At 38.3% G+C, this 126,587-nt stretch overlaps 2 protein-coding genes, 2 long non-coding RNA genes and 1 pseudogene across 6 annotated transcripts; 3 read left to right on the top strand and 2 right to left on the bottom strand.

The window, feature by feature from the left end:
• The first annotated feature begins 5,293 nt into the window (after positions 1 to 5,293).
• Positions 5,294 to 17,711, top strand: actr3 (actin related protein 3). Its single transcript, XM_073854712.1, has 12 exons — positions 5,294 to 5,448; positions 6,809 to 6,865; positions 8,287 to 8,410; positions 9,363 to 9,473; positions 9,619 to 9,714; positions 10,140 to 10,247; positions 12,006 to 12,149; positions 12,233 to 12,406; positions 12,565 to 12,657; positions 12,757 to 12,882; positions 12,973 to 13,056; positions 16,974 to 17,711. Exons 1-12 carry the CDS (start codon positions 5,405 to 5,407, stop codon positions 17,067 to 17,069), a joined length of 1,257 nt encoding a protein of 418 aa, XP_073710813.1. The 5' UTR covers positions 5,294 to 5,404; the 3' UTR covers positions 17,070 to 17,711.
• A 2,954-nt stretch (positions 17,712 to 20,665) lies between these two features.
• LOC129422446 (uncharacterized) lies at positions 20,666 to 23,800 on the bottom strand. The gene is made up of 4 exons (XR_012358148.1): positions 23,418 to 23,800; positions 22,658 to 22,690; positions 22,384 to 22,531; positions 20,666 to 21,638 (listed from the first exon to the last, which is right to left on the bottom strand). It is a non-coding gene; the product is annotated as an uncharacterized lncRNA (long non-coding RNA).
• Positions 23,801 to 29,027: 5,227 nt separating this feature from the next.
• LOC129451464 (inactive dipeptidyl peptidase 10) lies at positions 29,028 to 99,869 on the top strand. 3 transcript variants are annotated; one of them, XM_055214616.2, is made up of 26 exons: positions 29,029 to 29,218; positions 44,549 to 44,663; positions 44,807 to 44,902; positions 50,856 to 50,950; positions 51,300 to 51,374; positions 69,426 to 69,478; positions 69,900 to 69,981; positions 70,316 to 70,436; positions 70,566 to 70,720; positions 76,693 to 76,790; positions 82,349 to 82,472; positions 84,003 to 84,041; positions 84,223 to 84,330; positions 84,501 to 84,592; positions 84,868 to 84,915; positions 86,879 to 87,000; positions 87,330 to 87,374; positions 87,506 to 87,604; positions 87,843 to 87,912; positions 91,728 to 91,922; positions 93,849 to 93,903; positions 94,027 to 94,126; positions 94,267 to 94,325; positions 94,403 to 94,475; positions 94,846 to 94,919; positions 98,959 to 99,869. In XM_055214616.2, exons 1-26 carry the CDS (start codon positions 29,153 to 29,155, stop codon positions 99,094 to 99,096), a joined length of 2,397 nt encoding a protein of 798 aa, XP_055070591.1. In that variant the 5' UTR covers positions 29,029 to 29,152; the 3' UTR covers positions 99,097 to 99,869. The 3 variants fall into 3 exon arrangements, with proteins under 3 accessions (XP_055070593.1, XP_055070591.1, XP_055070592.1); XM_055214617.2 differs by lacking the exon at positions 29,029 to 29,218 and adding an exon at positions 39,480 to 39,911; XM_055214618.2 differs by lacking the exon at positions 91,728 to 91,922 and having other exon boundaries at positions 29,028 to 29,218.
• Positions 71,821 to 75,138, top strand: LOC141350169 (uncharacterized). The gene is made up of 3 exons (XR_012358147.1): positions 71,821 to 72,971; positions 73,098 to 73,243; positions 74,896 to 75,138. It is a non-coding gene; the product is annotated as an uncharacterized lncRNA (long non-coding RNA).
• A 3,937-nt stretch (positions 99,870 to 103,806) lies between the features above and the next one.
• Positions 103,807 to 106,588, bottom strand: LOC141350178 (uncharacterized; annotated as a pseudogene).
• Between the last annotated feature and the right edge of the window lie 19,999 nt (positions 106,589 to 126,587).

The following is a 126,587-nucleotide window of genomic DNA, read 5'->3' as shown; positions in this document are numbered from 1 at the left end:
TCACATTCTTAGAATTACAATACTTGTCTTATCAAATTAAAATACCCAATCATAAATATCGCCAAATTTGTGTTTGTTTGCACACTTTGTAGACAAAAAATACAAAAACAATGCCTCCACAAAAAAGAAGACAGAATGGAAAGGGAGGCTGCTAAAGGCAGTTCAACATTTAAAGGTCCAGCAAGCCAGCAGTTAAATCATGTAGAATATTTAGCCGTTTGTTTCACTTTAATTATTTTTATTAAGTATATTATAATCACTTGTCACTTTAGTTGCTACTAGTAATGTATAATAATAATAATCATCATATTTTATTAAAACCATCTAATAGTACCACCCCACTTAGTTCCCCTATTTTTGGTTTGAGCCACTGCTCCTCAAAATTTAAGCAATATCGCTCTCGGAGTCGTGTGATATAGCTCTATATCATCACGGCTGTGATTGGGCTCTCCTGATTTTGCCAAGTGGTTGATGTCCTCAGGCCAACATTATGTTGACCCTGGAACAACATTTCAATCAACCAATCAGATTTCAGAAATAAAATTATAGTTTGTTTTAAGTTTAAGCTTACAACCAAGATTAGCTGTTTCTAGACCATTGATTTTTACTTATCATGTCCCTCTGATTTTAGGGTTTGGTTATGGTTAGGTTAGGGGTTTGGGGTAGGTTTAGGTTTTATTTAGAAAAATGTTGTCCTAGGGTCAACACAATATGTTGCCCTGAGGACATCAACCACTTGGCAAAATCAGTTTGAGCGCTGTGATTGCCTCCGGCACTCGGCCTGCGGCCTCGTGCCTCTGGCCTAATCACACTCCTACTCGAGCGATATTGCTTAAATATTTGTTTTTATTAGCATTTTTTTATATTCATTTTTTAAATATATTCACGAGTTCGCCCTTACATCTAATCTGATTGCGAAAGTAAGCACATTTTGGCGTGCTGTCCTGGGGGAGGGCTCAGGATCCGGAGTGAAGCTCGAACTCCGAATCCGGGGTATGGCCCGAACCCGGAGAACTCCCCCATCCCAAACTGGGATAGAACAGAGTGGCGAGTTGGGGTGGTGGAGGGATTTTCGAAAACAATCTCAATAGACTGAGGTAGGTAGGAGGTCTGTAAATGTAGTGTTTGGCTGATTACCAAATTAGATGCACCTGTGCTTGATTAGTTAATTATCTGATCGTGCTCCTCCCGAATCTTGTTAATAAAACATCATACAAGTTGAATGACAGTCCTCCAGACAATATTTTTTACAGTAAGTATCTGATATGTATATTTGATTAATTGCACTGTTAATATGTTAGGGTAACTTACAACAGATATTTTTATGGTTAGTATATACATCCTATAAACATTTCTATACACCGGCTTCTTTAATAGTCTGAAATATCACGGTCTGATTGTTTTGCAGTATGTATTTTGTTATTATAGCATATAGCCCATATATATTATGTAGCCTATGTGTGTGTGTGTGTGTGTGTGTGTGTGTGTGTGTGTGTGTGTGTGTGTACCTGGTAATTATCACGTTGTGGGGACCAATTGTCCCCATAAAGACAGGAATACCAGTGTTTTTGTGACCTTGTGGGGACATTTTGATGTCCCCATGAGAAAACAAGCTTAAAAATCAAACAGAATGATGTTTCTTGAGAATCTGAGGTAGCAGAAAGGTTTCTGTGATGGTTGGGGTTAGGGAATGGGGTAGGTAAGGGGAATAGAATATACAGTTTGTGTACAGTATAAAATGCATTACGTCTATGGAATGTCCCCACAAAACATGGAAACCAGAATGTGTGTGCGTGTGTGTGTGTGTGTGTGTGTGTGTGTGTGTGTGTGTGTACCTAACTCTACTTTGCTAAAATGCAAAATTGTGAGTTTAGGCTGGGTCGGGGTCTGGTACTTTTAGGGTAATGTGAGTGCATCTCTCTCTCTCTCTCTATCTCTCTCTCTCTGGTTTCATTGGCAGGTCCCAACCAGCTTGTTCAGGTGCATACCGCCACCTACTGTAGGATGTGCAACTTCAGGGCTTCGTGTACTTATCTTCTTCTTTTAATTCTTAACGACATTCCAGCATCTACGGCAATATTCATGGCGAGAACCAGTTAATCCATACACAAGTTTTATTCAGACAAGTTGATCCATACACAGGTTGGGGTAGGGACAATTTGGCAAATCCAATTTGCCTAACTTGCATGTTTTTGTCTGTGGGAGGAAACCGGAGTACCCAGGGTAAACCCATGCTAACACAGGGATAACATGCAAACTCCACACAGAAAGGCCACCTGACCTAGCCGGGGCTCGAACCGGGGACCTTCTTGGTGTGAGGCAACAGTGCTACCCACGCATGTACTTATACTGTATGACAATAAATCCTAGAAATAATCATACTAAATGCTGTGCTCTAAGCCTGTGTGTTTAAGAAACTTTATATTATACTAATACTTATACTAAATATTATACATTTTCTCATTTGCCCCCAAAATCACCTTCAACCTTCTTTTTACAACTCGTATATCTTCTCTTGCTAGATCCTCCTTTCAGCATTATATCTTTTATATCACATTATGATGCTCCACATTTTCTGGAACATTACACTCATCACACTTATCTGATATACATTTTCCCATTAAATATAGGGTTGACTTTAAACCAGTAAGTCTTAATCTTGATAAAATCACTTCTCTTCTCCAATTCTCTTTAAAAACCTTACCATCAATTGAATTTTGGATATTGTAATAATATTGCCCTTTATTATCTATGTTCCACTTTTCTTGCCATGATTCTCTTACTTTTGTTTTAATTAATGATTTGGCCTCACCTTTACCTAATGGGATTTTCATTATTTCCTTGTCCTTTATTTTCAGTGCATGTTTTGCGGTCAAATCTGCAATCTCATTGCTCTTCACGCCAGAGTCTGCCTGAAAACTGAAGATGTGGGTGCATCATAAAAGCCTTCAGATGTGGCCTCCTTTTCCTTTACAGTTTTGACTATCCCAAGATTTAATGTGCTCATGTGACGTCTGGGTATTTTAAAATAAACATTCATAACTGTGGTTAAATAAAAGTGTTTAAAGGTCCTTGTGACTGTTTTATCTTTATAAATTATGTTTTAGTGATTTGAAATAATATTATTGGCTACTGTGCATGTTGTGTTATACTTTGTATATTTTTAAGGTTGTTAAATGTTATATACTGTTGGGTAGTTTAATCTGCATCAATGCTTGATGTTAGGTCTGAGCTATGACTCGTCAAAGTTTGTCACAATGTTAAGTCTATGGGAGTTTTCGGCTGCTTTTTCGCCCCTGGGGCGAACACCATACCCCCGATCGTTTATAAAGTTCATAGCACACTATTCCCAAATATTCCGGATGTTTGAAAGTTTGAATGAAGTTTTAAGTTAAACGCTTCGAGCTGTATTAATTGCGGTAATTTGGTTGGAAGAATAATAATAATAATAATATAATAACTAGATTTCTGAAGAAAATGTGAAGTGGTGCTTGCCGTGGCAAACAGTATATGAATATACTCCATGCCACAAGTAAAACAATCCAAACCCTGTGTCTCTACGATTCGGTTGCTAGGGTACTGCATTTAGTTGCTAGGGAAAAAATTGGCACACACTAGTTATTACACGCCCAGTCACGAGTCAAACGGTCCAACCCCTGTGTCTCTATGATGTTCTGATGCGGAGATATAAGGCTTTATTAATTCTGTTGCTAGGGTGCTCATATTTGGTTGCTAAGGGCATGGCTTGGGAGTGGCCAATGATGTGACAAGTGATTACACTCCGAGTCACAAGTCAAACGGTCCAACCCCGTGTTTCTATGATGTTCTGATGCGGAGATATAAGGCTTTGTTTATTCGGTTGCTAGGGTACTGTATTTGGTTGCTAGGGAGAAAATTGGCATCCCATAATGATTACACTCCAAGTCATAAGTAAAACGGTCCAACCCCCGTGTCTCTACGATGTTCTTATGGCGAGATATAAGGCTTTGTTTGTTCTGTTGCTAGGGTACTGTATTTGGTTGCTAGGGAGAAAATTGGCATCCCATAATGATTACACTCCAAGCCACAAGTAAAACGGTCCAACCCCTGTGTCTCTACGATGTTCTGATGCCGAGATATAAGGCTTTGTTTGTTCTGTTGCTAGGGTGCTCATATTTGGTTGCTAGGGGCTTAATAACTCTGTAAAGATCCTGAGAGACTGATTGGATGCCTGAGTAAAATGAGCCCGCCCCCATGTTTGTATGACACTGTGATGCAAAGATATCCATTTGGGCATTTTATAATGGCAGTCTATGGGAGATGTTGCTAGGGTGCCCAAAATGGTTGCTAGGGGCTTGGCTTAATAGCTCTGGGATGTTCCTGAGAGACTGATTGGGTGCCTGACTAAAATGAGCTCACCCCCTTGTCCCCACGAAGCTGTAATGCGAAGATATCCCATCAGGAACATTTTTATTCCCTTATATGGGCATGATTCCCTGCCCCATTTACTTTTCATTGGGGCACTTTTGGGCCCCTCTTACACCCCAGGGGTACAACTTACACCACAATGTGATGTATGTTCTTAAAGAAAAGCGCTATATAAATACAATTGAATTGAAAAAAGCCTTCCACCCTCTTCAAATGTTATAACCCACAAGTTTCTACAAAATCCTCGAGCGGAGCTATGACTCGCCAAAGTTGGGCGCAATGTTAAATCAATGGGATTTTTCGGGTGGTTTCCCCCCCCCTTTCGGAAATCCTGCACGATCAATTATAAAAGTCATACCAAGTGCCAAAAAAACAGGCAGATGTAAGAATAAAATATAATATCCCTGAGCAATAATAATAGTGATGCCTTGCATAAATGCAAGCACCACTAATAATAATAATAATAATAATAATAATAATAATAATAAAAAGCCCAGTAAGAACAGTACAGCGCATTTTCAATGCATTGTAATTATTAACAACATAATCTCTGACAGAATAATTAGAATTTGTTTTTCTCTATTTAGTATTTTTACTTTAAAAACACAAACAAAGTGTTTTAAAACATTATTGGCCAGGTAGAATGATTGGCAGCTGGACAGTTCTCTCAGGTTCTGGTCTGCTTTGGACTTATATTTACTTTAAATTTGATCTCTTGGTCTTTTTTAATGTCTTTAATGTTTTGCTGTTTTTCTTTTATTGTATACAGTTATTGTGTTAATAATACACTGGTCTCGTTTACTTCCCTATGACAGTCTGTGTGTTAAATAATGACAATAAAGTGAAGCGAATGGTAAAGCGACTGATGGCACGTGGCTGCATTTGAATGCGGAAGTGGAAAAACGGATCCCCGCCCGCTTCCGGGTTCCGCCTCGCGCACATCCTGATTTTCTGATCGCTTGCACCCGGAGCTCACCGGCGCTTTAACCCGCTCGAGATGGCTGCACGGTTACCGGCATGCGTTGTGGATTGTGGCACCGGGTAAGAGATTGTAACTTATCTCATTTAAACATTCATTCGCTGAGCAGACATGCAAAAAAAGCCTCGCTCGCACCTCTGATCAGATGGTTCAAAATTGTATTCAGATTTGTATCTATCTTTCTTTATCTTTGTCTAAGTTGTGTCGGGTGGTTTGTATTTGCTGTTCTCCAGCAAACAGAAGTGCAGTAATTCTCGTAAAATATAAATGTCAGTCAGTTTGAGGTGATTGTTTGGTGATGGGTGGAGCGGCGGATCTGAACAAACTGAACGGCGAAAGATTCGCTCTTTTAATGCTTAGCATTGAGCTTCATTCTGTGACGCATTTGCTATTATTGTTAATTTCGCGATTAAAGAAAGAACCGAAAGCAAATAAAGTTTGAAGCGCTGCGAAATGATTGAAACTGTTTTTAATGCTTCGCGCATGCGCACATTTGCTTCCTGATCCTTCACTTCCGTGTTGTTACTGCGGCCTTATATGGGCAAACATTGAAAAATACGAGTTCTCGTAAAATCATATTTAGCGACAATATATGATGCACATTGTCTTGTAATACACAGTTTTTAAGGATGATTCACTACAGTCATTATATACCATACCGAGTGTTTTGTCTTGAATGTTTATGTAGGTGTCAGATGTTGAAGTAGTGTCGTGTGTGTTCTTGATAGTCAGACAGAAGTGTGCAGGTGTTTAATCCTTTAACCTGTACAGACCTGAAGACTGATAGCAAATCTGCGTGTGTGTGTGTGTGTGTGTGTGTGTGTGTGTGTGTTAGCTGTAGATTTGGGACAGAGTTGAGCTAAATCTGTTTTACCCTCTTTTTGAGGAAGTCCTCAATGCAGAAATTTCTAAAACTGCATAGTCGGTTAGTATTAGGGTTGTGTTTTGTCTGTAGTCATTGTACATCTTTATTATTAATATCTTTATTATTAATAACTTTGTTCAAACACGTAATGGGTTGTATATTATTAGCATGAACTGAGGGCGACCGTGTATATATTTTTAAATGTAGTGGGCTCTGACTGCTAGATTGGTGTACACATGTGTGATTTATTCTGTTTACAAATAAAGAAATAACATTTGTGAAAATAAATAAAACTTGAATATCTTAAATACTTATTGAGTAAGGTCATGTGAAAGATTGAAATATAAGTGAAGTCCATATGATGCTGCTTATCAATTAACTGAGACACACACACACACACACACACACACACACACACACACACACACACACACACACACACACACACAAAATGCTTGTTATATAATGCACATTTGTTATATAATGCACATTTGTTATATAATGCACATGTTAAAAGTCAAATGAATATAAAAACAAAAATGTGTGTTGTGTTGCAGGTACACTAAACTGGGCTATGCAGGAAACACAGAGCCACAGTTCATCGTTCCATCATGTAAGTGTCTCTGTGTTGTCTCTGTGTTGTCTCTGTGTTGTCTCTGTGTTGTCTCTGTGTTGTCTCTGTGTTGTCTCTGTGTTGTCTCTGTGTTGTCTCTGTGTTGTCTCTGTGTTGTCTCTGTGTTGTCTCTGTGTTGTCTCTGTGTTGTCTCTGTGTTGTCTCTGTGTGTTGTGTTTCAGTTAATTGATAAAAGATGCTGTTTTCGTCTGTCTCATGGTGGTGCTACTGCAATATAGCGCTGCTTTATGCAGACTTAATGAAGAGTGTAACCGGTTTCAGCTGCAACAACATAAAACAAACGACTTAATAAAGGACTTCTGAGGGTAATCAATGTGGTTTTGTAAGATAAATAAGTTTATTAACTATACTAACTAGTTTCTGGTATCATCCAGTACGCATTCATCAGGTAGTAGCATAGCGTAGGATGGTTAAGATCCGGTGAGAAACTTGAGACTCTTAAGAGAAAGCCGTACGTTGTGATTTGTTTCAGCCACAGATATAGTGATAACTCAATATCATCTTGTCTTGTATGGAGATTCTCTCAAATTTTCATTAAAATCCTAGGTTTAGATCAGTGGTTCTCAATCCTGTCCTGGAGGCCCACTGCTCTGCACATTTTGTATGTCTCCATTATTTGACACACAGCTGATTCAAATCATCAGCTCATTAGCAGAGAACTCATTGAATTGAACTGAAGTCTGTCAGATAAAAGAGAGATACAAAATGTGCAGAGCACTGGGCCTCCAAGACCAGGATTGAGAACCACTGGTTTAGACAACAACTTATTTGTGACTAGTGTTGCTTTCATCTCTCCTTTGTGTCTACTTGTTTATCACTACGCATTGTCCTGCGCTCAAACTCTATGGTGAATGCAAATTGGCTGCTAACAGAACTTAGTTATTATACTTTATAATGTTTTAAATGAAGAAGTCTTTTATTAATCCCCTGGAGCCGTTAGGGTTATGTCTGTGAAGGATGGATGCACCGTTTTGTGCTTCAAAGTCAGAAGTTGTTCCCTGGTCCTTGTTTACTACCGTTATAAAGCTTGGAAGAGTAAGGACATTTTTTGTAATATAACATCAATTGTGTTCGTCTGAAGGAAGATGGTCATGTGTATCTAGGGTGTCCAGAGGATGACTAAATTATTATTCCTTTAAAACAGTGAATTCTCCCAATTCAAACATTGCTGAAAACATTTTGTTTCATTTAAGTCTATATGTAAATAAAATGCATTTCACTGTGCTAGTAAGTGTGGCATATTGTAATCCAAGAATCATATTGTGCAAATTATGCCTTTAATCATGCACACTGTCAAATATAAAGAAGAGCAACACGTGGCCGAAGTCGGTCTGCATTCTGTTTGTTTTTCAGTCATATCATTTTGCTTATTCCATTTCTCATCATCTGTTTTCCATCATGCATAGCCATCAAAGAATCTGCAAAGGTGGGCGATCAAGCCCAGAGGAGGATGATGAAGGGTGTGGATGACCTTGACTTCTTCATTGGGGACGAGGCCATCGATAAACCCAATTATGCCACCAAAGTGAGTAAAGCATCTTCAAATGTTTTAGGGGTGCACCAATAAATGCTATATCCACTAATAATACGTGGCCGATAACTACTCTGAATCGCTCAGCCGATAATATTCACAGCTATTTCATGTACTACGGCTTTTGATCAGTAAGTCCTTATCGATCTGAAATCACTGTTAGTTTGAGTCGTTTATAACATGCATTTGAAAAAGCAACACCCGTCAAACATAATAATTATATTCTTTATTATCATGAAAATACCTGAAAAGGTTTGAAGAACAGCAATATAAATATATCCTTAAGACATTTCCTGGAGCTGCTTGTCATAGCCAGAGATATGTATAGCTATAAGTCTATAAGTCTAGAAAGATAAGTCTCACCCGGCTGCTGGCCATCTTACCACAGGGCGCTCGTTCACTCGATCATTTAGTTTTAATGATGCATGTACTTTTAAATGACCATAACTTGCTTAATTTTCAAACGGTTTGGTTTGTTATAAACGTCAAAGATGTATCTATGACACTGCATACTTATACTAAAAAATATAATTTTCATGAAACATGTTAAAGCATTCAGAATTATAGCCATGTTTCTAAGAAACCAAACCGTTTGAGGGTTGAGCAAGTTATGGTCATTTGGAGGTACCTGCATCATTAAAACTCAACCTGTGGTAAGATGGCTGCCAGGTGATGACGTTAGAGACTCCGCCGTAACACATCTACCCGTTATTATACATATCTATGGTCATAGCTGCGTGTGTATGGTTACTGGTCTGGAACACACATTGAGTTTCTGCACGAGAGCGCCCCCTGGCTTTTGGGTGTAGCGGCATTTCACCGTAATTAATTGAGAAGCATGGCAAGCATCATCGGCTGATATATCAGTGCACCCCAAATCACTTTGCCCATTTTCAAACTCTTTCACCTCTCTCTCTTACTCTCTCATTGTGTCTTCTTCCTGCAGTGGCCAATAAGACATGGAATTGTTGAGGACTGGGATCTGATGGAGAGATTTATGGAGCAGGTGATCTTTAAGTACTTGAGGGCTGAACCTGAGGATCATTACTTCCTACTGGTGAGTGATAACTAACCTTTGCTGTAGGTGTGACTGTTATTAACCTAAATTCATATCTCAATAATTCTTGGATGGATGGCAAAATACGACAATAAGTTGAATAAATGTTTACAAGTAAGAAAGATGTGTTATTTCTATCATGCAGACTGAACCTCCTTTAAATACCCCTGAGAACCGCGAGTACACTGCTGAGATCATGTTTGAGTCCTTCAATGTGCCGGGCTTGTACATCGCTGTGCAGGTATAAACACACTCATACTCGTTGATTTTACCATGTTAGTAAGGTCATTTTATGGTCTACCATTGATTTTATATCAGTATAATGATACTTTCTATCCCCTAACCCTTACAGAAGCATGTGCATGACATTAGATTTAAAACCAAATCGATATTTTAATTTAGTAAGAGGCTGTTTGATGTCCTAACAATGTTTTGAAATGATATTTCACTGTGTTAGTGGGGACATTTGGCCTTTGAAAATGTAGACAGACTTGTACATCACTGTACACACACACACACACACACACACACACACACACACACACACACACACACACACACACACACACACACACACACACACACACACACACACACACACACACACACACACACACACAGGATCAGTGTATATGTTAATGTGTGTTGTGCATGTGTGTTTGTAAGGCCGTTTTAGCTTTGGCAGCATCATGGACATCCCGTCAGGTGGGGGAGAGAACACTCACAGGAACTGTCATCGACAGCGGAGACGGGGTTACACACGTCATTCCAGTGGTGAGTCTCACGCATGCAGGTCATGTTGTTTTTTTTTTTTTTTTTTTTAGGAAATTTCAGGTCTTAGAACTTTTTGCTAACAAAAGTAACCCTAATCTGTCTAAACCTATGCGTATGTTTATCAACAGTTTTGTTTTTTGAAGAAAATAGGGGTGTCCATGGTTAACTGATTAACCGTTAAAAATTGTTTAACGGAGTGAAACATTTTGCTCGGTTAAGTGGCATCAATGGCGTGCATTGAATTTAGTTGTAATACATTTTTGCACCACCAGAGACCGCCAAAGCGCTCCCAGACATTGTAATGTCCACAAGAAGTAGTCATGACCAGTTTTCTAATATGAAGCGGGCAAAGAAAAGCACAGCGTGGGAGCACTTTAAAATCGAGAATGACAGGGCAAAATGCAAGTATTGCAATCCAGTGCTTATATACTTCATGTACAACCTAGGGTTGCTGCGGTGACAGAATTTTCCCACCGGTTAATGCATGCAGACGTGCGCATTTTACTTTCACTTTTCAATTACGCAATTGTTTAAATGCAGCGCTTGCGTAAGCTGCATTAAATCGCGTATGAATTTGCGTGCAATGCGAGTGCAACAGCTGGTTTAATTAAGTGCTTGAGTCAATGTGCGCAGGTAATTCTCGCAGAACTCGTCGAAGCAGTGCAACCGGCTACTCCTCCATAAAGCGCTGCTTGAATGATGGGTTTATTATTTTTCTTGATAAAAAAATAAAACAAAACTATCTCGCTTATATTAAACATCATATATGTGCATTATAACAAAAACGAGTAAGCACACGGCTTCTGTCATCATCTGGTCAGTCAGCTCGCCTCGCAAACTCTGACAGAATTAAATGAAATCTGACACCTGCTGCTCAGCCTACCATCCCCACGAACGCAAAGTCAGTGACATACTTAAGCTGCTTTGTCCTTACCAATGCGATTTATTTCTATAAATTAATTTCGTTTTAAATGTGGTCCAACCAGTTATTAAAGGTGTTAAAAAATGAACTACCCCTTTCTCGTGTGTCTGTATCTCTGGGTTGCCTTGCGCATAATGCTTAACCGAGTATTAACCGCTAAGGGTGTCGGTTAACGGTTAATTAAAAACTTGAAAACGTGCAGCCCTAGAAGGAAATGACTCCTTAGTTTACTCTTCTTAATGCTATTCTGGGTGTTTATGACTTCCTTTCTAGCTTTGTAATGGCAATGATTAGTTTTATTTTTGCACTGTTTGGAAATTAGTGCTGGTTCACGATTAGTCGCGACTACTTGTTTGCAGAATAAAAGTTTTTGTTTACATAATATATGTGGGTGTATTGTGTATAATAATTATGTATAAATACACATACACACATGCATGTATATAATTAAGAAACATTTGCATGTGTATATACATGTTTATATTTATATATAATCTATATTATATATAAATATAAATATTTATTATATAAATATATATTTTTCTTAAAATTATACATTTATGTGTTTGTATTTATATAAACATAATTATTGTACACAGTACACACACATTTATTATGTAAACAAAAACTTTTATTCTGCAAACGATTAGTCGTGACTAATCGTGAGGCAGCACTATTGGAAATATATTTGATCACAGAGATGTTATAGTGAGTCTTGTGTGACGTGTAACGTTCTACAAAATGATTAAAAAAAAACTTGAAGGTAATTGTAAAGGTTAAACAAGCTGTGTGACAAGCTGCTGATGATCTAATCTGTTGTTTTGATCGGTGGACAGGCAGAAGGTTACGTGATTGGCAGCTGTATTAAACACATACCCATTGCGGGGCGGGACATCACATATTTCACACAGCAGTTACTGAGGGAGCGAGAGGTGGGCATCCCGCCCGAACAATCGCTGGAGACGGCTAAAGCTGTCAAGGTGAGTGAGCTTATGATTGGATGTTTATTGCATTGGATGAGAGTGTTTGCCAGATGCATAAATGTCAAATATTCATGTTTTAGGAACGTTTCAGTTATGTGTGTCCTGACCTGGTGAAGGAGTTTAATAAATATGACACAGACGGATCAAAGTGGATCAAACAGTACACTGGTATCAACGCTATCAGCAAGAAAGAGTTCACCGTTGACGTGGGATATGAGCGCTTCCTGGGGCCAGAAATCTTCTTCCATCCTGAGGTCTGTTTCTCGCACACAAAATATCGTAAACTTATCAGATGAAGCTAAATGTAATGACTACAGGCTAACCCTAACAAGACTTCTGAGAATATTTGACCAGATGAAGCTTTGTTGAGCTGAACGGTATTGATTTGACGCACAACTGTTTCCTCCTTCAGTTTGCTAATCCTGACTTCACTCAGCCCATCTCAGAGGTGGTGGATGAGGTCATTCAGAACTGTCCAATAGATGTCCGTCGTCCCCTCTATAAGGTCAGACACAATCAGCTCGCTCACAGCTGCTACTTGCACAGCACTTCGTATGATATTGTGGTTAGAAGTATGTGTGATTTTTTTTTTTTTCCCTTTCAGAACATCGTTTTGTCGGGCGGGTCCACCATGTTTCGTGACTTTGGCCGTCGTTTGCAAAGAGACTTGAAAAGAACGGTGGATGCTCGACTGAAACTCAGCGAAGAGCTCAGTGGAGGAAAACTCAAGGTCACTTTCACAGAACAACATCAGTGTCAGTGTGATACGATGATAAAGAGCACAGCTGAATGTTTGCTTTTCTCTCTGTTTCTCTTGCAGCCTAAACCAATCGACGTTCAGGTCATAACACATCACATGCAGCGATATGCTGTGTGGTTTGGAGGTTCCATGTTGGCGTCCACTGTGAGTTACACAGGGTTAACCTAACCTAACCCTAACCTCTACACAGACATCATTACTAGAGGTCGACCGATTTATTTTGCCATATTTAAAAAAACGATTTAGCTGCAAAATTAGGCTGATTAATAGGCAGGCGCGTCTGTGGGCACCTAACCGTTGTTGTAGAACTCGTCACGCCGCCTCTTGCTGCAAGCAGATCACTGAGGCTGTGTGTGTGTGAGACTCTGGAGCTGTGCCTTGTTCACAAACAGCTTCAGTAAATGATGGCGGGATTGCTTGAATTGCGGCTTATGTCTCACGGTCACAAAGATTGGGCTCGTTTCATGTGATTAATGAGTGATGATCTTTGTTTGCGTGACAGAGAATGAGTAGAGCCGCGCACGCACCCTTTCTGTCTTTAAACTGTCTCTCTGTTTTCTCCCTCACACACATTACTCAAAACAAAACTGACCCGATGGCGAAAGGTCGGAAGACCAAGACTACGTTTACACGTGTGCGGCTATTTTCATAAACAGACATTTCAACCTCTCCAGTTTCAAAAACACGTCTGCATGTACAGTCTTGTTCAAAATAATAGCAGTACAATGTGACTAACCAGAATAATCAAGGTTTTTAGTATATTTTTTTGTTGCTGCGTGGCAAGAAAGTTGCCAGTGGGTTCAGTGGATTCTCAGAGAGCAGATGAGACCCAGCATTCATGATGTGCACGCTCTTGGGGCTGTGCAGTTGGGCAATTAGTTGAAAGGGGTGTGTTCAAAAAAATAGCAGTGTGGCATTCAATCACTGAGGTCATCAATTTTGTGAAGAAACGGGTGTGAATCAGGTGGCCCCTATTTAAGGATGAAGCCAACACTTGTTGAACATGCATTTGAAAGCTGAGGAAAACGGGTCGTTCAAGACATTGTTCAGAAGAACAGCGTACTTTGATTAAAAAGTTGATTGGAGAGGGGAAAACCTATAAAGTGGTGCAAAAATTATAGGCTGTTCAGCTTAATTGATCTCTAATGCCTTAAAATGGAGAGCAAAACCAGAGAGACGTGGAAGAAAACGGAAGACAACCATCAAAATGGATAGAAGAATAACCAGAATGGCAAAGGCTCAGCCAATGATCACCTCCAGGATGATCAAAGACAGTCTGGAGTTACCTGTAAGTACTGTGACAGTTAGAAGACGTCTGTGTGAAGCTAATCTATTTTCAAGAATCCCCCGCAAAGTCCCTCTGTTAAAAAAAAGGCATGTGCAGAAGAGGTTACAATTTGCCAAAGAACACATCAACTGGCCTAAAGAGAAATGGAGGAACATTTTGTGGACTGATGAGAGTAAAATTGTTCTTTTTGGGTCCAAGGGCCACAGGCAGTTTGTGAGACGACCCCCAAACTCTGAATTCAAGCCACAGTACACAGTAAAGACAGTGAAGCATGGAGGTGCAAGCATCATGATATGGGCATGTTTCTCCTACTATGGTGTTGGGCCTATTTATCGCATACCAGGGATCATGGATCAGTTTGCATAAGTTAAAATACTTGAAGAGGTCATGTTGCCCTATGCTGAAGAGGACATGCCCTTGAAATGGTTGTTTCAACAAGACAATGACCCAAAACACACTAGTAAACGGGCAAAGTTCCAAACCAACAAAATTAATGTTATGGAGTGGCCAGCCCAATCTCCAGATTTAAATCCAATTGAGAACTTGTGGGGTGATATCAAAAATGCTGTTTCTGAAGCAAAACCAAGAAATGTGAATGAATTGTGGAATGTTGTTAAAGAATCATGGAGTGGAATAACAGCTGAGAGGTGCCACAAGTTGGTTGACTCCATGCCACACAGATGTCAAGCAGTTTTAAAAAACTGTGGTCATACAACTAAATATTAGTTTAGTGATTCACAGGATTGCTAAATCCCAGAAAAAAAAAATGTTTGTACAAAATAGTTTTGAGTTTGTACAGTCAAAGGTAGACACTGCTGTTTTTTTTTAACACGCCCCTTTCGGGTAGTTGCCCAGTTGCACAGCCTTGGGAGCGTGCGTGTCATGAATGCTGGGTCTTGATTGTTTTCTGGGAGTCTACTGAACCTGCTGGTGGCTTGTTTGCCACGTGGCAATAAGAAATATACTAAAAACCATTATACTGCTATTATTTTGAACAATACTGTATATATTAGGGGTGGCACGGTTCACAAAACCCTCGGTTCGGTTCGTATCACGGTTTTATGGTCATGGTTCTCGGTTCTGTACGGTTCTTGTTGTTATTTTTATACTTTTAAAGGGGACAGAGAATGAAAAACCATTTTTACCTTGTCTTTGTTGAATAATGGTAGTCTACCCGCATTCACGAACATACAAAAAGTGCTAGACATGCTAAACATCTCAGTCTCATAGAAATTCCTCTTTTAGAAATGTCAGCCAGAAAACGGCCCAATCTGAAATACTGATGCTTATGACATCACAGGCATCTCACTGCCCCTCCACTTTAAAATAATTGGCTACATTTTTTGAGTGGCAGCAAAGTCAGCCAATCAGTAATGAGATTGCAAGTTAAGCCAGTAGGAGGAGCCAAATAGGTGCAAAACCACTTGTTTAAAATCCCCCACCCTAATAGAGCTATCTGAGAGAGGTTTTTAGGAAGCTTCTAAGGCATTACAGACCCAAACAAAACATTTTTTGTCTACCTGTGACATCACAAAACAAAGGGTGCAAACGAAGGGAAATGTCTCAGTTTTTCAAAATAACCATGTACATGTAAACAGGGCCCAAATCGTATCCAGTGAGGAAATGTTTTTCGTGTTGTTACAGTAACACTTTGTTTACAGTTTTGCGCTGCTCAGCCTGGATTAGAACACAACGTGTCCGATTCACGAACTGACTCCTTTGAACCGATTCGTTTGAATAAACGGATGAAACAACAGATCTGTCCAACACTGAACTCACAAAACGTCACTGTCAGCACGATCAGTCACTTATAGCGCCTCAAAAATGAGAATGTAAATGTGTTTAGAAAGATTTGCCCTAATAACAGTCTAAACTAAAAAACATAGACGTTTACTATGTTAACTTTATGATGATTAAATAATTTATCAGGTCTACCAAAGAAGGATTTTATCCTACAAAGCAATAAAAGCCATGTTAAAAAACTGATCAAAGATGATGACAGCAGAGTGTCAGGCAATATCTGTGTCTGATAAATGCATGGTGTGGAGGAGGTTGTAAAACCCTTCAGAAAGACCAGTCATTGTTTTTTTTGTTTTTTTAATACTTTGGCTTAATAGTGACTTTTTAAATTTTCAATATCTGCTAATAATGAGGACATTTAGATTATTATGTACAAATAGGAAATCGTCCAAACATATCGGGCAAGAAAATTGACATCATATATCGGTCATCGGCTGCCCTGATTTTTAAATTTTGGAATCGCCATCGGCCAGAGAAAAAAAAAACATATCGGTCGACCTCTAATCATTACCCACAATACCCTAACCCCACACAGCAAGTCACTCAGTTGCTTTGAAGTTTGGGTTATAAAATAAAAACTTAATTTTTTAAAAATAATATAGATATTACAAAACAGCAGAAGAACTTAAAATGAGAGGAAAGTAAGGTCAAAGGTGCTGTTTCTGTTTGAGTTTCGCACCTGCTGCTCAAATGCGCATCTGAAGAATCTCAGCCTTAAAAACCAGGGCTTGACGCTTGCATACATGATAGTGACACAATTACTGATGTATGTTAATTCATACTTGAAACTTCTGCATTTAACCCATTCAGTGACTAGTAAACTCATGCACAGTTGAGTGCAAACCAACAGCTGAGTCTTGATTATAGCCACAATCATACAGTTTTGTGTTATATCTTCATTTATCAAAGCGACAACATTATTGACCCGTACTGTGACGCTGCATTAAATCTGTGTGTTTATGTTTGTGTTCAGCCGGAGTTCTACCAAGTGTGTCACACCAAAAAGGATTACGAGGAGATTGGGCCCAGCATCTGCCGCCACAATCCTGTGTTTGGCGTCATGTCCTAAACACACACACACACACACACACACACACACACACACACACACACACACACACACACACACACACACGCGCAATGGTCAGGTGCTGTTGCAACGAGTACTTTTTTAATGTTGGTCCCCTCAGAAAGCAAAAACAGCCAATGACTGCTGGAAACAGACTAATGTGTTTAGTATTTTTGTTGATTTGCCCCAAGTGTAAACACAGTAAACAGTCTCATGTGATAGTGTGATGGGATATAACTGATAATAAGATTGATGATAAAACTGGACTAGATTGAATATTGTTGTACTGTTAAAGAAATCACATGTTGAACTGTGTGTTTGGATAAATCTGGTCTCTCTTTTAAAGTTTCATGGAAGCAAAATGCCTTACAGATTAAAACAAAGCAATTTCTTTCTCGTCTTTGATACTTTCTAATCCTTTAATGTTTATAACTAAAAAAGTTCAAAACTTCCATATACTTGATTTTCTTTCTTTGCTCATGGTGTTTCGCCTGCTTTTACCTTCATTATTGGAAATAAGATAAACCTGACCGAAAGTTGAATAATGGCAGTATTAACAGAAGCTAAATTAAAGGTGGATTGTTTGAAAATATAAATGTAAAAGCAAGAACATTCCAATTAAAGCTTGTCCTTTCTAATGAATCGTGTCTGATGTGATATTTTTGCTACAGACTAAAGCTGGTACGACGTGTGTGATGAAGTGAAGTGTAAAAACATCTCTGATGATGCTGGTATTTTTTTATTAATCCGGGTCAGGACCTGACCTCTTAGATTTCCTGTAAATCATGTCTTCATAAAGCTTGACAGTTTGGGTTCTGAGCCACAGCTTCCAAATGCCACACTTAAAATCAATTCCAGACCTTTAACATCCTTCATTTATGAGGACATCATTTGACAAATAGACAAAACCTGTCCATAAATTAGCTTTTAAGTCAACTGTTCCATTACTTTTGACCTTTATAAAAAGAGGAAGCTACATATTAAAGGCAGGGTATTTTAATTTGATCCAGAATTTTTTTTAGTTTTGCTGGTTAAAAGTCTCCTTACATCCTGATAGCAATCACTATGTTAAGTTGTTTAAATGTATTTGTAGAAATTTATGTCATCTGTGAAAGCCGTAGGACCAAAAAATTTCCAACCAATCATAGATCTCGGTCCGAACGGACGTTGCCTTTTTTGTTCCAGCCGCATTCAGACAGCCAGCAATGTTATCGCTGTGTGTCGCCCGTCTCCTTTCAATGAGGCTTTTCTAAATCTGCTTGTCATAAACAAATGAGTACCATCCACTCCAGTAACTGACGAGAAAAGGAAAACGTGAACTCTACTGCTTTGTTCTCATTGGTAGTCGCTCCCGAAATTCGCTGGACATTTGCATTAAGTAAAACTTTTCTTAACTTATTTGCATCGCTGGACACGCCCATACGGTCACCAATGCTCACTTCAGCTTGTGCCGCTGGGAGTCGGCCAGTTTCCATTGAAATGAATGAGATCGCGTCGCTCTGCTACTGCTGGTCGGTCACTGGCTGTCTGAATGGGGCGTAAGCGTAATTTAAATGCCACCGCGCAGCTTGTTCTCGCAGACACCATACGTCATCGGTGTGTTCACGTGCCCTCACCTCCCGTCTGTAAACAGAGGGAGAATGGCAAACTTTTCTGCTTAATTGACAACCTGCACAGGAGCCACAAAACGAAAGACATCAGCAAACAGCAACAGCAAAAAGTCATTGGATCAGCAAAGAGCAAAAACCCAAATGAACATCGGTAACTTTACTGCTAGGTAAAGGGTCTGAAAGGGTCGTCGCACTGTTTATTTTGGTAAGGTAGGTACGTGATATGTTTGTATTGAGATGGATTCAGATATTCTACTTTTATGAAACATTGTGTTGCCTATGAAATTTGTGTTTGTTTACGAATTAGCGTAACGATATAGTTACTATGTCTACTCAACCGAAAGTGTGCTTTAACTTATTCTGATGTACACCGGGTGTTTATGTTGGTTATTTTGGAAAATGTTATTCACTTTGTACTGCAATGTTTTCTCACTGGTGAATGAGACATGAGATGTGGATGTCCGATCTGTGCGTGTTCATGTGTTTTCAACATAGACTGTAAAAGCTGAGGTGTCTGGTTGCTGAAATCACGCCCGCCTAGCTCGAGTCTAGTGACAGTAGTGGCTGTTCACCCGTCACTCAAGCGGCCACGCCCTTAATTATGCAGAAGTTTAAGGTTTAATATCATTTAAAAGGATGAGTTACAAAAAAATCACCCTCCTCACAGTTGTCATGAAGGGCATAATGATCTATACAGACCAAAAACACATTTTGATCCAGGCTGTAAACATTATTTTCTGCTGTAAATTTGGGCATTTTAACATGGAGGTCTATGGGAATTGACTCCCTTTTGGAGCCAGCGGTCAGTCGATGAATTTCAGTTTAAGTCACTTCAGTATTGGCTTCATCAGAGAGATCGGAAGGTTGCCCCTCGGTTTTGAAAGAGGCGTGACTGGATGGCGATTTGAATGGAGGGTGAGATCGTGATTTCATTGCTAGTCGGCTACCGTTAGCATTTTTCAAAATTAGATACCTTACCTTTAAACAGCTTTAATTCCTTAACTTGGATGTGAATAACCTCTACATAAAGCTGAGAGTGTGCACTTTAAGACAATATTCATTATATGACTTTAACTGGAATACATTTTGATAGCCCGCTAAAATAACAAAATGTCCCTCTGTTCCAATACTTATAGAGGGCACTGTATATCATATAATTTGCTTGTTATGTTCATAATATGTGCTTATTTGTTATTTTGTTCTGTATTAAAGAGCACCTATTTCATTGCTAAAAAATGACGTTATTTTGTTTGGTATAATACAATGTGTTCGCGTTGTTCATGGTTAAAAAACACACAATATTTTCCACATACCGTAAATTTTTGTAGCTCTAGATTTCAGTCTCTTCCTGAAACACACGGATTTGAAAAGCTCTGTATCCCTGATTGGACAACTAATCTGTCCGCTGTGATTGGCACTCACACACCTCATATGGGTAATACACTATTGCCGCAATAGTTAGCCTGTCTGGAACCGAGCTGACTTAAACAACCATAATGTATGACACTTGCATTACATGCGAACGGCCCCTACGCTAATAGAACTCTGTTTTTGTCTCCCTGTCTCGTCCTCGGGCCCGGGGACAATGACGCAAACAGACCCAGTTCCTGTTGCTGTGAAGGTCATCGCACCACTGATCTACACTGAAAAAAAAAAAATCCTTTCAATTTACGTAATTTTAATGTGTACATCGGTCCCACATGATCCGATTGTTTAAAACCAAAATAATTTTCCTCAAATAATTTTTATGTGTCAGACCAAAACATTTTAATTATTTTAAGTAGTCTAATACAAATATGTTGACTCAAAGTGATATTTCTCTTTACTATAACACATATATTTTGTAATGTTTAAGTAATTTAATTATGTAAGGGGACTAGATTTTCATCTGTAATTCCAACATGCTTTTTTAATGCTTATATTATGGGATTATGTAACTCTAAAGCAATTTCATTATGTCTCTGGCACCAGAATAATCACCCATAATTATCCAAATGTTATTTATTTCTTTTTAAATACAAAATACATTTGCATTGGCATAAAAAGTGAAGAGTTTTGTACAAATGTTGAGTGATATTGAGGCAAACCACTGCTTTCAGATCATCAATTCATTTAAATCACTACACATTAATTCATTAACAGTCAATAACTATTCCAACAATCAGCACATGCAGTACATACATAAAGGGGCAATTTCCCAAACAGGTTGTAGATTAATTCATGACTAGGCCCTAGTTATATTAGGATATTTTTACAAAATGTTTACAAACAAACCTACCTTACAAAAACAACAATGGAGTACATCTTTAGACAAAACAAGGGCACTGATATATGGCATTGCAAAAGTCTGGGACTAGGAAAAGCCCCATCTGTGAAACTGACCCAAATGTTTAAAATAGTTACTATCACAGTAGATTTAGAAGTGCTAAAGCACAAACACTGCATTCCAAAGAGACATGCAAAACAGTATGTACTATTATTTTTAAAATGGATTTACAAACTGGAAAATATCAATCCTTCAGAAAGTCAGAGCTACAGCATTTGTATAAACTGTTAATCAAAGATTCAACAAAAACAAAATAGAACAACCATTTCCAAAATCGACTCTGAGCAGCAAACTGTTAATGTATTAATAAGAGAAAACACTTAAAACAGATAAAAAAGTCAAAAATGAGCAGCACAGTCTTTCTGATCCTTTCACTGAAAGAAACTGTTCGTTAAAGTTACTCTCAATGCAGTTCCATTAAAATCTTTTGGATTTCCTCAAAAATAAAGCGGAGATCAGGATAGCTCAGGTTTAAGGCATACATCAGCTCAAACACGATGTTGCAACACCTTCATGCCTTCCAGGACTATACAAAGATCCTCTTCTTCATCACAAGCAGCAGGTTGTTTGAGAGCACAAATCCCAACATTGGTGTCTTCAAATGACCTCACTGATGCTGACTTCATCCATGCCCTGTACAAAACAAACAAATGTAGTTAAAGAAACAGAAAAAAGTTACTGTTACAATAAAAGTGTCATTGGAAATTAGTACAATGCAAACAAATATAAATGTAAGTATACAGACCCATGTGCATTGCCACAGCATGTTACAATTGGTTACAAATATATGGGTTACAAAGCAAGGCAGCTGCACTGTCCACTGCTGTGTGTGTGGTGTGTGTGTGTGTGTGTGTGTGTGTGTGTGTGTGTTTACTACACTGGGATGAGTTAAATAAAGAGGCCACATTTCGAGTGTGTGCTACCATACCTGACAATCACAGCAAAAGTGAATTCTCTCATTTTCTCACTCTCATGTTGTTACAAACCTGTATAAATGTCTTTGTTCTGATGAACATGAAGGAAGATATTTATTTTGAGAAATGTTTGCAACCAAACTGTTCATGAGCCCCATTCACTTCAATAGTATTATTTTTCTCCACTATGAAAGTGAATGGGGCTCATGATTGGTTTGGTTACAAACATTCCTCAAAATATCTTCCTTAGTGTTCATCAGAACAAAGACATTTATACAGGTTTGTAACAACATGATAGGGAGTAAGTGATGAGAATTTTTACTTTTGGGTGAACTACCCCTTTAAATCTTCCCAGGTGTTTTAATGACCCGTGTGCCAAAAGATGTTGTAACTAAAACATACTAAATGTTCTGTACTTCCAACAAGGTTTACACATTTTATGTCTATGAATCTATATTACTTACATCTGTCATTTGATCATTGATTGTTTGAAGCCTTTTTGCTAGCTGTCATCCTTTCTGATAGAAGAGTTTCATCAGGTTTTTGGATTGGAGGTCCAGGTGACACGCAGGAACATAAGACAGTAGTGATTCTTTCAAATTCAGCATTTATCTGAAAACAAATTAACCAACCATTGTATATTTGAGTACTGCGAGTCAAAGAATAATAATTGTATATTAGTTACAAAAATAAGATTTAGCTCCTAACAGCAGTACAAAAGTGAAAGAAATGACTTACCAATGCTTTTGAGTGTGTGCAAGGATGATGGACCTATAAGAGAAAATATTCAGAGGTGAAATCAACACATAACCTCAAATGATTAAGACCACACATACACAGAGCAATAATGAAATAAGTATTATATCTGTCATAGGACGCAATGTTGGACAAAATGAGATCTTAAAACAACAAGGTGCTCTTCTGAAAACGTCAGCTTTAAGGTGTGGCACTTCAAAGCGATTTTTTTCAGTTAATATACCAGACGCGAGACATTTAAAAAAAAGAGCTTTTTCTAATTGAATCAAGTGTTGCTCGTTGCGTAGCGAAGTCATGAATAACTGACGCGGGTCTGTTCAGCTGATTAAGCAGACAGTTTGTTTGATACGCAATGTCATTATTAATGTAGTTAATTGATATCATCTGGTAAATTACTTACATGGATAACGTTACTCTGGACAGAATAACTTTTGGTTAGCGTTTTATTTGTCCTGACAGGTTTCCATAGAACAACTGAGTAAAAAGTGCCTCAAAAGTCAACTCAAAGCTGACAGTTGTCAACTCAGATAAAACTACCAAACGTGAAATAACATTAAACAGCTGACGTTTTTAAAACGCTATGTTTTTCTTTATGAGCTTGACTGACTTACTCCACCAACCTTCTCCAAACTAATATTTACTACAAGTCAGTGCAATGGCTACATGTTGTAAACAAAAAAATAGTCTATCTAGTGAAGATATATCACGTATGAAGCGAACATAAATAAATAATAGAACTTACTTTAATAACGTGGTGTCCGTCTGAGAGAGTTGTTCTGACTGACTGGCAGTGACTGCTGTGCTTAGTCTTCATTTTGGCGCCCAAAAAAACGATCTTTATTCTTCTTTTATGGCAATCGACGTCCTTCTCAATGAGCTATACTGCCCCTGCTGCTCAGGAGGTGCCGTTTTGTGTCCAAACCCAATTTTATTGCTTTAAGCATTCAATTCAATCAATTTTAATCAATGTGAGAATAATGTGTTCATTTTACATTCAAACAAAACATTTTAATCCTAATCAATTAAATTATGTTTACACAAGGAATATAAATATTTTGTGTTGCATATACATGTTTATTTTATTTAAATTCAAAGACCCACTAAGTCCATTTTTTTCAGTGTACTGGCTGTCCTTCAACGTCATGCCTAGCCGATGCTCGACCAACGACCACCGGCTGAACCAGTTTAATCCGCTTCCTATCCCTACCGTATCTATATCTATATATGAAGAGTTTCTTTTCAAAAACGAGATAACTCCGTTTTTTAAATTTTTCAGAAATCTCATTTTTTGGTTGTGCATTCCAATTAATATCAATTCAACTGCAGTTGGTTTGTTTTGATTTTACCCTTCATAACTTAAAAAATACAGCTAAGTAGCACCATAAAACAAAATAATAACATGATAACATAATAATAAACATGTTCTGACAAAAATGTTAAAAAATGGATTTATCTCGTTTTGCAACGAAACTCTTCATATATATATGAAGAGTTTGGTTCCAAAACGCAATAAATCCATTTTGAGACATTTTGGTAAAACACATTTTCTATACCAAGAAAGTGACAAGATGAAAACAACTATTTTCTGTTACAAACTTTCACACAGCATCTTTAGGTTATAAAAACATAAAAAATTCAAATCCATAAGTTGATTTTCAAAGATTTATTATAAAAACGGATTATTTTTTCCACAAAATGCAATAAATCCATGACAAGTTTTTATTCAAAATGCTATAAATCTATTGAATCAATAGCCTATATAAATGTGCATTCATCTTTGCCATGTTATATTCATTTAGTTGACTAGTTGTACACACTAATTAAAAATATAAACATTAATGTTATTAATCAAAACACTTACTTTGTCATATTAAGAACCCTGTCATTGCGGTTACTTGACGTCTTCGCTTAACGTCTTTCACAGCGATCGACTGTAAAATGTTTTTGGTCCTGCTCGATTTTCGTTGACTTTGAGTAAAATTATGTACAGTTTTTCATAAGATCCTCTGGGGTCAATGTGTTAGCATGAGAAGCTTGATGCTGTCGGGAGAACATGCACCCGTCTCCCAAGTGCCTCTCAGGGAAATTGTTAGATGCTGATGGCTTACGTTTCTTTCCCATCACAGAAAACCATCACAGGTTTAGCGATGCAATTAAAGTATTATTTTGTTTTGTTTGTTGATCACAAAGTACAAAGTAGATGAGGAAAACCAGGACTCCGTGTACTACGCGCGTCCGCCATTGCTTGTTTACATTGCGTGAACGGTGGGCTGTAATATCAGAAATGGAGTTATTGCGTTCTGTAAAAAAGTGGAAGTGGCATTTATCGCATTTTGGGAAAAAAGGGAGAAAAGATGACAGAATAACACGGCGGATATTGGATTTTGCGTAAAATTAAGAATTTACTTTTAACTACTGACCTGATATAATACTGATTTTGGCAGTAACTCATTTTTTTCAAAAATGGCGTTTATTGCGTTTTGGAACCAAACTCTTCATATATATATATATATATATATATATATATATATATATATATATATATATATATATATATATATATATATATATATATATATATATATATATATATATATATATATATATTAGGGCTGTCAAAATTAATGCGTTAATAACGCGTTAACGCAAATTCATTTTAACGCCACTAATTTTTTTTAACGGAGATTAACGCAACGCGCAATTTCTGTTTGACCCTTGGTCCAGCCCATAGTTGAATGAACAGAGACGCAGACAAATGTGACTCTCTCTAAATGAGTAAAAGGTTTTCATAGAAATAAGAACATTAAGCAAATCGTCTACCAAATCCAATGCTCTAAATGCTCGTTGGACATCTGATATGATCTTTATTTATACGTCTGAGAGGTGTAACGTTACCGTCCTCCTAATGCTTAATCTAATACAAAAATGCGTCTCAATTCATTTTGGTTTTGCTTTTATGCATGACTTAGAAAATAGACTGCAGGACTTGCTTGATGTTAAAAGAGTCATTAAGAGAGATAAAGTTCGGTACCTGATTAATGTTAAAGAGTTATTAAGAGCGACAAGACTCAAAAGCGATCCCCTCACGCTGACTGACTGATATCTGAAGCGCGTGCACACAGACGCGCGAGTGCGCGACCCGGATATATAGACATCTACACAAAATTACAGTTTTACAAATATCTGCTTTGATAAGAATTCACGCAGGTAGGCTCTATAATCTGTTATGTTTTAAGTAAATGTTTGGTTAACTGTTGGGTAAAACTATCTGATGTGTAACATTATATTAGATCACCTAGATTCCAAGCAGTCCGTCTCAATGTCAATCAAACAAAAGGAAAAAAAGTTGAACAAACATTGATGATGTTTTTGCTTTGTGTGTGCTAAATCTATTAGTTTTACCAGTGATTTTAAGGTATTGATGTGGTAATATAATGTATGGATGGATGTGGAAATTTTTGTGGTAATTTGACTCTTTCAACTTCAAACACGTGTAGTTCTGTCATATTTTGTTATATTTCAACAAAGCATGCATTGTTCTATGTTTTAATAGAGAATGTCAAAATATGAACAACTATTTTTTTTAAATTTGCTAATTCCGACTCAACTTGCCAGCACAGGTCACAAATGATGCAGCAGCAAACAAAAATGGAGAAAGAAAAATCTTCTGAAAGGAAAATTCATATACAAAACAATGGCTGGTGATTCTGTTAAAATGTAAACAGGCTGTTGTTAACATACATTTGCATAAAGCATCTATATATGTATATATGATTAGAATATTAAAAACCTGAAAAGTGTTAAATTAGGGTAAATTTAGAATGGATAAAAAGTGCGATTAATTTGCGATTAATCGCAGTTAACTCATGAAATCATGCGATTAATCTAGATTAATTTTTTTAATCTATTGACAGCCCTAAAATATATATATATATATATATATATATATATATATATATATATATATATATAATATATATATTATATATATATATATATATATATATATATATACAAACATATTAATCTCTCCCAAGGGTTTTTGTCCTTCTAGGATTTGTCCCATATATATATATATATATATATATATATATATATATATATATATATATATATATATATATATATATATATATATATATATATATATATATATATATATATATATATACAAACATATTAATCTCTCCCAAGGGTTTTTGTCCTTCTAGGATTTGTCCCACTGGGTTTTTTTCCTAGGGGGTTTTTAGTCCCTTACGGAAATTAACCATGTTTATATTGTGGTAAAAGTGTAGTAACCATGGTTTTTTGGTGTATTGATTACTAGCAGCAAAACCATGGTTTTACTACACTAACTATGGTTCTACTATGGTCTTTGAAAACCATGATTGTCAAAACCATGGTTATTTTGTAGTTACTATGGTTTTACTACAGTAACCATGGTTTTTTGGTTTTAACTGTAATAAAACCATGGTTAATTTTCGTAAGGGGTCCCAGGGAGAGTCAGACAACTTTGGCTTAGCTTAGCACTTTACTGTATATGTAACACTATTAATACGCTTGCTTGTACGGTTTAACCTTAGCCGCTATGTTCTACTGCTTATATTATCTATTGATTTTCTGTGTTCTCCTTTACATCTACTCATGTAAAGCTGCTTTGCAACAATTAACATTTGTGAAAAGCGCTATATAAATAAAATTGAATTGAATTGAATTGATTGGCCTGAATACCTCTGACATCAGCCCGAAATGTGATGCTCCTTACCATGTTTGAAAGATTCGCTCACAATGCAATGCTAACAGGAGTTAACTTACAGGCTGTGAATTATGAATCTGAAGCGGGAGGAATTATGATAATGTCGGTCTTTACTACATCACCAATCTCAGGAAGTAAACTGTTACCTACAATCCGTGTGCTTGTTGTATTCCAAGAAAAGAGATTTACGTTGGAGACGATAACTCACATCATTGTTTACTTTGGCGTTTGTACCTTTTGCATATCGTTAACATGAACTAATACACACTTACACATCGAAGAAGATGTAAAATCGTGAATCGGACCATAGATGCTCGTTAAATAAAAAAGGACTCTTATTATTATTCAAATTGAACACAAACCGATTTTTAAAATTATAAATATAATTGGTTAATAATATGTTTATTATGGTTTGTACTTGTCTGCGTTGAATGAGAAAGAAACTGCTGTGCTTGTGCTGTCCAGCAGAAAGTGCTACAGTACATTCGCATGATGAGCTTGATGTGTTGCCATGGAAACTCAAATATTGTATAGGTTCATTTAAAACATGTTTATCTTTCGTTTCCAATGTGTGTAGGCTACAGTATATCATTCATAATGTATTCTCTTGAATATTCTTTGTTAAATGTGTGTTAAACATAATCTCCTATTTGGAATTTCACTATTCAATATTTTTAAATAAATGCCTGCATCTAAAATTCCGTTTGTGGCACAACAAAGTGTTGAAAATCATACACTTCACTTAAATTAGGACTGAGAAACACCTTGGCCTCAACCCACATCTGTGCAAAATGGGTCCAAGACTTCTTCACTGGCAGACCACAAACTGTGCGCATGGGAAAGCATGTCTCACCCTCCATTGTACTGAACACAGGAGCACCACAGGGCTGTGTACTGACCCCCTTCTCTTCTCCCTGTATACATTTGACTGCAAACCCATTTTTAAAAACACTAATTATTGTGCATGTTTTATGAAAGCCAAACCATTCATAAAACAAGACAGCTGTCTAATCAAATAGAAAAATTACACAGAGATTCATATTTTTTACTGTGTATCATTACAACAATACAAACATACACACAAAAAAAGCTGATGAGAAGTCAGTCAATCAGTGGTGGCAGGTGACTTCTCTTCCTAGGGGCATACACACACAAAAAATAGCTGATAAGAAGTCAGTCAATCAGTGGTGGCAGGTGACTTCTCTTCCTAGGGGCAGAAATTCAAAATATGTGAACCTATGTTCATCATGTCAAAATAAGTGCCCTCCTACATATGCGTTAAAAGGGTTCATGACAAGAGACGCTCATATTCACAAAATACTTGCAAGACACTAACTTAACGTGAGTATCTGGCAAATGCAAGTGTCTCTTTTATCATAAACCCCTTTGAAGCGTCTGCAGCAGGCATTCATTTTGACATGACCCATGATGCACATATGTTACAATGACGCGCTGAACACATATTTTGACATGACGAGCCCTGCACATGATGGGCTAAATGCATGTTTTGAAAGAGACTGTGAGCGTGTTTGTGTCCATGTAATGAGAGAGAGAGAGAGAGAGAGAGAGAGAGAGAGGCTGGCAGGCATGCGAGCACTGCTGAATTCATTGGTGTTTCATCACATTCACTACCTTCATTATCTTCATCGTCATAACTCTGGATCTGCTTTAATTATACAGATTGATTGATTGCACTTTTGGGTCTTCGTCAGTTTTCCTCAATGAATCAAACTGCCAGCGTCTCTCATCAGGTGAAATGTCCATCAACATCATCCAAGAGCATTGCAGTAAGTGACAAGTGCTGTTGTGTGTGTGAGATGTAATTGTTTGTGATATAACATTGAATATTTTTTGCTATTGACCTGTAGATGTGTCCATAATTTACTGTGAATCTGTAAATCACAATGAAATGGCACCGGAGTTCAAATTGTGCAAAGATGCAACTGGTTTAAATGATGTTGTATTTATAATTATATCAGACTGTAGAGAATGTAAATTCAATGCATATATAGTCACCTTATATAAAGCTAATGGGTAACATCTTGCATTAGATGTTTTAAATAAACTGTTGAGCTGTATGTAAATCACACATAATGAACACTCTCTCTCTCTCTCTCTCACTCTATTTCTCTCTCTCTCTCACTCTCTCTCTCTCTCTTTCTCACTCTCTCTCATACTCTCTCACTCTATTTCTCTCTCTCTCTCGTTCTCTCTCTCGCCCACGTGCTGTTTGTTATCATCTATCTGTGTAGCTCATGATCATTGATGTGCCATGTTAAATATGCGTGTTGTAGTTTCCTCCCACTCCAATGCCCCTGCATGTAAGTGAAGCGGCTGTGGGAGGCACATTAATGTTGAATATTTTATGTCACCATAGTCATTCTGCATAAACAGCTAGAGTGGAATTAATAAATCAATTTAAGGACTTTATTGACATAACTGTGTTTCGATATAATATAATTTCCCATAAAACTTTTCCAATATTTTTTATTTATTTATAACAGTTAAATGATGTTTTCTCCTGTACATATTTGGCTCATTGTGTGTGTGTGTGTGTGTGCGCGCGTGTGCGTGTGTGTGTGCGTGCGCGCGCTTGTGTTTGTGTAAATATGAGATGGTAATGTGAGAGAGAGAGAGCAAGCATCTTCCCTCATTGATCTAATTTAGTGACAGTTCATTTAATTTACATTAGGATGTTATAGGAGAATGATTTTACAATCACCAAAGAATCACAGTGTGTAGTTTTTAATTGTAGTATCAGAGAGGCCGTACTATATTTTCACGACTGTTACGGCTGAGGTGTGTATCCAGACGAGAGCAGATGATGAATAGTAAAATCTAACAAACTTTATTTACAACTCAAAAACTTACACAACATCCATACAGGAACACTAAACAATATGATAACATAAGCGAGAACGGGCAACTAACATGTGACAGTCAGAGACTAACAAGACAAATCATGCTACAGGGAGTGATGGATTATGGGTAATGAAGTTCGATATACATTACAGGTCAAACAAAGGAAAAACAGACGGGGAAACAAAAAAAGAAGCATGACAACGACTGAGGGTTTTGTTAGTCACAACACAAACGTGGAATGACAAACATTTGATAAAATTTTATGGTAACATTTTATATTACAACCCGCAATGTACCGTGTAATTAAACCGAATTTACAGCGTACATATTTGTAACAACAAAGTACCTCTACAGTACCTACTTGTAGGTATAAGGGAACAATTTTTTAAGTTTGGGGTAATAAGGAGGTAAGAATATATGGAAAAAAGTATTTCATAACTACAGGGTACCTATTGTAATATTACGTGGTATGTATGACTTACGTCTATGGGTAATATGGTCTATAAATTTTTTTGTTATAGTTTTTTTTTTCATATTTGCTACTTACCTGATGAAAGTGTATTGTAGTCGATGTCTATGAGCCACTTCGGCAAATAAAATATAACAGCACATCACTTTTATTTCAGTATACACTGTATTATAATAGCAAAAGTGCAAATGATTTAATTTGATTACATGTGTTTTAAGGCAAATACAATAAAACTAATAGCAACTTGTACCTCTTTGATCTGTATATGTATACAGTAGTTAGCAGGTAACTCTTACCTTTGCAGGGTGTAAATTAAAGTGATGCTTGTTACCCCCTTGTTTTGTGTATTTCCCAGGTAACTATTATATTTACGGTTAGGAGGTGCTTTGTTCACCTCTTGTTATGAATGTTATAGGGTAAATACCATAAACATACAGAATATTGTTATTTTTATTTTAAAACAACTTATTTCAAAACCTCTTTACAACACTATAATTAAGCCAAAACTTAATTTTTATTAACACAAAACGTTTATTTCAAATAAAAAGTCATGACAATGTTTTGTTGTTTTTGCGGCTTGGCTTCCTCTGTTGGTAATCTTTGTCCACTCGGATGTTGAATTGATGTCGTCTCACAAATGCTGTTCTGCATTACATATAAAAAACATAAATGAAAGCCTTCAGTAAATGTTTCTTCACTGTGCCTTGACAAAAAAATGAGTTTTCTGAGCCAGTTATTAACTTTAGGCTAACTTATGTGCTAGCTAACCTGCTGCTACAGTTAGCAGGCAACTTTCTTGAATAAACATTGTTTGAAATGCGTTAGACATGTATTAACAAAACCAGTCACCTTATCCAGCATGCGGATCCTGCTCACATCATTCGCAGCCGTACTCCACAGTGTAGAAAGTTTTTAAAACCTCTTAAAGAAATTTCACCTCAGGATCACGTTCTAGCAAACCTCCTGCAGACGGCCGCGCGCTCTACACCTGCGCAGTAGCCTACGCATGTAGTCGTCTTTTGCTTCAGCGCGAGTTGGATACCTATCTGCGGTTGTTTCATTCTGGTTTGCCATTGCATAAATTATATTTGGCTAAAATACTCGTGTTTACACATGTTGCAAAGTTTTATTCTACCAATGATAACACCTATTTAAAAAAAAACAAATAGCGTGCTGCTTTATGGCCATTATTGTGTCATTTGAAATAAAAGAGTTTCAGAGTCAAACATATCCAATTGCAAAGCATCACTTTAAATATGTCCGCAAATGTTAGAGTTACCTGGTAAATAGGGAATAAGTTGCTATTTTTATTGTACTTGCCTTAAAAAAAATAACCACATTAAATCAGCTGGACTTTTGTTATTAAAAGCAAGTAATATAGGCTACTAAAATAAAAGTGATGTGCTGTTATTTATAATTCTTCATATTCTTAACCCCTTATTACCCCAAACTTAAAATATTGTTCCCTTATTCCTACAAGTACGTACTATAGAGGTACCCTGTTGTTACAAATAGGTACGCTAAATTCGGTTTAATTATGCGGTACTTTGCGGGTCGTAATATTGAGTATTAACAATTTTATAAATGTAATATCATTGAATGTCATCCTACAGATTTACTGTGAATCTGTAAACCACAATGAGTTTGTGTGAGTTTGTTATTCCTTTTGTGTTGTAAATAAAGTTTATGTTAGATTTTACTATTCTATATACACCTGTCCTCGTCTGGATACAAACCTCAGCCGTAACAGTCGTGCCTATATTTACAAATATCGGTGTATACGCCATCGGTGTATGAATGTGTGAGTGAATGTGAGGCAAAAATTGTAAAGTGCTTTGGATGGCCATAGGTCTGTTAAAAACGCTATATAAATGCAGTCCATTTACGTGTAGGTTGTCTACAAATCGGAAAGTTGGTGGTTCAATCCCCAGCTCCACCTGATCAAGACACCTAACCTGTCCTTGATCAAGACACCTAACCCCAGCTGCTCCTGACGAGCTGGATGGCGCCTTGCATTGCAGACACCGCCATCGGTGTATGAATGAGTGAGTGAATGGGTGAATGTGAGGCAAATTGTAAAGCACTTTGGATGGCCATTAGTCTATGAAAGAGCTATATAAATGCAGTTCATTTACCATTTACCATCCTACAATCTTTCTGGTTAGATTGTTGCTTGTCACTGATATATCTTGGTGGGCAGTAGTTTTCAAATGCACTGCATAACCCTATACACAAAACCCACACAATACATGCAGAAACATGCAAACAGAAGTAAATTTGTCTGTTCACATCGGCTTCGTGTTCTGGAGGCAAATCTCTCTGACTTGATTCTGAATCTCCATTTCCATTTTTATTAACCAACAACCAATTATGTATCATCAGCTTGTTAGCGTGCTATTGAAATGAAAGGTTTCAAACAGTTGAATCAGGTGTTTCATATTAGGAGACATCTCTGGGAGGCGAGGCGCCGAAGACTGGAGTTGGGAGCCACTGAGCTACAGACCCCCAAAGCCCTGCTCGACTGACATGTAAAGCAACCGGTCACATTTTGACTTTTTTTCAAGGGTTTGTTTCAGTGGTTTCTCTGGATAACTTATGATTCACTGTATGTTCGTATTGTTTACATTAAATGACGACTGCCACAAAACATAGACATTTGATTCAGTTTTACTTACTATCTGCGACCCATGACCTGGGGTCCGTTCTTCATACGTGGATTACTCGGTTAGCTGGATTTGAACGTTGATGATTTGTCTTGACCTTGGATTATTTGGATTATTATTTTTTCAAAGCTCATCCTAGACAACCTTGGGAGCATGTTTATTTGATGTATTCAAGATTAGATCGCACCTTTAAGCAGAGGTGATACGTAAAGTCTGACGCAGTCATGTATTTTGCCATTATACGAACGCAATCTGCCTAAAATGCACAATTAATATGAAAAGCTTTTCAAATTCTACATGTAATAAAATATTATATATTAAATGAATGACACGTCAAATCAACTCATCTCCAATTTTAGTTTTGTCTTTAGATTATCAAGTACAATGTCATGCTTAAAATGTTTGCTCAGTAATTTGTATCTATTCTATCTATAAAACTCAAAGATGTTACCCTGTCACTGTGACAAAATAATGCCAATAACCAAACATATTTTCACATATCTTTATCTTCTTTACTACAATTTTCTGTACAGACTTAGCAGATGCAGGACTTTCAGTTAACCCTCTGGGGTCCGACCATTTTGGGACACTTTCAGAGGTTGTGACATGCTCTTACATTTGGTCTTTTTTCAGTTGCTTTAAAACATAATAAGTGTCTCATACCACTGCGTTCAGCACAAACTGGGCTAAAATATTTTATGAGCTACATGTATGTACATGTTTGTATGTTTGAGAGAATAATGTTTATGCGTGGTTTCTAAAAAAGCAACATTTTTAAGTCACTGATATAAGTCCACAAAACCCATACTAAACATGTTTTAACAAGACTTTTCTAGTAGTCTAGAGTTTTTTCTTTAAAATGATGTGAAAATCATTCTGCTTACTCATTCACATAAAAAAAATATTGATTTAGAAATTGTAAGACAGTTTTTGTTTAGAGGGGCCATATGCGAGAATGATTGATTGACAGCTGAGCAAGAGGACCTACTGACGAAATCCTGTTCGGGACGTGTCCGGTGGAACTGGCACGAATGGCCACTCTAGTACCATAAAAGCAGTACAGCAAAATAAATCTAGTGCTGCAGAAATATTCGCAGCACTGCTGCATCGCACCGATCATGCGCCCGACTGGATGGACAGCATCCATATGCAGCGTGAATGATCGATCTTGTAAACTGTGGTGCATCCCAATTTACTTTGTAAGATAGGCTAATAGTTGAATACATTGCAAAATATTGTAAGGATAGCTGCGATAAGTACTTATTTTAGTAAATATTTAGCTGTAACATATCCAAATATTTTTAATTCAGCAATAGTTCAGTTCCCCCTTAGTTCAGTCTTTTGAAGGATCCAACCTTCAATTGGGATGCAGCCTACATTTGTTTACTACTTTTAACTTGCTGCACTTCCCATGCACAATTTCCCATGATACAACATTAGACTAACATTTTTTTCTCTCTTCTTAAACGGCAAGGAAAAAGGAACCATGCGCTGTCCTCCTTTCTTGTGCGCTTAGGTGGTTGAGCTCTGGTAGTGTCTTCCATTGCTAGCCCTAACTTTGAGCCGCACTCACCATAGATTCATACATGTTTCTTCTATTTGTGTTGAAATAATAGCAGCTTGACTTTGTTTTATAAACACAATAGCAAAAATTACTTATTTTACCATTTTTACTATTAAAAATAGGAGTTGTTTTTGACCTTTTTACTATCAACTAATACATCAAACGTGAGAAACATTAAGTTCTGAGTGACAGTAATCTCTGTAAAAATACAAGCAGGTGTGTTAGAGTGGGGTGGAAAATAAACTTTGAAGGACAGCGGGTCCCCGTGAGCAGACGAGCCAGATGTAAAAAGGCCGTGTGTGCATGTAGTGAGTGCTTGTTTGCATCTAGATATAAAGTCACTCATTTGCTCTGTGGAAAGCTGCTTGGGTTTAAGACCGGTATTACTGTACTGATCTTGATTGAGTAGTAGAAGTGTAAGGAAAGAACTTCAGCCTGAAGATCACCAAATGGGATGGGAAATTCCAAAAAGGGAGTTAAGCTTCAAAATGGTATGTGTGTGACTTCGTCCAATAAGACAGACACACAGACAGAGAAACAGATGTAAGCCTACACCTCTACTTTTTAAAAATTCCTCCATTTGGTGGTCTCTGGACAGTGGCTTTTGTTAACATTGAGAGGATTTACTGATCTACTGCACTATACTGTTGTAACCACTAGAGAGCGTCTGTTGTTTATCACACAGAGTATTCATGATTTCAGTATGGTCCCTGCATGACATGTGTCAAAACTATTCTTAAAAGCAAACTAAAACGACTTAAATGAATAATGCTGACACAGTAACAGTGTTTATTTTTAAGATGATTCTTCGAGTGCTTTAAGTGTTTTTGCTGCTAAGTTTTCTCTCTAAAATCATGGTTGGATTCACAAAACATTCTTAAGAAGAAAAGTTAAGAATATTCTGTATTCTCAAAGAAACTTACAATAGCTCCTAATTTGTGTGTGTGTTCTTATCTCATAAGTATGTTTTAAATGCAGAGGTCACATTCCAAGCATGGGCTTCCATACTCAAGCAATATCAGTGGAGTAGGAGTGTGATATAGATCTATGATTGAGATACCCCTCCTACTTCTGAATGTTTTACTGAGATTTCTAATCCCCTCCGAATTGACCATTAATATTACAGACGTCCTGTGGTAAAATTACATTACGCCATCTACCCCCATAAAACTAATCCCGTCCGAATAGGGCTAAAGACAGTTTTAATTAAAAATTTTAAAAGCCTCGTTTGGGAACTACTTTCTTCCGCCACGGATTTGAAGGCCAGAATGACAAGTAACGCTTTGTTTTGAATGTCATAATACTCAATAGATGAAATAGCTTTATGTTATTGTTTTGGTGCGAGGTAAAAGTTAATAAAACTAAATTTATATACTATTGCTTTTTCATTTAATCTTAACGCGGTACGAGCACTCGCTTTATTACTGGACTTTGTTCTTGTCAGTGCTACATAAAACAGAATAATAAGTGTTTTATATTGTAACCAGTTTTTTTTTAATAAGTCAGAGAGATGTTTCAGCGTGCTGCTTATAAATATCAGTGATTAATGTTTAACTTCTGTATATTCGGCAGTTTTGCAACAGTGGACCGAATAGCTTTTCTCACGTCTTTCTCCGCTGCCATTACTGAACTACAACTTAAACTGACGCACGACCTCAACGTCATCGTTCTTAGCCACCCCCATCTGTTCGCTGATTGGACCTGCAGATTTTTGCAGGAGAAAATGAAACTCTACAGAGCAGTCCCAGACGTAGTACTGAAATGGAATAAAGAGAGAGAAACCAAGCGCATGATGGGTAATAAGAAGGGGGTTATTTTATGACATAATTTGCCCTGCCAGTTTTGTGCAGTAGAGTGGACTAAATATTCAAGTGAATTGTTTGTGAGCTTTTCAGTAGAACTTTAAGCTTTTTGTCCAGAAATGTTTGAATGTAAGTTAGAGATGTCAGTGGTTTTGTTTGTATACATCTTGGCTTCGTTGCTGCTTATCAAAACAAAGCAATCAGTAAGAGAACTTTATTAATCCCAATAGGGAAACTGGTTTGCCACTAGCTTGGACACAGCCCACAAACACAACACACAACTAACACACATATAAATAAATAATTCTACATTTAGAGACTATTAAAAACCAATGAGACGTGATTATAAAAAGATTCAGTTTCATAATTGAAAAGTGCAAAAGGCAGAGAACAATCAGTTCAACAGTTTAACAATCAACAGTGTTCGTTAAAATATCAATTTATAATTTTGACCTCAAGTCAGTCTGTGGTAAGACCAATAGCGGAACCCGCTGTCTTGATCATCTTATTTATCCTATTTTTGTCAGATAATCTGCCCCCCCCCTCTCAGCAAAGTACAGTATAAAAAAGGACACTAGCTTAAAATCCTTGATAAAAAACATCTAAAAGCATGTGCTGATGTTGGAAGAAAAGTCTCGACTGAACCTTCTTTATTAGGACATTAGTGTTCTCAAAGTAAATCAGTAAAGTGGTCTAAATACATTTATAAAAATATATATTTTCTGTGGACCATAAAAATGTTACCTTACCAATCATTGCATGAACTTAAAGTTAGATGATTTTATTTATAGTATAAAAGCAAAGTTTTGGTATTGCAGATTAAGCAAGAATGACTACCTTAAAAACTACCTTAGGTCCCTCCTGCCAAAACATGGCCAAAAAATCTAAAAAGAAAGACGGTTATTAAGAAAAAAAAAACATCTGGATGAAGAATTAGCTCAGCTCAGAGTTCGTGTTTTCGAGGATGCGTGGCTTTGGAGAGCGCTCTGGAGAGAGGCTGGGATCTTAAAGGGCAGCTGGAGTCAGAGGATTTTAAGAACTTTATTGATAGTGCTTAATCCAGCACGGACATTTGCAATTATCACTTTGACTTAAAGTAATTAGTAGATAGTCCTGTGAGAGAAAACGCCATCTTGCCACAGTTTCTCTTTCTCTCTGGCGCTCAAGCACACACACGCACGCGGCGTTCACGCACACACGCTTATAACAGAGATAAAGAGGTTACACTACAAACTCACCTTCTAGGATTGGTAGAGACTATAAGATGACTTTACATGTTTTAATTCAACACGCTCATTGTGTGTATCTTAGTTTTAAGTGTAGACTCCATAACTAGACTATTAGTTCAGGTCCGTTGCCAGACCATAAAGAACGGGCATTTCATTTTCAATAGAAATTATTACTTTTTATCAAGTGAGAAACAGACTGAACAACTAAACCCCATTTTAAATAGACCAGCTCCAGATTACAACAAACATCAAAACACAAGGCTGTCCAAGTCTACAACAACAAAACACAAACCTAACACCTATACATGATGTAAACAAGAGTCTTCAGTTTCACCAACAACGCAATAATAACAACAATACACAGCCTACCAGATAGTAATAACAAACACATGTCTGTACTCACCTTTAAAATAACTCATCTCGGTTTTGAAGTAAACTCTCATATTATTACAAACCTGTATAAATTTCCTGTATAAAGGAAGATATTTTGAGAAATGTTTGTAACCAAACCATTCGTGGACCCCATTAAATTCCATAGTATTCTTTTTTCCTAATATGGAAGTGAATGGGGTCCATAAACAAAATATTTGTCATGTAAAAAATAGGCAGAGTAAAATAGTTTAATGAAGGTATCACAAACTAAACACCACCGAAAAGCGGTGAGAGATGGTAATAGACAGTCCTCAATGTAGTCCAAAAAAAGTTTGTTACATTGCACAACATCTTTATTTTAATGGATTACAAAATGCGTAGTTTAATTCATAATTGCTTCATGATTTTGGCTGCTACATTTACATTAAGGCATTTACTAGATGCTTTTATCCAAAGTGACTTATAAAGATAAGGAAACTGTAAAGCGATTTGTCATAGGGAGGCAATAATTCAAGAAGTGCTTATACCAAGATACAAGTTTTCACAATTCCAAAACAATTCCTGTTTAGAGAGAAAGAGAGTTAGCTATTTTTGGCTGATCAGTGGAGAAATGGGCCCTTTTGAGCTCTTGGAAGATGAGCTGCTGCGTTCTGAACCGGTCGGAGTAAAGGTCCACTTGGCCTATACCAAACTGGGTTGAATGAATCTGTCAAGTCAGCTGATGACAGTGCACTGCTAACTTCACTCTCACTGCTGACACCCTTGAACAAAGTGTCACATCTACTATGTAGATAGAATATCATTGAATGATATGTGTTTAATTAGAACACATACTAACATTAATCCCCTGCCCTGTGTGTTACAACGAATCTCATTTGTAGCAGATATATGTGCGTATGTTGAATGAGTATGATTAGGCCTAATCAAACTCTAATATTTTTAAATGATTGAGCCCAAACCAAAATGCGTTAGGTTGTGGCCACTCTCCATAGAGAGTTTATAAATATGCATCTGAATCGTCTTCCTGAAGCAGCACCATGGACAGCGTCTATAAATCAGCGCTTGCTGGAAACTAACCCATCCCATAATACAGCTGTTTGAATTCATCTGATGTCCATCACATTTGGGTTCCCGAAATCTCATTTATTTTTTGGTAACTGTTATCGTTTCAGGCTTACACGTCATCGCGCGAAACTCTCCGCCCCTCGAGCGCAGCATCAGTCTGCGCGTCGCGTTGGCTTTTTATCCATTTCTCCTGGCAGTTGAATTTAGGCAGAAATCCGAAATCAGAAGAATCGATCAGGTTGAATACGCGCAGCTGCAGTGGAATGCCTGAAACGCTCTGCGCGCTCCTCGGCGTACAAGGACGGAGATCACGCGTCCAAATTTAACGATTCTGCAGTCAGGTTAGGAGGAAGACGCGTTCGGATTTGGGGTTTCGGATATTGTTTGCAGCGGGATTTAAACCATGACGGCCACCAAAGAGCAGCAGAACCAGAGAGGGAATCCGCAGGACGAGGTAACAAAACACGAGAAGACATTTACAGAGGAATAATCTGTGTGTGTGGTTTTTCTAAGCGCATTCTTGTGGCGTCCCCAGTCGAATCGGAATGTTTAACACTGAGAACAAAATACGATTGTGCTGCGGGGGTTTTCTCTAACTGTTTGTTTAGCTCGTGATTGATTTTTGTTTGGCCGGGTATCTGTGTTTAAATGCGCACGGAATAAAGAGAAACTCGTTGAGTTTGGGCCTAAGCATCACCTGTCTAAATGCACGATGCAGCTTTCGCTTTGCCTTTCTCATATGTGTTCAATACAATGTAGGGTATATGCAGTAGTGATTTACAGGCCATGACCATTCAAACATGCCTTCTGAGATTATTACATTGTAGGTTGTTAATGGAATTAAACTGAAGGCTAGAACGTCGCTTCATGTTGCTGGTTCATCCACAGAAGCCAATTAATAGAAAGATGCAAAGCCTGCAAAGGAAAATTTACCTTCAAATATTTCTAACATTTTGTCCTGCTTTACGATTAGAAACATGTTCTGCTAATAAATATATTTATAAGTGATTGAAACCTGAGCATCCATTTACTGTAATTGTCAGCTGACTCAACATGCAGAGTTTATCTAAAACAGCAGAAGAAAGAAATTCGACATCTGAACAGACAATTAGTGAGTCAGGACCAGCACTGGTGTCGCCTCCAAAAACATCAAACAGCCCCTGGTTTTTAAATAAATAATAAAATCAAGGTTGATTTTCCCCAAAGGTGCAAACTCGATACTGCTTCCTGTCTCCTATATATACTCTACTCCTGTATTGGTCATTTGTACACTGTAAAAAATGAGCTGTAATTATGCAGCTGGTTGCCAGTAACTTACTGTAGAAGATAAAGACTGAAAATCTTTCATGTTTATTTAACTTTGAAAAAACTGTTTCCAGTAAATAACATAAATGTCAAATCTACAGTAAGTTACTGGCAGCAGATACTGTTATTTCTACAAAATTTTTTTACAGTGTAATAGTCTCCGGAACCCTACTGAATACATTTATTCCCTTCATTCTTTTGCTCTTTATTTTTTTAACACACAGTGCATCCTGATTTTGATTGTACATTGAACATAAACTTGTTAACTCGCTGTACAACACAACACAAGACGACTGAGTCATTTTGGTAAACTCTGCAAACGCTGTGTTTTTGTGCACTTTTGTTTATTATTGTTATTTATAACAGTTATTTTTGACTTTTTCAAATAAAGAGATTAAATATATGTGGTGGACAGTACACTCTATAAATGGCTGGGTTATTTTTGACCCATACTGGGTAAATATTGGACAGAACACATCACCCAATGTTGGGTTGTTGCTAGGCAACCATGGGGTATAATAACACAGCAGTTTGGTTAAAACAACCCAGCACTGAGTCATTTTTTAACCCAGCGGTGTGTTCTGTCCAATATTTACCCATTATGGTTCAAAAATATCCCAGACATTTTAAGAGTGTACTATTTCATTTTATTTAAATTAAAAAAATAAAACTATTAGTAAATAATATTTACCAGTAGTTGTTTCTGTTTTCTTTATAATCAGCTAATACGTGACAAACAATGAGAAACTGTACTGTACAATCCATAAAGCACACCAATGTGAATGCAAGGTTTGCTAAGGGGAATGCGTAATCAATATATCTGTGACGGTACTCTCTAGGGATGGGACGATTACCGGTTTCACGCTTAACCACTGTAAAATGTCCTGACGGTTAGTATTATCGTTTAAAATTTAATTATCATTACAACCGTATTTGATTACCGTGATTTTGAAAACTTTTGTAAATCCTGTCTAGCCAGAATCCGTCCCATCCCTAGTACTCTCTTATTGCATGGGATTTATATATCAATCTTGCCCATTTTTATTCAGTTCCTCTCTACAGTACTGGGCAAAGGTTTTAGGGTTAACACCTTACAATAAGGTTATATTTGTTAACTTTAGAAAATGCATTACTTAACCCTAAATAACAATGAACCAAATAGTTTTTCATTTATTCATGCATATATTAACTGTTGTTAAAGGTGTAGTTCAGGCAAAACTGAAATTTACAACATGATTTACTCACTCTCCAACCATCCTCGATGTATATGATTATATTTTTAGAAAAACACAACCGTTATATTAGATAATGTTCTGGCTGTTCCAAGCTTTATAATGGTTGTAAAAGGTTCTTCTGTTTTGAAGGCCAAAAAAGTCAATTCATCCTTCACAGCTAGGGCTGTCACGATTATGAAATTTGGCTGACGGTTAATTGTCTAATAAATTGTGAAGATTATGACAATTAATTGCCTGGTTTAGGGCTTTGATGATTATGGGAATTATTGTCTGTTTTCTTGTTTTGACATTTAATTCCCATAAATTTTTTCTTTGTTTTGAAATAATTTTCACACATTGTTGTGATTATTTAAATTAAATATTTTGCAAGGTTTACCTGGCAGTACATATCAATACACATAACACATATTTAAAAGTTATCTGATACTGTCTCATTTATACAGGCGCTACAGCTCCCCCTTGTGTTTTTTAGAGAGATGTGCAATCATTGCGGTGATCTGATATCATCGCGATAAGGTAAAAAAAAATCACATATTTAAAAGTTATCTGATACTGTCTCATTTATACAGGCGCTACAGCTCCCCCTTGTGTTTTGTAGAGAGATGTGCAATCATTGCGGTGATCTGAAATCATTGCGATAAGGTAAAAATTCACATATTTAAAAGTTATCTGATACCGTCTCCTTTATACACGCGCTACAGCTCCCCCTTTGTTTTTTAGAGAGATGTGCAATCATTGCGGTGATCTGAAATCATCGCGATAAGGTCAAAAAAATCACATATTTAAAAGTTATCGGATACTGTCTCATTTATACAGGCGCTACAGCTCCCCCTTGTGTTTTGTAGAGCGATGTGCAATCATTGCGGTGATCTGAAATCATTGCGATAAGGTAAAAAATCACATATTTAAAAGTTATCTGATACCGTCTCCTTTATACAGGCGCTACAGCTCCCCCTTGTGTTTTTTAGAGAGATGCGCAATCATTGCGGTGATATGAAATCATCGCGATAAGGTCAAAAAATCACGATGAGACGATTACTTAATCATTGTGACAGCCCTATTCACAGCAGTAATCCACACAGCTCCAGAGGGTTAATAAAGGTTAATTATGCAGAGAGCCATATATTAAACCCCAAAAATATTGCTTCATCATGAGAGTTTAGCAGGAAGACATCAATTGAATTTATCAGAAAAATACATATATATACACTTCTATTGTTATCTCATTTGTAAGTCGCTTTGGATAAAAGCCTCTGATAAATGAAAATGTAACTGTATTAATATGTTTCTTGAATGTTTTGGTTTTACTGTCTTGTTCTGTGATAGATTCATAGATTTATAGATTTTTAAACATTGTCCAGGCTTTAAAATGTGCACAAAAGTGGACACGGCTTATGTTGACCTTTCCGTGTGTCACATTGATTAAGTTTGTGTGGTTTATCTGTTCATCCCATGAGAAAATCTTTTGTGTGGTTCTGTTTTATAAGATCCAGTTAATATGTTATGTTCTCTGACTGTCTGCTTTCAGCAAGGTCAAAGCAAGCAGCTATTAAACATCTCGTCCAGCTAAAAATAACACACGGACACACATTGTTCTCTCTCTCTCTCTCTGTCTCGAGAGAGGGAGCTTCATACACTTGTGCATGCACACTCATCTGAAGGTTTGTTCAGTAAAAGCAAATCAAATCATTCTTCAGATCTTCACTTAAAGAGGAAACACATTAACTTTTAAGCTGAAGCAAGTTATTTGACTAGGTTTTAAAATCTTAGTTATCTAGTTCTCCATAGGCTGCACAAAGCATGTAAACCAAGTCACAAATGTTTTGAGTGTTCGGTTACTTTTGAAAATGTGGATGTACATGCAGTGTTTGAGTTGGTGCAAAGAGCAATTTATCTAGGACAGGAAAGCAGGCTCCTGAAATCATGCAGTGCACATCTGACGTATGGAGATACACAGAGCTCTCTGGTCTCAACCTATACACTATCAGAAACACACTTTAATAGTTCTTGTGTAGTGATCTGCTTAAAGCCTTAAGCTTGCTCTTATGTGTACTGAGTAACAAGACCAGCATGCATTAGCTGCTAATGCCGCTCTCATCCACGAAGGGAAATTATCCTGCTGTATTTTTACTTCTTTATGGTGTAACGGATGGGTGTAATATGAGCATATCACGGGGAGTCATTGAACAACGAGATGATGGATATTTACAGTGAAGAAGAAATTGGGATGGAATTGCTGTGACTCTCCTGGTTGGAATAATGCCCTGTGAAGCTTTCGTTGTGCCTCACGCGATGTAGGTTCACTTCTAATGGTACTGTAATTGGCAAAAGGGCGACATTGAGAAAAAAATGTGTAATCACACTCTTTTCATAACACTTCCACATGTCACTATGCAATAGCCATTGACCAGCAAAATAAATAAATAAATGAAAATAAAAAGATACACTGATTTAGAAGCATAATGTGTGTTTATGTATGTCTTTAGTTTCTGTATTGACGATTGTCTAGTAACTTAGCATATAAAACCCTAGTTTTTCTCTTTTCTGGAAGGATCTGGGTGGCATGAGTCCTCCTCAGAGGAACTGGAAGGGAATTGCAATCGCTTTGCTGGTCATACTGGTGGTCTGTTCCCTTATCACAATGTCTGTGATACTTCTCACTCCAGGTACAGCTGCATATTCATAAAGATAACATCTGCATAAGTTTTTACTCTCAATTTTGAATTTGCAGCTCTCTAGCTCCTCCAACCTTTTGTTTTTGCTGACTATCTGATGTTCTTGTCTGTCTGCATGTGTGTCGGTCTGACAGATGACAAGTTACCGGGTAGAGACACCAAGTTAACTGTGGAGGATCTTTTCAGCACCGATTTCTTTGTGCATGACCCTGAAGCTCGTTGGATCAATGGTAAGACAATATCACCATGAAGCCACACAGATAGTGTAATTCTTATGGCTCTCATTCGGTAATCATAAAACCCCATCATGAGAGGATCAGACACTTGTGTGGTTTATATGTACAGTGGTTCCCAAACTTTTTCAGCGTGTGGCCCCCCTTGTGTATTCCTTCGCTGCCCTCCAAAGAAAATTTGTGACAAAAAACTGTTCTAAAACTCAACATTTTAATAATAAAAAAACCATTAAAAGTAGGCTAATACTTTTTGTTAGTAGCCTTATTTTTTTAGGTTTAATTACACAGAATTCATGATAAATTAATGTATTTTATAAAATGTCATAAAACTGGGGCCCCCTTGGCACCATCTCGCGGCCCCCAAAACCACTGCTGTAGACTACTGTGTCATTTGGCTATCAACAGTTGACATTGCAGATTATCCTGGCCAAGAACCGCACAAATCAAAGATCGACAGCCCAACATGTAAAGCGACAATTAGATTTTTTTTAGTTTTAACAATATTTTGATGTCATTATACAATACATTTAAACCAATACCATTATATACTTGTACAGTAATGATGTCTGTCTGCACATTGTTTTAGGTGAATGAGATTCTTGGGACTAGTAACACTGATTGATTCAGTCTTGGGGTCAACATGAGATATTTATTTGAAGCTCCCTGTAGACTATACAGAGCACAGCAAACAGTGTGACAGCTAATTCTGATTCCTGTTTGCTTTCTCCTGCAAACACAATAGTCATTTTATAAATCAACACAAAACAAGAAATCATTTAAAGCAGCCTGGGTTGTAAGTGGACTGTATGTTTGAGGCACAGTTTATCTATAAATCATCAACATTTGTGATTAAAGGTAATGTTTTTCCTGATTCCATTTTTCAAACTTAAGTTAATGTGTAATGTTGCTGTTAGAGCATAAGTAATACCTGCAAAATGATAAAGCTCAAAGTTCATTCCCAGGTGATATATTTTCTTTAACAGAAGAAGTCCCCTTTTAAAGGAACAGGCCCAGATTTTGGGAATTTAGCACAAAGACTGGAAGTGAATAGCTTCAGCTAGCATACTGCTCCCAATAAGTAAGAAAATAACGTGAACATTTTCCTATTTCTGAGAATATAGTTCCCAGTATGTATACTGTTAAAAGATGGCTGTGTCTCATATGACCTTGTTATTTGTACACAGTGTGACTATACAAATCACAACACATAAATAGGAAAATGTTCACATTATTTTGTCACTTATTGGGAGCAGTTTGCTAGCTGAAGCTATTCACTTCCAGTCTTTGTGCTAAGCTAAGCTAGCGGGGTCTGCGTCAAACAGAGTTACAGTACGCACGGAGATGAGAAAGGTATGTATGGACTTATCTAACTCTGGGGGATACGGCAAAGAAGCTAACTTCCCAAAATCTGGGCCTGTTCCTTTAAAGCCTACAGCGAACGGCCGGTTTGGACTACAGCCCTCTAATTCCTGCTTAAATGATGTCAATATAAGAGTTTTTGCCTGAACTCCACCCACAGGAATACGTCAGTCGCCAGCTTTGGCTCAAACGCTAAGCTGCTGTCGAATCACAACACACTAAACTTGAGCACGACCGATTTATCGTTTTGCTGATTTTATCGGCCGATATGAGCATGTCGCAGATATATCTGTATCATTTGGTGTTTTTAATCCGTCTCTTTTGCCCACTTGCAAGTTGTTAACGCAAGCGGAAGAAATGACGCGAGGCGGAGAAGAGAAGTGGCGCACAGTTTGTGGGAGTACAGCTGCTTGTGTTGTTACTGAACATGCTCATTTCAGAGCAATTGATTAAATAAGCTTGAGCAACTTTTACACCCTCGCATAATGAAAGAGGCGAAGAGCAGATGCTTTCGTTTTATAAAAAGTTTAAAGTCACTAAACATAACTTACTATAAAGTTAATAAACAATGATTTTATAAGTTTCCATTTTCAAAATAAGCCCAATATAACATTATTCTCATCAAAACGGACAATGATTCAAATTATATGTATTTTGTTCTGTTTGTGTTTTAAAGTTATTTATAATAAGTCAAGTTTACTGTTTTGTGCACTCATATCAGAATCATTTTGGATAATAAAGTTTATTGTTAACTTATTGTTAACACACCTGCCTATATACATATCTTTGTCACGTTATTTTAAGAGTTTGATCACCACATTTGTGAGTGGTCATTGCAAAAATAGTATTTATATATAGTATATTCTGTTAATGTATATAGTGTATTCTATGTACAGTACTGTAGTAGTATAATATACTGTAGTATATGTGTACTGTACTATAATATACACATAAAGAATATCGGCCAATATATTGTTATCAGTCTTTTTTACTCCCTAATATCTGTATCGGCATCGGCCCCAAAAAATGCATATCGGTCGGGCTCTTCACTAAACAAGCTACACAATCAGAACTCGTTACGTATTTCTGAAGAAGGGACTTCATAGAACAAGAAAGACATCAGCCCGGTTTTGTAAAACAAAGAATTGTGTGAAAAATACTGTTTTTTACACGTGAAACATGAACACATGTTATATTGTGCACTGTAAACAAACAAAGCTTCAAAAACACAGAAAGAATCGGACCTTTAAAGCTCTTTAAGAGAAAATCATAAGCCATCAAGTATCTGTTTCCACAACGTAAAGTCAATGAGATGAGGTCAAAGAAGTTGGGCTAGCCTGTAGGAAGTGTGTGAATAATTGGGTCATTAAACTAAAGAAGCAAGGCTGTAAATCCCTTTAAGCAGGGTTGAAGCATGCCTGATCCATAGCTTATGGTATAATGAAAGATTTATGTGCTCACTACTCCAGAACAACCATTGGTCCCTGTAAAAGTTGAGCTCAGTGATGTACATGGTCTCCTCCCTCATCATATGACTGACCTCAGAACAGAGAGCGTCTGATTCAGCAGGTGATCGGACCGATAATCTGACCGACTGTTCTTGCTGAACGTTTAATTGACGGTAAATATTTTGCCGTATGAAGCATCACATGCGTTGGCATTACGTATGAGGATGAGGCTGAGTGGTAGATGTGCCAGTTTCTATGGTAACAGGAAGGGGGAAGGGGCATTCGGGTCTTACACTGGCGGCAACAGCATGAATATTTCATTGTGTGTGTGTGTGTGTGTGTGCAGCAGAATCCTTCAGCAGGCCAAACAGAACATCAGTGACACATAAACATCATGCAGTCCAATCTGATGTAACCTTGAGAGTAAAGCATCTTTATGCAGATATTCCTGTGTGTATGAGAGCTGAAGAAAACAGGAGTATGCATTTTTATATCAACATTACTCCTAGTTTCACACATTGTGAGGAATCCTTTCATATACACAGCTATGGCTGGCTTCCACTAACAGTAATGAGAATGACTTCACATTATTTAATCTGAGTCTTCAGACAAATACTATCCCAAAAATCTGAAAAAGCAGCTTATGTTCTCTTTTTACTATTTGCCTTCACTAAGCTTGAGGAGAGAGCAGCATAGGCATATTTTTATCTATAAAGGCATACTGGGTAAACTTCCTTATGCAATCTTCTTTCGATAAAAAACTCTTGCTATGAGTCTCGCTCTTCCAAGCAAGTACCTAGGTTTTGCTCAGAATTTGGTAGAAAGGCTTTTGCTTGTGCTGGATCTTTGTTTTAAAATAACCTCTTTAACAGGGCCGGAATGGCGCCCACTTTTCAGAGTTTCAGGCCCAAGACCGGCCCACTTTTTCCATGGTGGAATTCCAAATTAGCACTTTTACCAAATTGGATAAATGAAGCAACAGTTCAGCTTCTTACTTTTGTGTAGTTTTTATTAATACCATGGTTTAACAAATAATGTAAAGGTTAAATAATAATGAAATAATAATCTACTTATTCACTACAAAACATTATTAGTAATTAAAATAAAACAATAATAATAAGTAATTCTACTGCATACACAGATCAAGCTTGAGTTTTGTTATCAATATTAAACTGCATAATATTTGCAAAGTCTATGAATTGCCTTGTATAGGGTGATAGACAAAAGGCTAATATTTGGTTTAAATTTTATATTTTGCTTGTAAATAGGTTGTATATGACCACTTGTGCTTGTCCTCTTGAAAAATACATCTGTAAACTTGGCACATTTGGCAGCATCCTCCTCCAATGCCTTTTTCAGCCCCTCCTGGCCTCTTCCTCCCACCCATCCTCCCTGAAACGCGTACCGTTACGGTTGGGCCACCCAGCTATCGGTAGGCGCAGCAGTACCTAAGAAAAGTATGGACCAAACCAACTCTATGGGAGGGGAGGGGGGAACTCACTCACATGGTAAAACCCATGCAGAGGCTGTGCGCTGCCATATCAGAATGAGGAACATGTGTAGTGTTATTTAAGAGAAGATAAACTCACTAACATGACAAATGATTAATAAAACAAAAAGTGAAGCGGCCCACCAGGAATTTTTCCGGTTCTCCTGATTACCCACTCTGTGCCTGCTCCTTAATACCTTAAACATTTAGGGTCATATAGGGTCATAATAGAAGAGTTTAAAGCACTGCTAAAAAGGATGCCGCAGAAGAGTAAAATTGCTATTCTTGCGCCTCATTCAGATCACTTCATCGCTGTGTGTTGCATGTCTCTTTCAATGAGGTCGATAGGAGGCGTTTCTAAATCTGGTTATGTGCTAGATGTTATTGTTAGGGATGTTTTCAGTAACATTTAAGTGAGATACTATTGTACCCATTGTAACATAACAGAGACAACAAGGGTAACGTTGATATTTTTGAAATTATTACTCAGGGAGCTGCAGAAAAAGGAAAGAATGGAGTAAAACAAAATACACACACTCACAGAACATAACAGGTTGTCATAATCAAATGACATCATCTATTCCACTATCTGGTGATGAGAGAAGGGTGACAGGAACTTCATTGCTTGGTTCCCATTGTTAGTCGCTCCTGAATCCTGAAAGAAACTTTTCTTAACTTTTTTCCTCAAAGACAAAATATTTGACCATTTGACCATTAACACAGCATAGCAGACCTAATCCACCAACAGCGAGAGAATCTGTAAACTACTCCATGTTGAGTAGGGAGTAATCTGTAAATCTTCGCACTAATGCAATCACTCCATCTCTTTTCAATGTTTTTTTTTTAATTAATATATAAATGAAGAAAAACAGCTTTATTTTATTTCTGTAGCAGTCCCTATAACGAGTTGTTGTGGTTTTTTAAGAAGAATCATTTATTTCAAATAATTTTATTAAATATATGTAGTTCCACAGCTGTACAAAGGAATTTATAATAAATAATTATGAAATAAATGACATAATGCATATTTAGGAAGCATGCATTTTGTTTTATTACCATTTGGCAGTATATGCTTCAGGATCACTGGTAGCCCGACATCTGGCCTTCACGTTGATTCGAACTTACATGGCTCGAAACTGTCTGAAGCTCTTGAGTGTTTGAGCTCCACACGTCAGCAGAATCGGTCTTTCTGCTTGAAAAGGTTGAAACAGCTTTGATCCGGTAGAGCTGTAAGCTTTGGTTCTTTTGTCTGCTTTTCTTCATTTTAGACAATAACATCCGGACAGGAAATTTACCTTTACGTGCTCATGAATTTAAAAAAACAGATAAATGAAACAGACCAGTGAAATCCTACTGGTCTGTTTATCACCGCATTTGTCTGGACAGTGTAACTTCAACATTTTGTCTTAGTTCTTGCTGTTTCCTGCAGTTCATTTTAATGCTCATTTTGTCAGGTGTTTTGTTAGGATAACATGGCATCTGACTTTTGACATCTGATGTGATTGAAAATAAAATGTAATACCATCAAATTTAAATTTTGATTGTTTATTAATTTACTTGCCAATTTTTCCAATTTACTTTTTACCAGACCAATGTAAAATCAAGTACCCGCACTACTTACACTTAACTGTACTCTACTGTTTACTTTTATTAGAATCTGAAGTTATATGCAGAAACCACAACGGACATGTCATCAAGTTTAACAGCCTGACAAATGAAACAGAGATTTTGCTGAAGAACACCACATTTGTAAGTCAATCACTTTTCAATACAACATGCATGAAAGCAGTTCTGCAAAGACAATTTTAAAAGAGAGATCATTTTCCTTTACAGTAAATATGTGACTAAATACAGAAAATACAGAAATGTGCTGTGTGCGCTCCATTTTAAATTGTGAATTCTTTTTTAAATTATGCCATTAAACATGAATGTGTATCATTGCGCTCTCCTCTGTACCATTTGGTTAATCGTGAAGAATGTAACAGCCTAAATATCTGAGTATTACTGGAAATAAATATGGGTGAGTGATTGTAAAATCAGGAATGTTTCGTCACAGTCTCATGCAATAATAACAATAACAACATCATTTTTCCCCCAGGATGCTTTTAAAGCCACCAGATTCTCCATCAGCCCTGACATGAAATATGTACTGTTCGCCTACAATGTCAAACAGGTTTGCTTTCTGCTGTTCTGGTGTTCATTGTTGTATAAAATGTTGTTTTGTGATTTTTTTTATAAAATATACCAGTTTCTTACACATATGTAGAAAAGTGCTTGAGCAGGCCTCTTTCACCTTAATATACATATAAGAGGGGTTCAACAGTTTTTCATGCATTCTGACTTATTAACACAGTTAAACAGGTGGATTCCTCATGCTAAACATGGGAAAGGGTTAATATATAATTTAATGGAGGATTTCTAATAAAGATAAACAGATGTAAAATATTATATACCAAAAAAACATTTAGGGGTGGTTTCCCAGAAAGGGATTAGACTATAGTCCTAGAGCAGTGTTTCTCAAACTTTTCAGCCCAAGGACCACTTTATCTTCCAACTTTTTTCTGAGGACCACCTAACAGAATCCCACTTTAACACGCAACCAAAAAACAACAAAATAGGAAGGATAAGCTACATTTATGTTTAATATGCAACTGTTTCAAGTCAAAAAATAATTATTCCAACACAAATTCAATGATATGATCAAAAATTATTACATGCATTTTATTTCATTTGAAAAATTAAAGTTGAAATGAACTGCAGTTTAACTCTTTCGCCGCCATTGACGAGATATCTCGTCAATTAAGAGAAAACACTTCCCCGACAATGACGAGATTTTTCGTCTTTCCGCAATACCGCTATTATCCACAACTTATACATCCCGGAAGTAGCGCTTCAAGTGAAAGAGAAAGAACTCCGTGTGTGTTTTAAAGATCGCTCTGCATCTGATCTCTATCAAAAGTCCTTCGCAAAAATGGAATTATCTCAGCTTTTTGCTCAAAATTGGGTGAAATCTACCCATGTTTGAGAGGTAAATACAAGAGAAATAATAAAGGTAGGATAAAACATTTTTTTTTGTTTGAGAGCAGAGGGTCTGTTCTTTCATCTGATATATTGTTTGTTTATATATTTAAAGAAAAACATTTTCTGGAAGGCATTCAACTTATGTGAAAATCATGAAAAATGCTGGCGCTGGCTGGCAACTTTTTTTTAAAACGCTGGCGGGGAAAGAGTTAATATAAACAACACACTGCACACGTGAAAACAAAACTGCAATTAAACATACTGTAACAGCCTAGGTCCCACTTAATGTAATTCCAAAGAGCCATTAGGTGACTTAGGTGGTGGGTATATGAAGTGTAACTATGGTTGTAACTATGGTAACAATAACATGGTGAAAATTTTTTCCCCTAATGTCCAATATCATTGAAATTACTGGGATTTTACACATGAAACAATAACTGGTAAATGACAAAACTAATAGATCTGTGGATTTTATTTTTTGAGATTTCCATCTAAAACTTAACGTGAATATTAATGAGATGAGTGGTGCTGCTTATCACACATCAGTTTCTAAATGTCTGGCTCCAAAGAGGAGAGTTTCAGTCTCATACTAGGCTTCACGTTTAGTCGTTTGCGCTGTTTTGTTTTCAAACCAACCAGTGTGGAAAACCCAACTTCACAGTTGTATGTAGTTTGGAAGGGCATAAGCACTTTGAGGGCAGATTCTGCAAGCTTTGGATGTTCAGGAAGGAGTTGAGCCCAGAAGTCTGTTAAGGGCTGTTGTTTGAATTACATTTTGAGACCTCCATCTGATGCAATGTCCCCAAGACTATTGCCTTCTTGTATTGAGAGCTTGATACATTGCTTAATGATGTCACCAAATGGATTTCTGATCAACTCAAAGTCCACATCTAGCTCTGGAAAGTATTTTCCCAGCTGGATGTGAATGCCTTGTAGATGTTCCTTTAGGTCTGTGATGGTGTCTCTTCAGTTTCGCGAAGAAAGTCCGCTAGAGTGGGGAAACAGTCAAATTCACGGCGATCGATATGCGCGCACCAGAGCTTTAATTTTTCCTTTAATTTTGTCCTGTACATTAAAGACTGTGACAGCGTTTCCTTGCAGTGCTAAGTTGAGCGTATTGAGTGTGCTGAAAATATCTGCAAGATAGGCTAGTTTTGAAAGCCACATAAAGTCATGAATTCGATCATACAGTTCATCAGCTTGGTGCAGAAATAATTTAACTTCATTGCGCATTTCAAAAAGACGACACAGGACATTGCCACGGGACAACCAGCGCACTTCAGTGTGGAACAGAAGTTTTGTGTGCTCACTCCCCATTTCTTCACACAGGACTTTAAAAAGATGCGAGTTGCGGGCCTTGCATTTGATTGAGTTGACAATTTTAACTGCCTCGTCCAAAACAGTTTTAAGGCAACTTGGCATCTTTTTCACCACGAGCTGTTCTCAATGAATGCAGCAATGAGTTGACACAGTGGATGGAGCAACATTATGCACACGCGTTACCAGGCCCTTGTGTTTTGTCATTGCTGTTGCACCATCAGTGCAAACTCCAACACAACATTTCCAGTCAATGTTATTATGCACAATGAAGTCATTTAGTGCATCAAAGATCGCTTCTCCTGTGGTGTTCGTTGGAAGGGATTTACAGGACAGAAAATACTTGTGGACTGATCGCGCATGGATGTATCTGACAAAACACAGAAGATTTGCCTCGTTACCAATGTCCGTGGACTTGTCCAACTGAAGAGAAAAGAAGGGACTCTGGTGTAATCGTGTGATCAGCTGCTCTTGGATATTTTCGGACATTGAAGTTATGCGTCGCTGGACAGTGTCATTGGACAGAGGTACTTTGTGCGTGTCATCACTAGCTTTCTTCCCTAGCATTGTTTGCCATAACTTTAGCAGCAGGCTTAACTAGAGTCTCTCCAATTGAATGGGGTTTTCCCGTTTTTGCAATGAGTAGAGACACTTTGTATGATGCCTCCGTAGCCTTTGCATTTTTACCGGGCATAAAAAACTGTGAAGTGTTTTTACTCATGTGTCGCTCAAGCTCATCACGTTTTCTCTCAAAAAATGACACTGGTTTATCTGTACAATCTTTGTGCTTAGACTCAAAGTGACGCTTGAGTTTGGATGGTTTCATTGCTTCATTAGCCAATATTTCATAACACAAAACACAGTGAGGTCTAGGATCCTCAAGATCCCCAGTCCAAGAAAATCCAAACTTTATGTACTCATTGTGATATTTTCGCTTAACTTTCTCACATGGTTTTCACTCTGTGCTCTGGGGGAGTGTGGTAGCCAGTGGCTGTGACTCGGTATCTTCGATCCCGGCTTCAGTGGGCCTTTGTGGTGCTGTAGTTTTGCTGCTTTCAGTGGACCATTGTTCTTTTCTTTTGACCCCTTTTTGGTTATTAAAACACGTCTCGCAAGGGCATTCTAAATCTTCTTAAATAAGAGATGATTTTATAAACACTTGCCTATAGGTAATCTTTTTGCAGACCACAAGGGGGCGATGGCGGACCACTACTGGTACGGGGACCACACTTTGAGAATTTCTGTCCCAGACTAAAATAAATGTACAAGCTGTCCAAACTGAAAGCCAGTTGCACTGACATATCTTAAAGGAATAGTCTACTCATTTTCAATATTAAAATATGTGATTACCTTAACTAAGAATTGTTGATACATCCCTCTATCATCTGTGTGCGTGCACGTAAGCGCTGGAGCGCGCTGCGATGCTTCGATAGCATTAAGCTTAGCCCCATTCATTCAATGGTACCATTTAGAGATAAAGTTAGAAGTGACCAAACACATCAACGATTTTCCTATTTAAGACGAGTAGTTATACGAGCAAGTTTGGTGGTACAAAATAAAACGTAGCGCTTTTCTAAGCGGATTTAAAAGAGGAGCTACATTTTAAGGGGTAATAGCATTTTTGGGAGTACTTCGACTCGGCGCAGTAACACCCTCACTCTCCCATTATGAGAGGGAGAAGGGGAGCGGACTTTTCAGGCGAGTCGAAGTACTCCCAAAAGTGCTATTACGCCATAAAATATAGTTCCTCTTTGCTCGTATAACTACTCGTCTTAAATAGGAAAAACGTTGATGTGTTTGGTCACCTCTAACTTTATCTCTAAATGGTACCATTGAATGAATGGGGCTAAGCTAAATGCTATCGAAGCGTCGCAGCGCGCTCCAGCGCTTACGTGCACGCACTCAGATGATAGAGGGATATACCAACAATTCTTAGTTAAGGTAATAACATATTTTAATATTGAAAATGAGTAGACTATTCCTTTAAAATACATCAGTGCCCTTTGTTTTGTCTCAAAAGGACACAAGTAATGTTTTTAGTAAGGCATGATTGTTAAAACTAGTTATATTTCCCAATTAAACTAATGCCTATTCCTGTCCGGGAAATTGCTAATTTTAAACCAAGTGATGCCTAATTTTAAACATAAAGGTAATAGCCAAACATAGGTGTAGTATGTGAGTGTGATAAAATAAACAATGTTTTATATATCCACAATAAGCATAGCACGATGCTCGGGCCAGATGGCATAACTAACTGGAGACACAAAACAAATCTTAACACTTTTCTCACATGTTTTATAAGGTTTAGCAATGCGCGCAAACAGTAACTCTTTGGCAATATGAAGGATGCACTACTCTATATGTACTGTGGCGGGAGAAATCAGACACAACTTGAAGCCCGTAGGGGGCTTTATTTAGTGACAAAAGATATGGATGCATCTGTCTGTAAAATAAAGGGGCAGCTGTAATCAGAGGCATGTAGAACTGGTGAGCGCCTAGTGACTAGAAAGCATGCTCTGCCTCATCGGTCCAGTGCACCTTCTATGGCTGTCCCTTCTTGGTGAGGTCTGTAAGGGGAAAATTTAGGGATGAAACAACAGTGATGGCCTGCCACGCAAAAAAAGGCATGTACCTGGGACTTGGTGGGATGTGTGCTGAACTGCCTTACTGCTTCTATTTTCGGTTCTTCTGGCCTGATGAGCCCTCTGCCAATCCTGTATCCCAGGTACTGCTCCCCTGACAGGCCCAGGTGACACTTCTTTGGGTTGGCGGTGAGTCCTGCTTTCCGTAGTTCCATCAGGACTATCTTCAGCCGTTCCAGGTGGTCCTCCCAATGTTCTGAGTGAATAACCACATCATCAATGTAGGCTTCAGCATAAACTCAGTGTGGACTTAGCACAATGTCCATGAGCCTTTGGAATGTTGCTGCCGCCCCATGTAAACCAAAAGGTAGGGATTGATAATGCCAGTGTCCTCCAGGAGTGTTAAAGGCAGTCTTTTCTTGAGCATCCTGAGATAATGGCACAATAGTGAGGTCAAGTGTTGATATGCATCGAGCCCTGCCAAGGCGCTCAATCAACTCATCCACACATTGGATAACAATCGAACTGTGACACCTTGTTCAGCTTTCAAAAGTCATTACAGAACTGGTAGGTTCCATCTTTCTTGGGTACCATGACTATAGGACTGGACCAGGGCTTCAAGATTCCTCAACTACTTCCAACTGAAGCATCTGTGGCACTTCCTCCTCTATAGCCTGTCGTCGGGCATCTGATACACAGTAGGGCCGCTGCCTAATGATGATTTCAGAGAGGGTGCGAATCTCATGGGATAGGACATCAGTCTGGCCTGGGGTCTCTGAAAACACATCCGAAAAGCTGCTTACCAGAGCCTCTAGTTCTTTCTTTTGAGCTGCAGAGAGTTGTTCTCCCAGGTCTACCATGACCGACTCCTGTCTGGCTAATGCGACCACTTGGTTGGCTGGCTCAACCCACCTCTTTAATAAGTTAACCTAGTAGATCTCCTCCCTCCCGGTTGGCAGACACGATAATTTATCGTCCCACTTTCTACAACACAATGTACGGCCCTTGCCATGAGGCCAAGAATTTACAAGTGGCATTCAGGATTAACACCAAGACCTTGTCCCAAGGAAAGAACTCACGTGCTTGGGCTGGACGGTTGTATGTCCACTGCTTGGCCTTTTCGGACTCTGTTAAATGCTCCTTTACTAGGAGCATAATACTGTCTATCCTTTCCATCATCTCCTGCACATGCTCAATAAAAGTTGAATGTGGGGATGCTTGGCCCTCCCAGACCTATTTGGCAATATCTAACAGCCCTCATGGTTGACGCCCAAAGTAACTTGAAGGGAGTTAATCTGGTAGATGCATGGGAGACCTCTCAAATTCCAAATGGTACATAAGGAATCATGATGTCCCAATCACGCCTGTCTTCAGCTACCACCCTTTTCAGCATTCTCTTCAGAGTTTGATTGAAAAGCTCCACTAACCCATTTGTCTGGGGGTTGTAATCAGAAGTACGAAGTTGCTTTACTTTCAATAATTTGCTCAAGTCTGCCATAACCCGGGAGACGAACAGAGTTCCCTGGTCCATCAGTATTTCTCTGGGAAGGCCTACCCGGCTAAACAAGAGAAACAGCTCCTTGGCAATGTTCTGGGAAGTGGCTTTCCACAGTGGCACGACCTCAGGGTACCGAGTGGTGTAATCCACAATGACCAAGATGTGTTCATGACCTGATCTGATCGTGCTGATCGTGGCAGCGGTCCCACCAGGCACATTCCAATGCGCTCAAAAGGTACCTCTATAATAGGCAGTGGGATCAGCGGGCTGGGAGGAGTATTTTGAGGGGCAGTATGCTGACAAACATCACAACTTCTACAAAAACGTTTTACCTCAACATTTACTCGGAGATTAAGCGGGTTCTGCCGGTGATCATTGGTCAGGCATCAGCTGGGCATCACGTTGAAGGACGGCCAGTAGATCAGAGGTGTGCTGACTTTCACATTTACCGGAACTGGGTCTGTTTGTCTCATTGTCCTCGGGTCGAGGACAAGACGGAGAGAGAAACAAAATTATGTTAGCATAGGGGCCATTCACATGTAATGCAAGTGTCACACAGTGATGTGGTTTAAATCAGCTTAGTTCCTGACAGACTAACTATTGCGGCATAATTATGTAATCCACAGTTGAGGATTTTGCAAATTTGGTGCCCAATGCGAAGGTATATATGGTAACTAAGGGTCACCTTCCGATCTTTAAGAGAAAATGAAACCTGTCGACCCGTTTGACTAAGGCCTGAAGCCCCACTGTCGTCGTTAATGCAGGTTCAGTGGCAAACGGGTCTATATTGCATATTATTTACAAGACCACGAGAAAACACCAACATCTTTACCTGACCATACGTGTCAACCCATTTGACTAAGGCCTGTAACCCCACTGTCATCGTTAATGCAGGTTCAGTGGCAAACGGGTCTGTATGGCATACTATTCACAAGACACACGAAAGCGCCAAAATCGCAACCCGACCATACGTGCCAACCCATTTGACTAAGGCCGGAAGCCCCACTGTCGTCGTTAATGCAGGTTCAGTGGCAAATGGGTCTGTATGGCATACTATTCGGAAGATAAAAGAAAGCGCCAAAATCGCAACCCGACCATACGTGCCACCTGTTTGACTAAGGCCAGAGGCCCCACTGTCGTTGTTAATGCAGGTTTAGTGGCAAACTATTTAATGCAATTCATTTAGAAGTGTTCATGCAGATAAGTTTTTTTTTATTTATTTGGTTGGTCTGTGTTATGACCGTAAGTGCTTTGTTCCATAAAAATAACTATTGCGAGTTAAGTACCTTTACTAGACAAATTATGCGAATGCTTTGTTAAAGAGAAAAGTTTTAAGTTTAAATTTAAAATTATCGACTGTGTCTGATTCTCGGACATCGGTTGGTAAATCATTCCAGAGCTTAGGGGCTAAGTAGGAAAAGGATCTTCCACTTTTAGACACTTTTGATAGTCTAGGGATAATCAAGAGACCAGAATTTTGCGACCGTAGTGTGCGTGACGGATTGTATTCTGATAGTAATTCTCTAAGATATGAGGGTGCTAGGCCATTTAAAGCTTTGTAGGTGGTAAGTGATATTTTAAATTGTATGCGATAATTAACTGGTAGCCAGTGTAAAGATGCCAGAATTGGGCTTATGTGGTCATACTTTTTAGATCGAGTAAGTACCCTTGCAGAAGCGTTTTGAACTAGCTGAAGCTTGTTTACCTGATTTGCATGGCATCCCCCGAGTAGCGAGTTACAAAAGTCTATTCTGGAGGTCATAAAAGCATGGTTAAGCTTCTCTGCGTCAGATGTAGACAGTATATGGCGTATTTTTGAGATATTTCTAAGATGGAAGAATGCTGTGCGCAGACGTTGGCGATATGACTATCAAAGGATAAGTTGCTGTCGAACATCACACCTAAGTTCCTAACCGTGGAAGATGGCACCACAGTGCAGCCATCTATGGGCAACTTGTAATCTGACATATTATGTTTGTAGCGATTCGGTTCAATAATAAGTATCTCTGTCTTATTGGAGTTGAGCTTAAGAAAGTTATTTGCCATCCAGTCACTAACATCGCTAATGCAGTCTGTTAGCTTAGAAAATGTGTGTGTTTTGCTGGGATGTGAGGAGATGTAAAGCTGGGTATCATCCGCATAGCAGTGAAAACTTATGTTATGTTTCCTGATAATGTCTCTTAGGGGTAACATATATAACGAGAACAGGATAGGACCTAAAACTGATCCCTGCGGTACACCGTATTTAACCAGGGAGTGATAGGACTCTTCCTCATTTACATAACAAAAATTTAAGACGCTCATCTCTCTTTGTGCTTTGCCAAACGAACCCCCCACTGTTACCTGCTGAAACAGAGTACACATTTAACTGAGAGACATGTGGCTCACCTTCTAATTTGCTGTCCGTGACAAACATCACTGGTTGCTGCTGGGGGACACCCCGCTTCCTTCCTGCTTTGCGTGGCTGGCGGCCCCCTGGCCGGCTATATTGTGGGTGACAGAATATGGTCAAATCCAGGCCAGTCACGCTAACCCTAAACCAAGTAGGAGGGGTACGGGCAGATCCTGGACTATCCCCACTTCCAGCTTCCTGGTAACTGTATGAGCTGGCACATATCCTGTGTCCCCATGCACACAGGTAATGGGCATCATTGTTTTACTTTCATCTCTCGTCAATGTGACATCAGGACAGGCCAGGCATACTGAACTGCCAGAATCTAATAAAGCTTTCAACGGGCGCCCATCAACCCTCACTCTTCTTTCCGGTGCCTCGGTGGGAATGGCCCTATGCATGATACAGCCTGTCAGCCATACACGTACTTCATCACATGGGCCAAGTGTGACTGCTCTGCCTATTGGCCTAGTGGTGACCTCCGGCGGCTGTCGGTCACTCTGCACCCTTCAGGGAAACCCTCCAACTCTCGATCCAATCTCCAGTGCTTGAGCCACCTCTGCCAACTCCACTGCCTGCACCAACTCACCAAGTGCCATAGATTGGCCAGTAATAAGCCACAAATGGGCTAATCTAGAGAGCAGGGATGCCTGCACTCAGACTGAGGCCCACAGTCTGTATGTCCATTTGAAGAATGACTGGCTTGCACAGAATGGTGATAGCCCCACCCATGCTAATATCTATTGCTTAAGGGATGCATAATCAGTGGCCGATGCAGGGGATAGTGAATAGTAGGCACACTGTGCCTCCCCTGTTAAAAGAGGGCAATTATGCTGGCCTACTCAGTCTCATCCCACCCCTCTCGTTCGGCCACCACCTCAAATGTGTGGAGGTAGGCCTCTACATCATCAGCCCCTATCAACTTTCTATGCAATTGGTTTGCCATGGCTTGTGCACTGGGGAGGGGAACTCGTTGGGCGTTATCTAAACAAAGTCGTTCAAACTCACGTTCAGTCCTCTCCTGATGTGCAGCCAACTCCTCTGCAAACCTCTGTTGGCGGTGTGAGACTTCGGCCAGATGCCGCAAGATATCCTCCATGTTACTCTGAAGAGAGAATGAGAGAGAGACGGGTTTATGATAATTGGAGAGCAAAAAAATGGTCAGTATCTGTCCTCAATTTCTATATGCCTGCATTCTCCACCAGTTGTGGATGGAAAAATGAGGATCAGACACAACTTGCGGGGAAAATACCCTGTAGGGGCCTTTATTTAGTGACAAAAGATATGGATTAGTGCAAGTGTCCAAAAGGGTAGAAGAGCTGGTGTAGCAGAACTGGTGAATAAGAGCCAATTTACTGAAGAACTGCAGCATGGGTGCTATAGTATTCACTGGAGCCTGCAGGGTAAAGAAACAGAGAAACTGTTAGTATGGAGTTGGGAGATCCAGCTTCCTTTGAGCTTCCCTCTCTTCTGCTTATATCCTCTCCTCTTGATGGCCATCAGGTGGCTCCTATTCCCAGACTCCCCCTCCTGGTAATTGGGTCATCTTTGCTTCCATGACAACACTGAAAAGTGCTTGGGCAGGTTGCTGCAGTACTCAAGATTAGCAAGATTAGCGAGAGTTGAGTTGAGTTTATTTTTTAGTTTAGTTTTAGTTTAGTTGAGCAGCAGTGGCTCAGTGGTTCATGTAGGTTGTCTACAAACCGAAAGGTTGGTGGTTCAATCCCCGGCTCCACCGGACCAAGTGTCACGGTGTCCTTGAGCAAGACACCTAACCCCAGCTGCTCCCGACGAGCTGGATGGCGCCTTGCATGGCTGACACCGCCGTCGGTGTATGAATGAATGAATGAATGAATGAATGAATGAATGAATGAATGAATGAATGAATGAATGAATGAATGAATGAATGAATGAATGAATGAATGAATGATTTTATTATTGTGTCTTGCATACTACTGTATGCCCAGCCCTAATAGGCTTATAAGACACCAACATCACCGAACAAATAAAATAATTAACAAACATTAAGCACAACTTACATACACTTATTTAAATAAGCAAGTCTGTCGCATCTTCCACGCTGAAGCAGCTAAGTCTATACTTAAAGCAGCTGAGGGTTGCTGGACGGTGTATTTGTACGCGCTCACTTGGCTTAAGTTAAATGTCATTAAATCAATGTCCACTCACCATTTGAATGCTCAGAGTATTCATTTTATTTAATGTGTTGCATTGTTGTAAAAGCATGGCCTTGTGATACGGTCAAAAAACTGTGTGTTCACCTTCCTCCAGCAACACCTGTCACCTGAAGGAAGGTTCCTACCTATATTCACTGAATATAGAACAGTGACACCTAGTGGACACCTTAACAAGACAAATGGCTCTTACATACCGGCCCCTAATTGGAACACATACCAATTTTCAAAACATACAAAAGAGCCATAAAACAAATACAAATTGTAAGCACAATAAACATACATAATGATTGTAACACTCTCTTAGCCCATAGATTCATGCAAGAAACAAAGCTTTGCTATTGGCCTATCAATAACACTGGTCTTAGTTTGTAAACGCACAGAGCGCACCAGGCCTTTCTTATCAGGAAATGTTTCTAAAACTCTTCCAAGAGGCCAGGAGCCCCTAGGTGCCGTTGGATCCATAATGACCACAATGTCCCCAGGCTTAATGTTATTCCTAGTTTGGTTCCATTTCTGCCTCTCTTGCAGCAAAGGTAGGTATTCTCTAACCCATCTCTTCCAAAATAGGTCTGAAATGTATTGAACCTGTTTCCACCTTCTTTTTATGTACATGTCATGCACATCGAATAATCCAGGAGATAAGGAAGGTTTTCCTTTCAGCAACAATATATGATTCGGAGTCAGAGCTTCAAGATCCATTGGGTCATCAGACAACTTGGTGATTGGTCTATCATTCAAGATGGCTTCAGTTTCACACAAGACTGTATGTAAACCATCATCATCAAGCGTCTGCTGTTGAAAAACTGAAGTGAGGATTTTTTTCAGCATCCGGATGACTCGCTCCCAAACTCCACCATAATGGGATCCAGCCGGAGGATTGAAACTCCATTTTATGCCCTTCTGACATAAAGCTCCTTGAATTTTAACTTGATTCAGTGATGAAAGTGCCTCCTTAAGCTCTCTCTCAGCCCCTATGAAATTTGTGCCATTATCTGACAGAAGACGTTCCACCTGCCCTCTTCTACTGATAAATCGGCGCAGTGCATTAATACAAGCATCTGTGTCAAGGGAATTGGCCATTTCAAGGTGGACTGCTCTGCTGGCTAAGCAGGTAAAGATGACACCATACCGTTTTACTGTGCTTCGTCCTCTCTTCACCTCTATTGGACCAAAATAGTCAACACCTGTATTAGTGAATGGCGGCTGGTCTGGCAGGATCCTCTCCTTAGGCAAGTCAGCCATTTTCTGCCCCATCAGTCTTGCATTATATTTTTTACAGAAGCAGCACTCTGCTATGATCTTTCTTACGGCTGTGGTAGCACCTGTAATCCAATATTTCCTCCTTAACGTAGACAACATATGGTTACGCCCACTATGGCCAAGCCGTTGATGTAAATCTCTCAATATCAGGGTAGCCACATGCTGATCTTTAGTGAGAAGTAGTGGATACTTTGTGTCTTCTGGCAATGAGCCTCGTATCAACCTCCCTCCAACTCTCAGAAACTCATTATCCAACCATGGGTCCAGCTTATAGATGGTACTGTGTTTGCTTACTGTATTCTTTCCAGAAGACAAAGCAGAAATCTCCTCAGGAAATCTTTGCTGTTGGCAGTAGCAGATTATAGCCAACTCTGCTTCCAAAAGATCCTCTGCCGACAAGATTTGTCCTCCTGTTGTACCTTTAGCCATCAGTTTTTCTTGTGCCAAGGCATTCTGCTTATTGACATCAATGGCATCAGACTCCCTCCTCATGCGAGCCCTTGTCAATAATATTCCTTTCAACCTGAGGAACCAGGCAACTGCCACTCGAAGTCTCCTCCAATCTGAAAAGTAAGCTATCAGCAGATTTGTACCCTCCAGTGCATCTTGGGTATTTACCACATTCACAAAGGCTTCTTTCTTGACCTCGATGTCATCAACAGCTACTGAAGTATGCACAATGTTTTCGGGCCAATCCTCTTCTGATTTATACAGGAACTTGGGGCCTTCTATCCATCTGTTGTGATTAATGAAATCTCCAGCCCTCCTTCCTCTGGATGCATCGTCAGCTGGATTCTCCTTTGTGCCAACATATCGCCATTGTGCTGTCTTTGTGGCCTCTCTGATGATGGAGACTCTGTTTGCAACAAAAGTATGAAAACGCTTGTCTTCATTCATGACATACTTGAGCACAGATGTGCTGTCTGTCCAGAAAACAGATTCTTGCAGCTGGAGCCTCAGCTCCTTCTTTAACATCAGGTCTACACGGACAGCAAGCACAGCAGCAGTTAGCTCTAAACGGGGAACAGTGATGGCCTTTAGAGGTGTTACCCTAGCTTTTCCCAAAAGAAAGGCAACATGGATGTCACCGTTGTTATTCTTTATTCTAAGATAAGTGACTGCGCCATATCCTTGTTCACTTGCATCAGAGAAGTTATGAAGCTGAGCATACATGTAGGACCCAAAGCTTGTGGGCTTTATGCATCTCTCAACTTTGAATTCAGAGAGTGCATTCAGCTCCTTTAACCACCTCATCCAATCATGCAGAATGTCACGGGGCACAGTATCATCCCATCCGAACTTCCTCCTGCATAGCTCCTGTAACATAATCTTAGCAGGTAACACTACTGGTGCCAAAAATCCAAGTGGGTTGTATACTGAACTTGAAACTGACAACATCCCACACCTTGTGTAGGACCTTTCCTGAACCTCCATTTTGAATTTAAATGAGTCAGTTTCTGCACACCACAGCAAACCAAGAGCTTGCAAAAGGACTTGATTCAAGGATGTTCCTTTAAATGTTACACCACAATCAAAAACCACCCGCAGGTTCTTCTTCCTGGGATGACGTACACCATGGTGAGGAATGTACCACACCTTGCCACTTTCACCTTTCAGCTGTTGAGTGGGAACTTGCTCTGCATATCCTTTGTTGAGCATCTCATTGACAAATGTTACATACTCCTGATAAAATTGCTCATCTCTCTGAAACCTCCTCTTCAACCCAAGTATACGTTGTTTTGCCACAGAAAAGTTGTTAGGAAGATGCACATTTTCCCTTTTAAATGGCAACTTCAAGGTGTAATGATTATCCCTGAGCTTGGCAGAACTCTCTGCAATCTCCAAGAATCTAATATCCTCTCTTGATAATCCTTGCTCTTCTGTAACTTGCTCATTGAAATCATGGTTATATTGTTGAGACAACATCTCCTCCAACCTACACACAGAAATCCTGTTGACCACTGCAGAACAGTCTTCATCCTCAAAGTTGCTTGCATGCAAAGGACCATTAATGACCCAACCCAAAGCCGTTCTTATGGCATAAGGGCCATCTCCATGGCTGTTTATGACTTCCCAAGGCTCCAACATCTTGGGTGCGTTGTTTCCAATCAACAAGTCAACGTTGGCCATTATGCGAGGAGCTTTAACCTTTGCCAGGTAAGGCCACTTTGACAACTCTTCCTTAAACACAATGTTGTCAGAACTTACCGGCATCTCTTTCTGTGTAAGTGTTTGTGGAAGCTGATAGAAGATGTTACCATCAATAGCAGAGACTTCTAAACTTGAGAGTACGTAGGCTGGTACAACCTTTTCCTGTCCCATAGTTTGTAGTAAAAACTGAGTTTTTCTTCCAGGAAGATTAAGTCGCTGCATAAGGCTTTCAGTGCAAAAGGTTGCTGAACTGCCAGGATCTAGAAATGCATACGTCTGTATTATCTGATCTCCCTTACTGCTTTTAACTTGAACTGGTAAGATAGAAAGTAGACAGCGATCTTTTCCGGCCCCTGTATGGCCACATGTTTCAGTAGTTCCTAAGAACTTACATGCGTCTGATTCCTTGGAGATGATGTCTGCATTGGCTGTATTTCTGTCAATGTGAAGCACAGTGGGATGGGGCTGATTACATATCTTACAAGTCAACCGCTTGCCACAGTTACGACTCATGTGCCCAGCACTTAAGCAACCAAAGCAAAGCTCTTTCTCCTTCAGAAAGTCCATTCTTTCCCTATGCTTCTTACTCTTAAATTGCATACAATTCTCCAATACATGATGTTTAGCACAGTACACACATAATGAAATCACCTTGGGATTGTTTGTTGGCAATTCTGTTCTTATATTAGAGGTTTCTAGAGACTTCACAGGTGCAACATTAGTGGCAAAGATGTTTCCTTTAGCTTTGCCTTCTAGACGCAGTTTTGGTCGATTGACAGGTCTTGAGCTAACTGGCAAGTCCCTGATATCACCAAACAAGGGATCCATCAAGATGCTTACTTGTCTTTCAATAAATCCTACAAGATCTTTGAATGAAGCTCTACAATCAGTAGTTTCCAGAATGTTGTGTGCAACAGTTCTCCACCGCTCTCTGAGCTTGTAAGGCAATTTAGATATAAGAGCTCTCATATTGCTTGGCATATCCAACTCCTGAAGATACTGCAATTCCTCAGCGACATTACAGCAGCCACTCATGGAGCTTTTGCATCTATGTAAGAGCCATTTGTCTTGTTAAGGTGTCCACTAGGTTTCACTGTTCTATATTCAGTGAATATAGGTAGGAACCTTCCTTCAGGTGACAGGTGTTGCTGGAGGAAGGTGAACACACAGTTTTTTGACCGTATCACAAGGCCATGCTGTTACAACAATGCAACACATTAAATAAAATGAATACTCTGAGCATTCAAATGGTGAGTGGACATTGATTTAATGACATTTAACTTAAGCCAAGTGAGCGCGTACAAATACACCGTCCAGCAACCCTCAGCTGCTTTAAGTATAGACTTAGCTGCTTCATTTAGTCAAAAAACTGTGTGTTCACCTTCCTCCAGCAACACCTGTCACCTGAAGGAAGGTTCCTACCTATATTCACTGAATATAGAACAGTGACACCTAGTGGACACCTTAACAAGACAAATGGCTCTTACACACGCTTTACAAACAAAAGTAGCCAATTTAAACACATTATGATTAAACAACCATTTCATCTTTTCATCATCACTAATCCAAAACATTTCAGGCTTTTTAACAAATATTTTACCAAATAATACATTTCTAAAGTCATCATACCGTGGGCAATATAACACAAAATGAGTTTCGTTTTCAACCTCTCCTAACTCACACAGTCTACAAAGTCTGTCCTCTTCTGGAGTTTGAGTAAAGTATGAGTGTGAGTGAATGGGTGAATGTGAGGCAATATGTAAAGCGCTTTGGATGACCATAGGTCTGTTAAAAGCGTTATATAAATGCAGTCCATTTACCATTTAGTTTTCAGTTTAGTTTTTAGTTTAGTTTAGTTTAGTTTAGTTTAGTTTAGTTTAGTTTAGTTTAGTTTAGTTTAGTTTAGTTTAGTTTAGTTTAGTTTAGTTTAGTTATTCATAAAAATGTCCTTGTTGGTGTCAAATGACCTCACTATAATAATCTGACTTTTCTTTGTAAGCTTAGAATTTCTTCTCTTTACTTACATTGAACGGGTAAGTCCAAGGAGGCTTCCATGTCGTTCCGCCGTATTGATAAACTATAATAGCAGAGAGGGACAAAAAGCACTAGCCTACCAACGCGTTTTTATTCAGAACACGTGAACTAGCTGAAATAGACAAGGAGATCAGTGAGTACATAACAGCTACCATAGATGCAACACGCATTTGGAAAGGCGAGGCGCTAGAGGGCACTATTCGTTTGAATGCAAAATACAATTTCACCACTAGATGGGGGTAAATCCTACTTATTGTCCCTTTAAGGTAGGCAAGGCAAGGCAAGTTTATTTGTATAGCACATTTCATACACGGAGGTCATTCAAAGTGCTTTACATAGAAATGAGAAAACAATATATATAAAAGAGAAAAAAAGAAATGTAAGAATAAGAGATACACAATAAAATAACAATAAAAACAAAGATACATTGTTAAAAAGAATAAAGCAGGAGTAAAAATGACTTGAGTTAAAAGTGCAGTCAGTGTGAAGCAGCACAGTGCTCATTCAGTAAATGCAGAGTTAAACAGATGTGTTTTTAATCTAGATTTAAAAGTGTTTAGTGCTGAAGCACATCTGATCTCAGCTACAGGTGGCATAATAACTAAATGCTGAGGTAGGAGGCAAACTACTTGATAAAGTCTTTGAAGAAGGATATCATGAATCACTATCTAGTATGTCAAATGCTGCACTTAATTCAAATATGTTTAGGATACAGCAAGAGTCAAGGGACAGTCAAATATCATTGGTAACCTTCAACAAGGCTTTAAGTATCAACAGTATATATAATGGATTATATACATATACTGCTCTGAAAACAATTAAGAGACCACTCCAGTTTTGCATGATTGAATCATCTTTCTACATGAACTGTAATCATTTCAGTCCAGTGTCTGTTGAATTCCAACAAAAGGCAAACTTCAGGAGTGACAATATAGTCAACCAAAAGCAATGTTAAAAACGGAGAGCATAATAGGACACATTAAAAATCAGAGCTATTATAAAATACTAGGGATGCACCGATAGGATTTTTTTGGGCCGATACCGATTCCGATTTAAACAGACGACTTCTGGCCGATACCGATGCCGATACCGATATTAAACACTTGTATACAATACTATACAGTTGGTCTATTAGCTAGTTTATTTCTGCATCAAATTATTTTTACTGAACATGGATTGGATCTTATTAACATTCAACTGACCAACATAATAAGAGAGGCACAAATTAAGCTAAAAACAAATATAATAAGACAGCATGACAACCTTCAAAGGTGGTTTTTGCTATTCAGCATTTCTTTTATTAACAACATTAACTCATTTTTTACATATAATGGATTTCTTTATGCAGTTAATTAATAAACAATCGGTTTCGGCCTTTCTCGTGCTATTGCCAATATGCAGATGGTTACAAATTCATCAAAAATCGGCCGATAAATATCGGTGGCCGATACATCGGTGCATCACTATAAAATACTAAAGACTCCTAAAAAAACATGTACAAACATTAGTATTGTGCTGTTTAAAAACTTGTTTTCTTTAAAGTATTCAAGATCTGAAAACATTGCAGTTTTCTGCAAATCAGTGCAAATTAAAAATATTTTTTATTAGGAATTTAGCAGAAATGTTGCCATTAGATGACAGAATGAAACAAAAATGTAATAAATTTAGAAAAACTGAAAGTAATCTTGAAGTAGTCTCTTCATTTTTTCCAGCGCTGCAATCTCTCTCTTATTCTGTTACGAACAAGACTTTTATACTCTTTTTCTCTAAACAGGTTTACCGACATTCATATACAGCATCGTACATTATTTACAACATTCAGACCAGGTGAAGTATCAGCTGTTTATAATCTTCATTGTAGTTATCGGACATTGTAATATTGAAGTTATACACAGAAAATAAAACTCAATTGCATAAACATAATGTGTCCAGCATTGGCAAAACTCTTGAGTTGGTTGGCTGATTTTCTCTTCTGTATTCTCATTTGTTTTAATTTCAGAAATGTTAAATGTGAGGTAATTTACATATTATGAAAAAGTTGTCAGTTACACATTTATTAAAACATTTTACCAGTGTGTGTATGTTGTGTTTGTGTGTGTGTGTGTGTGTGTGTGTGTGTGTGTGTGTGTGTGTGTGTGTGTGTGTGTGTGTGTGTGTGTGCGTGCGTGCGTGCGTGCGTGCGTGCGTGCGTGCGTGCGCGTGTGTGTGTGTGTGCGCGCGCGTGTGTGTTGTGTTTGTGTGTATGCAGGGAGGTTAGTGAGCTGGATCCTCCAGAGGTGATGAACTCTAAACTGCAGCACGCTGCATGGGGTGTCCAGGGTCAACAGCTGGTGAGAGTTATCATTGATTATAGATTCTTGCTGTGGAGCTCTGGAAATATTAGAGCTGGTTATTCCAGAGAAACACATTGGTAAAATGTTAACAACTTTATTTCCTATCCTATATAATAGGATTCCAATATTCCTATATAATGTTTAATTAATAACATGATATTTGTACTGCCTTGTGATTTGCGTCTTTTACAGCCTTTTTAATGACATGATGCATTACAGCAGCATATATGTTATGACATGGATGTATAGATGCGCTGTAGACTGTTTTTAATTAATTGTTTGTTTGTTTGTTTGTTTGTGCTTGTTTGTTTGTTTGTGCTTGTATGTACAGGTGTATATATTTGAGAATAATATTTATTATCAGTCGGACGTCAGAAGTAACTCGCTAAGACTGACCTCATCAGGGAGAGAGGGTGTCGTCTATAACGGTATTGCTGATTGGCTATACGAAGGTGAGACTTTGCTCTTTGATCTATGTTATGTATATTAGGGGAATAAAGTATAATAGCTTTTGTTTTGTTGAAAACCATTACAAATACAAACATATGTTGACATTGTCCTCCTTGTGTGTTTGTGTAAAGAGGAGATCCTGCACACTCATGTAGCACACTGGTGGTCACCTGACGGGGAACGCTTGGCATTTCTGGTTCTTAATGACAGCCTGGTGCCAAAAATGGTGTTGCCTACTTTCACAGGCTCTACTTACCCGAAGGGCAAACATTACCCGTACCCGAAGGTCAGTGACAACACTTGACATGCATCCTGCACTGATGCCAAAAATATTACAAAGCCACCAGGTATCATTTTCTAGTTTAATTTCTTTTAAATATTACACATTACATATTTTTTCAAATCAAGTTTACAAAGAATAGTGCCTTCCAAACCTCCAGTGCACAAGCCAATGACAACAGGAAGTTCAGACGGCTTGAAAACTTCTTGGGATGTTTAAGTAAAATGAAAGCTCAACTCCCCCAGTTGATACATTATAAAAATACAGCATTACATTTTAATCTTTCTCTAGTTGTAGTTTTTAGATGGAAGAATTTATGGAGAGTACATCATAAAAAAGAAAAGTTGTTGGACAGAAAATAACATAGAGATGGAGACCATATTTTAGTTTTCAAAAAAGAGGACAGTGGGGGGCTGGGGGCAAGATGCAGACAAACACCGGCAAAAGACAGCAATTTCTGTTTTACCTGATCTCCCAGAACATTACAAGAGGCGATTCTAGGTTTTTAATATTAGGGAGGCTCAGTACCCAATGAGGGTGTGATTTGAATACTATGATTGGATTTTATAGCAGCCTTAATGCAGTATTCCACTGTATTAAAAAGATGGGTACATTTACTTTTGTGCACTGACTGACCCAAATACAAGACTACCTGATTTCTTCACCACTGTATGCTATCACTCACCAAACTTTATATGGTTTTTAAAGTTGCCTTCATGGCTGTTAAAACTCTGTTATTTGCTGGAAATAACTAGGTAAACACTTTTTACAGTGGATGGGAAAGCATCTTGTATTGTTCCAACATAACATTACTTAAACAGTTTTGTATTTGATAGCTAGAGATGTCATCAAATAATGCACACACCTTGTACTTTGACATTTGCTCTGCTCTGTGGTGTGGCTGTGAAATCAGAATGAACTTGAAAAAGGAGTTAAATAACACAAACTAAAAGATGGTGCAGAGCCAAAGCAATGCAAAAATGCACACAATGCATGGCGACTGTAGGAAGCAAAATGTATTTAAAAAAATTACATTTTGTGCGATTTAGAAATCCCAGTCAGACACGTTTTCCATGTTTTGTGGGGACATTCCATAGACATAATGGTTTTTATACACTGAAAAAAATGGACTTAGTGGGTCTTTGAATTTAAATAAAATAAACATGTATATGCAACACAAAATATTTATATTCCTTGTGTAAACATAATTTAATTGATTAGGATTAAAATGTTTTGTTTGAATGTAAAATGAACACATTATTCTCACATTGATTAAAATTGATTGAATTGAATACTTAAAGCAATAAAATTGGGTTTGCACACAAAACGGCACCTCCTGAGCAGCAGGGGCAGTAACGCTCAATGAGAAGGACATCGATTGCCATAAAAGAAGAATAAAGATCGTTTGTTTTGGGCGCCAAAACGAAGACTCAGCAGCAGTCAGTCAGTCAGTCAGAAGAACTCTCTCAGACGGACACCACGTTATTAAAGTAAGTTCTATTATTTATTTATGTTCGCTTCATATGTGATATATCTTCACTAGATAGACTATTTTTGTTTACAATATGTAGCCATTGCAATGACTTGTAGTAAATATTAGTTTGGATGAGGTTGGTGGAGTAAGTTAACAGTCAGTCAAGCTCATAAAGAAAAACACAGCGTTTTAAAAATGTCAGCTGTTTAACGTTATTTCACATTTGGTAGTTTTATCCGAGTTGAAAACTGTCAGCTTTGAGTTGACTTTTGAGGCACTTTTTACTCAGCTGTTTTATGGAAACGTATCAGGACAAATAAAACGCTAACCAAAAGTTATTCTGTCCAGAGTAACGTTATCCATGTAAGTAATTTACCAGATGATATCAATTGACTAAATTAATAATGACATTGCGTATGAAACAAACGGTCTGCTTAATCAGATTATCAGACCCGCGTCAGTTATTCGTGACTTCGCTACGCCACGAGCAACACTTGATTCTATTAGAAAAAGCTTTTATAAATGTCTCGCGTGACGTCTGGTATATTAACTGAAAAAAAATCGCTTTGAAGTGCCACACCTTAAAGCTGACGTTTTCAGAAGAGAACCTTGTTGTTTTAAGATCTCATTTTGTCCAACATTGCGTCCTATGACAGATATAATACTTATTTCATTATTGTTCTGTGTATGTGTGACCTTAATCATTTGAGGTTATGTGTTGATTTCACCTCTGAATATTTCCTCTTATAGGTCCATCATCCTTTCATGCGCTACACAGCATTGGTAAGTCATTTCTTCCACTTTTGTACTGCTGTTAGGAGCTAAATCTTATTTTTGTAACTAATATACAATTATTATTCTTTTACTCGCAGTACTCAAATATACAATGGTTGGTTAATTTGTTTTCAGATAAATGCTGAATTTAAAAGAATCACTACTGTCTTATGTTCCTGTGTCACCTGGAAATCCAATCCAAAAACCTGATGAAACTCTTCTATCAGAAAGGAGGACAGCTAGCAAAAAGACTTCGAACAATTAATGATCAAATGACAGAAGTAAGTAATATAGATTCATAGACATAAAAATGTGTAAACATTGTTGGAAGTACAGAACGTTTAGTATGTTTTAGTTACAACATCTTTTGGCACACGGGTCATTAAAACACCTGGGAAGATTTAAAGGGGTAGTTCACCCAAAAATAAAAATTCTCATCACTTACTCCCTATCATGTTGTTACAAACCTGTATAAATGTCTTTGTTCTGATGAACACTAAGGAAGATATTTTGAGGAATGTTTGTAACCAAACCAATCATAAGCCCCATTCACTTCCATAGTGGGGAAAAATAATACTATTGAAGTGAATGGGGCTCATGAACAGTTTGGTTGCAAACATTTCTCAAAATAAATATCTTCCTTCATGTTTATCAGAACAAAGACATTTATACAGGTCTGTAACAACATGAGAGTGAGAAAATGAGAGAATTCACTTTTGATGTGATTGTCAGGTGTGGTAGCACACACTCGAAACGTGGCCTCTTTATTTAACTCATTCCAGTGTAGTGAACACTAGGGATGCTCCGATCAGGATTTTTGCAGCCGATTTGTAATCTTCGTGATCGGCCGATACCGATTCTGATTTTTTTAAAGCTGATATGCAAGCTCTTTGATGACTGTAACTGTTAAATTTTTTCTAGATAAAATAATACCACGGATGTTGCCTTTGTTATATTACTTGCAGTAATTAGGTATATTATTGTTTTAATAGTGACTCAAATAAATAAGCACAACAAATATTTATTCTGCATAGAGAAATTTAATATGGCTTTAAAAAGGCTTATGTCTCCTAAAAGTACTGAAAATAAAACACTTCACAGACTTTACTGTATTAATTAAATATACACGCATTCGTATGAAGTATAAAAATTCTTTAGTCAAGAGCAGAGAGTGATTTTATTGCAAGATGAATTAGGTTACTGCAGCTTTAAGACGTGAGAGAGAGATTGCTCTGTTCACGTGCACTGATGACAGGCTGCTGTGTGTGTGGGCGGCGGCTGAACGCAGACAAGCAGCTGTGAGGAAAATAAAAGTTTAAACGCTCAAAACTTTAAAACGCATGCAAATAAGAAACTGTTGGCATGAGGATGCAATTGTCCGTGATAGATATGTGTTGTATACGCTGTTTGATGGGGATGTGAAGACGCCTCGCGCTGTTGACCGGAGCACGTCCTCATAAAAAATACGCATATCTCTGTAAAGGCAAAGAGAGACATACAAATCTGCACGCCGCACATGAGCAAAGGGTTGTAAAAATGCTCGTGCTACGTAAAAAAATGTCTTTAATTGCAGCCACATTCAGGATCCTTTTGATGACAAAAGTAAACAGAAAGATCGGTTTATGAGATCGGCAGATTTAGCGAGCACCGATCGAGTCATTTAATGCCATTATCAGCCGATCGATCGGAGCATCCCTTGTGAACACACACACACACACACACACACACACACACACCCAGAACAGTGGACAGTGCAGCTGCCTTGCTCTGTAACCCATGTATTTGTTTCCAATTGTGACATGCTGTGGCAATGCACATGGGTCTGTATACTTACATTTATATTTGTTTGCATTGTACTAATTTCCAATGACACTTTTATTGTAACAGTAACCTTTTTTCTGTTTCTTTAACTACATTTGTTTGTTTTGTACAGGGCATGGATGAAGTCAGCATCAGTGAGGTCATTTGAAGACACCAATGTTGGGATTTGTGCTCTCAAACAACATGCTTCTTGTGATGAAGAAGAGGATCTTTGTATAGTCCTGGAAGCCATGAAGGTGTTGCAACATCGTGTTTTAGCTGATGTATGCCTTAAACCGCTTTATTTTTGAGGAAATCCAAACTGCATTGAGCGTAACTTTAACGAACAGTTTCTTTCAGTGAAAGGATCAGAAAGACTGTGCTGCTCATTTTCGACTTTGTTTATCTGTTTAAAGTCTTATTAAAACATTAACAGTTTGCTGCTCAGAGTCGATTTTTGAAATGGTTGTTTTATTTTGTTTTTGATGAATTTTTGATTAACAGTTTATACAAATGCTGTAGCTCTGACTTTCCTAAGGATTGATATTTTCCAGTTTGTAAATCCATTTTATAAATAATAGTACTTACTGTTTTGCATGTCTCTTTGGAATGCAGTGTTTGTGCTTTAGCACTTCTAAATCTACTGTGATAGTAACTATTTTAAACCTTTTGGGTCAGTTTCACAGATGGGGCTTTTTCTAGTCCCAGACTTTTGCAATGCCTTACTTTGAAAACATATTGCACTGACATATCTTGACATATATCAGTGCCATTGTTTTGTCTAAAGATGTACTCCAGTGTTGTTTTTGTAAGGTAGGTTTGTTTGTAAACTTTATTTTTGTAAAAATATCCTAATATAACTAGGGCCTAGTCATGGCTTAATCTACAACCTGTTTGGGAAATTGCCCCTTTATGTATGTACTGCATGTGCTGATTGTTGTAATAGTTATTGACTGTTATTGAATTAATGTGTAGTGATTTAAATGAATTGATGATCTTGAAAGCAGTGGTTTGCCTCAATATCACTAAACATTTGTACAAAACTCTTTGCTTTTTATGCCAATGCAAATGTATTTTGTATTTTTAAAAAAATAAATAACATTTGGATAATTATGGATGATTATTCTGGTGCCAGAGACATAATGAAATTGTTTTAGAGTTACATAATCCCATAATATAAGCATTAAAAAAGCATGTTGGAATTAGAGATGAAAATCTAGTCCCCTTACATAATAAAATTACTTAAACATTACTAAATAAATGTGTTATAGTAAAGAGAAATAGCACTTTGAGTCAACTTATTTCTATTAGACTACTTAAAGTAATTAAAATGTTTTGGTCTGACACATAAAAATTAATTTGAGAAAATTATTTTGGTTTTAAACAATCGGATCATGTGGGACCGATGTACACATCAAAATTACGTAAATTGAAAGGATTTTTTTTTTCAGTGTACCGTACAAACTGTATATTCTTTTCCCTTCCCCTAACCCAAGCCATCACTTTCTGCTACTTCACATTTTCAAGAAACATCATTCTGATTTATAAGCTTGTGTCCTCATGGGGACCTCAAAATGTCCCCACAAGGTCACAAAAATACTGGTATTCCTATATTTGTGGGGACAATTGTCCAAGTGTTGTTTTTTGATTGTGCTTTCCACTTATCAATCAAACTGCAATTGGTTTGTTTTGATTTAAGCCTTCATAACTAAACAAAATGCAGCTAAGTAGCACAATAAAACACAATAAAAACATAATAACATAACAATAAACATGTTTTTAGTTTCTGGTTTTGAACCACACTCTTCAAAAATGTTTTCACTGTATGTATAAAACGTTCTGTGCTTTAGGCAAAACTATTTTATTCTGTGATTGTTTATGTTGCACATACTGTATGAAGATGTAATTTTTGTTCATGTTGTGTTTGCAGGCTGGACAGCTCAATCCCATGGTGAAACTGTTTGTAGTCAATCTCTATGGACCAACACACACTCTTGAACTGACTCCACCCGATGAGCTCAAACTGCGGTACTGAGAGAGAGAGAGAGAGAGAGAGAGAGAGAGAGAGAGAGAGAGAGAGAGAGAGAGAGAGAATACACTTAAATTTACTTAAATTTATAATCTCTTTATTTATAAACAGTATTAGAAAAACATCAAAATTAAGATAAAGGTAAGTATAGAATAAACAAAACAAAAAAGGAAAACAAAAAAATTAATAAATATGGACACCTCTTAATAAAAAGGTTTAAAAACATGCATCACTTTAAACATTAATTTGTAAACAGTCATCAGAGTCAATTTCACAAACACATTGATTTACACACCATTTGAGATTGAAAGTTTCCAAGTCATCAACAAGCCTGTAATAGGCGTACTCTATGTTGATACGAGAAAATCCCCTAAAAATCTGAATAACATCAGTTGATCCTGCGCAAAGTAATTTTCTTTTCCAAGACACCCAAATTGCCATTTTTGCCTGGCCAAACAAAAATTTTTATTAAACGTGAACTAGCATACTGCTCCTTTTGTACTTGAGACAATAATGTTTGCATTGACATATAGGTCTAAAAACTTCTAAAAATACTCTTCTAATAGATAAAACAGTGGTTGGAGTCTCAAACAATTAAGAAACAAATGAAAAATTGTTTCTTGTAGCCCACAAAAAGAACACTCTTCCCCTGCTAGTGGATTGAGGTGTGCTCTGTGTCTGTTTGTAGCTATAATACCATGCACAATCCTCCACTGAAGGTCTCCAGACCTTTTCTCAATAGGGGGTTTGTACAAGGTCCTCCAGCAGCCTTTAGGGGAGGCGCCCGTTCCAAGAATCTATTGCCACTTAGACTCCTTCACGTTTCCAAGAGTGTGAAAATGTGTCACCTTAACACACAGCACATAAAGAGCCTTCTTTCCCACATCACCACAACAGCTCAGTTCAGGGGTTCTGAAGGAGAATGATTTACCCTCAATTTCCCGCCATTCTCCAGTGTCAAAATAGAGAGTCATTTCTGGGAAAGGAGGACTGTTTACATCAGGTGTTTCCAAAGAAAGTCTAAAATCCAATGGTAAGGACTCGCGTATTTGGGTTAACAGTTTCTCTGCCACTCGATCTGAGCTTATTCCCAGTTTACAGGCCAAGGTTTCCGCAGATACCCATTCTTCTTCAGTGATTAAATGTCCAACTTTAGTGATCTTAGCAGACCACAAGGCTTTGATGAGTGATTCAGACTTAATGATATCTAGGTCCATGGTGGAGTTAAAAAGCAGTGGTTCTTCCCTTAACCAAAGTCTCTGTGCGCTAATAAAATCTTTAAAAATCTTGAAAGGTGACCATGCTCTTAACAATGTCCTGTAGAAAGGCATTATTCCAGTCAGATTCATCTTGTTAGTATGCATGAGAAACAGGTGACAGTCTAAAGCCATGTAACCAGCTCTCCTCAGAAGAGCACAGGCTACTTCAGCCCAGGATACATCCTCCCTGTATAAAAGTCTCCAAGCAGTCTGGAGTCTGAAGGCTTTAATTCTGGAATTAATGTCTACAAGTCCTTGTTCTTCTTTCTGAGTAGGCAGGTACAGTACAGGTGCCTTTAGCTGCTGTTGGATTTTCCTCACCAGATCTTTAGGAGGCTCTAAAATCATAATTTTGTGCCAGAGAGATTAGGCTACCAGGTTAAAGCAGATTAAGACCCCCCCGGGCAGCTGGGGTAGCAATCATTTCCAGTGAGACAGCCTTGCACACACTTTCTCCACTAGTCCATACATGCCTTTCTCATCTCGGTGCGTGCTGTGGCTCTGTTTGATGCAACCACTGCTGGCTTAGCTTAGCACAAGGACTGGAGGTGGGTGGGTTCGGCTGGCGTGCTGCTCCCAATAAGTGACAAAATAACGCAAACATTTTCCTATTTATGTGTTGTGATTTGTATAGTCACACCGTGTACAAATAACAAGGTCATATTAAAGCTGCAAGCAGCGATGGAAGGGCCCTCGCACGTATGAGCACCGCCACCCAATGGCCTTAGGAAAAAATGTAAACAGTGGGGATATGTGCGGATTTAGTGTGCAAATATATGTTGATATTTTAATTAGACTGACCAAATATGCTGTTGATATTGTTAAATCTCTTAGAGCAGTGAATCAGTATTTCCTGCTGCATCTAGGTGGCGCTATGACTGTATCTGTATTTTGCTATGTTGATGGTTTCAGGCCGGGCCCCTTATTAACCATGTGAAGTATTGGGCAGGTCGGACATTGTATGCCTGAATTACAACAGCTTCCAGTTTTATGGTGAAACATCAAACTTTGCCAGGCCGCCACGGACACACCTTTCAACGAAAAGTAAAGATCTTTACAATTTATCATCGCAAAATCCTTAAAGGGATAGTTCGGCCAAAAACGATATTAAACCCATGATTTACTCACCCCCAAGCTGTCCGAGTTACATATGTCCATCGTTTTTCAGACAAACACATTTTCGGATATTTTAGAAAATATTTTAGATATTTCTGTTCATTAAATGTAATGTTGCGGGGTCCAGGAATAGTCCACGACCTTCAAGTCCAAAAAAGTGCGTCCATCCTTCACAAATTAAATCCACACGGCTCCAGGATGATAAACAAAGGTCTTCTGTGGGTAATCCGTGAGGTGTTGTTGTAGAAATATCCATATTTAAAATGTTATTAACTTTATAAACTAGCTTCCGGTAGCGCCGCCATTTTGGAGTGATGCGCATTCAGGATGAGAGCTTACGCAGCGTACAGAGTTTCTCTGCTGCTGCTCGGTGCCCCCGCCCTCCGAATTTGTCATACGTCACTAAGAAAAGTGCGTACACTACGCTAATCCTCTCTCCTGAGTCTAAGATGGCGGCGCTACCGGAAGCTAGTTTATAAAGTTAATAACATTTTAAATATGGATATTTCTACAACAACACCACACGGATTACCCACAGAAGACCTTTGTTTATCATCCTGGAGCCGTTTGGATTTAATTTGTGAAGGATGGACGTACTTTTTTGGACTTGAAGGTCGTGGACTATTCCTGGACCCCGCAACATTACATTTAATGAACAGAAATATCTAAAATATTTTCTAAAATATCCGAAAATGTGTTTGTCTGAAAAACGATGGACATATGCAACTCGGACAGCTTGGGGGTGAGTAAATCATGGGTTTAATATCGTTTTTGGCCGAACTATCCCTTTAAGATCTGTCTGACCGAACAAGATGATAATCTAATAAAATTTCTATGAGCAGTAAATCACAGTGTAAAACCTGACATTTCCTGCTGCCAGCAGGTGGCGCTATGACTGTATGTGAATAATTCCATGTTGATGTGTTCAGGCCAGGGCACTTATCAATCATGTGAAGTGTGGATCAGATTAGACATTGTAAGCCTGAGTTAGAACAACTTCCTGTTTTATGGCGAAAAGCAGAAATTTGGTAGGCCGCCATGGAAACACCCTCCAACGAAAGTGAAGATCTCCGCAATTTAGCATCGCAAAAGCCTTTAGATGACACAGACCAAATATGGTTTTAATCTAATGAAATCTGTAAGAGGAGTTTGTTAAAGTATGAAGACTACAGAGGAAATTAAAAATGGCTGACTTCTGTGGGGTTTGGAGCTTGGCTTCAAGAGACTTTTTTGTAGTCTAGGGATGATACATTATCCTATCACATTTCATATTTGTACGTTTACCTTAGCTGGGAGGGGCATTGAGGCATTGGGTGGGGCTGCTTTCTTAAGTTTTTGTAGGTGGCGCTATAGAGCCATTTTTACACCTCCACTTCTAAAGCCTATTTAAAAAAAAATCATCACATTTTACACGTATGCAACGTTTCATGTTTTTGAGCTTGTTTAGGCTGTCAAAATTGCCATTCATTTGTCGATACTTTGCTAGGCCACCACGGACAAGCCCTTTAACAAAAAGTGAAGGTCGTTGGTATTTATCATTACACAAGGTCTTGAGATTAGACTGATGAAATATGATGTTGATATGGTTAAATCTCTAAGAGCAGTAAGTCACAGTGTAAAACGTGGTATTTCCTGATGCCTCTAGGTGGTGCTATGACTGTTACTGAATAATGGCATGTTGATGTGTTCAGGCCAGGACCCCTATCAAATGTGTGAAGTCGGGGACAGATCTGAAATTGTATGCCTGAATTACAACAACTTCATGTTTCATTGCTAAACATCACACTTTGCCAGGCCGCCACGGACACGCCCTTCAACGAAAAGTCAAGATCTTTGCAATTTATCATCGCAAAGGGCTTACGATCAATCTGACCAGATATGATGATGATTTGATTAAATCTCTTAGAGCAGTAAATCATAGCGTAAAACATGGCATTTCCTGCTGCATCTAGGTGGCGCTATGACTGAAGCTGAATTTTGGCATGGAAATGTGTTGAGGCCAAGACCCTTATCAAAAGTGTGAAGCATGGGGCAGATTGAACATTGTATGCCTGAGTTAGAACATCATTTGCACAGAAATCACAGCGAAAATTCAAAATGTCCGACTTCCTGTGGGTTTTAGAGCCTGGTTCCAAGGGACTTTTTTTGTAGATCTTGAGGTGATAGATGACCCTACCAAATTTCGTATCTGTAAGTTTTTCGTAGCGGGAGGGTTGTTCATTTGAAATTTTGCAGGTGGCGCTATCGAGCCATTTCTACATGCCCACTTCTGACGCCTATACTACATGTAAATTTTCGTCACTTCTGACGTGTGTGCAAAGTTTCATGAGTTTTCGAGCATGTTTAGGCCCTCAAACATGGGATTCATTTCGGAGAAGAAAAAGCAGAAGAAACTGAGCAAAAACAATAGGGCTTTGCCCCCACGGTGCAGGCCATTCTGGCCTGCTCCTCGGTGCTCGGGCCCTAATGAGACACAGCCATCTTTTAACAGTATACGTACTGGGAACGATATTCTCAGAAGGCGAAGCACTGCTACTTGGGTGGAGTGATTTGGTCGCAGCACCCGAGAAGCCCCTGGTGAAGAGTAGAGAGTTCGGTCAGAGTTGTGCAAAATTTTTCTATTTTGTCGCTTATTGGGAGCAGTGTGCTGGCTGAGGCTATTTACTTCCAGTCTTAGCTGGCGGAGTCTGCGTCGGACTGGGTTGCGGCGCGCACGGGGATGAGAAAGGTATGTATGGACTTATCTAACTTATCAAAATCTGGACGTGTTCCTTTAAGTTTACTGTATTTTCCTGTTGTTTCAGTCCAATAAGTCAGGTAATTTTCTTTATGTACCATTATAGTTTGGTTGGGTTTAATTTATTTGGATGAGTGTGTCAGTGTCTTGATGCTTTGCTGTGGTTGGTCATGTTAGTTTGTTTTTTGCAGTTTTAGGACCATTTGAATCAGTGGGCTTTTCAGTGTTCAATTCATGGTTTTAATGGACATTTATTGACTTTCTTACATTTCTTAAATTCATGGTTTAGGAGAGGACCTCACACTTCACTGCCATATAATGCTAAAATTTTATATTATAAATTTTTTTTTTGGATCTTTCTCTGTCTCCCTCTTTGTCTTTGTGCGTCTCTCTCATTATGTAGTTCTCTCTCACATTTTTTCTTTCTCTATATCTCTCTTTGTAGGGAGCACTATGTAGTGATGGTGAAGTGGATTAGTAAGACCAAGACAGCTGTGCGTTGGTTAAACCGGGCACAGAACGTCTCTTTTCTGACCGTATGTGACTCTACCACAGGAGCATGCATCAAGGTACACACACACACACACACACGCACACGCACACGCACACGCACACGCACACACACACACACACACACACACACACACACACACACACACACACACACACACACACATTCTGGTTTCCATGTTTTGTGGGGACATTCCATAGACGTAATGCATTCTATTAGCCTGACGTTGCCATACTCAATTCTAGTCAGAATTTGAGTCTGATACCGCTCCATTGAGCTATAATTATGAGGCGTGTCTCAACTGAAAAATGCCTCTGCACTCAATTGGATAGACCTACGACCAATCAGAGCAACCGAGTGTGTAACGTATGTTGAAATTACGTCTTTGCAGCCTGACCGAACTGGTAGTTATTCGCTACAATGACACTAACATTGTGATTATACCGAGTTAGCGAATGTACATCAACACCTATTATGTTTACAACATTTCGTTTATATCACAACATGAAGTATTTACTAAGTCATAGAGTAAGACTATCTCTTACCATTTGTACGTTAGGTGAACTTCATCCACGGCGATAGCCATTACGTTTGCTTGAAAATATTGGAGCCTAGCATGTCCCTCCACTCAACCACGATTCCGGGCTTCCGAAAAGAAGCTGGCAACGACCGCTAATTATATCCATCTCGTCGTGCACGCTGAGTTGCATCGCCGTGATAACGTTAGCCATTTCAGTTGCGACCAACTTTTGCTAATTAGGACATCAACAAATGCCCTGCTCGCGTTTCTCTGTTCCTCTTTTAAAATCAATGCTCTGTCGATATCTTTTAGTACAGACTCAATGTCAGAATCCACACATCTGAACTCTACAGCGGCAGCCATTCAACACACGCGCTCTTTGGTGACGTGGTTCATTACGTTACTGTTGATTATCTGTCCATCATCGTATAAAGCCCGCCCTGACAATTTGATTGGTTCGCCCAGCTCTAGTCCTAGCATAGCAGCTCCTCAACGGAGAAACCCCAGACCCATCTTCCCGTTTACAAAATCTTGTGGGCGGGGCTAAGATGGGCTGGCACCCAGGCTAGCATTCTATACCATACAAACTGTATATTCTATTCCCCTTACCTACCCCAGTCCCTAACCCCAACCATCACAGAAAACTTTCTGATACTTCACATTTTCAAGAAACATCATTCTGTTTGATTTATAAGCTTGTTTTCTCATCAGGACATCAAAATGTCCCCACAAGGTCACAAAAATACTGGTATTCCTACCTATGTGGGGACAATTGGTCCCCACAACGTGATAATTACCAGGTACACACGCACACACACACACACACACACACACACACACACACACACACACACACACACACACACACACACACACACACACACACACACACACACACACACACACACACACACACGTGCACGCACGCACGCATGCATGTATACACACATGAACACACACACACACACACACATCTGTTGTATCAATATTGTATTGAGTATTGCAACAAGATTACAGTGGTGTTGTAGCCAGATAATGATGATGATGATGATGATGGTGGTATTTCAGAGACATGAGGAGACATCAGACCTTTGGCTCTCCAATCAGGTGAGTCTTCATCAGATATGTTTTGAAGCTGTACAGTAGATTTGTTTGTAGGTTTTGTTTTAAACAAATTGTTTAATAAAAAGTTAACTTTAGCCAGGAGAGGTGTGGAGTCTTTGTAAAACATACATGTCTTCTGGCTATAGATGGGTCTCATTTTCCATGAACTCATTCTCTGCTGCAGAATCAGGAACCTTTCTTCTCATGGGACAGCAGCAGATTTTTCCTGACTGTTCCGGTGAAACAGGGAGGCCGTGGAGACTTTCAACACATAGCAATGTTCACCTCTCAGGTACATACAGTATTTTTGTTAAGGGATGATCGATTTGTATGAATGCATAGCTTCAAATTTTTGGAGATGTATTATTTGGTCTGGGAAGCTGAGAGCATTGTATGATAATTTATAACATATTCTTCATGTAGACATGAACCAGCGTCTTATTGTGTTGTGTGGTTGTTTAGGTGCGGGCGGATCAGAATGAAGTGCGACATCTGACATCGGGTAACTGGGAAGTGACACAGATTTTGGCTTATGATGAGAATGTGCACACCATGTAAGTGAATGCAAATTCCTCCTTTGTCATCAACTAAATTCATTTGTATATTCACAATATGTAATGTTCTAAGTGTCTGTATGCTGCTGTCTGAAGACATACAAACTTCTTATCAAAGTGCTTGTCTATATAAATTTGATTGTATCCATTCTGCCCAAGACAGTGCATGTGTAAATGCAGGAGTAACTGATAGAATTATGCACAATGTTTTGGAAAGACTTGAAACAGTTTGTTTAAAACTGTCAATAATGAATACATTTATTGTGTACATTCAGATATTTCCTAAGTACTGAGGGTTCACCCCGACACAGACATCTCTTCAGGTGAGATTGAGGAGATTGTGATTGATTGACCATTCACCCTTCCTTGCATATTGCCTTTACACAACAAAAAGTGTCTTATATTGTTTAAGTCAATATATTGTTTCATGTGAATGAGTGGGTAAAATGGTCTTTTTGTAGCAAATTCCCAACTCTACAAGATCCAATACATTTTGTTTGTGAAACAATGTTTAGTATGCGCTTTATTTCAGCAAAATATTTATTTTACTAACCATGCAAAAACATAATTTTCTTAAAAATAGAAACAGGTACATACATGTTACACACATATTATTGTAGCACAGTTTGTGCTGAATACAGTGTTATGTGATATTAGCTATTAATATGTTTAAAGCAACTGAAAAAAGCCCAAATGTATAAGCATGTCAAAACCTCTACCAATGTCCCTCAGACCCCAGAGTGGTAAATGAACATTTATTTATTGAACAAGATATGCTACATTTTCTTAATAGCATAAACACAAGCTTTACTCTCTTCAAGCGTTAACTGGAATGTCAGTGTTTCTGTCACTGCAACTTCATGAGATCAGACTGCTTGTTATGCTTTTGAATGACTATCGCACTAAAGTCATGTCAAACACCAATCGATCTGTTCAGCGGCAGATGAAATTTAGAAGAAGGGGCCCCCTAATTGTTCGGGGCCCTACTCAACTTGCGTACCTTCCGTATAGGGAAGAACAGCTTTGTGCAAAATACACTGATATCACTGATGATTTATCTCATCTACCCCCTACCTACCCGCAATTAATCAAAATGTATTTATTACCTGACCCACGGATTATCTGCAGCACCCATGGATATATCAACGATCTGCGCATCACTAAATTGTAGTAATACATTGTAGATTAAAATGACAGATTTTTTTAAAGCCAAAATCATTAGGATATTACAGTTTTTTTTGATTGCTAAACGACAGTGGGCACAAATGGAGCTACATGTGCGAAACTCTAACTACAGTCTGCACAGCAGCAGTTCATGTGGACCAAACTCTAGTTCATTTTTCATTGCTTGAACACAGTTTTCAAAACTTTACACACTTATCCCATGACTTTAACCACAACCTGCACAACACTGTGGATTTACAGCACTTTGTTCAAATGCTAACACACTGCTGTCAAAACTGTGAATTAATTTCAGCATTGTGCCTTTCAAACACTGCTGATTGCAATTTCATATTAATATAATTATATATAATATAAATATTATGTAATAAATCTGTGTAATAAATAGACAAATAGATAAATAAATAGATACATAGATAAATAGATAAATAAATAGATAAATAGATAAATGGATATAGGTAAAGCTCAGAAAGACTAATTTTGGAAATGGAACAAGGAAGACGGGTTCGTGGAGGGAGAAGGGTGGCAGGTAGTGGCCTGATGCTAGAGAAAGGCAGGATTAGGCCCTCAATTATTTGTTTGAATTACAGTATGTACTTTTAGTTTCTACCATTTTTTCCTCATTACTGTAATTATGTAAATTACTCCAGACTACTGAAGCAAACTGCTAATTTTCATTTACCTTAAAGAATTATGATGTTCTAAAAAATTTAATAAATCATGTGATAAATCAATCAATCAATAAATCATTATTTGAAGAAAATATTACTTTGTATGAAATTGAAAATGAAATTGTTCAAACTGTAAAGATAAAAGTTAGTATTTTGTGTATTGGTGTTTGATGTTAGTGTTTTTCCTCTCAGTGTGTTGTGAGTGACAGTGTGTGTAATCTCAGTGAGGGTTGTGTATTGTGTTTGGCTGCACTGAGCTGCTTTGAGTCATGTGTTAAGAGTTGTGCTCAGGTGACTTTTGGTAGTGCAGACTGTAGTTAGAGTTTTGCACGTGTAGCTCCAGTTGTGCTCACTGTCGTTTAGCAATCGAAAAAAAACTGTAAGTAAAGATCATGTTCCATCAGCCCTTCAATTGGTTATTTTGTGTTTACAGTGTGTCAACAGTGGGGTTGTTTCCACGAAGATGTTTGACCTGTGAATTGAATAAAGAAAATTGCACGTTCTTTAGTGCAGTCTTCAGCTCCAGTAATCAGCACGTCATACTCCACTGCAAAGGTATGAAGGATGGATTTCATCATTCACAGCTACCCTGGCCTTACATACACTATGATACATCTGACGACGCTGTCAGGTCATTAAGTCAGGCAAAGCCCACATGTTAAGCGTAAATGCAGTAAATATGAATGAACATTATTTCATGGAGATAAATGAGATGCCAGCTAAAACCACTGTACTATCTACAGTAATGTCTCTGAGTTTTTAAAATCAGCAATAAAACGAGCATATCACTCATACGGTCATAGAATTACAGACAGCATCAGGACATCATAGTGATGACACAGACCCAATCTTGATTTTTGCCTGTTGATTTGTTTTATCTGCAGGTCCAGGAGCCCCAGCTGTGATCATATACACTTTGAACAATGCCAGTGAGTTCTGATGTTTCCATCCTCCTTTCGTCATCATCTATGTTCTAATTCAGGAGTTTTCAGAGCATTCTAGGAGCTTTCAGGAATAGTTTTATGCTTTAACAAGTCTTATGCTATTAATCTCTCATCAGATTATTACATCCTGGAGAAAAACTCGGTGCTTAAAGCTGCTCTCGGATACAAAAGAATCCAGAGGACACAGTATGAAAGTATCCAGACTGAACACTTTGGTAAAGTACCTCCCATCTATTTTATACACCCAACTGAGTCTCCAGCCATGCGTGTGTGTGTGTGTGTGTGTGTCCCTTCTGCAAATAATAACTTGTATTTGTTTGACTACACATGTACTGGATCTCCTGTACACAAATATTTGGTGTAATGCTTAATGTAAAATGTGCTTTGAAGGTTTTAAATAGATCATAAATACATCAAATGTTTTTCACATTAAACCATCTACTGTTGTTACAGAGTTACCGCTGAAGATAACGTATCCACTCGACTTCTCTGAGTCTCGTAATTACGCACTTCTTCTGATGATGTAAGCAGACCTCACCTGCACTCTTGTGTGTGTGGATCAGACAGTTAACAACACTATTTGACTCTGTCAGATTAAGGGTAGAATATACTGTAAATGTCACAGAAAATGTTAATGTATCTTAGTAGATACATTCAAAATGGGCTAAATAGCAGCACGAACAACATATATTCTTTAAACATCCTAAGACAAGAATCACAATCAGTATTACAAGTTGTTTCACTTTTTTAATTCTACCAAAGAAAATATTAACGCATAATAATTTACCACAAAGTCGACATATCATGTGCCTCGTACGACCATGTTCGTTTAAGGTTAAGGCTAACAAAACCATCACAGAATACATGAACCAAGTGCTGTGACCCACATAATAAGGATTGTTTGAAAAACTAAATATGAAGAGTTTGGTTTCAAAACGCGATAAACGCCATTTTTGAAAAAAAATGAGTTACTGCCAAAATCAGTATTATATCAGGTCAGTAGTTAAAAGTAAATAATTAATTTTACGCAAAATCCAATACCCGCCGTGATATTCTGTCATCTTTTCTCCCTTTTTTCCCAAAATGCGACAAACGCCACTCCTCCTTTTTTACAGAATGCAATAAATCCATTTCTGATATTACAGCGGACCATTCACGCAATGTAAACAAACATGGCGGCGCGCTGAGTACACAGAGTCCTAGTTTTCCTCATCTACATTGTACTTCGAGATCAACAAACAAAACAAAATAATACTTTAATAGCATTGCCAAACCTGTGATGGTTTTCTGTGACGGGAAAGAAACGTAAGCCATCAACAGCTAATAATTTCCGCGAGAGGCACTCGGTTGCTTGTTCTCCAGACAGCATCAAGCATCTCATGCTAAAACATTGTGTTCTTAATATAACAAAGTAAGTGTTTTGGTTAATGCCATTAATGTTTATTTTTTAATCATTGTATACCACTAGTCAACTAAATAAATATAAAATGGTAAAGATGAATGCACATTTATACATTGATTTAATAGATTTATAGCATTTTGAAATAAAAAACTGTCATGGATTTATTGCATTTTGTGGAAAAAAGAATTAGTTTTTATAATAAATCTTTGAAAATCAAGTTATGGATTTGAATTGTTTATGTTTTTATAACCTAAAGATGCTATGTGAAAGTTTGTAACAGAAAATAGTGGTTTTCATCTTGTCACTTTCTTGGTATAGAAAACACGTTTTTACCGAAATTTGTCAAAATGGATTTATTGCGTTTTGGAACCAAACTCTTCATATCTTCTCTAAAAAGCTAAAGTATTCTGTGGTGCACTGCAGGATGCTTGTTCAATGGTTTATAGGCACGATATAAGCTAGTAGGTTTGAGGTTTGTTTTATATTCTGACAGTGGTTTAAATTCGTCCTATTCGGATGGGATTCGTTTTACAGGGGTAGATGGTGTAATGTAATTTTACCACAGGACGTCTGTAATATTAATGGTCAACTCGGACAGGATTAGAAATCTCAGTAAAACATTGAGAAGTGGGAGGGTAACTCGATTACGCAGCGCGTCACCTCTTGTCGTTACGTGCCCATTACCTTGCTTCCTGATATCACATGTGCAAATAATGACACAGACGAGGAAAACGTGAAACACTGTTTAATTTCAATTTGGGGAGAATGTCAGTTTCAGAAACAGTTCCGTCCCTCTGAGACGTAAATTTGACTTTTTTTTAAGTTTTTGTCTTGCTATTCAGGAACTGACTTGCCACTGACTTGTTTTTCCGCCTAGAACGCAAGTAAATGCTGCTTTAAGCGTTTTTATATTTAAAAGAAACTTGCAAATTAACAGGAAATGACGCAATTTACGTGTATATTTACAGCTGGTCTATTCGCACTGGATTAGTATTACCTGAGGTAATTTCTCCGGACCTTTTTACAAAAGGTAAAAGTTGCCATAATCTTTACTGACATTGTCCGTAATGATTACTGACATGGAGCATTCAGACGGGACTAAAATCACTGAGAAGCTCTGATAAAAAATTGCTTTACCCCACCTCCCTATGTAAAACTAATCCCATCTGAATTGTACTTAAGAGGCCGATATTAACATCATGTTTTGTCAGTGGACTATATACTTACAAGAAGCACGTCATGTACAGCTGTTTGTGATTAAAAGAAGTATATGAAAGTTGAAAGCTAAATTTGATCCATGTAATGTACAAAAAGCATTTCTTTCTGCCTGAAAGTTTGGGGTAAGTTGTGTCAGTGTAGCCTGACGTTGTCATACTCAATTCTAGTCAGAATTTGAGTCTGATACTGCTCCATTGGGCTATGATTATGGGGCGTGTCTCAACCTAAAAATGCCTCTGCACTCAATTGGATAGACCTACAACCACTTAGAGCAACGGAGTGTGTGACGTATGTTGAAATGGCGTCTTTTGCACCCTGACTGAACTGCTAGTTATTTCGCTACAATGACACAAACATTGTGATTATACTAAGTCTGAGTTAGCGAACGTACATCAACACCTACTATGTTTACAACATTTCATTTATATCACAACATTAAGTATTTACTAAGTCATACAGTCAGACTATCTCTTACCATTTGTAAGTTAGGTGAACTTCATCAGAGGTGGGTAGAGTACCCAAAATCTGTACTCAAGTAAAAGTACAAGTACTTATACAAAAATGTACTCAAGTAAAAGTAAAAGTAACAATCTAATTATTTACTTGAGTAAGAGTAAAAAAGTATTAGATGAAAAAACTACTCAAGTATTTAGTTACTCGTTACTTCCAATCAAGGTTATTATAGTTTTGCATTTTTCATTAGTTTTTATTTTTATTTCGTTTTGACTTTTTGTTTTCAAATTCAGTTTAGTTTTAATTAGTTTTTTAAGTGGGTTTGCTAGTTTAGTTTAGTTTTTATTTTTTGAAAATGCTTAGTTTTAGTTTAGTTTTTATTAGTTTTAGTGTTAGTTTTAGTCTTTTTCATAATTTATACTTAATAATACTTTAAACTTTATACTTTATAATTAGTATAATTAGTAGTAACGCCACCGAATGTAGCGAAGTAAACGTACAGTTTTTTCATTAGAAATGTACTTGAGTAAGAGTAAAATGTACCCATCCTTAAATTTACTCTAAAAGTACTAGTTACCCAAAAAATGTACTCAAGTAAATGTAACGAAGTAAATGTAATTCGTTACTACCCACCTCTGAACTTCATCCACGACGATATCCATTACGTTGGCTTGAAAAATATCGGAGCCTAGCATGGCCCTCCACTTATTCAGCAGCCACGATTCCGGTCTTGGAATCCATCTTTCCGATCAACAAATGCCTTGATGGCGTTTCTCTGTTCCTCTTTTAAAATCAATGCTCTGTCGATATCTTTTAGAACAGACTCAATGACAGAATCCACACATCTGAATTCTCCAGAGGCAGCCATTTCGTTGTAAACAGATTCAACACACGCATTCTTTGGTGACGTGGTTAATTACGTTACTGTTGATCATCTGTACATCATCATATAAAGCCCGCCCTAACAATTTAATTGGTTCGACCAGCTTTGGGTCTAGCATAGTAGCTCTTCAACAGAGAAACCCCAGACCGATCTTCCCGTCCTCACAATGTTGTGGGCGGGGCTAAGATCTTCTGGCCCCCAGGCTAGTGTCAGTGCCTTGAAGACAACAAAGTAAAAAGTGTCACAGCTTACCCTTCTCTCTCCCACTGTATGTGTAGAGTGCTTTTTCTTAAATGTAAATCAATGCAGTAACTGTTGAATATTTATAATCAACATGTAATGATGCACATGAAGCCATGTTTACTGTGAATGTGTGGGTCAGTGACAGCGCCCCTGGTGGCCAGCAGGTGAATGAGCAGTATTTACTTGACTGGGACTCGGTGCTGGTCAGCTCTGACAGCGTTATTGTAGCTCGTCTGGATGGCAGGGGGAGCGGCTTCCTGGGTCAGAAGGTTTTACAGGAAGTCCACAAGCGTCTGGGAGTTGTGGAACTTCAGGATCATCTGGCTGCTGTTGAGTAAGAAAGATTGTCAGACATTTCCATCTTTGAAAGTTAATCTTGTCATTATTTTCTGACTGTAGTCTTGACTAAATCCTCATATGCTTTTCTTTTTACATTGGAGCACAAATGAAGATTAGCAGCATGTCTACACTGCTGCTTATAAAATCAGATATCACTATTATAAGCCTCCACTTTAACCAAAAGTTATGGGGTGCAGTTGTAGCATGTCATAAGACAACTGACCCTCCCGGCTAAGCCTGGTTTTCTTACAAGTGAATTTTTGGTTCCCCCACTTCAACTGTATGCTTCCATCCATGCTTACATTAGGTTCTTTCTACATCCAAGCATTAAATGCAAGTCCTTGAATGAACGCGGGTTTACTTGAACTATTCAGGTAATATCTATTTGACCAACATCGGATCTAATTAACCCGGACAGCGGACGACTCTGGGCCTGGTCCGCACCGGATCAGCGCCAGAGCTGCTGACTTCGGCGCGGGTCCGGTGCGGATCGGGCCCGGAGTCGTCTGCTGTCTGGGAAATCTCTCCTTGAACTCGACAAGCGTGGCCGTACATGTTCACTGACATGCATGCACATAATAATAATAATAATAATTCTTCATTACATTTATATAGCGCTTGTCTGCAAAGCGCTTTAAATATGAAAGGGGGATTCTTCTCAACCACCACCAATGTGCAGCATCCACCAGGATGATGCGACTGCAGCCATATTGCGCCAGAACTCCCACCACACACCAGCTTATTACTGGAGAGGAGTGATATAGCCAATCAGTATAGACGGTTTCAGCAGTAACAACATAAACAAACGGCTTTCGTGGAACAAACTTAACTTCTGGTAAACTCGGCAAAGAATCAATAACAACAAAGTCCTTTTAGAGTTGTTTATTTATAATAATAGGCAAAAAACAACAAGTAGATTACCTCAGTTCATATTTCATAGCTAAAGCGTATAAAAAACGACACTGAGCTAACGTTGCTTTGTAAAATGTGTACTATAATGTATACACTGTTAACTACAAACCGGCTGCCAAACCTCCCTTTACATAATTACACTATTACACATGTACTAAACTCGCTTTTATTATCCAAAACGCAAACCATATAACAAATGTACCTTTCTATAAATAAAGAAATTACAACACGCAAAACAGCAACATACTATACTGCCCTACAAAGCGAAAGCGCAGTAACTACGCATTTGGTCAAAATTGAGTTAGGGGTTGAAATGGGCTTTGTGAGATCGGTTGTGTCTTGTGACAAAGTCTCCTGGTTCAATTTTGTCCCAATTTTGTGTGCCAAAATTGCAGTAACATGTTTGACTGGCTGGTGTAAAAAAACTTTAAAGCCATTTTTCTCAGTTTCAGTGTTTGCGTAGATACTGCACTTAGCCTTTGGAGGGCAGTATAGTCGTATGGCAGACTGGCGTTAAGAAAAACTATGCTGATTGTTATCAAAATGCATCAAAGTGCTACTTCTGCGACTCTTACTCATCATGTTTTCTGACCAGAAATGTATAAAGGGTACAAGTGTTGCATCGAGGAGTGTGCTTTTTATGTGCATGCACCAAATGGGAGCACCAGAATCTCATCATAAGTCAAAACCTGTTCTCAGACAGGAGCCGACTCGGTTATGTTCTTAAGGTGTCACTATTTCCCACTATATGTTTAATATGATGCCTACCATTAATGATAAGTGTCTCATAGTTTAAGGAATGTATATATTCCTTTATTAAATTAAAATGTATTTAAGAGGACACTAGAATTTGAAACAAAACCACATATTCTATTCTGTACTATAGAATTTAGATTGAATAATTATTCCATTTTCTGTGCTTTTCTTTCATGTAAAGCTGCTTTGAAATAATGAAACATTGTAAAAAGTTCTTTAAAAATAAAATTTGACTTGACTTGCTTTGTCTCAGGTACCTACTGAATCTGCCCTACATTGACCGATCCAGGATAGGTGTGTTTGGTCGGGTAAGATGCGGTATAAAAATGGTCTGATCCTTCACACAGTTTGACTTTGGTTCATAAAAAAACTTCAGATCACATTCCAATGGTGTAGCTGTCATTGTTGCCGCTGTTGTTTGCTTTTTGCAGGATTTTGGGGGAAACGTTGCACTTATGCTTATTAAATCTACCGAGAATGTGTTTCACTGTGCGGCAGCAATGTCACCTGTCACAGACTGGACTTTGTATGGTAAGTGCCATCAGTGCTGTATGTCTGACTCCACACTGATGCTTCTAATGGAAACAGCATTCTATATAAGAGTGAAACAGATCAATTTTTTAAGTCTTTCTCTCTCTCTCTCTCTCTCTCTCTCTCACTCTCTCTCTTAGCTTCTACATTCTCTGAGCGCTATCTGGGATCTCCTCTTCAGGAGGACAGCAGATATCAGGTAGGTGCTGGTCAGATGTTTCGGAATTCAAACTCCTCTGGCATGTGTTTGAGATTTGACACACAGTTGTTTTGTAGTTTTCCAGTGTGCTGCAGAATCCACAGGGCTTTAAAGATCAAACGCTGATGTTGCTGCATGCTACTGCAGATGGTAAGTGCTATCATTGTATTTGTGTGGAGTTACATGTGTGTTTGGGGAACAGCTTTGAAGCAAACTTATTGTGATCTCTACTTTGGAAAGTGCGCAGTTGTGGCAGAATGTTTGTTCACTAACTCTTTATAATGTAGCATCTACTGTATTAATTGAGTGTTGAATCAGTTTACAGTTTTGGACACACTAGATGCCTTAATGGAGAAAATGACTCGAGGGCTGCATTACTACTCTTACTGTTTTACTTGCATAACATGGCCAGTCAGTCTCAAATATCAGATATGTGCAAAGTGCTATCAAAGCTTTAGAGATGAAAAGCAACATTATAGAGTATGGATGATTTCTTAACAAATTGTTGTTTTTCTTTCAGCAAACATTCACTTTCAGCACACGGCTGAGCTTATTAAGAACCTTGTGAAGGTTGGAGCAAACTACACTCTACAGGTACTGAAAACACCTACAATTACAATCTGTCTTTACCTTCTACTAGCTGTGTGCATAGCTGCCAACTCTTACGCTTTCGCCGTGTGACAGACGATTTTGCCTGCTGTCACAAGCACTCACACCACACATTCAATTACTCACGCAAAAAATCAGATCTTTGGGCGAAACTCGTTTGTTCCTTTTCAAACTCCCCGACAGCACGCTGATGGCGTCTGTAGCTGGCTGCACTCCGCGGTTAGCAACAGATGAAGAGATACCCCGTAAAAGACGACGAGAGAAGTCTGATGACGAGAATCTGAGCTGAGACTTCAGCTTGCGCCAGTGCAAACCTTCATTTTGGTGTTAAGTAATGACTGTCGGGATTTACTACAGACGCGCAATGGATCATTAGAGCTAAAAAGGTGTGGTCTAGTTGTTTTTGCGACTGACCTTATTGCATATGCATTTCTAGGAGTTTCCCTTTCAGATGCAAAATTTATTAGAGGAATTTCATGCAATGACATTTACTAATGTTTGCGCGTGTGATATTACTGGTATTTGAGCCACATCTGTGTACAACAGGTTCCAGTTACACAGAATTAAGTATTACGGTGCAAACAACAAAAAATGTGATGTCCACATATGTGGACACACCAGGTCTTAAGAGGATATATTTTAAATCTTTAAAGAAATTATTTGTTTGTGCATGTGTCTGTGAACATTTAGGTGAATGTAAACTCAGCTGACATAGCTCTTACCATTCTAATAAAAAAAAAACATCAACCTACATAATCAAATATTAAACACTGGTCGATAAATAAGGTTTTATTTTGGTACATAGGCCGTCATTTAGGCACAACAATGGTTTTTTGGTTGAATGTTCAGCTCAAGCCTAGAAGGCCCAACAAGTCATTATGCCAAACATGAATCAGAATAAGTTCAGGTATTGCACATCTTTAGCAGACCACCTAAAAATTCACTAGAATGCAGGAAATCACATCTACTTAATCCAAAATTTTCTTGGGGTGGAACTTAAGCTATGTCTGCCTGACAGAATGTAACCAATATTGTCCATCTCCAGTAGGCCACCCCTATCAACGGCTTTGGGCCTCCCCACAAACCACCAAAATGTAGGGTACAACATCAAATTAATTCCAATTCCCTGATATCTGCGCCACCAACTTGTGTGGCTGTGTGCACAGCTTAATTTTGATCACCCCTGACAAAATCTCACTCCAAGGTTTTTTGAAAAGTTGGCAGGTATGTGTGTGTAGTAAGCATAGTTTTCCTTAACATTGTTGTATCTTTATTCACATTTTAATGCAGTTTAATTTAACTGGCTAAACCTTAGTGGGCATTTACACAACAATGTTTTTAACCAATACCAGGAAGGTTTTATTATGATCTGGCTGTGTTTTGGGATTCTGAAAACACTTTTAAACAACTTTTAAAGATGGGTTTTGAAGTGCATATTTTTTAAAAGCATCTCTTGTTCAATTCAATTCAATTCAGTTTTATTTATATAGCGCTTTTCACAATAGTTAATTGTTTCAAAGCAGCTTTACATTAATAGAAACAGTGAAAAGCACAGAAAAGCGACAGATAGCACAACATAATGCACGATAGCATAAGCAGTTAAATTTGCTGCGGCTATGACTCAACATTATAAGCGAGCGTATTACTAATGTAACGCCTAGAAAAAAAAAAACCCTTGTCATCTACAAAGACGCATGTCTCTGGTAATGGTGACTTTAAGCACGTTAATTCAGTCTTTCCAAAATTTTGCCGCTCAACCTATGTACACTGAAAAAACGAACTTTTTGGTGTAGTAATATTTATTAGATTAACTCTCATAATTTCTACATAATAATATTAACATTTATTGAGAACTAGATTTTCCTAAGTAAAATGATGATAAATACACAATTAATTAATGTAAAAAATGAACTGTGTGGGAATAGTAAGTCTTATTAGATATTTTCTTGTATTATTTAAGTAAAATTTACTTACATTTATTTGCACATGTTGTAAGGAATACCCACAATTCTTTGCGCCTGAATATTTTTATTTTTTAAGCTTTATCACAGAATAAGAACTGATAAGAACTTTAACTACTTAAATATTTGTTAGCAAAATGTCATAAAGGTTTAAGATCTTATATTATTGATGATGTTTTGTTGTAAATAATAATTTTGTGAAGTCACCGTTCAGGTGATCAGTGTTTCTTTACATGAACCCTGTTCAGAACAGTGTATTGTAATTCTTTCCACAGTGCTGATAATGCATGTCAGAAACACAGTTTGTGTGCGTTTCTGTTCCGAATCAAGTTTATTCAATGACTGACTTGTTGTCAGTCATGAATTGTGTGTTATAATGCCATTTATAACACTTAAAAGAACTATGTCCTAATATGTTAAAGAAAATAACAAACAGAAAATACGATTTATTTAATATTATTAGGACAGCAATGCTTCAATTTAAAAAAAAAAACTAAAAGACTTTACCTAAACGATTAAAATAAATCTAACTTCTAAATAAAATAATTAAGTAACATTTAATTAATTATTTAACATATGTTTTATCATGCAATTTTAAGTAAATTTTATTTGATTTTAGTAGGTAAGTTTTACGTATAAAAAAGCAGTAAATTTTACTTAAAAAAAGTTCGTGCAAATTGTTACGAGGATTTTTTTAAGTAAATTTTACTAGTTGTTTTTTTCAGTGTATACACAAAAGTTATCTATGCTTTTGCCTTGATTTTAATCGTATTTTCCGTTCTGTAGAAGAACTGGTGACAGAAAGTGACAGCTCTCCAGTAGCGGTGTGATGTTTTTTAGCGTTAAACTATGATTGTTAATTTATCCTGTGTTCTTTTGAAATCGGTTCCCCTCTATGTTTCCCTTTAGTGTAATGCTTCTTATAGTGTTTTCATCACGTTACGTTTATTTTTTTAGATAAATTAAAAGTTTAAATGGCTACTGATATGTGTGCATGTATTTAATGTATATGTATTGTTCTTTATTGGTAAATCAATTATTTTTACAATTTTTTTTTAGTGAATCACTAAAGTACATGTAAAAGCAATACTATCATGTATTCTATATAATACCATTTATTAAATACTTTCTATTATTACATTCCCCTAACGTCTAGGAATTGGGAGGGTAGGTAACAAAAAAAAAAAGGAAAAGGGGGCGAGAGCACACTTCAATCCTCTGTCCCAGAGTAAAGACAACACCAGTTGGTATAATAAAAGAAAAGGCTTTATTTACAATTAAAGGACAGACCAGGGTACTAGGTAGGGAGCAATGGCTCAGAGGCGAGTAAGGATTTTTCTTATATTTATAGCCTACGTGTTTGTTCTAAAACTACAAATTAATATGCATAGGCCTGTTTATATATTAATAACACCTCACATCGTGTGTGTGTATGTGTGCTGTATTTATATATTTATTAAGTATATAAAAACAATATTTTTTTTTAAGAACAAACAGTAGAGACAAACAGGAAGAACACATAGGCTGAGATATATGGTAAAATATAAATAGAAAATAATAGAAAACTGAAAAGTTATGAAATATTTAATAAATGGAATTACAGAATACTTGATATTATTGCGTTTTAGTATAACCCATTCAAATCTTGAATATTTATAAATAAATTATAAACATTATGTGATGAAAACACTATAAGAACACCGGACATCTTCTCTAATTATTGTCTATTCTAATTATTAATAGAATTCTGGATGATTTCACCACTACAGTCTGTCAGTTTAAGGGCTATTGCAACCATAAATGCCTACATTTATCTTCAAATGGTGTCTTCGACTACAGTATTCTATAAAAATGAAGGCCATCTTTTTTGCCATTCTTATTCTGACACCCAACAACACAAGAAGACATTTTCTAGTGGTTTATCTTGATAGTTTAATTAGTTTCCACTGTTTTTCTGCCACCACATTGCGCGCACAGCTTGCAGTGACGTAACTGTATCTATTCGCAAAAGGTCTATAGCGGAATGACAATAATGCTTAACTTGATGGTTTGTTGTTGTTTAGATTTATCCAGATGAGGGTCACTTCCTGTCCAAGAGTAGCAGGCGGCACATGGCAGGAACACTCAGCAGCTACTTCAGATCCTGTTTGCAGGAGGAAATGCTTCCAGTCAGTGAAGAAGAGGAGGAGGAAGAAGAATGAAGATCATATGCAGACGCACACACGCACGCACACACACACACCAGAAATGTGTGAGACCTACTGCTCTGAGAGAGTGTGTGAATGTGTGTATATATGCATGTATCCATTATATGATGGATGTATGCGTTAGAGATGTGAGAGTGTGTGTATTTCTATGTACCTGCCTATTGGATTTTTATTGCTGGAAATGGACTGAAATGGCAAGGCACAAATGGAATATTTCACTTAGCAGAAATCACCAAGATCTTCAAGTGGACTGGGCTGCTCTGATTGGCTCATCCACATCACAGACTCCAACCAGCCATTGCATGTCCTCTTTCTTTGCTTCACTCTCCGTCTATCTGTATGCCGTATCCTTTAGAAAGAGCACGGCATTAAGATGTAGTTACGCTACAAGAAAGACTCACTGTCTCCATGACAACCGCTCACTGGGAAGAACTGCTATTTCACTCAGCAAAACCCCAAGGATCTGCTTAAAGACATGCAGAGCTCAAGAGCACACATGCATAATGCTCTGATATGTACGTCCAGTAGATTCTTGGATGTTGGTGTATATTGTACTGAAGAGTGTGATCATATCTCATGTTAGCTTAGATTACAGGGCGGATCCAATCACATGATGTTTTAATTAATTTTTCTGTCTCTGAAAGCTTTTGTATAGCTTACTGTTTAGTTTTGATGTTGGGGTGTTGGGTTGTGGTGGGAGTTGGGTTGATAGTTATTGTCTTCTAGTTGACATTTATGACTATAAATAAACAAGTAGTCAAACCTAACATGGGCTCAAAAGAGACTGTTTAAAAAGTGTGTCATGTATGAAAATGTAGGGTATTAACCCTAACTCACAAAAACTTAGACTTAGACTTGCTTCAACTATTCAAAAGTAGCTGTCCATGTGTAGATTGCATTTTTTGCAAGCAACAAACAGTATACAGTGGTTTGAAAAAGTGTTGACACTCTCCAGATTTCTTTTGTTTTTGCATTTTTGTCACATTTTAATGTTTTAGATCACCAAACAACTTTAAATATTAGTCAAAGATAACGCAAGTGAACATGACTTTTTGAAAATAGAGGTTTTTATTATGAAGGGAAAACAAAGTCCAAAACTACATGCCCCTGTGTGAAGAAGTGTTTCTTCCTAAACCTTATAACTGGTTGGACCACCCTCAGCAGCAACAACTGCAATCAAGCGTTATAGTGAATATAAAGCAAATGACTTGCAATGAGATTGTTACAGCGCTATGGAGGAATGTAATTCAGCCACATTGGAGGATTTGAGCATGAACTGCCTTTTTAAGGTCATCCCACATCATCTTAATACGATTGAGGTCAGGACTTTTGACTATACCACTCCAAAGTCTTCATTTTGTTTTCTTTAGCCATTCAGAGGTGGACTTGTTGGTGTGTTTTGGATCATTGTCCAGCTGCAGAACCCAAGTTACAAACAGATTTTTTGGTAGACAGCAAAATGCATGGTTCCATTTATCACAGCGAGTCTTCCAGGTCCTGAAGCAGCAAAACAACCCCAGACCATCACACTACCACCACCCTATTTTACTGTATTTTACCCATTGCCCATTGTGGTACTCTCTGACCCAGGCTCCCCTCGTCAAAGATGCTCCGGGGCTTCTGAAGTATGCTTTTCCCCCAGTGAGCCTGATTCCATGGTTCTTAGCCAAGCTCAGGGAGTGTCGAGAACGAGCGCTTCTGGTGGCCCATTATTGGCCCACCCGCTTGTGGTTCACAGAGCTAATACTACTTGCGGACTCCCCTCCCTGTCCGATCCCCCTGAGGAAGGACCATCTTCCTCATGGGGGGGGGCACGATTTGGCACCCTTGACCAGACCTCTGAAACCTCCATGTCTGGTCCCTAGACGGGACGCTGAAGACTTAGCTGGCCTACCGCCAGCTGTGGTGAATACCATCACCTAGGCTAGAGCCCCTTTTACACGGCGGCTCTATGACCTGAAGTGTTTTTATTAACACTGTGTTTCAAACAATCAAACAGACCGGACAGAATTTGGTGTATTTCAACTAAAGACTGACGCACTTGCCGCAGTTCAGTAACAACACCGGAAACTGACTGATTCGCTTATTGCAGGAAGACCTAAGATTGCACTTTAAAAACAAATAAAATGAGAAAAATAAGGAATTTTGTTAGAGATCAGATTCAGAATGATTATCAAAAGTTACACAGAGTAAAATTAATAAGTAATTTTTTATTTAATTTAATTTTTCACTTTTTTATAAGTTGGGTAAGATTAATCTAGTGGATAATCGCGGTACTACAGATTACCATAAAATTTCATCAGTAACATGTTTTTTCATGGAAATGTTTTTTCTTAATTGATGAGATAACTCATCAATGGCGGGGAATGAGTTAAGAGTGCTCTCCAGATGTACCCTAACCCCAGGAGGCTAGAATTTTTACAACTTTTGGAATTGAGTCTAACCACAAATAACTTAAATAACAAATATGTATATGAGCATGTGGGAAGAAACTGCATTTCATAAATGTGAGAAATTACCCTTAAGATGCTTCAGATACCTGGATGATATATTTGGACTGTGGGAACATGTACTGGAAGACTTTAGGGGTTTTGTAGGAGTCTTGAATACACACCACACAGCCATCACAGTTACACATAATTTACAATTAGAAAAAATAGTTTTTAGACACAGGTTTTCTTTCAGTTCCCAGTCAAAACCTTAGCCACCAGAGTTTTTTTAATGAAACTGACAGACATGCTCTCTTATATACACCACGTTCCAAGTTATTATGCACAATTCCATTTTTGTTTATTTTTCCAATACAGTCAGTAAGTTTACAAATTTTATTTTATCCTCAACACTTGTTGTGGATGATATTATATTTAAATGAAATAAATATGTCAAAAGGTACTTTAATACTTTGAAAAATATGCAAAATATGCTGTTCCAAATTATTATGCAGAATAGATTATAATGATTCAAAAACAGATATCTGTCAAATGTGCTGCATGAACACAAAACAAACATTGTCCAAAAAAACAAACACAATGGACATAAATAATGTATTTACATAAGTTGCATAATAATATATGAGCGTATCTTTGACATGACTTTAACTCTTCCATTCATTAAGTATACAACTATAGGTTTTGTCTTTATTTCAATTGAAGATGCTAGTATTGCATCCCTAAGTTGATGTTTCGAATTATAGTGCTGTCCATTTCACAGATCTTTCATATGTGACCCGTCACGGAAACCAGGGACACAAGTCGGCAGCACAAGTTTCAAGAAAATGAGAAACAAAGGAGAAACAAAGGTTTTTTTTAAAAATGTGTGATTTTCGTTTTATTGCAGAATCTGTTAGTTGAAATCACGAAGAAGCCTCTCCATGTTTCAAATAGCAGTTTTTGTATATTTAAAAGCGTACATTTTGCGGTTGAAATCGGCTTGTTTTTCCGGAGATTCTAGCCTGCAACGGGGGCGTCATTGTCTGTGTTTATATTTACATACTGTATAAGCTTGGCTGCGTTCAGCCCCGACAAAACGTTGCACAACGGTTATTAAACAGAAACGGTGATGCGTTGAACACCCTGTTGTGATGACGTAAGAGTTGTGTTTTTTTTTAAATGTTTCTGAAGCCTGATGAAATCATTATAAATGTGTGTTTAATACTGTAAAAGACCCTCAATGTTACACAGTGGCGGATTTAGCAAACTGGGGGCCCTAGGCGAAGGTATTTTTTATTCCAAAATGAAGATGGAAAGCAGAGGTCACACAAAGTGCAGCACTACACAAACCAATAGAGAATAAGTCAATGGGGCAAAAACAGCCACAAACAGTGAATGAGGGAGAAATAATTTAAATCTGATGCTGCCCAAAAACTAGCAATGCATCAAAGCCAATGTTGTTACTAATCTTTCACATACCCAAGACTGTGATAAAAGGTTTAAAAAATCTACAATCTACAATCACTTTATATTAAAACTATGTTTTCTTTGATGTTTTCTTCACAAACATAACAAAAGGGTTGTGAATTTTACCACAGTTTCACGAGTTCACACTTACAAATAATTTGGAGGGTAAAGTTTAATGCGTATTTGGCGTGCTGTCCGGAGGGAGGGCTCCGAGCTCGGAGTTCGGCCCGAACCCAGAGTACTCCCCCCAAAGTGCAAGAGCAGAGGACAGCCACCAGACTAAAGACCCCCCAAATGAGTGCCGAGTTTGGCGGGCTGGCATCTCGAGAAGGTGCCTGGGTGCTTGACCAGGGAGGCCCGTAATAGTGGCTCTCCGTCTGAGCTGACGGCCCCTGTTGGTCTGTGAACGGGGAGCGATTGTAGGGAGGAAAAATTCTCACTCTTTCTGCTATGGGACCAGTGCTTGCTGGACAGAAAGAGAAAACTGCAAAGTAAGTGCTTGCCCGGGAGATTTTCTCACACTGCATCGCTGGATGAAAGAGAAAATGTAAGTGCTCTACCGGAAAAGTTCTCGCTCCGTCTGCTGTGAGAACAATGCTCGCTAGACGGAAACGAAACAGGAAAATGGGCGCTTGCCCGGGAGGTTTTCTCACACTGCATCGCTGGATGAAAGAGAAAAATATAAGTGCTCTACCGGAAAAGTTCTCGCTCCGTCTGCTGTGAGACCAATGCTCGCTAGATGGAAACGAAACAGGAAAATGGGCGCTTGCCCGGGAGATTTTTCTCACACTGCATTGCTGGATGAAAGAGAAAACGTAAATGCTCTACCGTGACAGTTCTCGCTCCGTCCGCTGTGAGACCAGTGCTCGCTGGACGGAAAGGAAACAGAAAGGAAAAATGAGTGCTTGCCCAGGAGATTTTCTCACACTGCATCGCTGGATGAAAGAGAAAACTTAAGTGCTCTACTGGGGAAGAGCTCACTCCGTCCGCTGTGAGACCAATGCTCGCTGGACGGAAAGGAAACAGAAAAGGAAAACGAGTGCTTGTCCGGGAGATTTTCTCACACTGCATCGCTGGATGAAAGAGAAAATGTAAGTGCTCTACCGAAAAAGTTCTCGCTCCGTCCGCTGTGAGACCAGTGCTCGCTGGACGGAAAGGAAAAAGAAAGGAAAATGAGTGCTTGCCCAGGAGATTTTCTCACACTGCATCGCTGGATGAAAGAGAAAACTTAAGTGCTCTACTGGGGAAGAGCTCACTTCGTCCGCTGTGAGACCAATGCTCGCTGGACGGAAAGGAAACAGAAAAGGAAAACGAGTGCTTGTCCGGGAGATTTTCTCACACTGCATCGCTGGATGAAAGAGAAAACTTAAGTGCTCTACTGGGGAAGTTCTCACTCCATCCGCTGTGAGACCAATGCTCGCTGGATGGAAAGAGGAAACAGGAAAGAGGAGAAAAGAGGGGATTTGAGTTTGAGGGTTACTCGATTAGGGTTTGGTGGACTTTTTTTAATGTGGAACCGGTTCGTCCTGATATAGCTTTGGAAAGCATCGGAGGACCATCTCCCAAGGGCTTGGATCTGCTGTTGGGAGAGGCCTTTTTGGGCTGCTGAAGTTGCTGCCCCGATGCGGAATGAGTGACTTGAAAAATTCTTTGCTGGAATGCCTGACTGTTGGAGAACAGATTTGAGGTGTTTCTGGAACCAAAAACGTGTCACGGGTTTTTTGGATTCATCTAAAAATAGGGGTTCCAGGGGAGATTTAGCCTGGGAACTTCTCCATTGTAGATAGGCCAGAATTGACTGGTATGGTTGGATTTGCGAAGCGAGATTAAAAACGTAGATGAAATGACCTTTTTTTTTGTTTGATCCGTTTTACTTTGTTTAATCAGATATGAAATAGTTTCGCCGTCTAGTACTGATAAGTCTGAGATGGTTGGGTGGATTTTTGGGTCGAATTTAGAAGTAATGGCGAGTTCCGAGCATCTAAGAAAACCAAAAAAGGCTAGGATAAACATAGCATCGAGTGTGCGAGCGGAACCAATGGGCTGGTAGCCTGTGCGGAGGGTCTGAATACATTTGGTGAGAATGTCTAACGTTATAGGTTGTCTGGCGTCGAGGCGGGTGGGCTGGGATTTTTGAATCCCTTTAATTAGGAGAGAGGTTTGGAAATTGATTATCTCCGTGGAAGGAGCGCCGTACATCAATTTATGGAAAAACTGGATGCCGCTCAAATAACCTTTAATGGACCAGACTTGTAGGCCCTTAATGATGTTAAGGTAGGAGATAAAAGAGGTGATTGAAAGGAGAGAAAAATCAGGGAAAGGCAGGTTATAAAAGAGGCATGGAATGTTTTAAAGCATCTCCAAGCGGTAAGGTAGGATTGAAGGGTCCTGGGAGATACCGCTTGGAGGATAGTGTCGAGTGATGCCTCAAACAGTGGTTTTAACGGGTGGGTTACGGGAATATTAGTTCTGAATAGCGAAGAGCTGGAGTTGGGAATTGTTCCGCCTCTGGAGCCAGCATCCTGAATTTCTGAGAGGATCTGAGCTCTGATGGATTGGGAAACTGGTGGAGGTTCCATGGTGACTGCGTTGGATGGAACAGGCGTTGGAGTGGCTGAAAAACAAAGAGGATATGGTGATTTATTTTGTATAGTAGAACCGGGAAGGGTATGATCCGGGGCTGCGAATGACATTGGTGCCCTTGTGATTGGAAGACCTGTTGGAAATTGAAAAGGAAAGTTAGTATGAGGATGTGAGGGATGATAGAAATCGCTGTGTGCTTGGGCTGCAAGCGAAGGCAGGGCTGCGCTCGTTTGAGTTGTTGCACCTGCGGGCCATTGGAAGTGGGCGGGGTTGTAACCTGTTGGGTAGAACTGATGACCCTGTTGTATCTGTGGTGCTAGCAGCGATAGCTTCGCGCTAGTGTTTGCCACTGGAGCTGGAGGCCACTGAAAAAGAAAAGGGTTATGAACAACTAGAGAATAAAACTGTGCTGCTGTAGCATAGGCAGAGGTGGAGGGCTGAGCCTCGTCGGCCGGTGGTAATGAACCTGTCATGGCGAAATCTGGAGCTTTGCCCAGGCTAGCTGAGGGCCTGTTGCTGCGGCGACTCAACAGCTGGCTCGAGCTGCGACCTGAGCGAGAAGACGATGGTGGTGACTGGGCAGGCGATTTTTGAGCCCTGCGGGCTTTGCTCTGCTTGTGAGTTGGCTTGGGAGTCGACTGAAGGGATACATACAGCGAGTACAGCTCCGCTTTGTTCATCTTCCTCGAAGCTTGAAGGTCTGAGTTACTCAGCGCTTGCCTCAGTCTGGCTACGGTCCATTTCCCAATAGGAGGGATCGTCGGGACGGCCGAGCGGTAGGAGGAAGCTGGAGAAGGAGGTGGGTGTCTAGCCGGGGGCAGTGAAGATTGGTCTCGGCGTTTTGGTGAGCGCCGGGCTGATCGGGCAGGTGTGCGGCCGCGAGGAGAAGCCAGGGGCTCAAGTGGGACGTCCGGTGTAGGAGGGATGACCGTGGGCTCGGTGGGGTGTGGAGATGCATCCCTGGAGGTGTCTGTGTCTTTCTTGGAAGAGGAGCTTGATTGAGACATTTCTGCTGCGAACCGACAACATAATGAGGTAAGACTGCTGAGTCTATTTGTACCCTCTTAGGTTGATTGCTGAGTGCTTCCACCTGTGTTTGATTATCTGAGAATGCTTTCACCTGTGATTGATTATCTGAGAATGCTTTCACCTGTGTTTGATTATCTGAGAATGCTTTCACCTGTGTTTGATTATCAGAGAGTGCTTTTACCTGTGTTTAATTATCTGAACATGCTCCTCCCGAACCTTGTTAATAAAACATCATGTGTTGTTGAGTTTTTGAAAAATGTTCAAAGCATTTTCCCAAAATATGTGTCAACATAAGATTCATTAAAACCTAAGTCCAAATATGTTTAATGCATTAACAAATTAATTACAAATACAAAAAATTGTATTCTTTATATACATTTTTTTTTACTTTACCATACTTATTATTTTTAACATATATTTGCATTACTGTAAACCATTAAACTTACAATCAACTTTTTATTACTTTGTTGTAAAAGCTTTAGGCTGCTTTAACACAGACTTGAGTAAAGAAATCACATTCTTGTGCTGTAATCACTACAAAATGTTTTCATGCACTCTGAAGATATAATTTGCCAGGACTTGTAATCTGAGGTACTGAGCACAATGTATTACGTTTTTTCTGACTTCAGTGTACAGCGCTATTTTTAGGCTTTCATTGATAAAACTAAAGCAGCTGATCTCCGCCTCTTTTATTAGTGTCATTTTGCGAGCGTGTGCAGGTTGTGGGGAGATTACTTCATCAACTGCGCTGAAATATCAAAGAAAGCTTTTATATACACATAAAAAAACACTGTGCAGCATCGTTAATTTCAACACAAGCACCGGACTTCCCGTCATTTCTCCCGAAAACGAAAGCAGAGGCTCTCGCCCGCAGTCTCCATAGACCACCCCTCAAAACAATCAGGGCAGAAGCGGTCGAAAGTGGACAAAAGAGACGGATTAAGAGAGGTGATATGCACCTGAGCTGTGATAGAAAGGCGGGGGAACGGGCAACAACAGGAAGAATGACTGAATGCGCCGCAGACGTAATCGCCTGCGCATTATATTAATATAATTGTATTTAAAATTTCACAGTCCAGTCAGTGCGACATTTAATACAAAATAGTCGCAAAATGCGACTATTTACTCTCAGTCTGGAGCCCTGTAGGGTTTTTTCTGTAGTAACATTATTTACTTCACCACAAAATATTTTTTTTCAATGTAGGGCTATTACTAGCCGGTTGACTTACCAAAGCCCCATTTTCGCGTTTATTTTTGTCTTAATACGTCTCTGGTCGTGTACTTTCCCAGTCCCCGTGTTGTGTTTATCTTTCGCGCCACAGCGCGCACCGTTATGGACTAGTCCATTTCATTGTGAAAGAAGGGGGTGTAAGTGTTTAGTGACAGAACATGAACTGGAAATTTTAACTACTATTTCAAAGTTTCAACGTATTTCTTGAGAATATTAATACAATTTACAATGCTTTTGAAGTGTTCGTGATGATAAGGGTTTTATTTATTTATGTAGGCTATTTATTAGGTTGGATGGAGGCCCCCCTAATTTGACCGCTGGTGGGAGGCCCCAGGCGGCCGCCTACCTATGCCTCTATGGTAAGACTGCCTCTGATGTTACAGTCACTGACCTTGCCGTCCAGAATGAAAGACAACATTCCAACTTGAACACATTGAGCGAGCTGTCTCTTTACTACCGCGTGGTTTTATACATCTTGCCACTGATTGGGCCGACATTTCTGACACACCCACCAAACAAGAGAAAACGCTTCTAAAACCTGTTGCATTCCGTTGCACACCGTTTCCAGGAAACATGTCGTTCAACCCGGAAACCGTAGCAAAACGTTGTGCACCGGTGTGACATTGAACGTGCCCCTTGTGTTTTTGCCTCCGCTCCCAAAGGGAACAGCGTGACTACTAAATAAGGATAGTTCACTCAAAACTGAAAGTAATGTAATTAATGACTTACCCTTATGTCATTCTAAACTCGGAAGACCTCCATTCATCTTCGGAACACAGTTTAAGATGTTTTAACGTTAGTTTAGTCCGAGAGCTTTCTGTCCCCTTCATTGAAAATCTATGTACGGTTTCCATGTCCAGAAAGGTAATAAAAACATCATCAAAGTACTCCATGTGACATCAGTGGGTCAGTAAGAATGTGTTGAAACATTGAAAATACAGTTTGGTCCAAAAATAGCAAGAATTACGACTTTATTCAGCATTGTCTTCTATTCCGGCTCTGTTGTGAACCGCGTGAAGTCACGTGACTGTAGTGATGCGGCTGCCCTGTTCCTCAGACACCAAGTTCCTCGTTTGCTAAGTTTTTTTTTCAAACTTATAGGGTGCTCTATATAGGGAAGCTCAGGCGCACAAAACAAAAGAAAAATAAAAGAAGCTGGGGCGGAACAAATAACAGTCAGGTGCGTCGTACATCAGCCGCGTCACTGACTTTATGCAGCGCCGCAGTCGGATGTCCTCAAAGTACCGTGAGAGCTCTTCAAGAAATCTTATGGAGTAGTTTAATTTCGACTCGCTCTCGCTGTATGTTGACGTCATCTCTCTGTCAGCTCTTGCAGCGCAGCATGAGTCCAAACCTACATAAGTTACACAGAGATCGTTGAATTCGTTATATAATTGGCTACATGTTTTGTCTATCAATATTTTCCATGAAGTCATTGGCTGATGGAGGAACGAGTGAGCGATTGGTTACATCCCTAAAGGACTTAACGTTTTCGATGGTGCTGTTTTTGGATTATCTATTATACTACCTCCCTATTTTAAATACAAACTTTGAAGGCGGGTTTATGTGTGTAACGGAATGTAAATTACAGGAGTGTAATCTCATATACCCTAGTTAAGACGTAAATAGTCCTCAGATTGTATATTACATTTTATTACCAGACGTTCATGCGAAATCTGATGTAAACAACAGACTATATATCTATATTTCACGGATTATATGCATTTGTGGACAAAAATGGTAACTGGATAATTCACACATCTGAAAAAGACTGGATTCGACTTGTGATCCCCACAAAGGTAAAAAGAGTCATGTTTATTTTTGCATGTTGTCATTTGGACTTCTGTCATAAAATACTACATATGATGCTAGATCATCTGCATCTCAAAACGGCTTTACAGGGGGTATGGCTTAGCTTAATGGGATGTAAATGAGCCCTATTGTCTCCCCGAGCTGGAAAGAAGAGTCCCTTTCGTCTCATTTTTCTCGGTTTGAGTATTTCTGAGTGGTATATTCAAATGGCCACAACTTCTCCAAAGCTTATCAGATTTCCATGTGTTACACATCGTTGGAAAGCTTAGAAACTACACTTTCAAAATCTTTGAATAACTCAAAAAGGCCCAGATCCTACTTGTGTCACTACTTTCCGTGACTGGTCACATATAATGATGCATCACTGGCTCTTAATAGGACTTATTTGGTGCAATACCATTCACTTCCGGTGTGAGAATGCTAGGTGCACCTGTGCTGTCGCTACACGCTGGTACCTGGTAGTTTGTCTGCTTTTGTTTTTCAGATGTTTTTTCTTGAAATTGACCTTCTTGGATTACTCACTGAACTATTCTACACCATCGAAACAACTCCTGGAGTTTGCACTGAACTATTTACATGCTTAAATAGTTTTTGGATAACTGACCTGGCTGTTTTCATGATCTTGTTGCACAGATCGGCTACGAGCCCTCTCTGTTCATATCCATATCCCTCACGGCATCTGATACTGTGAGTCTCCCCTCTCTTTATCATTTGTGGTACCAATCCTTTGTACGGTTTGGATAGGCTTCCCTTCTGAGGATTGTGTGGATTCTAGGTCTGATATGATTCTAGCAAGCGTAGTTTAAATTGGTCAATTGTTGTTGTGTACCTTATTGATCTACTCCATCCATACAACCAAGCATGGTCCCTGCGGTCTTCTGACAAGGACCTGCTCACTGTCCCTAAGTCCAGGCTACAGACTTGGCTACGTTTGGTGATGGTGCTTTCTGTGTGGGTTCCCCATCACTCTGGAACAAGCATCCTCATGCCAATCGCTCTGCCTCCTCTCTAACTACCTTCAAAAAGCAGCTTAAAACACACCATTTTACTAAGGCCTATGGGGTTTAGCTCTGCTGGTTTTGCCCCCCCCCTTATCTTCTCTTGCTGTTTGTTAAGCATCCTTGGGTTTATGAAACGCGCTATATAAAAGTTATTAAAAATACATATGAAGTTATTATTATTATTATAATCATTGACACAAACCTGGACATGCTATGTCTGACTGAAACTAGACAGGTACCTAATGACCTTTTCCTTCTGAACCTTCCCCTGGATACATCTACATCTCTCAGCTACATCTTCATTGTCGTGGTGGAGGACTGGCTGTAGTTTGTCGTGAGACTATTAAGGTTTCCAAGATGTAGTTATAGCATTTGAATATAGTGCGCTGAAAATGACTGGCCGCCATCTTAGACTCAGGAGAGAGTATTAGCGTAGTGTACGCTCTTTTCTTAGTGACGTATGACAAATTCGCAGGGTGGGGGGACAGAGCAGCAGCAGAGAAACCTCTGTACGCTGCGTAAGCTCTCATCCTGAATGCGGATGACACTAAGATGGCTAAAATATCCGAAAATGTGTTTGTCTGAAAAACGATGGACATATGCAACTCGGACAGCTTGGGGGTGAGTAAATCATGGGTTTAATATCGTTTTTGGCCGAACTATCCCTTTAATTCACGGATTAATCACTTCACGTCTGGACTATTGCAATTTATTTCTCGTTTTCCCAAATAACGTATTGCAATATTACAGTATGTTCAAAACTCAGCAGCAAGGGTACGCACCTCCACTAGGCGCTCTGCTCACATTACTTATTTTCAACATGACCTTCACTGGCTACCAGTGGAATCATGTATCCAAACTAAATTATTGCTTCTAGTGTTCAAAGCATTAAATGGTCTGGCTCCCCAATATCTGTCTGACTCACTCTACACTTACCGCCCTGCCCAGTCACTTAGATCAGCTAAAGTTGGTTTATTGTCCATCCCTCGTTTCCAGTTGTCCACTGTAGGTGGGAGATCATTTAGTATTAATGCTCCTCAATTATGGAATTCACTGCCAATTACACTATGTACTACCTCATCTGAGGGTGCATTCAAGACCCAATTAAAAACACCTATTTAACATGCATTTTGGATAATGTAACTATACGTATCATATGTGACTGTGATGTATATGTGGGTGTCTTAATGTATTGTATAATGTATTGTGGCGGCAGTGGTTCATGTAGGTTGTCTACAAACCAGAAGGTTGGTGGTTCGATCCCTGGCTACAATGGACCAAGTGTCGGGGTGTCCTTAAGCAAGACACCTAACCCCATCTGCTCCCGACGAGCTGGATGGCGCCTTGCATGGCTGACACCGCCGTCGGTGTATGAATGGGTGAATGTGAGGCCACATGTACAGCGTTTTGGATGGCCATAGGTCTGTTAAAAGCGCTATATAAATGCAGTCTATTTACCATTGCAAAGTGTAATGTAAAGTGACCTTGAGCTTTGGAAAGGCGCTATATAAATAAAACTACTTCTTTTAAGGTCAGAGAATGATGGTGGTAATACCTTGAAATCTTTCTTATTTTATGCCCATATAAATTAAAATAATCAGTGATTCTTTTTGCAGCATGGGATGGTGTATTATCCTCCATGAAAGTAAAGGCACCTACCATCTTACTTTCCAATATTCCAGCCCAAATCATTACTCTGCCACCTCTCCTTAATGTTACAGTCTTATTTGAACATAGTGGCTATTCACCAACAATCCAGAATGGCATTCATCTACATAATTCAGTTTATTATGGCATGTCAATGAATAAAACTGTGTGAAAATAGTCTTCTTGTATTCTGAGCTCACAACAAACAAAAAGTTTTGGGTTGGGGGAGGGGTAGAAATACAGCTTTATGCACTAAAGGATCCTGTATTAAAGAGGTTCTTGGGATTCCAGAGACACCAGCAGGTTTAAATACATGTTTGCTTCTTGTTGATGCAGCCATTTTGTGTAATTGATAACCAGTAATTTATTAAACAATACGGAGGAAAAATACACATGTACCACTCTGCTCTCTGCTAGAACCGGAACCACATTTATTTGCATATTTCCTTATATGGAAGACAGGTTATATACCATATTCATTGGTCAGCTACATCACAGCGCTCATTCCACTCACCGTTAAACTTATTTTATTGTAAATATCCAAAATACAAAAGGGATACACGCGCATACAAAATGAAACAGTGCACATAGTTAAATGGGCGCATAAAACAACGCATTTACATGCTATAAAAAAGAAACAGAAGAGGAGCTCAACACTGAGAAAACTGCATTTGTGTACTGTGTTCTTCATTCAGTTTCATGGGAGAGAGACGCTGAGAGAGAGATGAGGAGTCGCAAGCCCGGAGCTCTGTTGAGCTTATCAGCTAAATCCTATTTTTTCACTATCTTATTCCTATCTATATAATATAATTTATTAGTTTATCTTAGGAATACTTTACCTTGACGATTTCTGAATTGTATTACTAAGCAAAGTGATTTTATCACTATTAACACCCAGGGCTCTATCTTACACCCGACCCGGCGCAATGCAGCACAATGCGCGACCCAAGTGTCTTTCGCTAGTTTCCACCCTGCGCAATTATAATTTTCACGTTTAGCGCCACGTTGTTTAAATAGCAAATGCATTTATGCCCCCTTTTGCGCCCATGGGCATTCTGGTTTGAAAACGAGGTGTGTTCAGGCGCATTGTTGGCCCGTTGCTATTTTGAGGCAACTAAAATAGACTACGCCATTGACCAACAAAAACCTGGTCTAAAGTCTAAAGTCAATGGCGCAATATGTTTTTTGTTATTTAAAGAGTGCATTGGTAATATGCGCCTATAAATGGTAGGACAACGCGGGTTTGCTTATCACATAGTACATGAATGCGCAGCAGCACAAACGCTTTTAAATATGAAAGATTAAAAGATTGAATGTAAAACATTATTATTGAGTCTCTTGGACATAAATGAGGACCAATTATGAGACGTTAGCACTCGCAAAGAGCTCTTCACCTGTAGCCTGGTAAGTAAATAAATCCTTTGCTTTAAAGCTCCCGTTCTGTCTGTGATTTTGAAGCTTTGATTGTGTTTATAGTGGGCAATATAACATGTGTTCATGTTTCACGTGTAAAAAAAAAAGTCTGCAATTTTTACTTCCATGACTATTTGGAAGTACAAGTTCAATACAAGTGAAAAACCACACAATTATTTAACATTAATCTTAAACTGGGGATCTTCTTCCTCCGCTTAGTTTTTCAGCTTACAAAGTCTGTCATCTAAATAGGGATTAGACATAGCGCCAGCGCAACTGGCTTTTAAAGTGGATGATAGCTGAGACTCTCATTGGTTTATTGCACGTTACGCGCAAAATACTCCCATTACAATAGGAACAACCCTTTTCGACCATGCGCTCGGCGCACAAACCATTTTTCCTGTCGTTAAATTGGCAAAAGTGGATTCGAACACGCCCATTTAGATGTTGCGCTGTACGCTTTACACTTTGCGCTTAGATCGTTAAAATAGGGCCCCCAGTGTTAGCATATAGCCCGCTAGCATCACCAGTCGGTGCCGGCTAAAGCTAGCATTTCTTACCGTCTGTTTACTTAAACCTGCCTTCGTTGGCGATCAAATGGCGGATTCATCCGATGTATGCTTTTCTGACCTGTCCACACCAGATCCGGAAGCTGTGAAGGAGGTGCTGCCCGGCATTCGCAGAGTCGGCATACCTAACATCACCCTGACCACAGACGCTCGTAGGCGGCCGAGGCGTGCTGCGAGCGAGCACCCGTCTCGATGCAGCTTCACGGACAGCGTTCGGGCGAACGGAGACGCCATCGCCCAGCATGAAAACGGTAAGACTCCGCTTGTCATTGTAACCTGCACTACTTGCCACATGTACAGTTTAGCTTCTTCCGTCAGCATAGAGGGGTTTACATGTGCTAAGTGTATTAGATCCAAACTGAAAGTGCTGGCTAATGCTAAACGTAAGTTTTCTAAGATTGTTATTCACGCCAGCACGAATGACACCAGACTCCGCCAGTCGGAGATCACCAAAGATACAATTAAATAGCTGTAAGAATATTTCCTTTAAATATAATTTTGTCATATAAAGTTTTGATAGATAATAATGTTTTTTTCCACGGTTATTGCTTATTTATTTTAACGTGTTTGGCGGAGTTTATTTCAGTAATATTGCTTTTTTCCCCCGCTAATAATAATACAATTTACATGCCAATCCTGCTTCCTTGTCTTTTTATTCATTTCATTATGCTGTAATGTTAATTTATATGTGGATATTTATTGGCATATGAGACGTTCATTGCCGTTATATTATCTCGTCTAATATTCAAATCATATCTGGAATAATGTGTGCATCTTTGAATAACTGTAAGAATACAGTTCATTTGAAAATAATTTTTGTCAAAGTTTTGAGAAATAATAATGTTGTGAGGATATTTATATATTCAAGTTGAATACTCTCGTCTATTAATATGGAAATCTAATAGAAATCTAATAGTAGGAAATATAAAATGTGATACTGCAAAGTTACCCTTCTAAATTGTATTTATAATATATATATCCATATGGAGATAAACCTTTGCAAATGTGCTGATTTTATCCATTCAAGTACTGACCACCAGGCTAGAGATTTTAAACATCCTTAATCCACACTTTCTATCAAATAGTCTCCGCTTGATGGAATAATCCGACCGCATATGTACTACAATAAACAGGCATTCGGCGACGCGGCTTTTCACATCAAAGGCCGACAGGCTATGCAATTTGGAGAAGGGCCGTTCAATAATCCCCCTATATTTTTTTAAAATCCTAACATGGTTGGACCTGCCGAACAGGTTGAGCACTTTTATGTAGCCTACTGTGTTGAGCAAAGTTTGACAGTTTGACCAGAGGGAAGCGGCCGCACATCAGGCCACCAGACGGGGTTGATATAACTTACAATGTATAACTATTATCAGACCGGCCCTCGCAGCCTCAAAACGCAGCCTCAAAACACAACCGGCCCACCGGGAAATGTCCCGACTCTCCCGATGGCCACTCCGCTACTCTGCATAACAATCACACTGGTTCTATATGGACAGCCCAAAACAATTCGAGCTGCTTTATTTTGAGCAACCTGAAGTCTGTGTAGATTGTTTTCACTTGTATTTGACCAAACAACGGAGACATAATCCAAATGAGAAAGCACTAATGACTGAACCAGTTGTTTTGTTGTCCAACAAGGAATGAACTTCCTACATCGTCTAATAATAGCCATGCTTCTACCCATTTTCTGTAAAATTTGGTTTATTTGCCTAATAATTTAGTTTCTTCTACTTGTTCAATCAAAGTATCTCCAGATAACAAGTTTAATGTGGGTGTCGTGTTTAAATTTTTTTTTTACCCAACTACCATACATTTTGTCTTTTTTATATTGATGACTAATCTATTAGCACTAATCCATTGTGTAACTAAGGTCATTTCTTTATTTAAGATGTTATTGAGTTGATCTACTGTTCTTGCAGATGCATATAATGTACTGTCATCTGCATATATTGCCATGGTGGCATGTTCCACCACAAGGGGAAAATCATTTGTAAAGATAGAAAATAAAAGAGGCCCTAAACAACTACCTTGGGGCCCTCCACACCTCATCTCTTCAACCTCAGAGTAACTACCATTAAAATACACAGTATACTCTCGGTTACTGAGATAACTCTCCATCCATTTAATAGGAGCTGCTTCAAATCCATAACAACATAATTTTTTGATTAATATACTATGATCTAAAACATCAAACGCAGCACTTAAATCCAACAAAACTGTACCAACCAAATTTTTCTTATCAATTTCCGTTAACTGATCAGTTTACGATCAGTAATCTGAGTCAGTGCTGTAGTCGTGGAGTGACCCATTTTATATGCATGCTGATAAATTGTATTTAACCCATTTAATGCAAAATACTCCTGTATTTGAGCGTACACTACTTTTAAGGGTGCAGATAGACAATGATGTGGAATTTAAAACGGGGGTGGGGGGTATTTTGTCATATTTCAGACCTCTGAATGAAATACATGGTTGGTTGTCTTCTCTTGTCCAGTAGACTTTCCTCTTTCACATCTGCATACACGCATCACCCAAACATTAATTCAAATTGTATAATGTGAGGAAGCTTATACTAGACAGATAAAATGTTTATGAGCAATTATAATAAACAGAATTAAGCCTTAGGGCTTCACAGTTAATGTTCTGCAGCCATAGATTGCAAATGCAATGTCATTGAAAGCATGTATGTGCTATATATGTTGAAAAAATTTTTAAGACTTGGATTATCTTTACTTGCGTAACACAATGGGGGTGTTGTATGTTATACACACTGGAATGTGTATAGAGGAGAAAGATTTACACACTATATAGCACACTGGTAAATTATTATTTTGGCCAGATGGCCTACTGCATTAGGACATTTCTGATGTTTGTTTGATCTGAGCTGCTAAGAAGCTGATAGCAGTGTTAGAATCAGGTTAAAACAGAAGGGCATGCAGGTTTAACTCTGGGCTGGGGGTGAATGACGATAATGATAACTAGTTGCAAATAAAATCGAAAATGAAATCAAAATGAACAACAATAAATACATCTGTATCAGTAATCTTGATATAAAACACAGTTACCAAAGACACAATACAGTCAGTCGTTTAAATACTGCCACCTGCTGGTAGAAAGGGGGAACAGTTTGGTGGAAACCACATTAAATATTAATTTAATTATATAATATAGCGCTAACAGTAACAATTCTGCGCTAACAGTAACAACCAAGCCTATTTATTTATTGATTTTTTTTTCTTCTAACGTCACTCTGGTGTTACGTTAGTGCTGCATATTATTATGACCGGCTTTTATTTTGAAAGGCTGTATTTACAATAACTTCCGCGTCACATGGCCAACCTGTCTTTCTTTTAATGTAGATCTTCAAACAGAGAAATGAAAAAAGGAATTTCCAAAAACCAAAATCGGACCGTTATTTGAATTTGGTTTAGTCGTTTTTCGTTTTTAGATTCAGAAACCAAAAACGGAAGAACGGCTCTTTTTTTAGCGGTTTTTGTTTTTTGTTTGAAACGACAAACGAAAAACGTGTGGTTTCTCGTTAGTTTTTTGGTTTAAACGATAAAACAAACTATCAAAACGTACACGGACCCATGTAGTGTCGGACATGGTACTAAATATCTTTAACTCATCTCTGGAATTAAGATACGTTCCAACAGCTTTCAAACTAGCAGTTATTAGACCGCTCATTAAAAAACCAAACCTTGACCATGCAGGGAGATCTTAATAACTTTAGACCAATCTCTAATCTCCCTTTTCTTTCTAAAATATTAGAAAAAGTAGTGGCAAGCCAGCTACACACATTCATAGCGAATAATAATACATATGAAAAGTTCCAATCAGGATTCAGGCCCCACCATAGCACAGAGACAGCGCTGCTTAGAGTTACAAATGACCTCCTATTAACATCCGATCATGGTGAAATCTCAATCCTTATATTACTAGACCTTAGTGCAGCCTTTGACACAATAGATCACAGAATCTTACTCAATAGACTAGAAAACTATGTTGGCATCAGTGGTCAGGCGTTAGCCTGGTTTAGATCGTATCTAACCAATCGATATCACTTTGTTTATGTAAATGAGGAAGAGTCATATCACTTCCCCGTTAAATACGGCATACCTCAGGGATAAGTTCTAGGCCCTATCCTATTCTTGTTATATATGTTACCTCTAAGAGACATTATCAGGAAACATAACATAATTTTTCACTGCTATGCGGATGATAACCAGCTTTACAACTCGTCACATCCTAGCGAAACCCACCAGTTTGCTAAGCTAACAGACTGCATTAGTGATATTAGGGACTGGATGGCACATAACTTTCTTATGCTAAACTCCAATAAGACTGAGATACTTATTATTGATCCAAATCGCTCCAAACATAATATGTCAGATTACAAGTTGCCCATAGATGGCTGCACGGTGGTGCCATCTTCCACAGTTAAAAATTTAGGCGTAACATTCGACAGCAGTCTATCTTTCGATAGTCATATCTCCAACGTCTGCCGCACAGCATTCTTCCATCTTAGAAATATCTCAAAAATACGCCATATGCTGTCTGCATCAGATGCAGAAAAGCTTATCCATGCTTTTATGACCTCTAGAAAAGACCATTGTACCTCGTTACTCGGGGGATGCCATTCAAATCAGGTAAACAAGCTACAGCTGGTTCAAAACGCTGCCGCAAGAGTGCTTACTCGCCCTTAAAAGTATGACCACATTAGTCCAATTCTGGCATCTTTACACTGGCTACCAGTTAAATATCACATACAATTTAAAAAATTACTAATCACCTACAAAGCCTTAAAGGGCGTTTTGCAGGTTAACCACCACTGTCGATTAATGGGTACATAAATCAGTCAAGATATGTATATCACTTTTTAAATGTCCCAAAAATGGTCTTAAAGACCACTTTTTTACGTTTTTGGAATTAACATTTTTTTTACGCAATTCGGCAATGACGTCACGTTGGGGAGAAGTGGAGAAAGCCTCAGCCAGAGCCATAGAGATAGATGAGACATTTATTGCCATTTAATACTTTCATATATAATTTGGAAATCATATATACATCGTAGGAAATATATAATGTGGTATACTGCAAAGTTACCATGCTAATTATTATTTATGATATATGTGGAGATAAATAAAACTTCACAAATCTGCTGATTTAATCAATTCATGTCCTGACCACCAGGCTACAGATTTTTAAACATCCTTAATCCGCACTTACTAGTCTATCAAATAATATCCAAAATATATTGTTTTGTGAAATAGAAGGATGCTTTGTTATATTGTTTATGCGATCATAATGAATCACACAATCATTTTATACGCAGAAGCAGCAGCTGCAGCACACTTGGATCTGACCGCATACATACTGTAATAAACAGGTGTTCGGCGGGTTTTTACATCAAAGGACGACAGGCTATGCCATTTGAGGATGAACTGCTCATTGATCACCATATTTATATAAATCCTGTACATGGTTGGACCTGCCGAATGGGCTGAGCACTCTTATATACTTTGTTGATCAGAGAGGCTGCACAGTTTGACCAGCGGGCTGTGGGAACCGGCCGCACATCATGCCGCCAGACGATGTTGCTAATATAACTCGAAATGTATAACTATTATAAGACCGGCTCAGCGGGAAAGTCCCGACTCTCCTGATTGCCACTCCGCTACTGCTGGAAGTAAGTACGTTTTGGTCACCGGTCGAGAAGCTTTCCCCGCGAACAGGGAACATGCTGCCTAAATCCGTTTGTTCTGAAGATTGCATACACCCATTTCAGGCAGGATCATGGACCCCCTCAAGCCAGCATCCACGAGTATGTTAATTGTTTGTTTACTTTCTACACAAAGTTATGCTAACGTTATGCTGTCTGCCTATGTCTCTATACTAGCCTATCTGTCTGTCTGTCTGTCTGTCTGCGTATCTATCTATCTATCTATGGCCTAGCGCCCTTGTATATTAAAGAACTACTATCAGAATATAATCCACCTTGTAAACTGCAATCACAAAATTCTGGTCACTTAATTATCCCTAGAATATCAAAAGTGTCTAAAGGTGGTAGATCCTTTTCCTATTTGGCCCCTAAGCTCTGGAATGATTTACCAAATAATGTTTGAGTATCAGACACAGTTGATCAATTTAAATCTAAACTTAAGACATTTTTCTTTAACAAAGCATTCACATAAAATGTCCAGTAAATGTACTTTTCCCGCAGTAGGTATTTTGTATAGAACAAAGCACTCACATACCTCATATGGGTAATAGAAATCTGTTTTTGTCTTCCCGTCTCATCCTCGACCCCGAGGACCCCGAGGACAATGAGACAAACATACCCAGTTCCTGTTGCTGTGAAGGTCATCGCACCACTGATCTACTGGCTGTCCTTCAACGTGATGCCCAGCCGATGCGCGACCAACGACCACCGGCTGAACCAGTTTAATCGGCTTACCCGCTTCCTATCCCTACCGTATATATATATATATATATATATATATATATATATATATATATATATTAATTTCTCCTAAGGGTTTTTGTCCTTCTAGAAGTTTTTCCCACCGGGTTTTCTCCTAGGGGGTTTTTCGTCCAAGGGAGAGTCAGCCAACTTTGGCTTAACTTAAGCGCTTTACTGTATACGTTACATTATTAATACGCTCGCTTGTACGGTTTAACATTAGCCGCTATTAGGGGTGTGCAGCGGAGTCAGTATTTGTATTTGTATCTGTATCTGTAACAGTCTCAAAATTATTTGTATCTGTATTTGTATTCGGATGGAACCGGAAGTGGGCGGGTCTTAAACCGGAAGTTTGTCATATTACATTAAAATTGCATTTTAAATGCTTTTTTGCTTTTTATTATAATTATAACTTAAATAACTGTAAATATTTATTAAAAATAATAATACAAATTTTTTTAATCAAAAAGACAAATAACTTGATTCTCGTTAGTAATACTCATGGAAAGCAAACAACTCATTTTTAAAGCCTCATACAGCTTGTGCCTATGTGCTATGCATCATTGTATTGTAGTGTTAAAATAACAAACTTGAAAGCATGTTGACAAAACCTAATACTACTCAAATATCCATGTCTGACATCTTGGTTTCGGTTTAAAAGCATGCAGGAATTTAAAATAATATGCAGGACTTGCTTCATGTTTAAAGAGTTATTAAGGGAGATAAAGTTTGGGAAATGATTTATATTAAAAAGTTATTAAGATCGACAAACTCGCGCTGACTGACAGATCCGAAATGCAACACAGAGACACGCAAGTGGCACAGTATATGCACAGAATAGTTCAAAAATGTCTGTTTTGATAAGAATTTACGAAAGCATAATTAGCATTACAACAAACTTGCTGAGCTCATTTTCATCTATGTCCATATAGCGTTTGCGTGAATAAAACGAATTGTTTTAAAAAACTTTCTTATTAATCTTCATCTAAATAATTAAATAATCAGATATTCGTTTAAATTTTCAAATAACAGTAGGCTATGCTCTATTAAAAATCAGTTTTGACTTAGTTCAAAACCAGCAACATGATTTTAAACAATAATGTAATTAGAAAGATTTAATTCAAATATTTCAGTTGTTATTTGCTTACTTTATTTTAATGTTAATTGCAATTCATGTCATAGTAATCTTCAGTTTAAATTTTGTTTTTAAAAGTTTACATTTTCATATTTTTATCTATTTACTTATTAATTTTATATTCACCTAGATTGACAATAAAGCTTGCTTCGACTAGAAGTAATTAAAAGATCATCTACCGGAGTCATACAGAGATACGGAGTTATTAACGAATATTTTATTATTAGAGTGCAGCATTTTATCAAGGTTTTCTGGTCTAATTAAATAAAATGGAAAAAAAACTAAAAGGGTAATTTTTACAGTTTGGTTAAAAGAAGTTTGATATTAGCAGCGTTTTAAAGATTTTAAACTAATTCAAAAACAGATCGCATTTCTAAATAAGGGTTGCGCCGAAAATGTCATTTTATAGATTGCACTCATTTACTTCACACACATATTATTCGTGCTTTAAGGGGTTTATAATTTAGAGCTGTTCCAGTAAACACGTGATAATGTCTGGCCGAATATTTTCTCTGTTATTCGGATGAATTCGGTATTCGTTTTGAAGCTATTATCCGTGCCCTTCCGAATAACGTATTCGGCTTCGTGCACAACCCTAGCCAATATATTTTACTTCTTATATTATCTATTGATTTTCTGTGTTCTCCTCTACATCTACTCATGTAAAGCTGCTTTGCAACAATTAACAATTGTGAAAAGTGCTATATAAATAAAATTGAATTGAATTGTACAAAAGAAAAATATTCATACACAATAAATATTCTGTAAGTATCCTGACCTTATCAGAGTCTTGAAAACGGTCAACAAGAAAAAACATTCAAAAATATTTGAAAATAATGGTTTTGTTTTCAGTCATTTTCATTTCATTTTCAATCAAAGAGTTATGTTTTGTCCTTGTATTTTTTTAACATTATGCAGGTAAAGTTTGACTAAATTGTGAGCCTCTTAAATGTGAGTAATGTGGGCGTAAATTTATTTAACTTAAATCATTGTTAAAATTTGGATATGAGAGTTAATATAGCGCTGTAAACAATAGTACCTTATTTTAATGCAGTCTAAGTCTAGAATTCAAAAGACATTAGATGGGTTCAATTTAAAGCGACACTGCAAAGATCAGTCAGCATAGACCTATGTCATCCAAGTACTCCACACTGTAAAAAATGCCTGTGAAATCTACAGTACTTAACTGTGTTCGTGCACAGCAAATAACTGTAATAAAGTTCACAGTGGATTACAGTGCATTCAGTGTGAAATCACAGTAGTGTTTTAAAACTGTAAAAATCACAGTAAAAAGGTATGTGCTGTAGAAAGTCACAGTGAATAAAATATCCTGCAAAGATTCACAGTAACCAGCAATGTACTGTAGAGACTCACAGTAACCAACATTGTACTGTAGAGACTCACAGTAACCAACATTGTACTGTAGAGACTCACAGGAGGGGTGAGCAGGGGCGAAAGTAAAGTTTTCAGAAAAACTTTTTACTTTAAAAGATATATTTTAGACAGATATATTTTTGCTGTGATCGGTACTCAAGTGTGGACTATGAATTTCAGGTGAAATTTTGGCATTTGTGGCCTTAGACTCTGTCAGCAGGGACGAAAGTAACACAGGTGGCTCAAAAGTAACAAAACAGAACAAGATAGATTTTGGTGTTACACTTGTTTTTAGTAAATAAACATGACTATGATCTTGTTTATATGTATTTTCGGTAAAATTTTGATTTCATCAAATGTTTCTAAAGCAACCTGACAGTACAAACTTGAATTGTTGAAAAAAAAACAAAAAAATTTAACAGTTTGAACACAATAAAATTAAATCAAATTAAAAAATATACATTTTCAATATAATGCAACAGTATTGGCAGTGGGAGAAGAGTAACAAGTGTTCATCCCGACAGGAACTCCTCACATTTAAACCCAATTGACTTTTATTTTGAAAAACTCTGAGAAATCAAACTTCATGATGTGTTACACCACATTTTACATTCTGCAAACTCATAAATGTATTTAAGTCCAGTCAACAACAATTTTTGTTAGCAACATGGTGATGTCTAATCTTATTCAGGATACACAAAATAAACTGAAGAAAATAATTTCTTCAATAATCTTTGTTGGGAAAACATTTTAAAGTATATTTGATTTTGTATTATTTTAAGTATTATGCTAGTAATGACAAATTAGATTAATTTTCTATTTCTTTAAAGGAGAAAGTTCACTATGATTATTGTTTTGTCTACAGTATGGTACACACAACATTCCATTTAATATGCTACCACACTGAAATAAATTGTAGGTTACACTTAATACTTATACAACTATAAATAACTTTTCAACTATGTCAACCAACTTTCACTAATTTGCAACTATATTTCAACTAACTGTCCTTAGAGTATTAGTAGACTGTTAGGGTTAGGGAAGAGGTTAGGGTTAGTGGAATAAGTTGACATGCACCTGCAAAGATACTTATAGTCAGTTGAATGTCTGTTGAGGGATCATCACAATAAAGTGTTAGTAGATATTAAGCAGACAGTCTCCAAATACTGTAAAGATTGGTAGGATAAGTAGTTGCAAAGTTACTTATAATTTGTAAAATGTCTAAAGTGGACTATCGAAATAAAGTGTTACCAAATTGTATAGGCTGACTCGTCATGTTGCTTTGAGTATGATTGGTTAATATGACTGTCATTCAGTAAACTGGCCAATGACTGCTGTGTGAGCATTTTGAACAAAATGAGGGTGCATCCCAATTCAGGGTCTGGATCCTTTTAAGGCCGCGGACTTTGAAGGCAAGGCTCAATATTTAAAGGCAGCAGCCTCTAAATGCCACGAAGTGAACTGGGGCATCACTTGCTTTTCCCGCCCACTACGATTGTCACCGGGACACAAAAGCTGAGACCTATCAGACTTTTAAAAATAAATATGGTGGCAGATTTTTTAATTTTAGAAAATATAACACATTGATGCAGTTTAAACTATCCAACAGTTTGTAAAATTCACCAACCTTAGAAATATACAAAAGCAAAATGCAACACACAACATTGCAGCAATAATATTAATTTACATGACTAAAACATCATTTATAATAGTAAAACAGACACAAGGACCTTTAATTAGCAAAATATACACTTCATATTGAATTTTGAGATAGCCAAGGCTGTGAAGGATACATATATGGATCCTCGGTAGGGCTGTAACGATTTATCGTGCAAATGCGTGTTTTCTCAATTAATTAATTTGCATGAATTATGGTGAAGTGCCGCCACATCCAAAAGCCAGCGGGCGCTCTCGTGCAGAAACCTCCTTTGTGCCACAGAAGAAGTAGGCTAGCATGGCAAACGCTATTCCAGGAAATGTCTACAGGAATATTTATATTGCTGTTCTTCAAATTGTTTCAGGTATTTTCATGATAATAAAGAATATTTTCAATGATTTTGTTTAACGAGCGTTGCTTTTTAAAATGCACGTTATAAACGACTCCGATTCATAATGATTTTAGATTGATAAGGACTTCTGACTGACCAAAACGCCAAAGTACACACACAAGCTGTGCATGAAACACAGAATCGCGATGCAGCAATGCATAATCAGGCAGGTCTTTTTAATGGGACAAGCTATATATCGTTACAGCCCTAACTCCGTTTCAGGGGGGAAAATGCCACAGTAAGAGGCTTTTATATGAAGGAGCCTTCGAATTGTGACAGCCTTTGATGTCATTTGCCTTCAGATACGGCCTTGGAAGGCCACAGGCCCTGAATTGGGATGCACCCAGTATGTCTGTTTAAGTGCCACACACAAGTACAGTTTTAATAGTGTTGATTGTAGCTGTTTTTTATCTGTCTTTTTCTTGTACGAACCTAACATAAGTGTTTATGTTCTTAATTATGAAAAACAATCTTAAATATTTAATTTTAGAGAAAATACACATGGTAGGCTAATAGATACTTTAAACAGTATTACACTGAAATCATCTTACTGGCCATATGCTGGTGAGACATGAAAACACATAAGCCTTCTGAATGGAGAGCAGTCATGCCCATTAGAGTTTTACCAGTGGCTAAACCTGCATACAGAAAATAAAATTGCACAGTTTCATCAAAGTGAAGTGTGTATAAATAACGTAATAAATAATTTTGTTCACATATATGATACATATGATATAGGAAAAGGTCCATTGTTTGGATAACTAGTCCACTCAAAGCTGATATTGTTTCGTACTTAAAAGTCAATACAGGCACGTTTAATGTAAATTAAACAATAATGTGTTTAAGCATGTTGAATAGAATTAAAACATAAATTCTAACTTTTAGTAAATCTTGTAAATATGTTTATTCATACTGTAGGATCCAGTAGATTACTAGCAATTTAAATGAAAATAACTTTTCAATCTCTTAACATTGTCTGTTGTGGTATGGTTTCACTGACCTTTTTGGGCATGTTTTAATGTTACTTATACACTGTAAAATTAGGATTCTGAATTAAGAATCATTTTTAGAATCAATGGTTGTGTTGTGCACTGTCTAGAACTATTCATTTTGGAGTGAAAATATTGTAGACATAAATTTGTTTTGCATTTCAGTTATTATACTTTCAGTTATTATAAGAATTGGAGGAAACTTACAGTTTACTTGCAGTGTACTTTTGATTGATAATTAATTATTTTGTTTTATTTACAGATTGTCCTGTATATCTACAAACTGAATTAT

The sequence above is a fragment of the Misgurnus anguillicaudatus genome, chromosome 17 (assembly GCF_027580225.2).
Source record: "Misgurnus anguillicaudatus chromosome 17, ASM2758022v2, whole genome shotgun sequence".
In the NCBI taxonomy this organism is placed as follows: domain Eukaryota; kingdom Metazoa; phylum Chordata; class Actinopteri; order Cypriniformes; family Cobitidae; genus Misgurnus; species Misgurnus anguillicaudatus.
The sequence above is the reverse complement of the archived record's forward strand: the minus strand, read 5'-3'. Positions and strand labels throughout refer to the sequence as shown.

Coding starts and splice junctions, on each gene's coding strand:
- actr3 (XM_073854712.1), top strand. CDS start 5,405: ATGGCTGCACGGTTACCGGCATGCGTTGTGGATTGTGGCACCGG. Junction 6,866..8,286: donor CAGTTCATCGTTCCATCATG/TAAGTGTCTCTG, acceptor TTTTCCATCATG/CATAGCCATCAAAGAATCTG. Junction 13,057..16,973: donor GTTCCATGTTGGCGTCCACT/GTGAGTTACACA, acceptor GTTTGTGTTCAG/CCGGAGTTCTACCAAGTGTG.
- LOC129451464 (XM_055214616.2), top strand. CDS start 29,153: ATGAATCAAACTGCCAGCGTCTCTCATCAGGTGAAATGTCCATCAACA. Junction 69,982..70,315: donor GTGTCCAGGGTCAACAGCTG/GTGAGAGTTATC, acceptor TTGTATGTACAG/GTGTATATATTTGAGAATAA. Junction 84,331..84,500: donor TAGCAATGTTCACCTCTCAG/GTACATACAGTA, acceptor GTGGTTGTTTAG/GTGCGGGCGGATCAGAATGA.